This window comes from Megascapheus bottae, chromosome 21 (assembly GCF_031878675.1).
Source record: "Megascapheus bottae isolate mThoBot1 chromosome 21, mThoBot2.hap1, whole genome shotgun sequence".
NCBI classification, from domain to species: Eukaryota; Metazoa; Chordata; class Mammalia; order Rodentia; family Geomyidae; genus Megascapheus; species Megascapheus bottae.
In genome coordinates, this window is record NC_143529.1 from 2,713,942 (window position 1) to 2,858,120 (window position 144,179).

A 144,179-nucleotide genomic window follows, 5' to 3' on the forward strand; every position below is an offset into this window, starting at 1 on the left:
TTCCAAAAAATAAAAAGGAACCAAAGAGAATGAACTTACTCCCTTACTCCATGTAGAGTAGTTTCCGATCCCTTGGCCTGACATATGACACTATATTGGGCAGGGAAGTTCTTGGTGTGTATACAGTGGAAAACTGAATCTCATGCTCTCCTGCCTTCATTCTTATTAGAAGTTAATGTTCTAGTTTAGGCAAGTAATTGGAATTCTTTCCATTTGTTTTCAAAAATAAGGCAAACTTTCAAGGAAAGCTGTCTAGAGTCTCTTTCCACCGTGGCTCAGAGACAGCCTGGTGACAAATGTAGTCAAAACAATGGTGTATGACTTCTCTGACTAGGTCATAAATGGCATTGCAGTGTCTGCCTTGCTCTTGTGTTGGTCTGTGTCAGGAATGGCAGCTGCCATGCCTACAGCAGCCATGGTGGAAACTAAAGCTTCTTGCCAGAAGGCAGCACCCACTGCATGTTAGAGCACTGCCTGGGGAGCAGATTCTTCCCAAGTGAGTAATATGCCCAGTCCCCCGACCCCGATCTCAGTCTTTTTTTCCTGCTTTTCTAAAGACCACATTCTCCTAACTATAGTTAACTGCCATAGCTCACTGGTTAAGTTTCTCTGGATTCTGGCCTGGGTCAAGGTGTACCCCTTGTCCATCATCGGAAGCTGGGGCTGGAGTACATCGAACAGACATGGCTGTGATTTGGAGGTGGAAAGGAATTCCCAGATACCCAAGTGTGTGGAATGCAAACATCCTACAGATGGATTCTGTCCACAAGCCACCTTTTCTTCCTGCCATTGGAATCTATCCTTAACATTCTGTCATGTTATTAGCTGCTTATTTGTTTACTACCCACTGTATTCTACAGAGTCCTGAAGGGAAGAACTCTGGATTATTACACACATGTCCCTAGTATATAGCATGATGTGTGATCCACAGCAAGAAGTGTGATACGGGAATAATCGTGTCTTGAAAAAAATCTGTACCAACAATAGGTTTAATGAAAGAATCACCTACTCAATGTAAGGACTGAATTCCACTATGTATCCATCAATGTTAGGTGTAAGAATTCAAGTTCAGGAAATGTCTATGAACTCTGAACAAAATACTGACATGAAAAAGTCCTTTGCAGCCATGTACATCAGCCAACTTGACTTGTGATACACCTCATCCTTCAAGAATAGACCCAGAAACTCATTTTATATTTTTTATTTCTCAAATTCATTCAATCTGTTCTTAAATAGCTAAGCATAGCTTAATTTATTGTACTTGTGATCTCAGCTACTAAGTAGGTAAGATCCAGGCTGAAAAAAAGTTAGCAAGACCCTACCTCAAATAACAACAAGCCAGGCAACTGTGGTTCTTGTCTGAAATTTCAACTACTTGGGAAGAATAAGTAAAAGGAATGTGACTCTAAAATATAACTAAAATCAAAGCATATTGGAGCTATGGGTCAAGTTGTAGAGTGAGCCCTGAGTTCAAAACCCGATTATTACAACACACACACACACACACACACACACACACACACACACACACACACGAGAATGACAGTTCAAATGCAGCCGAGACAGGAAAGTCTATGAGACTCTTATATCCAATTAACCACCCCAAAACTAAAGTGGAGCTGTGGCTCAAGTGGCAGAAGGCCAGCATTGAGAAAAAAAAATTTGAGATAACACCCAGGCCCTGAGTTCAAGCTCCAGTAATGGTACCAAAAACCATACACACACACAGACACACACACAGACACACACACACACACACACACACACACACACACAGGCACACACACACACACACCCCACTGGTTTAGAAGTCTTAACAGAAATGTTTTAAATGCCCATTTCCCCCCCAAATCCTGTCAGTTCAGAGCAAAAGCCTGCTTGAGCTGCTGTGCTAGCAGAAGTCGTTGTTCTGTGAAAAATAGCTTCTTGTTGCAGCCATAGATTTATAGCTGAATAAGGAAAATGACTATTAAATAGAATTCTACTCATGTCAAACCTATAACTAGGAGCAGAGGAAAAAGGAAAGCAGTGCTCTATTGTTCCATTTTAAAAGATGTAATAATACTGTCTCTCTTTATGAAAGTATCGCTCTCCTGGACTCTGTGTGCCATAGACAGAAAGCACAGAGTCCAGATATGATGATGAAAGTTCACAATAAAAAGTCAATAAATAAACAGGCTCATACCTGTAATTCTTGCTACTCGGGAGGCGAAAATCTGAGGATGGTGGTTCAAAGCCAACCTGGGCATGAAAGTTCATGAGATTTATCTTCACTAAATTAATCAGAAAAGGCCAGAAGTGATGCTGTTGCTTAAGTGGTAGAGCACTAGCCCTGAGCACAAAGAAGCTCAGAGACAGTGCCGAGGCCCAGAGGTCTAGCCTTACAATAGGCCAAAAAAAATTAAATCATAAACTAAAATAGTTACACATGTAACAGAAGATCCATATTGCTGCATGCTTTTATGTAGTTTTTTTGTTAATCATGGGGCTTGAACTCTGGGTCTGGGCACTGTCCCTGAGCTCTTCAGCTCAAGGCTACTGCCCCACCCTCTGAGCCATAGCCACACTTCATTGCATGCCTTTTAGCAGAAGGTTATTGATGAAATATTTATATCCTGATAAAGCTTAAACCATTGTTTTACTTTCGGGTCGCCCCTTCTTCATCTTTTAATATTCTTCATCGTTAGATCATTTTTATGTGATCTCTTCCTCCCCAATTCAGTCTTTTGAGAATGTGTCCTGTCAAAGTCAAATTGGTCCTGTGTTGAACTGTTCAAATGTTTGTGAACAGATTCCAAACACAGCTGTGATTGTATTTCTGTCTGGGAATCCCTGGGCTTGGCAGCTTGCTTGTGGGAACCTACAGACCAGGTGAAAAACCGGTTAGTGGCAGTCACAGAGGAAAGCAATCTCCCCACCCACTCACTTCCCACTTGTCTTGTGACAAGTTCTTGGTGGAGCGCCTACAGCAGCAGCTTTCTGACTGAGGTCCAGGCCTTGCGGTTTTCTCAAAGGTCCTCATGTTCATGCCAAAACTTTCTCCCTTTGCTCTTTAATGAACTGGGTGAGCTTGGACATTGCTACCGTTTGACCTCAGACTGTAGTAGAAAGGTTAGTGGTCTTGCATGTAGACCTGCAATACGCTTACCAAGGGACATTTTAGGATTACACAATATTTTAAAAGGTCTTAATGAAGGATCTGATCATTTCCCTAGTACTTTTTGTCTTCCAGAAGTTTTACATTATTATTCAGCAATATCTTTTCAGCACTCTTGTTTGGCTGGTATTCTCGGTGCAATTTTGTGAAAAATGAGCGCACAGTCATATGGCTATGCAGGCAGCAGAACCAAACCCAGCTTAGTTGGCTATCAAATCCTTCACCCCACCCAGCTTAAGTTTGTTTAAAAGGGTCAGGGAGACTGGAATTCTCAGATTACAAGTCTTTGGTCTTCTAATTCTATCTGGTCTCTGGTCTCTTTTTGTTGTTGTTTTTTTTATTGGGAACCATGGTTTTCAGCAATCAAAGGATTTATTTATTACAGGATGGGAACCTGCCAGCAAAGACTATTGAGCTGAATGGCAAACACTACCATCGCCTTCTGTCACTATTCATCATTAATTCATGGGTCACTGGTTTCTTATTAACATTCCATCTGAGTTCTGGATCCTTTTCCAGGCTTTGAGCAGGATGCTAAGAAGGAGATGAGAAAAGGCATTTTATAGATCATTTGAAGTAGAAAGCAAATGATTATCTGGATATGAATGGTACCAATTTTGTGGGCTCAAGAAAAATGGCATTCAATTTTAAAAAGTTGGGACTGGGAATGTGATTTAGTGGTACAGTGCTTGCCTAGTGTGTATAGAGCCCTGGTGCCTAAGCCCTGAGTTCAAGCCCCAGGACTGGCAAAAAATAAAGGTATAATTTGAAAGAGTAAATGACCAGGATAACAATCCATTAAGAAGAGTCATTAACTCTAATTACTATAAGTCCTTGAAATTGAAAATAATGGTTGATAATATCAGTGAAGTAGATGAATGTTTACATCTCCTCAACATTTAATTGTTGAAATCCTAATCTCCAATGGAATGATATTTGGAGATGGGACCTTTATGGGATGATTATGCCATAAGGATAACCTCACAAATGCAATTAGTGCCCTTATAAAAGAGACCCCAGGCTGGGAATTCAGCCTAGCGGTAGAGTGCTTGCCTGGCATGTAACGAAGACCTGGATTTGATTCCTCTGTACCATATACATAGGAAAAAAAAAACCTGGAAGTGGTTCTGTGCCTCAAGTGGTAGAACTCTAGCCTTGGTGAAAGCCCCAAGAACAATGCTCAGGCCCTGAGCTCAAGCCCTGGAACTGGCCAAGAAAGAAAGGAAGGAAAAATGGAAGGAAGAAAGAAAGACTCCCATGCCCCCTACTAGTGGTTCATTCCTGTAAAGCTAGCTCCTTAATTGGCTGAGATCTGAGGATCACGATTTGAACCATCCTAGGCAAAAAAGTCCTTGAGACTCTTATCTCCAGTTAACTCTGAGAAAGCTAGAGTTGGGGCATGGTTCAAATGGTAGAAGACTAGCCTTGAGCAAAAAAGGCAAGTGAGAGCATGAGGGCCTGAATTCAAGCCCAGCTACAGTGCCAGCAAGAAAACAATGAATTTGAAATATGAAAAAAAAAAAACTTCAGAGCCCAGCGAGCATCCTTGTCTCTTTCTGCTACATGAGAACACAATGAAATCTCCATCCCAGAAGAAGATCCCTGCCAGGACCCACCCATGAGATCTTGAAGTTTGGAGTCGATAGATAGGAAGTTTGTGAAAGGGGAATGCAATAACACTGGAATTCACAGCATGAAATGGAAGTCATAGGACAGACTCAAACCTGCTGGTATGGGTTATCTACAGAAATCAAGACTTCTTCCTGGAACTGTAACCACTAAACAGAAATGTGGAGAAAAAGGAAACCCAAGGCATTAAGCAAGGTTAGTCAGGTTGGCACACTACAAAATTACCACACCAAATAAAAAGGTGAGATAGCATTCGCATATGAAAGGTGAAAGACAGTTGGTCAAAATAAAAAGAACTCAGGATAAAGGTGACTCAGGTATTTTCCGACTCACGGCACACCCAGCGTGCTTGGCCATCTTGCGGTCACTGTGCGATTCCAGACAGGAAGCATGGAGAGAAAGGCCTTAGCCTGCTGGTGGCCTTCAGAGAAAGATGCTAAGCTTCTCTCTGCTGTTAACCCCTAAGTTACACCGCTATTGCTCTGGTATTGTTTGTTCTTTCCTCCTTCCAGTAATTTCTGCCATAGTCCATGTGTACTGCTATGACAAAATACTACAGTTCAAGAAATTGATCTAAACAGTAGAAGCATATTTGCTCATAGTTTCTGAGGCTGGGAAGCTCATGATCAAAGTTTAGCAGATTCTATTTCTGGAGAGAACCTGTCTCCCTCCAAGAGCATTCTCATAGTACAGTTTTTATCCAGTTCTCAAAATGTTTCTTTTATTTTGCTTTGGTTTTCTTTGATTTTTTAATATCAGTTTTCTAGTGCTTGCACAGTCCCTCAAATGTATCTTACAGTTGGAGAGTTCAGATTCTGGAAAGAGTTTGCTGAGCTAAAATTGAGATGTTGGTACAGCTGTGTTTCCTCTGGCAGCTCTAGAAAAGGATATTTTTCTTTACTTCTGCCAGCTTCTAAAGGTTACCCAAATTTCTTGACTAGTGGACCTGTTTCCATCTTCAGTAGATATTCCCAAGGCTCCCTTTTCTTAAGGATGGAAGCCAGCCTTAATGGAAACTTCCCTTCAGCAGTTGCTACATGGCTATTTTTCTTGGCTCCTCTTTGCCAACCATTAAAGAATAAAATTTCCTAGAATGAGGCACAAGTGCTTCTCTCTACACTCTGATTTCACTCTAAAGGAAATCACATTACTTTTAAAAATTCAGTTTTCTTTTAGGTTCCCACATAGAGCTCATTGCTTTTTTTAATATTTCCATTTGGATGTATCACTGATACCTTAAATGCAACGAGGCCCACACTGAACGTGAGATTGTCTTGTCATACTAATTCCTTCTTGTTCCTTCTCTCTATTTTCTGTTGTTGTTGGTCTTAACTACTCAGATATTCCAACCAAATACCTGAGAGTGAATTCTGTCCCAACCCCTCAATTCAATCCATAAGCAAGTTCTATTAACTACCCAGGTCTCTTTCAAGTAATGTCCATTGGCATTACTTTAGTTCCAGTCACCAGCATCAACTACTGAACTAATGTGGACTTACCCTGGATCTGCCTTGTTTTGGATCCAATGTAGTGTCCATTATACATTAAAAATGAAAATGATATTAAACATTTTTTTGCCAGTCCTGGGCCTTGAACTCAGGGTATGAGCATGTCCTTGGGCTTTCTCAAAGCTCAGAGTTCTACCACTGGAGCCACAGTGCCACTTCTGGCTTCATCCATGTATGTGGTACTGAGGAATCGAACTTGGGTTTTGTGCAAGCTAGGCAAGCACTCTACCGCTAGGCCATACTCCCAGCACAAGCTATTAAACATTTTTATTAGCTGCTCATTTGCTACAGGGAAAAAATAGATTAGGAGGGAAGCAATACTGGGGGGTTTGAACTCAAGGTCTCACACTTGGTAGGCAGGTATTTTTACCTGTGAGCCTCACTGTGAGCTCCCACAAATCTAGATTCTTAATATTACTTACACAACTCGGTCTTATTCTCTATTTTGACCATTCCCCAGTCCTGTAAATGCTAGACATTATAGGTATCCTGTGAGTATATTATGTGATTATTGTTCTTAATGTACCATGTTATTTCTCTTCTCTTTTGTTGCCCTTTGGTTAACCTCATATTGTTACAATATCTGACATTGTTACCTGGTATATTATATATATATATATGTTCATTTGTTTATTTGAAATAGGAAAGGGAAGGGGGGAAAACAAGATGAATTTGGGTTTTAAGGAATTTTTCAAATCTACTACAACATCAGGTATCAGAATTAAAGAATGACTCCAAAGTCAGAGCATAAGACAGAATCTTAGGCCCAAACAGATTCTTAGAATTTTTACAACAACATTTGAGGTCTTAAAACTTCAAATAGAGTTGCTCATGAGTCTGAGAAATTCAAATCCAGCCTGGGCAAGAAGTCCATGAGACTCATCTCCAGTTAGAAAACAAATCTAGAACTGGAGATATGGCTCAAAGTAGCAGAGTGCTAGCTAGCCTTGGGCAAAAAAGCTCAAGGACAGCACCCAGGCCCCAAGTCCAAGGCACAGGAACAGAACAGCCAAAAAACACCTCAAGTGGATTCTAATAACCTCCCTCAAAGCAGAATCCAGGGTTCAGGTGCTGGGAAGAAAGCTTCAGCTTGTGTGATAAAGGTTGATTCTGACTTTGAAATTGTACTGGAAATTCTACTCATCATCTCAAGCAAACAATGAGGTTATTCATATTCCAGATTATGAATGTGACAATATCACCTGCTGGAAACCAAAACCCTGGGTCTTGGGCTATTGGTAGCTTGGTTTGTCTGAAATCATGTGAACTGTCTAGAGAGAGGTGAACTTGAGAAATCACCCTCAAAAGAGATCTGATTCTCTTACTCTGGAAAGTATCCTGTAGACAATTTCCCCATACAGAATTCCCTTCTAATGAGTAGATTACAATCAACACTGAAAATTATACCACAAAACAACTGTGTGTGGCAGTAAGCATGTGAAAGAAGTAGGACCTGAGACTTGTAAGTGTGAAATCAATCTCATGATAAAACATGTCCAAAATCTTCAAAGGGATAAAGAAGAAAGTATACCCAACTGGGAAAGAAAAGAATAATATGAAGGGGATAGCAGTAGTAGTAAGAAATATTTGAGGAAAAAAATTCTATTTGAAAATTAGAAGCTAGGGGCTGGGAGCATGGCCTAGTGATTAGAGTGCTTTCCTAGCATGTATGAAGCTCTGGGTTCAATTCCTCGGTACCATCTACATAGAAAAAGCTCGAAGTGGTGATGTGGCTCAAGTGGTAGAGTGCTAGACTTGCAAAAGCCCAAAGACAGTGCCCAGGCCCTGAGTTCAAGCCCCAGGGCTGGCAAAAAAAAAGAAAAGACAAGTAGAAGCCAATGTTCTATCCCATCCCCAAACTCTAGTAAATGCTCCCCTCTGCCTTAGAGTCTCACACCTTGCTTCTTCTCCTTGAAACTCCTTGCTAGCCTTGATAGTCTCAGCTTGAAGGTCATTTCTTAGGAAATGCTTTTCAGACCTTTGAGAAGATGCTGTTGTAATTTCCCATCACTCCTTCCCCTCTCTTTTTATCATCACTCAGCCTAGCTGTGGCTTCTTGCTCCATGTATCCTGGCTGTACATGGCTGCAATAGCAGCTGCATTTCTCTCAACCTGTTTCACAGTGCTCAGCACATGGACAGCTATACCTACAAGCATAATTCCAGCTCCTCCCTGCTGCCTCAAGTACATATAAGTAATCTGTTTCGGTCTTCTGCACCTAGTGATTCTATTTAGCTTTATCTCAAGCTTTTTTTTTAAACCACAATCGTGTTATTGAGACCCAAGGATATTTGAAATGTTTATCATTGGATGTTTCCAGTTTATCAGTTTATATTCCATATGGACTCGGCCTTATAAAACTATTTTAATGAGATGTTGTAGTTTCTAGCTTAGAAAAATCTTCTCCTAGGAAATTCTTGTTAAGTTTTCTGTGGAGGTACCCACACTAACTATTCTTCTGTGTCCACTCTCTATTTGTCCTCTCTTGTCTTGCTGACTCCCTCTTCTTAGCTTGTCTAGTTCGTGGCCATGATAGCTTCAAAACTTTCTTGCTTCTGTCCTTTTCACCTATTACCTAGATTCATAGAATTTGGCAAGCTTGGTGCCTGTTCTTTGATCCAGATCAATGCTTCTCTCTGTCATTTCTCACAGTTGGACAGATTTATCTTACAGCAATCTAAATATCCTATCCCAAAATTCAATAAATTCAATGACAGGTTGTGTCTAAAAGAATCTTTTGAAAAAATCACTAAAGTTCATTGAGATGTGTTTACAATAAAGCCTAAAGAGGAAAACATATCTAGTTACTCAAGAAGTATGGCTTGTTGTTGTTGTTGTTGTTGTGATAATATTCAGTGGTTGTTGTGATAATATTCAGTGGTGCCTATCTCTGAAGAACAGCTTAAATTCACCCAACTGAGGAGATTCTATTCCTAGATCCTACTATTCTGCCAGCAAGAAACATAAGCTGGAGAGAGAAGAGATGAAATTAGAGACTGCCAAGTAATCTTTGGCAACTGTGTGAGCTACATCTAGGTGTTCTGAAGAGAAGGGTCATCTCTGTTTGAAATGATGTTCTGCTTCTGGGTTCTGGTAAAGAATGTGTACTGCTCCACATGGCAAATGCAAGTGGAAGGAGCATTCAGACTAACTGAAGGATTTACCAATGATGATATTTACCACCTGTGTGACCTTTGGCCAATTACCACATTGATCTGAGACTTATTCTTTCCATTTTAGAGACAGTGGACTAACATATATGCCACTGATTCGTTATGGTAATGAATCTTAAAAAAAAAATAATGAATGCACCTGATGAGACATCTGACACAAAATAGGCAATTACTGAATCCCAGTTTCAATGCAGGTGTTATTCTATGTTTTGTTTGTTTTTTGCTTTCATCTTTTTTGTCATCCTTGAAGTTGGAAAAAGAAAGTGAAATTAGTTTTTCTTTTGGGTTATAAACTATGTGCAGAGGCTGGTTTGCCAGGCACAGTAGGCTATTTAGGTGAGTCTTTTGGATCTAGGGTGGTGTCCAGCCTCGTCCTTCAGCAGCAGTCTGAGTACTGCTTGTCCCAGAGACACACTGCTGAAAGAGTGGCGTCGGACGAAGTCAGGTGTGTGGGTTTCACAGAATCAATGCCAGGGCATAATTTTGGAAACATGGTCATCTGGTAACATGTATGGCAACCCTGCGTGAAGAAACTCGACTAGACAATGGAAGATGATGCAAAAGGACAGATCAAGTAATAAAAAGCATGGGATGGTATCAGAAATATTTATGGCTGCACTATCAAGATTTTACAATTGTATTTCAGACAAGGCTTCAGTGCCTTTATTTTGTGTTAAAAAAAAATTATGGCCCTGGTTCACAACATTACCTGTCTTTACTGAAATCAAGTGCACTTGCCGCAGAACATTTCTGGTGACATAATGTCTGTTTCCTGGTGACATGATTTAGTTGTTCAAGATATTAATTCAAAAAAGACATTTTAAAAATGTAATCATTTCCAGTGTCATGAATGTTTGATTGCTATGAAAATATTTTTCTTATGCAAATAGGAAGACCACAAGTTATTGCCTATGATTTGGCTGAAAATACTACAGTGATAACAATATTATAAGTTATATCAAAGTGATATAAAAGAAAAGTCAAAGAGGCTTAGTATGTTGACTGAAACTCAATAAAATTTACCTCCCCTTCTCAAATTCTTCCTGGAAAAGGGGAAAACTTACTATCATCCTCTAAATTCTTTCTTCTTTTTTTTTGTTTTTCAGCCCTCATAAGTTATTAGGTAACAAGAAATTAAAATCCAATCATGAAAATTAGATGTATATTTACTACTGGCCATTAGTGATGCTAATAGGATTCATTAGAAATGCTTATTATAAATCGCAAAGCCTTAATTATAGAACAATTCTTAGAAATTTTATATAAGCTATATAAGCTCTATGTTATTCTTATTTTGTATTGTATTGTATTGTTGGGGTAATGTATATGGGGCCTCAAAATTCTTATGTTTCTACTTTATTTTCTTTTTACTTATTTGCTATTTTGTATTTTTGTGGAAAAAAATTGAGGGGAGCATCTGTGTTAACAAGTGTATTTTTCTAATCTCCTTTATTTGACAAAAAAATTATATTTCCTACCTTTGCAATCTTACTGATTTTCCTACCTTTGCAATCTTACTGATTTTGTGCATCTCATTCCAGTCCCAGGGGAAAGGTAAGTGTATTGTGAGCCATGGAAAAATCAGGTAACCAAGAATTAAAATTATGTCGTCAAACTAGAGTGCCTGTAACAGGTAAATATTACCTATCTACATTTTGTCATGCTGTGGCTACAACATGTACTTACTGTGCCAACATTACAATTGCCTCAACCCATTTTTAATCTATAAACTATTTTTAAGGTTTTTCTAAAAGGACAAAAAGAGTTGCAAGAGCTGTCACATAGACTCCGGACTCCTCAGATTTCCATACTACTATGTCTGCAACACGGGCTTCAGAAAATCACTCCATAAAGAATCACACTTTCCTTTTCCAGAACTCCATGTCTCTGCAGACCTTTCTCTGGTGTTATTACTCCACTATGTACCATTCTCTATGGAGGGCATTTCACTTGGCCAACTTGTCCTAAGCTCAGACAGACTTTTCCTCTAAATAATCTGCAATCCCTGAAAAAAGAAAAGTGCTTTCCACTCATCTGCAAGCTAAGATGTCTTCTTGTTCCTGTTGTGTGTCCCAGGATCTGCCTCTTGTTAGAGTTCTTGTAGTGGGATGGACTATGTTCTTCTGAAGAGCTCTATAATTTAATAGTGTGGCCTTGCTGTACAAACCCTAGGGGAATATGACACCTATAACAAGATGAAACAGTTCCACACCAGTTTCACTTAGACATCTATGGTGCTACACTAAATGGCACGTATTGAGGGCATTATTGATATGTCACAGTTGCTTTCAAACTTTAGCTTGTGTTTCAGTTGCACAGAGTGTTTATTAAAAGAGATTGCTAGAACCCAACTGAGAGCTTCTGATATAGTACGCATCTGCAATGCTGCTGAGCTGAGATTGTAAAGTAAAATGAAACACTGGCCAGAGTATAGGTGATGCCTAGGGACAATGACAACAAAATGGAGGAGTCCAACATCAGAATGTCTCCACTACTTAGTGCGTGTTGTTCCCATACAAGTCACGTAGTGAATATTTGATCAAGGAATAGGAACCAGTATTACTTTCTTCTTAGAAATCGACAGTGTTTCACATAGAACAGATAGTGGGAAGATGACAAATCATCTAAAAATTCCTGTAGGTAGCTCAGCCTCTGATGAGTGAATTGAAATGAGTTCTGATAAAGAGGACAGATAATAACGATACAAAGCAAGCTGAATAAACTGGAAGCAGAGAATACACTAGAATAGTAATAGTAATTAGCAATGCACTTCCTTCTCTGGTACAGAGTGATTTTGGCAGTTCTCACTAGAGACTTGCTTGATCTCAGAAATCACCTGGAAGTTGTAATACTTGATTACAAATATGAAATTTGGAAACTAAACCATTTTTGTCCATTTTGCTATATCCTATGCCTGATAATGGATGCTAGAGCACTTCTCACCATTTTATTTACTATCTCTGTCCATAGCCTCTGTACCTAAATCTAAATTTACCAAAGAGGCAGAATTCATGTGAATTGAGGCAAAGCAGTCAGTTAATGTCAAATAAGCAGTTCAGAGACAGAGTGCAAGCTCACAACAGCTCAGAGACAGAGTGCAAGCTCACAACAGCTCAGAGACAGAGTGCAAGCTCACAACAGCTCAGAGACAGAGTGCAAGCTCACAACAGCTCAGAGACAAGAGTGCAAGCTCACAACAATTTCTTCACGACTCCTACATCTTCCTAAAGGGTATTGGCATGAAATTGGAAAACAGTGTTTCTGATTTTATGCTAAAGGCATTGAGTGACTTAGATTGCTAGGAGAGCAGACCCCTATCACAGTCCATGGAAAGTTCTGATCTGTGTGTGGACACAGCAAGGAAATAGGTGACAGTCAAGGAGGCAATAAATTAAGAGATGAATGGAAGCTACTAGATGACCCTGATATCTCACTGAAATGCCTGCATGGAAAACAAACACAAACAAAACTTAAGAGTTTACTCGTGGCTTTGTTTCTTTCCACCCCAGAAATGAAATCAGATTCCTTTTCATGGCAAAGTCCCAATACTGGTAATCAAATTACTGGGTAATACATCATCTTCCATAGAAGATGGAGCCTCGAGTGCCCAGTGTCCATTAGCCATCAGGTGACATTGCATTAATAACTCAAGAAGCTGGATGATGTTACACTGTAAATGCACTTGGAGGGTTTTTATTATCATTCTAAGCTAGTGAATGTGCCAGCATCATCTCTTTCAACCCTAGATAAACTAAGCTTGGTATTTAGAGAGATTAAGTCTTTCAGAACCAGTCTTGGCTACCAATTAAGGAACTTGTGCAGTTAGTAATAAGCCTGCCTCTCTGGGTCTTTAGTGTTTGCCAGAAAGTGGAATAGATAGGTCATAGATAAGCAAAATGTATATATGTACACATAAGTGTACATATATATGTTTGTATATATGTATATATACATGTGTACTAATTTAGTATTGTTTTTGTGTTAGTATATGCAGTTTACATGCAATATAAGAATTAGTCTCTATTTTTTTCATTCAAACATTAATGTTTCAAAAATTCTTCACATATTCAGGCACCAGTGACTCACATCTATAAGCCTACTTATTTGGGAGGTTGAAATCAAAAGGGTTACAATTCTAGACCAGTGTGCACAGAAAGGTTTATGAAAGTCCATCTGAACAAAAGGAGTCGGATGTGATGGTGTGGACCCATCATCACACTACAGCAGGAAGCCTGAATTGATCACTATCAGGTGCACAGCCCTGTCTGAAAAATAACCAGTGCAAAAAAAGGCTAGAAGTATGGTCTAGTGGTTGAGTGCCTGCTTACTAATTACAAAACCCTGGACAGGCAGGTCACATCAGTAACTAGGACTGTTTGCAAGTACTCTCACCCCTGCCCTACTTCCCTGTCTACTCAAGCCACATAGTTCATGTTTGTACTGGAGTGCAATGTTCCTAAGGCTGTCATGTAATAAGCACGTGTCTTTTCTTTGCCCTTCGTCATTTTTCTTTGTCATATAGAGGCAAACGGTCCTGAGATCTAAACACTGGTTTCACATTGACAGGTTAAAATACTGAATATTAAAGCCAGGTACTGGTGGCTCACACCTGTAATCCTAGCTATTTGGGAGGCTGATAACTAAAGACGGTTGATGGAAGACAACCTAGGCAGAAAAGCTTTAGAGACTCAAGACATGTGTATCTTCAAATAACTACCAAAAAAAAAAAAGCTGGAAAAATATAGCTGTGGCTCAAATGGTAGCAAAAAAAAAAAACTCAGGACAGCTCCCAAGCACTAAATTCAAGCCCAAGGACTGGTATGCGTGCGCGCACACACACACACACACACACGGGCACGAATTACATACAGCTCATGAGAATCAATAAATTTCCTACAAAATTAAGAAGCGTAAAGGAAGGGGTAGGAAGGAAGGAAAGGTAATCATGTTTGAAGGAGTACATTGATCGATACATATTCATAAGCTGCTTTGTTGAATGACAACTCTTTTGTATATCTACTTACAGATAATTTTTTAAATGCCTTTAAGAAGCTCCCTTGGGGAACTAGTAGTTCAAATGCCTACTGAAAATCAGGAGAGGTGGGTTTTTGCCAACACAGCAAGGTAATTTACATGGGGGGGGACAGAGGAAGGGTGTCTGAGGACTGATAAAATAATGGAAACAGAGCAATAATTGTGAACTTATTCTTGTGTACTTATTATTGTGTACTCTTGGTTCTATATTGAAACCAGAGGCTTGAAATACTCATGGAATGACTCTTTTTAGTGCACAATCATTTCTTCTAATGGGGCATCTTGGGAATGAGAGCTCCGTGAGGGTAGCATGGGAATGTTGGTGTGCTTAGAAAGCAGTGTGCATGGGCCACGGTCTAGGCAGACTCCTGCACTCACAGATACATGAAATGTCATTGTGTCAATGTTTATCTTAAGAGAGAAGTTTTGTTTAAGCATCAAAATTGCAAACTGTTTGTGAACAGAGCTTCTAAAAGAAGCACTTGAGCTAAGACTGCGACCTAGTGGTGAATTTGTAATTGAAGAAAGAAGCAATAGCTTTCATGCTAGGATAGGGGTAAAAGGAGACAATTTGCATTCAATTTGAGCAGAGGAAGAAAACATGAAAAGAATTCTGTTCCTTTTCTTGTGAAAATTTGTCTTCAAATCATGCTGGAAGTGGATCACAGGGGGAACGGATGTCTATAACCCAGGCCCCAAAGCTGTTAAAGTCAGGTCATTTTTCTGAAGCTTCTCATTAAAGATGAAGACCTTCTGGCCTGTCTTCTCACGTTCCTTGCACTAACTTGCTTTTGTAATCCAGTCCCGCATTATGACAGATGCTTAGAGGCTTTCATTTTATTTTCGAAGTAATTCAAGTCTTAATCCAAGTAACTTTTGCTTATTACATGATTCTACAGGTCCTTTTCATTATTCTTTGTATCAATAATAATGTTCAGCTTTTGAAAATTTGATTGTCTTCCAAATGCTAATTATTAATTACATGGATTCCTATTTGACACTGCATTGTTTTGTTATTATTGTTGTTTGTGGGTTGAGGGGCTTGAGCTCAGGGGCTGTCTCAGCATTTTGGAACAAGGCTACCATTCTACCACTTTGAGCACAGCTACACTTCTTGCTTGTGAGACTTATCTCCAGTTAATCATTCAAAACTTGTCTACATAGGTTGGCTTTGAACTACCTTTCTCACATTTCAGCCTCTTGAGTACCTAGGATTATAGGTGTGAGCCACCAGCACCCTGCTGACATTGCATTGTATTAATTTAGAACAATTTATTCACATGGTAACACTCAGTCTCTATTCTATTTAAGATGATCACTCTTCTTACTCTAAAAATTTGAATATTCAAAAAATATTTCACTAGAATTTCAATCTTAATTATTGCATATCTTAATCCAATTTTTAAAATCTTTTTTTCTTAACTTTTCTTGTTCTGCATTAATCCTTTGTAAGCGTATACTTAAAAATTAGGTCAAGAAGATTTTTTTTTTTTTTTTTTTTGCCAGTCCTGGGCTTGAGCTCAGGGCCTGAGCACTGTCCTTGGACTTTCTCAAGGCTAGAGCTCTACCACTTGAGCCTCAGCACCACTTCTGGCTTTTTTTTCTATGTATGTGGTACCGAGGAATCGAACCCGGGTCTTCATGCATGCTAGGCAAACACTTTAACCACTAGGCCAAACTCCCGGCCCCAAGAAGAGTTTCTTGATTTGGGTGTGAAAGTTTAGCACTCTAATTCTTAGGTTATAATAACTTCCCTATTAGGTACTTTTTCCTATTTTTATTTTTTCTATCTCAGTTTGATCCTCCTAAACATTTTTTACTGTGGCACAGCCTGATATTAAGGTGTAAATTTTGGTTCATTTGGTTATTCTGAATGTAGTAAAAATTTATCCCATGCTTTTATAAGGACAATTGTTATAAAGATACAATAGCATGAATTTTAAATATCCTTCTCCACCACAAGTCTTTTACACTTAATTCAAGTGCATTTTCAGGAAATATCTCAATTCCCCTTAATAGTGTGCATGATAGCAAGGCCCACTACAGTGCATTGGTGACCGCGAGCCTGTCCCTGTTCGAGAACTGAGGCCCTCTACATAGCCAAGCGATTGTGTCTGTTATTGCCCTCATGAAATTTCTGGATTATCTTCTGCTTCAAAAACAAACAAAAACCAGTTCTCTAGAAACGCTTGTACTTCATCTATGTGAGGTCGACAAAAAAATCAGCCACTCTGTAATCAATGCAGAAATCACTGTTGGAATAGTGAATTATCTCAGGCTGTGTGCCACATGTGTGCATGTGCTTTGTTTCCTGGGAAATCTGTCACACAAAGATGAGAATGTATGAGATAGCATTTGAAAGTATCTACAAAGCGGCAGCAAATATCTCTCTATAAGTCCATGAGGACATTACAGTGGGAAACAAACTTAATGACTCCTCCCCCCGCCCACACACACTTGGTTTGGGGAAGAGACAAATCAATGAAACTCACACAGCAAGTCTCAAAGCCATTGATTTTCAACAGATTAGATATAACTATGAGAAATATGACACTAGATAGTTTTAATAACTCAAACTCTTAATAACAGTTATGTCCTTAGTAATCAGATTTACTAATTACTCTAGAAGTGATTTTTTGACAATAAGCATACACTAGAAATTATATAATTAGTTTTATTAATAGACAATTGTGTTGCACAGTATGTACAAGATGCTGCAGCAATATGAAACCATCTTTTACACAGTTCTTTAAGAAAAAACATCCTTCAATAACACCTTGTTACCAATTCTCAAAGAGTTATTTTACCAGGCATGCTAACAACATATTAAAGAAATATAAGGATAATATTCCATGTACTTTAATAATTATAGCAGTATTTTGTTGGCTGAAGATGAATTAATCAGAAACCTATTCGGAAATCGTGAATTAAGTAAGGCAGGCACACAGAGTTGGGTTGGCTTATCTGCTTTCTTTACCCAGTTCCAGTAGTGAGGTAATGGAGGAGGCTGGAATGGAAGACACTGGAATCTCAGTGTTGACCCTGCTGAGAAGTAGCCATGTGACCTAGCCACCCCTGTGAGTTAGGGTATTTTAAATACATAAATAATACATGCTTATGCTTTATGGAACATCTTCAATGAATATTTTATAAAGGTACGATTTTTCCTCCCACAGACTTGTCATTTCTGGTTTTCTTGCATGTGTACATATACATAAAGTTTATTTAATGTATACTCTAAAACAGAGCTAACCAAACAACAAAAACCCTCGGTGAAAAGATGTATAATGATGAAAAAGGATAGGTTGTGAATAATTATATCCACATCTCACCTGTGGATGTTTGGCTTTCTCATTAATGAGTACATCAACTTCCCTCATTCTTTAAGAGCCATAGAACACTCAATTGTATGATACTTCATTTAACATTCATTTATGGAATTCTAGTTTATATCTAAATTTTTGCTCTAGTAATTGAGACAGTGAAAATCTGGGTGTTGTGTGTATGCAGTCAAAATGCAGGTGATTTTTCTCAATATCTTTGTGAAACATTTAACAGTCAGAATCAAACCCCAACTCTTTACCATATATGCTTTTCTTAATTTTTATTTTATTGTCAGGGTGAAGTATAGAGGAGTTATAGTTAGTCAGGTAGTGGGTATATTATTTCTTTAACATTCTTCCCATAATTTTCTCCCACTTTCCCTCTTCCCTTCCTCTCCCAATCATCTTGTTCGTTCATGATTTTAAAGACAAGTAAATATTTGTTAGAGACTATAATTGTTGGGCTTTTTGTTTTGTTTTTCAGAATACTGCAGCTCACTTCAATTTGTTTACTCAAAATAACCATTTTAAGCTCAGTAAAAAAAATAAACTCCATTTCCAGTGAAAACTGAAAGGTTTTCTAAGGTGATAAGGGAAAGAGTGATTTATGTGTGCTTGGTATAATCTAATTTTAGTTCTGCTCGGTAGGGTGCAGCATCTGTTAGAGAAGCAGACACAGACAATAATGTCAAACAAGTAAGTCATCATATTCAAAATTGCCTACAGCCAGCATTACTATCAGAGAACCTATGTAAATTCGGCTCCTGAAGATGGAGAGCTGGCTGAGCAATTCTGGAGCTGGTGAAACAGGCCTTTGCCAGATACCATCCTTGGGGGTAGTATCACTTCCATCCAGTTCAGAATGCCCTTTCTCTGGCTGCTACTTGCCTTCCTCTGTCCTTATTCTAGTTTTCCATAATTCTTTTTTTTTTTCCAGTTTTGAGCGTAAGCTCAGGGCCTGAGCACTGTCCTTGGACTTTCTCAAGGCCAGAGCTCTACCACTTGAGCCTCAGCACCACTTCCGGCTTTTTTCTATGTATGTGGTACCGAGGAGTCGAACCCGGGTCTTCATGCATGCTAGGCAAGCACTTTAACCACTAGGCTAAACTTCCAGCCTAGTTTTCCATAATTCTTTTACAAAAGACTGAGTTGGAGCCTCAAGATATAACTAGTTTAACTAGTTGAAACAAAAATTGACTTCTAGGCCAATTTTTGATCTCAACCAATAAATAAACCACAATAATTGCTTTTTTTCTCATCAGGACTATCATAATTACCCACATTTTGATTGGATCCAAGCTTTAAATTTGTTTCTAAAATTTTATTATATGGTTATAGCAATCAAGTTGATAGAGAAACAGGAGGAAGAGAGGGAAGGAGAGATCTTGGGGTGATCATTGTTTCTGTCTTGGTTTGAATACGATGAAACCCTACTTACCTGGGGGCTGGGACACAGGGCTTTCCTGTCCTCTAACAAGCTGACATACTTGGGTCTATAGCTAGGATCAGAATGTAATGAATGTGAGATCATTTGCATCTATTTTCTAGTTGACTTGATTCAGCCTATTTCAAGACTATCTGGACTGCCCTAATGTGGACGACAGCCTGGGAAGATTGACTTAAAATATGAACCCTCAACCCCACCTTTAGGAGATCAGACCCAATATAGACAGGGGTTAGTATGCAAATTTGATTCTCCCACATCATTTTTTCCTGATGCCTGTCAAATTAATACTACTCATGCTTTGCCTCCAAAAGTATTCATCACAAACAAGGAGTCTTGCATTCAATACTATTCTCTTTTAAATTCTGTTTTCTTTCTACTGCTTTGATATTGTTTACTTGTATCCTTACAAATGGGTTAAATGCTTGGTCCAAGGGCAATACTCCTGTGAGGGAGTGGGGCCTTTAAAAGATGGAGCCTAGTGGCTGTTCATTCCCTTGGTCCACTACTGGAGGCAGGCCTTCAATGAGGCCACAGCCTGCTTTTCTGTTCTGTGGCTCCTTGTGCTCTCACCATCGCCACCCACCATTCACCCTGAGGTCCTTGTTATTACTGAGCCATTTAGGCTGCATATCCTTTAACTCTTTGAATGGGGAGTTTGACCTCACAGCTTCATAATTGTTAGGCAGGTACTCTATCACATAAGCCATTTCCCTATCGGTTTGTTTTATTTTTTCAGATAGTATCTCATTTTGTGCCTAGGTCCAGTGTCCTCCCCAACTCTGCCTCCTGAGCAGGTAGGGTTATAATCATGAGCTTCCACACTATAACCATCACAAAAATACTGAGGACCATAAGAGACAACTCTCACAGTTATACACCAACCACATGGATCAGCTAGAATAAATGGAGAAAGATACATACAATCTACTAAGACTAACCCAGGGGTACTTAGGAAATCGGACAAGAAAAAGTAAAGAGATTGAATCAGCAATAAAGTATTTCCTATAATGGAATCAGCAATAAAATATTTCCTATAATGGAAGAGCCTAGACCTGATGGTTACCCAGATAAATTTTTCCCATCACTTAAAGAACCAATGGTCAATACTTCTTAACCTTTTCCAAAAAAGAGGAAGGGATACTTCCAAACTCATTTCATGAGGCTAGCATTATTTTGATATTAAATCCAGATAAGAACATTACAAAAAAAGAGAAAAAATTATAGGGCCAAATTTCTGATGAAGATAGATGCAAAAATATTTTTAAAATGCTAGTGTACCAGATTCAATAGTACAGGATAAGGATCATTTGTTATAATTAAGTAGCATCCATGTCTAGGATACATAGAGGTCTCAACATCTATGAATGAATGTGATATACATAGGCAGCCTTTAAAAAACAAAAGCAACTCTAGGACTGCTTTAAACAACTTACAGTTAAATCAAATGAACACCAGGAAACTGGAACTTGTGCTGTCAATGTTATTCAAGTCAAGGGGGAAGGGTGTAGATGAATGGAGAAGGGGATGGGTGAATGCAGTCATAATATTTAGTGCACATATATAAAAACGGAGCTAGGAAAACTGAGGGGAGGAAGGGAGTTGAGCAAGGGGAGAATTATAAAAGGTTAGACATTAATGAAGAGTCATTGTACTCACAAATTCACATGTTGAATAGAAACTTTTAAATTATAGTTAAATAGTTTTACATTTTTTTAATAAAAATGAAATCTATTGGAAAAAATGGATAACCACATGAAGGAAGTGAAATTATACCTTTCTCTCAAAACACATAAAATTCAGCTAAACTGGATTAAATTCTTAACCTAAAAACATACAACCAGCAAGGCATGGTGGCTCAAGTCTGTAATCCTAGCTACTCAGGAGGCTGAGATCTGAGGATTAAGGTTCCAAGCCAGCCCAGGCACAAAAGGACCTGAGACTCTTATCTCCAATTAATCTCTAGAAAATGGGAAGTGGGGCTTAGTTCAAGGGTAGGGCAGTAGCCTTGAGCTGAAGAGCTCAGGGACAGTGCTCAGGCCGAGTTCAAGCCCCATGACCTTCCCCCTCCCCAAGGAACAACAACAACAAAAAAAACAACGTGATACTGATCTGGACAGTAGCTTTTTTGGATTTGATCCCGATTCTGGGAAGTAACAAAAGCTATAGACAAATGTGTTTATGTCAAAGTGAATTTCAAACTAATAAACCTCTATCTCTTGAAGGGACAGCATGCAAAAAGGGAAGCAATATTTCCAAGTCATATATGTGATAAGGGATTCGTATCCAAACTACATAAAGAGCCCGAACATCTGAATAGTGAGAAAACAACCCAATTTTTAAAAAATGGTCAAAGAGGGACTGGGAGCTTGGCCTAGTGGTAAGAGTGCTTGCCTAGCATGCATGAAGACCCAGATTCACATAGAAAAAGCCAGGAGTGGTGCTGTGGCTCAAGTGGTAGAGTGCTAGCCTGGAGAAGGCCCAAAGACAGTGCTCAGGCGCTGAGCTCAAGCCACAGGACTGGCAAAAAAAAAAAAAGAAATGGGCAAAGAATGTAAATATAGCATGCATGCTGGAATAAATGTATTGGAGTTTCAGTCCAGCTCTGCCACTTACTGTTATTGTGTGACCGTTAACAGATTATCTAGTACCCCCTGTACCTATTTCATTTGAAATTAGAAACTACCCATAGTATCCATTTCATAAAAGTTCTTATGATAGTCAAGATATACATAAATTACATATGCACGTGCTATGTTACTGTCTTGACTGTCTTGCGTGAAATAAGCAGTATACAAGAATCAGCTGATGTTGTGACTCAGTGTGACTCAGTATGCTTTCTTGGCTGGCATTCTAGAATGCTTGGAAATGCTAAGTGACTTGACCAAGAGACAGTAGAGTGTTCTATTAATTAGTGTCAGCTTAGAATTTTGAGGACAGTTTTGAGGAGGAAATGAGAATTTGGAAACATCTCAAAGGAAACATATTTGGGCTTGATTAATACTAAGGGTATTTTAGGTAAACAGACTCAGGGGCAGAAGTAAATGTGTGTACAGCACATGTTAGGAATTTTGAGGAAGCTGTAGTATCAGTAGAGCCAGAAGGCTTTGGTGGGCTTCTGAGTAGCTAAGGTTAGATCCTCCTAATTCCAGACCCTCCCCGCCCCCCAAAAAAAGCCTTAATGATGAGAAATGGTCATTTTTACTTGGTTTTGTTTTTGAAGCTTTCATGGCATAGTATAAGTGTTACGTGATGGCTGAGTGGGAGAGAGCAAGAGAAAAGCAATAGCATTTGAGTATTAGATCTTGGACAACATTTGTAGAGGATGGAGCCTTGGCTCCAGGTAGTGAAGGCTGAACTGGTGCTTAGGGCACAAGTAGGAATATAGCAGCCCCTCTGCTTCAGGAGGCACTGATGGCCTGCTGAGCACTCCAAACAAAATATAATGTGGTTTAGCTGATGCTGCAACAAGCAAGCAGTGGTCAGAGCAGGGCCAATTAGTCCTTACCTTTTATTTTCTGTGTTACCGAGCAGGCAGTAACCTGCATCAAACTTTTTAAATCATCACAAAGTGTCATATTACCAATAGACTAGTCAAGCCTGTTCTTTTTTTATCCTAATAATGTCAGGTTAGTACGGGAAATGGCAAAAAGTAAAAATTTCAGCTTCAAATTTATGATGAACAGTAAGAACACACAAAAATATCTAAAACCTCTGGAATGGTACTTTATTTCCTTTATATGTTCTCAATACTCAAACTCTGCCTACTAAATATATCTTAACACGAATTTACACTATTGATTTTTCTGTGAATCAACAGAAGAATCTGAAAGACAGTGAGTCTCAGTTCCTTTATTCCATTATTTTGGTCCCTGGACAGCATTCACATTCAGCCGGAAAGAACAAAATGGAAGATGCTGCTTTCAGGCTTTGAAATGTATTCCTAGACTTTGATGGCAGAGATCATCTATTTTTTTTTTTTTTGGTCTAGGAAATAAGCTAGCAATAATGCCCTATCCATGACACCATTGTGATTAAAAACAAAAAGAAAGACAATCACTTTACCCATGCCTCTTGCCTTCAAATGAAGCAAGGGCAGAAAAGAATGGCTGGGAGGTGTCCTGTGTGTTATCATAATACTGATCATTGGGTGAAAAGTGCGTTTGTGAGCAAGTCTGGCACTGCCTAGCAACCATCAAGACTGTAGGCGCTGGGAACCAGCTGCTGCTGGATGTCAAGAGCCATCAGCCTATTTCTAAACACTGAGAGGATATCTATTTGGATTATTTGGACTCAAGTTTTAAGGTACAGTCCTTAGCAGCTCTGAAGTCTAAGTATTTTGTTAGTGATTGGCCAATGAACGTATTGCCAGCTTTTTATCCATCTCTAAAGATAGTACATATATATTTATATTATATGTCTGGAGTTGAGTTTTAATACGTTTTTTAAATCATTCTTGACTATTTCCTCTAGAAGTGAGCCATGCCACATTCTGGGAGGGTAAGATGTAAATTCAACATATGCTAGAAACTTTTTTATTCATCCCTGAAAGACCCATTCTTAGCATCCTTCTGTCTCTATGACTGATCTTAAATGTTTGTTTGCTCCCAGCCCTTTCTACAAAACATAGCTGTGTTGAAGTCTTTACAGTGTTGAAGGAAACATGATGCAAAGCAGATAGTCCACTGTAGTGGAGCCTATCTGTCCAGGCAAAGCAGTGCCCAGAAAACTGGAGAAATAGTTACTGCTGTGGCACTATACTGGCCAATCACATCCTTATACTCCTTCCTGAGCAGCTCAGCTCCACTGGTGTTTTCCACGCCTCTGGTTCTCAGAGTACCCATCTATGTTCCCAGGTATTCTCTTGCATTCAGCTATCCATCCATTGATCCTCTCACCCCCTTCTTTCCTGCTCATTTTCTCACCATTTATCCACTTAAATCACTCCACCAGATCCTCTGAAATCACCATTGCTTATCCCATTTCTTCCATACTCTCAACCTGTTAATATTCTATTCTACCTTACACTTACTGTAATTGAGCCCCCTCCCCATTTTTCAGTCTCCTCAAATAGAGGTGCTTTTTATCCATTCCTCACAGTACAGGGTCAGGGTATAGATTGCCACCATCCTCAACTACCTCTGACACTTCCAAGCTATTATTTTCTTTTCATTTGCTCCTTAGAAGCACAGGACTTTGATTGTAGCCATTCTTTTGGATGCTGGAAAGATCCTCATGTATTTCTGAGCTTTACTTTCTACATCTGAAGGGATATGAGTATCATTTTACAAGATTATATGTGTAGTGCCAGGTGGCTGTGGCTGCTCCTCCTCTTCCTTCTCCTTTTTCTCCTCCTCCTCCTCTTCCTTTGCCTCTTCTTTCTTCCTTTGGTGCCACCCTAAGCCTAGAACTCAAGGCCTAGATGCTGTCTTTGAAATATTTTGCTTTACCACATGGGCCACAGTTCCACTTGTTTTAATGGTAGTTTATTGGACATGAGAGTCTCATGGATTTTGCTACCGAGGCTGGTTTTGAACTATGATCCTCAGATCTCAGCTCTTGAGTAGCTAGGTTTACAGGTTTGTGTCACCAACACATGGCTCAGGCATTTTTTTTAATGCTCAAGAAAACCATTCTGGCCCTCTTGAAGTTTTGCAAAGTCTTCTTTAATGAAGCAGGAAGCAAAAAAATGTCTGTTAGGAATGAGGTTTAGTATGATTAGAATGGACCAAACATGAATGAAAGTAAATTATGGGTTGTTTTTCTTTGGTACTAGTAACAGCCTATAAAAGGACAGAAAATGAAAAGATTATCTGAAAAAGGATAATTAAATCTTACATAAGAATACTAAATAAGATGTTTTAGATTAAGACCACAAGTTCTTCCAAAATTAAGTAACTAGAATATAATTTTGAAGAGAGATTGCGAGGAAGTGGATAAAGTTATTTTAAACTTTAGGAGAGAGGGAGAGAGAGAAAAAGGCATATAGAGATAAAAGAACATTATAAATGATTTGTCTCACTACATTGAAGTATAGCGTGACCTCCTTATTGAATCTGGTAGAGATTTAGGGGGGAAAAAGCCAGAATAGTAGAATAGAGAACTCACAAATAGATCCTAGTACATGAAGGTATTTGATATATACTCACAAAATGGTATTTCAGTTGCAAGAAAAAAAGATGGGTTATTTAAAAAATGGTACTGACCTAACCAACTATTGATCTAGGTGGGGGGATGTGTCAAGATAAGTTCCAGATATCTAAAGAAAATAAAACACAAGTTTATTTACATACAAACATCCTTCAATTTGATTAACCATGAAAAAACTTGGAAACTCTAAAGAAAAGCTACAGATAATTTAAAATTCTGTATCATGAAGGATTGAACATAATTTTTTTTGCCAGTCTTTGGCCTTGAACTCAGGGCCTGGGCACTGTCCTTAGGGTTTCTCAAGGTTAGCACTCTCCTACTTGAGCCACAGCACCAGTTTCAGCTTTTTTCTGTGTACATAGTACCTAAAAATGGAACCTGGGTATTTGTGAATGTTAGGCAAACACTCTACCACTAGGCCACGCTCCCAGCCTGGAATATTATATTTTTAAAAAGTGAATATTACACTTCAATGAAAGTTTGCTTTAAAAAAGGAAATAAAGGGCCAGGAGTTTGGCCTAGTGGTAGAGTGCTTGCCTAGCATACACGAAGACCTGGGTTTGATTCCTCAGTACCACAAATATAGAAAAGTTGGAAATGGTGCTGTGGCCCAAGTGGTAGAATATCAACAGCGAGGAAAAGCTCAAGGACAATGCCCAAGCCCTGAGTTCAAGGCACAGGACTGGCTAAATAAATAAATAAATAGATAGATAGATAAATAGATAGGAAATAAATTAAAGGAACTTATTTCTTCAGAGCCTGTGACAGAGAAGATCTGAAATACACAGAGGTGCTTCCAAATGGATGAAACATGAATAACCAAACCAGGCAGGGACAGGTGAGCTTTACAGAAAGCTAATCCAAATAGCCACTGAAGCCTCCCTAGAAGCTGAATGATACAATGTGAGAAATAAAAGAATTTCCTCTCTCTCTCTCTCTCTCTCTCTCTCTCTCTCTCTCTCTCTCTCTCTCTCTCTCTCTCTCTCTCCCTCCCTCCCTCCCTCCCTCCCTCCCTCCCTCCCTCCCTCTCTCTCTCTCTCTCTCTCTCTCTCTCTCTCTCTCTCTCTCTCTCTCTCTCTCTTCTCTCTCTCCCTCTCCTTTCTTTTCTCTTTTCCTTCCTCTTTCTTTCCTTTTTTTTTTCTCTTGCCAGTCCTGGGCTTGAGGTCAGGGTCTGAGCACTGTGCTTGGACTTTCTCAAGGCTAGAGCTCTACCACTTGAGCCTCAGCACCACTCCCAGCTTTTTTCTATGTATGTGGTATCGAGAAATTGAACCTGGGTCTTCGTGCATGCTAGGCAAGCACTCTATCACTAGGCCAAACTCCCAGCCCTTTCCTTTCTATTTTTTTAAAATCCCTTTTTCTGATTAGTGACATCAAGCTAAGCAGGAAAATCAGAACAGGGATAGAGTTTAGGGATTTTAGAGCATGTCCAATAGCAGTCCACAAAATAACCATATTATTATCAATTGACTCTGAGGCTATTTGCAAGGCAGGTTGACCTAAAGACAAAAATATCAAAATAATGCAATTAAAAGTTTGCTCAAAACTAGATTCATGACTAGTTCTTGATTTTAAAATTTAAGTTCCTTTAAATGTTCATAATATTGAAAGAACAAACTGCTAGCATAATGACCTGGATCTGACTTCTAAACTGAAATATTGAAAGAAAATCTTCAGGCTGGTTGCAGTGGTATATACCTGTAACCCCAGCTACTCAGGAGACAGATCAGGAGAATCATGTTTCTTGGCCAGCCCATCAAAACGGTCAGACTCCATTACAGACAAAAGCCTGTCATCCAAGTTATGGATAAATCATATTCAGGCTGGTCCAGATAAAAACAAGAGATTCTATTGAAAAACAAACAAAAAGCAAAAAGAAGCCAGATGTTGGTGGCTCATGCCTGTAACCCTAGCGACTCGGGAGGCTCAGATCTGAAAATTGAGGTTCAAAGCAGATCAGGGACGAAGGTCTGTGAGACCTACCCAAAAAACTAGAACTGGCATTGACGTCAAAGTGACAGAGTACTAGCCTTGAGCACAAAAGCTCAAGGACAGGACTCAAGCCCTGGGTTCAAGCCCCAGCACTGGAATGTGCACACACATGCACACATGTAGATACACAAGCACATACACACCTACATATGCACACAAATCTAAAAGGGCCAGGGCTGGGAGTTTGTGCATGCTAGGCAAGCACTCGACCACTAGGCCGAAGACCCAAGTTCGATTCCTCGACACCAACTACATATAATAAGAAAAAGCTGGAAGTGGTGCTGTGGCTCAAGGGTAGAACTCTAACCTTGAGAAAAGTCCAAGGACAGTGCTCAGACCCTGAGTTCAAGCCCCACAACTAGCAAAAAAAAAATAATAATAATAAGCTAAAAGGGCTGAGTCTATTCTGTACATGGGGTTGAATACCTGTCTAGGAAGTGTGAAGCCTTGAGTTCAAACCCTGGTCCCATGAAAAGTGTGCAGAAATGTTTTATTTGCCATAAGGTTCTAAATTCATTAATTTACTGTACTTTAGCTTTGCCAGATTCTAGTTCATAATAGCTTTATGATTTCAGACACAAAAACAAGTTTCAGAAGTTGAACAGAAATTTAGAAGCGCTAACAATGGCTCTTTAGACTAGAAATTGTCATTTGAACCTTTTCGCATTCTTTCTCACTGGCCTTCTTGATATTTTTCCCTCCACTGTGTGCCAAGAGTTAGGCTTTGAGAGTCACTAAGTCCGGTCTTTATTCTTGAAATAATCTCTTAGGCTGCGACTGTTACTGGCAAGTTCTTTATTTTGCACCAGTGTTGGCTAGAAAATGTGATTATAAAGCCGTCAGCAGCCAAGGACCGTGGGGACAAGAAAACTTGGAACACTGAGTTTCATGAAACAAAGAGAGTGCAAAGAAATGAGTCACATTCACATCCAACACAACACTCCTGCTAATCTGCTTGACAAGTCAAATAGGATATGTTCTGAATTTAGTGAAGAAAAAATTAAGCCTAAGTTGGGTGCTGGTGGCTCATGCGTATAATCCTAGCTACTCAGGAGGCTGAGATCTCAGGATCATGGTTCAAAGCCACTGGGCTAAAAAGTCCATAAAACTCTTATCTCCAATTAAGTACTCCCCACACACACAAAAAAGGAAGTGCAGCTATGGCTCAAGTAGCAGGGATAATCTTGAGTAAAAATGCTCAGGGACAGTGCACCTAGGACCCACAATCAGCTCAATTTTTGAGCACCAGGACCCACACACACAAGAAGGAGAGAAGGAGGGGGCAGAGAGAGAGAGACAGAGACAGAGAGAGAGAGAGAGACTAGAAGGTTAATTCCTATTCAGTATTCAGAGGGGAGATATGTTCTACTCTCAAAAGTGCCAATGTTAATAATGATTCGCAAGGTACTGGGCACAGACCATCCTAAGCCCCTACAAGCTTCTGAGGACTTCTTGTCTTCAGCTTCACTTCCATCCAGCCCTGTGTAACACAAGCCTCAGTAACAGATCAGATTATGTGGGCCTTTCACAGCACCAAAGAATTGGTGGAGGCCCTTGACTACTCACTATCATGGTAATATGGACGTGTGTGTGCTCAGGCTGCTACCGGGACTTGAACTCAGGGCCTGAGTGATTAGGTTTTCCACTCCATCACTTAATCCCCAGCTTCATTTCCCAGCTTTTTGATAGTCAATTGAAGATCAGGGTTGAATAAGAGTTTTAGAGCCCCAGCTGGCTTTGAAACATGACCCACAGCTCTCAGGATCCTGAGTATCTAAAGCCAGTCCTAGTTAATGTTGTTGTATGCAATAAAATGGATACATTTTGAAACAGCTTATGTGTAAGAACCACTATGTAACATGTAAGTCTATGTAGACACTGACTATAAAAGCTTGAAATGACTATAAAAGCTTGAAAGCATTTATGAGTTTGATTGAGATCTTTTGAAACAGAAGAATAATTATAAAATAACAACTGGTTGGTAGATAAATAAGCTATGAAATGTCTCAAAGTCTTAATTAAAATGTGAGGTTAATCAAATATTAACAAAATGAGTGCTTCATAGTTCATCTTGGATGGTTAATGAGAAGATCCTTAGTTGTAGAGGAGCAGTTTGTGAGAGACACATACTTTTAAACTCTCTCAATTAGGAACAAAACAAGTGCTTCAGTTCAGCCTCTATGAACTGATTGTTAAAATTTCTCTTAAAAATATACATGGCACAAAAGTGAAACCTTTGAGTTGGAAACCCTCTTAGTTTTTTAATTAATAGCTTTTTAATTATCTACTGAGCTCTCAAGTTCTGTTCAACATAAGGATAATTTTCTGATGTTGCTTCTTAGAGTTCACAATAATTCTAAAATATGACTTGCCCTATTCACAAATTAGTGCCAGGTTAAAAAAAAACAAAAACAAAAACAAAACAAAAACAAAAAAACCCATGGCTTCGAATCAGTTTTTCCAAAACCAAGACCTTTACTTTTGGTAAGCATCTCGCTTGGTTGTATTAATCATCTTATCGAGTTTTCTTAAACTGATTGCAACCTAGCATGCTACTTTCTCATGAAGATGAAAGATTTAAATGGAGTCAGCACTTATGGATCCAGACCGTGAAGCAATCCTTATTCTCACCTGCTCTGTCCCCTTATTTAACAGAGTGGAAGGTTCAAAAGTAAGGTTAATAAACTAGATTACAGAAAACAGAAGTTATTTCCTTTGCTAATATGCATAGTAGTATGTAATTTTTATTCTTATACAATAACTTTAAAAAATTGTTCATGTAATATTTTTGTTTTATAACTTATATTAGCAGAATATTTTTCTCCTCAACCACTTTAGGTAACAGAAATAGTTGGGGAAAAGTGGAATAAAAAGCTGAAAGAAAATAATTCCTAAACATGGACACATACAAAAGAGAAACTTACAATTGAAACTCTGTGAAAAGACTTTGGAAAAGAAAATAAAATTGCTCATAGAGCCACAAAGGCAATTCTTGAGAAAAAAATAAGCTCTACAATAATCTCTACTAATATATTTATGACTGCTGAGGTAAGGCAATAAGACATGACAGATTTTGTTTTCTCTGCAAATAGCACTGAAATATTTCCATGTCTCCTTAAAATACTAGGAAAGTAAGTTGCTTGATTAAAAGCTATGTTTAAGTAGGGAGTTTGGCCTAGTGGTAAAGTGCTTGCCCAGCATGCCTGAAGACCCAGGTTTGATTCCTCAGTACCATATACATAGAAAAGCTAGAAGTGGTGCTGTGGCTCAAGTGGTAGAGCTCTGTCCTTGAGAAAGCCAAAGTACGGTGCTCAAAAGCCCTAAGTTCAGTTCCCAGGACTCATCCCTTCCCAAATACATTGTTGGGTGTGGTGGCTCATGTCTATAATCCTAGCTACTCAAGAGGCTGAGATCCGAGGATCAAGGTTCAAAGCCAGCCTGGGTACTAAAGAACCTGAGACTCGTATCTCCAATTCATCACTAGAAAACACAAAGTGGTGCTGTGGCTCCAGGAGTAGGGCCGTAGCCTTGAGCTGAAGAGCTCAGGGACAGCGCCCAGGCCCATAGTCCATGCCCCACGACCTACAACAACAAAAAAGCTATGTTTATCATTACTGAATGCTACTCAAACTTAAGTGTCATAGACATACCAGAGGATTCCTTTGGGGTTTTCTTGTTAAAAGTTGGGGCAAATAGGAGCAGTTTTTAAGAGATTATTAATGAAAATATTTCTCACCTGGGGACAAAATGAAGGTAAGCTTATATCTGAGTACTTACATATTTGTTTAGCTATTGGAGAGCAAATTTTTTCATATACTACTTGAAATACAGGAAAAACAATAAGTTCCTATACAAAAAATACAGTTGAAAAATCAAGCATAAAAATTAATAAATATGACAAAAAAATTAATAAATATGAGTAATAACAAATGTAGATAACCAAACAAATGTGCCTCAGCATGGACCTCGCCAGATTATTGGATCATCCAGAGTAAAGCATCATTCAGTGGGTACATTTCTCTGCTGGTGGCTTTCGAAGCTAGTTTTTATGAGGTCATCTATGGCATATCAAGTTCTATACAAAGAAATCTTACCCTCTGCTTTACAAATTCGAAATGGAAACCTGGAATTTACGTTTTTCCCTTAGGTATTGTTACAATGTGGGTGTCAAGTGCATCCCTCAAAAAGGCTCATGTCAGGGCTGGGTCAAGTAGTAAAGCCATGGACCTAGCAAGACAAGACCCGGAATTCAAAAGCCCAGTACCACCAAAACAAAATTCTAATGTTGGAGGGTTGGTCTCCAGCTAGTGGCACTATCTGGGGAGGTCTAGAGACATTAGGAAATGGGCCCACTGGGGGAAGTGGACCACTGTGGGGAGGCAGGCCATGGTCTGTTCCAACCCACCACGGTATGTATCTTCCATCAACCTCCACCATATATCTTCCATCATCCTCCACCATACATATATATGTATGGTGGAGGATGATGGAAGATGTATATGCATATTTGTGTGTATATACATATATATATTCAAATGAGAAAATGAGGGGACTTTCTAGTAATCTACATTAATCCAATATTCTATTATATTCAATGTATGTTTTCATTCCCTCTATAATTTTTTTTTTGTCCAGTCCTGGGCTTGAGCTCACGGCCTGAGCAGTATCCTTGGACTTTTTCAAGGCAAGAGTTCTACCATTTGAGCCTCAGCACCACTTCCGGCTTTTTTGTATGCATGTGGTACTAAGGAATCGAACCCGGGTCTTCATGCATGCTAGGGAAGCACTTTAACCACTAGGCCAAACTCCCAGCCTCTCCCTCTATAAATTTTTAACTAATACTTTTAAATTAAAATTGAATCTAGGTCTGAGAGTTTGGCCTAGTGGTAGAGTGCTTGCATAGCATGCACGAAGACCCGGGTTCAATTGTTGGGTACCACATGCATAGAAAAAAAGCCAGAAGTGGTGCTGTGGCTTAAGTGGTAGAGTTCTAGCATTGAGAAAGTCCAAGGACAGTGCTCAGGCCCTGAGCTCAAGGCCCAGGACTGGCCAAAAAAAAAACTGACTCTAGTATGCCTTTTTGGCTATTACTTTAGGAAGGGAGCATGCAATTCTTAGATACAACAAAAGCTTTATATATAGAAAGCATATTGTTGGCTTCACAAATGCTGATGGTAATATTTTAGTTGTTTTTCCAACTTCTATCTGTAAGACAAAATAGGTTAATACCTAACTTGTACAAAAATAAAATTTTGTCTACCTGCAAGACATCGATGTGTAAAGCTTACTTCTGTGATTCAAAAGGAAGTAGTCTTTATTCAATAAGCTATTCATATTAAAATAAAGTCAAGTCAGTTTAAATATTAATACTTAGAAGCGTTAAGTGATTAAATTTATCACAAATACTTTAAAAATATTTGAAGTAGAAATTAGTTAATCTGGGCATTTGTAGTTTAATTGGATATTTCTAAGAAGATACCATTGGTTTTCAATTGGGCAGATGTTTGAATTCTACAAAAATCTAGAAAGATTTTCATAGTCTAAACAAACAACTTACATTTGTTGAAGGTACAATATTTGCTAGTTGTGTGTTTTTAATACTCAGGTTCACTTCCAGGTTTATAGCTATTATATATTGATGCTTTGAGTATTCTTATTTCCTGGTATGCATGTGCATAATTATTAGAAATAAGGGTTTGAACACTCACAGTCCCCAAATCTGAAATGGCCTCACATCCAAAATGTAGGGCTCAGAAATAGCATTCTGTGTCAAAAACTTCACAATTCTATATTTGACTGTATGGACTAGTGTCAAAACATAGGTTAAGTAAAAATAATAAAATTACTTTCAGGCCTTATAATTAAGATACATATGAAACATGAATGAATGTTCTGTTTAGAAGTAGGTCCCTTTAATTCGGTGTATACAAATACTCTAAAATCCAAAAAGCACCACTCAGAAACACTAGTAGTCCTATGAATTCTGAATGAAGTATACTTAGACTGAACATGTAGGAATTATAATTTCCAACTCATAATAAACACATGAGTTTCCAATGAGAACGCCAACCATCTTCCAAGATGGCCTCCCTACATTTTCCTTGTTTCAGGATATGAGAATGCCTTACTCATTTTGTGATGTCGTAATAGTGTCTTTTTCCTCTTGTACTAAGGATTGGCTCCTATGTTTCACACTAGTTGTAATACCACTTGAGCCACATCCTTACCGTTTTGTTTTCATCTTGTTTTTATGATGGCAGTCTTACTGAGCTAGCTAGCTCAAACTTTTGAATTCCCTTCTTCAGGTTCTGCTTCTGTCGGCCAAGTAGCTGGAATTACAGATTTGTGCTACCATATTTGGCTATATAGTAGTATGCTGTTCTTAATGTGAAGTTCTGATGTGATTAATAAATTTAGGAACTTTTTAATATTGATCATTTAGATGTCCTCTTTTGCACAATGCTTACTAAAATTTTTATTTGCTGATTTAAACTCCTTTGTAGAAGTTCTTTTTAATTAATATGTGAATCCTATGTAAGATACCTTAATGGCAAATAGCTCTTCTTATGACCAGGTTCATATTTTCATTCATAATCTAATGAAAATAAGTTCTTAACTTTAATGCTATATATCAATCTTTTCTTTATGGATATGATTTTGGGGTTCAGTTTAAGAAATATTTGCCTTGCTGAAATCTACTATGATGTCAGGTTTTTGTTGTTTCTTTTTCAGTATTTTGATGTTGTCCTTCCATTATTTTAGCTTGTATTGTTTGGGTTGAAAGGCTGCTGACAAATCTGATAGTTCCTGAGGTTTTTCTGTTGGTATTTGGTTTTCAACAGTTTTACTTTGATGTAGTTAGGTGTGGTTTGACTTTAATTTTACCTGTTTAGATAGTTCTATAATGGCTTTCAATTCTGTGGCTTGATACCTTTTATTAGTTTGTAATCATTCTTGGCTGTAATCTATTGAAATATTTCTTATGTTCTATTTTTTCTCTCTTTCTGGGCCTCTTTTATCATAAGTATTTTTGTCTTGTTCCATATATCTTATATTCCAAAACTATGTCTCATCTTTGGAAACAACTAATATGAAAAATAGTGAAGAGAAATAATAAAAATAAAAATTATCCAGACCAGATCATGAACTTTTCCAATCAGCATTTAAGCTGTTTATGAATCTTGGTTTTGGCATTTTTGCATTTCTCGAAATTCTATTTAGTTTTTTCCACTTGTTTGTTTTTTATTGTCTTTAAGTAGTTCTACAATGGGGTGGAGTATAACCTATTTTTTCATATATTTTTATTGTAATTAATAAAAGGGTTACATTATATTCACCAGATAGAAGGTACATTACTTCACACACGTTGATACCCTTTATACCCATTATATACCCATTATATTAACCTCCTATTTTTGAATCTATTAATCATAGTTATTTTATAGGTTGGTTGGAAACTCTATCTGCACATCCTGCACACCGTATGGACCTGTATGTTCTTCCTGGTGATTCTTTTATTTTTACTTATTCTGATCTTTTGCCCTCAGAGTAAATGTGATAATTTCTAATTGAATGCTAAATAGTTATTTATTGGTTTAAGATTACTGTATCATTCATGTAGTATAAACCAGACTCTAAAGTTAAGCACTGCGGAAGCCTGCTCCATCTTAACTGAAGATTTTGCATGCAAAATCAAAAACCAAGGAAAACAATCAAGTTTTTAGGTTTTCTTCTCAGGATGATACTTAGTTTCACTTTTCTCTCAAAGTTGCAGCATTTCATGGGTACCAATTTCAGACATTCAGCTCTCATTTCCTCCCTTGCATAAGACCGAGATCACCTCACCTCCCACTGCTGTCAATAAATTACAACCCAAGATCCTGGGCTTTATTTCTTTGGCCTTTGGTCTTTGATTTCCACTCCTTTCCCTCACTTTTGGAGTTACTCCTTTATGTACTAGTATGTTTTGGTTTTTTGTTTCTTTAAGAAATATTTTATAATTTTCATTTGAGTCTTATGAACAGACCACATATTTAGTTATTTGAATTTAGGTGTTTAGAAAGTGATGGACTTTGTATTAGTCAATCATTCTGCTAAAACTTGAAGTCTCCAATAAATAAATATCAATTTCCCAGACTACGGACACTGCTGAATTGCATGGAGAGGCAAATCATTTTGGAATTTCCCCTACGCTAGTCCTCCAGAGTCCTGGGGTAGGACTAAGACCACACCAGGATACACTGCAAGGAAAAAGTATAGGAGCCTAATATCAATTTTTCTAATTCTGGGCTTGATTCTGAGTCTAGCTGTGGACCTAACTCTTCAGAGACCTTAAAATAGTTGTTCCTTCCATTCTGTCTAGATTTTATGGCTACATTTCAGTGTCAGAGAGAATGAAGAACACTTACAAGAATCAAAATGCTGATCATATTATGTTAAGTATAAAATGTAAAACCCAAGAGAATTTCCAGAAACAAAAAAAGTAATAAAAATACCCTTAAAGCAAGAGCTAAATCGGTAATTAGACACAGCTGAAGATCAAACCCTACACCACAGAAATTACTGTCTGCGGCAAGAACAGATCAGAAATGGTGAGATGCTGAAGACACAAAGAGACATTCCAACTGATGTCTAAGAGGAATTCCAGAAGGAGATCGCTGGGGGAGGTGATAAAGACACGACAACTGAACATTTTTAAGTACTATGACAGACATTATCTTCAGATTTAAGAAAGTTGAATTCCAAACTGAATAATTGAGTCTATACCTGTCTGCAAAACTTGCAGAGTGCCAAATATGAGGGCGGATATTAAAGCAACTAGAGAAAAGAATCCATGCAGAAAAGTTAAAGGAGGCCGGAGTATGGTCTAGTGGTAGAGTGCTTACCTAGCATGCAGGAATCCGTGGGTTAGATTCCTTGGTACCACATACATAGGAAACAGTAGAAGTGGTGCTGTAACTCTAGTGGCCAAGCACTAGCCTTGAGAAAGCTCAAGGACAGGGCTCAGGTTCCGAGTTCAAACCCCAGATCTGGCAAAAAAAAAAAAAAAGTTAAAGAAGAAATTTCCTCAAAAGGCCAAGGGAAAATATCCACTGGATTAGATGTATAACCCCAAATAACATATTAAAGAAGGCAGATCAAATATTATCATATTTAGCCAGAAACTGAGTAAACTACCTGCATATTGCCAAAAAGATTAACTCAAGGATGTACTCACAGCAGACGGAACTAAATTTATAACAAAGGAATCTAATGTAAATAGCACTGTTGAAAAAAGAATTATTACTAGGAATGGGAAAGAGATACATAGAGCCGTAATTCAAACTATGGCATAAAGAAAACTAATCCTGATAAACTGTAAAACTTCATGGAAATGGAGAACCTTCTAGAAACCTACAAATTTTCATAATTATCTCAAGACTTGTAATATTTAAATATGTGAGGGATTTTTTTTAATTTACCAAACTTATTTTTTCCATTTGGCATGATGTCTACTAAACTGTTGTAAGAGTAGAGCATAGTAGAACATCCCTATCTTGTATTGCCTCTTCCAAAGATTAAAACAAGCCAAAGGGCTTTCAAATGTATTCTATGATACGACAATAGCAGTATCAATACAAGAGAACCATTTTAAAATTATCTAGCTAGTTGTCAGTGGCTCATGCTTACAATCCTAGCTACTCAGGAGGAAGCTCTGAGGACTGCAGTTCAAAAGTCTCTAATTAGCCACCAAGAAGCCAGAAGTGGAGCTATGGCTCAAGTGGTAAAGCCCTAGCCTTAAGAAAAAGAAGTTCAGGAACAGTATCCAGGACATAAATTCAAGCCAAATCTCATAGCAAGCCAATATCTAAATAGCAAAACATAGAAACATCTTCCTTAAAATGAGAAATAAAAAGTATATTTCTGAAACTGGGAGTTTGGCCTAGTGATTGAGTGCTTGCCAAGTATGCACGAAGACACCTGGGTTCAATTTCTTGGTACCACATACACAGAAAAAGCTGGAAGTAGTACTGTGGCTCAAGTGGCAGAGCTCTAGTCTTGAGAAAGCCCAAAGACAGTGCTCAGGCCCTGAGTTCAAGCCCCAGGACTGGCAAAAAAATGTATATTACCAATGCTATTTGTATAAACTAGAAAGGAGACAAAAAGCAAATGATATGAGGATTAGTGAGTGTGTTGGTACTGAGGCCTAAACACAGACCCTTCTACTTACTTGGATGCCTCTCTTGCTCACAACTAGTGCCTTCAGTCCCAGACTTTAAAAAAAAAGCTGTATTCATAGTGGACTTGACTACACTTGGACTTCACATGAACTATCTGAAGCAACTTTACCAACCTGGCACAAAGAAGGTCCTGAATTAAACCCCCAGTGTCATGCCAACTCTCCCCCAAACCAAATCTGATAGCAAGTATTGTACCACACAGCAAAATTTAGAAATATTCTGTTTAAAAATCAAGAACAATAAGAATGTTCCTAGCAAGGAGAAAATAAAACTACCTGAGGGGTTGTATGTGTACGCTGATACTGGAGTTTGAACTCTGAGCCTCTCATGCTCACACAGCTAACATTTCATTGCTGCATGATCTCACTTGTTGGGTTAAGATACAGTGTTAGCTAGATGCCCTCAATGTGAAATAATGAATTTCTACACATGAAGTTCTATTGGAGAAATATTAACACCTTTAAAATAATGCAGAAAAGAACACCAGTAGAAACTATCCAAGGGTATTGGAAAAATCAAAAAATAAAAAGAGGCCAGACTCAATGACATAGTGGCTCTTACAATCTCAGCTTCATGGGGACATATAGGTAGGAAGATCATTGTCTCGGAGGCCAGCCCTGAGGAATGTACCAAAGATTCTTTCTGAAAAAAATAAAGCAAACTGTTTACCATAGGAATGTGTTTCTTACTGTTAGAGGTATGAGAAGTCTCAGGTGAGGTTAGCCACATGGTCGGGTTCTGGCAGGGCCCTCTTTCTGACTTGTGGAATGTATATCAAGAAGACAATAGAGAGAAAAGGACATAAAGACACTTCCTAGAGTCTCCTCTTACAAAAACACTAACGTCATCATGAGAGCATCTGCCTTGTGACCTCATTACCTTCCAAAGACCCCATTTCCAAATGCTATAGCATCACAAACTATAGTTGTTAACACATGTATTTGGGGATAGCAAACATTCGGGCCAGAACAGTCCTACAAAACCGAATCTTCATTGGATTATTAAGACAAAATGTGATGCTTTCTCTCCATCCTTAATATAAAACTATGAGAATGAGAACCACTTGGTAGAGACATACTTAGGTTTTACGCTATTTCTTCACCTATATATTGTTTCATAATTTTTCAATTTAAGTAATGTTAGCTTTCCATTTCTATTTTTCCCTTTCTATTTTTCCCTATCTGTTCCCAAAGAGGGCCCACAAACGGGCTATGGAACATGGATGGGCTTTAATTTTACTCTAATTAACCATAGAACAATTCCTGAGAGACTTTTCTTTAATGAAAGAGCAACATAATTCATAGCTAATCCCAGGTGATGTGGTGCAATTGTGGTAAAGATGTTTACCTTACCCTTCCTTAGAGGGGACGATAAATTCATTAATTGTACTTTGAGTGTAGTCTCAATTCTTTGATCAAGCGGGTGGGTTATTCTGGGATGAACACCCTTTTGGACTGATTAGCCACTCTTTGAAAAGAATTTTGACCTAAACATCAGATAGATTCTTAGTCACTGTCTTTAATTAGAGGTAGTTCTTCCATTAAGATGATCATGTAAGGCAAAACTGGAAAAGGTTAGGTTTTTAGAAGGACCCATCAATGAATGGGAAGCCAGTCAGTGGACTTTCGAAGTATTTCATCACTTCTGGTACCAGACTGTTTAAAACATAAATGAAATAAAAGATGAAAGCACTGAAATATTCATACTGTCCAAAGTATTTGAAGGCCAAGGAAGAATTGGAAATTAAATCAAAACAGGTGGTGAAACTGTGCTGGTAGCTAATTTCTGCTTAAGGACACCAGAAAATGATCATTTCTTGACAACCAAGTTTTGAAAGCATATCTTTATAAAATCTACCACTGGGCCACAGCTTCACTTCTGGCTTTTTGGTGATTAATGGGAGATAACAGACTTTCATAGCTTTGAACCACAATCTTCAGATCTCAGCCTCTTAAGATACTAGGATTACAAGTATGAACTATCAACACTCTGCAAAAACTTGTGTTTCTTGACGTACATAAACTCAAAGGATAGTGGTTCTATTAAATTTAAGTACTTCAGATTTTGGCAGATGGTAGAAAGAGTAATCATAGATAAACCAAGTTTATAGAAAGAAAATAAGTTGTGGGGAACCACAAAGTCTTTTGTGAATTTTTTTTCCCCACACATTGGTGGCAAGCCCGATGATTTAAACTTTTCATTGAGATTTTTGCAGCATGGTTAGTTGAGACCTTTAATTTGTACTCTTACACTCAGTGTTTCCCTGGTAATCATAAAATCTGACTAGGAACAATTCTTTAGCATAGATGATATATGCTTACTCCTTTCTTTAAACAGGTTAAATGCTTTGTCTCGTGACTGGATCAAAACGTGCCTGCTTCTCATGATTTCATATGATTTACATATCATATTCTGCCTTCTCCCACTATTCTACACTTGTTTAGTTTGATTTTGGCTATACTTCAGTCATCTCATTGTGATCTTATCTCTGGGGCTGGCCTTATATCACTATTATCATTGATTTGAAATGGTTCATGGGCTAGATCTTTGCTCAGAGATACAGAAGCAATAGAAAATATTCAAAACACTTTATTCCATTGTACTATTAAAGTCAGGTATTGCTATCTCTATGCTTTGGTAGTTGTACATTTTATTCCAAATCTCAGTACCTTGAAAATGGCTGTCTATAAGAGTTGAGAGATTAGGAACTGGATGGGAGAATATAAATGGAAATATGAACATATCTGAGGCATTGGAAAGCAACACAAACTAATAAAGGGAGCATTGGTTTTGAACTTCAGTCTGAGCTGAAATTCAAGTCCTACCTTATATAAAGAGTTACTTTGTCTTGTCCATTTTCTTAATTTAGAAGAATATACATGACTGTGGGGAATAAGTGGATAGCATGTGAAAGGTTATTATAGATCTAAAACATAGTTTAACTTTCATTATTATGCCTGTTTGAGTAGCTCTGTCCCCCATGAGAGGTAAGTTAGGAGAAATATCATATTCACAGAATTGTACTAGCTGGATAGGCTATTCCTTTTACTGAACTAGACAGAACTTTTCGAGCACTGTTTATTCAATGCTTGACCATTGATTTTCTAAGGAAAAATATCTTCAAATGATTGGCAAAACTCTCCTTAGCCAAAGACCAGAGCAAGACACAGTTCATGCTTGTAAGGGCATATACAGGAGGGCATCAAGACACTCTATAGTGTCAGGAAAGAGTCCATGGCCACGAGCACATGAGTTTTTATGCTGCAAAGCAACTTGTGAGAATATAGATTTTTGGCTCTGTGGAAATTCTTAGAGATATGGAATTTTAATTTGCACTTTTTATTTTTAGTTTTGCCAGTCCTGGGGCTTGAACTCGGAGCCTGAACACTGTCCTTGGGCTTTATCAAGGCTAGGGCTCTACCACTTGAGCCACAGCACCGCTTCTGACTTTCTCTATGTATGTGGTATGGAGGAATTGAACACAGCTCTTCATGCATGCTAGGCAAGCACTGTACCAATAGGCCAAACTCCTGGTCCTTCACTTTAAAAACCGTAAATAATAGGTAGGTCATATCACTCATGGTGCAAGAAAAAGCTACTTCATTCCAGAACACCCTATTTTAAGTTATAACCAACAGACAGTCCTGTCTTAATCAAACTCAACTTCCTTTAAGGATTTCTTTCCATTGGTTCTAGCACTGCCCAACAGAACAGTGTAAGACTACGCTTTGGGTAGCTACCATATTTTCCCTTAACTAGCCTAGAACATACTACTGTCTGATATAGCTGTTTGCTTTTTCAAGGTGTGTTTGTCAAGTAGAACTTTAATGTGAAAAGTCAGAAGTAACCAAAATCCAAAATCCAGAATTCCAAGAAAAAAATAAACTATTTTGATGGAGTCAGGACAGATTGTTTTTTAAAACTTGAGGCAGTGAGATAATGGAAAATGAGTCATCTTGAAAGACACATATGTCCCAAAGCAAAAAGTAATAGAATATTTGAAATGGTACATTATTAGACAGAGCATTACAGTATTTTTTTTCATTTCAACAATGTCTTTTATACTTATTTACAAACAAACTGGTCCCATCTTAATGTCATCTTAATGATTTGCTTTTTCTGGGAGCATGTTAACAAGAAGAGATCTTTTGCAAGTGTGTGATTACAGCAATGATTTGAAGTCTGCTTAAGCACAAGAATAACTAGGAGTAGAATGACAGAAGCAGAAAAAAAATACAGGAATAAAAAGAGTGGGCACCATACACATCCATTGCTAGTTCTTCATCAAGAAACTTTCTTAGATGCCATGGGCTATACACTGCTTCTGAGTTGTTAAAGCTTTGCATCCAAAACCATAGGGTCTGACATGAAGATTTGTCTGTCATCTGAGGCTCTCAGCCAAATCTAAAATCTGAACATATACAAGATACATTTTTAAGAGACCATTTCTGTTCAAGAGACCATTTCAGCCTGTATCCATGAAAAACAGCACATAAAACCTGAATCCATAGAAATATATCTAGGAGTAGCCATGTTTTCCAATGCCCAAAAAAGACTTTTCCCTATTATGTTCTCTTCCTACTAGGTAAGAAAGGAGGAAGCAGAACCTTAAAATTAGTTTTCAGGTATCATAATTTTTTCCTAGCTCTTTATTTTGTTCATATTTACATTTTTTCCTTCTACCTGCCCAGTTAAAATTATCTCCTTTTTCATAACCTGAAATGTTTTCTGGGTGGCTGATGAGACTCTTTCCTGAAATTTCTATGCCTCTCAAGCAAGAGGCTTTAGCCTCATGTGAGTGAACACTCCTTCTCTCTAGCTGTATTACCCACATCACTTCATTGGGTGAAAACAAACTATGATCATTGGCATCTAATAAGCCAGTATGAGCCCACTGCAAAGGGGTTGAGCCCCACAGCAAAGATTTTCCTGTAGGGTCCCCTTGTCTTACTTAGTTTTTTAGAGAGATTTCTTATGCTTGGCAGAAGAACTGTGCAAGTTCTAACTGATCTGCCTGAAGCAGAACAGATAGAAGGCTATATAGAAGTTAAATAGAAGGTTGAAAAGCTCTGTACTTGGGGAAACCAGTGGAGGGAATCATCTGTTGCCTTCACGTCTATGATCTGTCTGTCTGAAATTGGAAGCAAACATCTCATGGGCCTGGGAAAAAGGATGATTTGCCTGGCAGTGCATGATGATGGCAACTGTTTGGCATGCAGTCCTCATTGCAGCTCAGTATTTCTTTGTCAGCAGCATGGTAACTGGGGACTGATAGCTTATATTCAAAGTTCAGTATTTTATCATTTCTGTTGGATCATTTTTTTTCTTTCCATTGACAAGCAGAAGGCCTACTAAAAAGCTCAAGGGTCCTCATGCTAACAGCACTGGTATTCGGTCAACTTTGGGGTGCCTCTTTCCCTTTCTCATTTCATCCTCTTGATTTTCTTTGTGGGGTGTGTGTGTGTGTGTGTGTCCATTCTGAATCTTGAACTCAAGTCTTCAGCAGTATCCCTGAACATTGGGGGGGGGGGTGCTGTGTTCTATCACTTGCACCACAGCTCCATTTTTCACTTTTTGGTGGTTTCTTAGAGAGTCTCACAAACTTCCTGCTTAGGATGGCTTCAAACCATCATCTCTCAGGCTCCTGAGTAGCTAGGATTTCAGATATGAGCCACCTGTTCCTAGCCATTTCCTTGCTTTCAGATTCCTCCAGTTGGTCTCTATTACACCCAGCCTCTCTATCCTTGTCAATACCAGAGTGAAAAGACGAAAGAGGCCAGAAATACTAAATCCTAATTCTAGGCTGGGGTAGTTGGTATGAAAGCCAGCCTTTTTGAACCACAACAGAGGAAACCTTACTTCCCCTTTAAATCTTACCAAGGCACTGTCTTGACCAATGTTATAGCCTGCAATCTGAGAGAAAGGACTAAGGCTGCTGCTCCCACAGAATCAGCTCGGTGTTAGGATTCTGGGCTTGAGAAAGGCCCCGTGGAGAGGCAAGAGGGATGTGTTCAGAAAAGTAATTATGTAGGGTCCCCGTGGGCCTTCATCCTTACTTTATGACAAGTTTTTTGTTTTTTTTCCGGTCTGCACCAATCAGGGCAGACAACCAGTGGTAGAGGTTTTGCCCTACCAGACTCAAAGTGCATCTCTACTGCTCAGCTTGATGAGATGGAGGAGGTGGGAGAAGGGGCTTCATCCTAGTGGAGCAGCTTTTTTTCTCAATCATCTGCTTCAATCGTAGAGCCAAGGCTAATGGAGCTCAAAATTGGTATAAGCATGGTTCAGTGTATTCTTCAACTGAGTAAAATGCAGTAATGTACTGGGAGTTTTGTTTCCTTTTGTTTTTGTAGAGGCTGGAGACTGATTCTGCACTCATATTCCTTCTACCTTGGTAAGTGGAAACTCCAAAGTACCAGTTTCTGTTTCTTCTCTCACCTCCTGCTCATCAAGCGTTCTCACCCATCTCCCAATGTGCAGCCTCTACAGCAGTCACTCAGGATGATGCTAGCATGTCTGACAGTCTTAAAGCAGGAGGAGAAGGCAAACAAATGACCTAAGTGTAGAATTAGGCCTAAAGAAAACCTTGAATTTAGTCATAATTATTTAGCAGAGAGCACCTGAACTATGTACAGCTATCTTTTCTTCATCAAATATGATTTGTAAACACTAAAATGGATGTTTATCAAACCAACTAGTGTATATTCACTCTATGCTTGTCGCGATACTTCTACTCCAATTTTTATTAAGCATCATAAGATGATGAAAATGTGCATTTTTGCACTACTATATCGGAATATAAAGTTCCATTAGTTCATGTAAGCATAGCAAAAAAAGCCAAAAGATTCACAGCTCGATTGTGTATAACTGCTGTTTGTCAGTGTCTCTGCTGTCTGGGTTTTACTGCGTTTTACCCTAAAATAACTAAGTCTCTGAGCTTCAGGATTTTTTAAGGCCGGGCTTTCCTGTTCAGTGTTGAAGCTGACCTTTAGCCACAGCATCCTCAGCTGTAAGGAGAAAGAGCCCAAGGAAGTTATCAGCAAGACCCCTTCAAGCATGAATTTTGCATTGACTCATCCATTGTAGCACACGATGAAAATAATAGTTCTTTTGTGGTTCTCTTGGGGCAGTTCCTACTGCTGGGAATGACTGGGCAGATGCAAGCATCACATGGAATCCGGGGAAGAATGACTGAATCATGGCTATGTTGTGAGAAAATGGCCTTTTCTCAGATGTTCTGAAAACAAGCTGGGAAAACATTAAGTGTTGGCGAAACAGAAAAGTGTAAAACGGACCAGTGCTTAAAGAACGTCTGCTGTGCACACTGGCAGAGCAAAACTAGTTAGCCAGGGCTAGTTAGCGAGGGCTGGATCACCCTCAACAGAGGGGAGCTTGGAGTCCAAGTAAGTATGCTTGCCAACCTTTAATTTGAGCTCCGGAGCGTCTGGCTCCCCTCGGCCAGGCAGGGCCTGGGGGCGCGCGTGGAGCGGGGGCTCGGGAGCAGTGCCACCCCCAGCCTGGATACAGCTCAGGGGGTGTGCAGCCAAGTGGCCCCCAGAGGGATGCAGGGAGAAGGGGACAGGGGCTGGAGGCTGCAGGGACCTGCTCGCTCAGCTCCCCTAACACTTGGGATGCAGACTTGTGCGGGGAGGGGGGCGGCAACCGCAGGAAGAGCGTGCGCGGGTGTGGTGCCCGGGACCCACAGGTGACCCTGACTCCTCCTCCACCCATTTCTTCACCTTGGCCGTCACCGCAGCTGGGATCGCGTATCCGGGAACCTCGCCCCCCTCAGCCGCCCCCCTGCGGGGCCCCTCCCCACCCCACCCCTCCAGCGGGCCAGGTGCGAGCCGCGAACCCGGGAGGAGCGCGCGGCGGGAGCGGCGGGAGTCAGGAGGCGGGGCCGGGAGCGCGGCCGAAGGACGCCCCGTCCTCCCAGCACGGCCACCCGCGCGGGCGCTGCCGCCGCCGCCGCCCTGGCCCGGCCTGACGCCAGCGAGACCCTTCTCGGGGCCGCGCCGGGCGCTGGGGCACCGTTCCCGGGCGCGGAGCCTCGGCGCCCGCGGCGCGCAGGCCGGCGGTGGCTGGCGTGGAGGGTGAGTGGATCGGGGGCCGTCGTCCTGTTCACCAGCGGGGCCCTCTGGATTCTTCCAAGCCCAGGAAGCTCTGAGGTTCCCGGGTATTTCTGGGCCAGCTGTCTGCGCTAGAGCCTCCCAGCCCGGTCCCCGGAGGTGAGGGGAGCGAGTCCTGGAAATGGAGGCTTCTCCGCGGGAGCAGCCGGCTCGCCCCTGCCCACCTGAAGAGTGAGGGAAGACCGGAGGTGAGAGACGCGTCCTCCGAGCTGTCAGGCTCCCTTCCTGGGCGCTGCTCCGAGCTGTGGGCGGCTGCATGTGGGAGGGGGGTGGGTGGTGCCGATGAACCCCGCAGTTAGAGAAGGGGCTGTGGGGAGCCGGCGGCACCACTGGGGTTGCGTCTTGTGTCTCTAGCCTGACCTCGGCCCCCCGCATCCTTGATGGAAGCAGGTTCATTCACATAGTCAACAGTCAGGTCAAACTCCCTCTCAAGAATCTGGTGTCTCCGCTATTCATTACCATCCAGGGATTAAATAAATAGCTATGAAGTCGAGGGGGTGAAGGAAGACTTTTATTAGGACAAAAGTATACTTGAAACCAGGATCAACAAGCGGACATTACTTTCTCCCTTTTCGTGTCCATACCTGAAACAGTTGTCATAGACAGGAAATATCAGTATTTGGATTTATATCGCAGGGTGATCTGGAGAATAGTAATGAGTTTGTAATGTATGGAAGGCAAAGGGAACCGAATGCATTCCGGGCCATCCAGGCAGCCCAGCCACATTTTAGTTGACTGCCAGCGACAGGAAGTTGGCTAGTTGTGAGGCATCTCTCCTGCGTGTTGTTGGCAAGGCCTGGTTTACACTGAGGACAACTGCTTCCTTGAACCTGTTTCTCCTGACTTCTGCTTTTGCCAGTAACTCTCCAACTATCATAATTAGGATTTTTTCTTTTTCTTTTTTTTCTTTTTGCGAGTTCCGGGGCTTGAACTCAGGGCCTGGGCACTGTCCTTGGCTTTCTCAAGGCTAGAGCTCTACCTCTTGAGCCTCAGCACCACTTCTGGCTTTTTTTTTCTAGGTATGTGGTACCAAGGGATTAAACCCGGGTCTTCATGCATGCTAGGCAAGCACTCTACCACTAGGCCAAACTCCCAGCCCTGATAGAAGTTTTAGGTATTAGAAAAATCCTATCAATCTAGAAAAGCCTGGAGATCAAAAAAGTAGTTAAGTGAGATGTCTCTGGTGATACAAAATTAGAATTTTAACCAATTTGATGGTCTATCAGATTCCTTGTGTGTAGTACAGTATCTGCCTAGGGGGTTGTGAAAATGTAATTAATAATCTTCATAAAATACATGTAGGGTCCAGATTTAATATTCATTATTTTTGTTAGCCATTTTATCTCGACATCCTTTAAGACCCTTCTTTGTGCTGCAGAGCTTTAACTCTAAGTTAAAATCAGTAAACCGGGATAATCCCAGAGTATAATAAATAAGAAAATATTCTTGACTGAAAAAAAAAAATCACACCTTCCACCCTCTCACTTTACTATAAAGGTAAACATTTAAGTTGTACAATGGAGCATTTCTTAAACCAAAACATATTTTTCTTTTGTCACATTTAATTTAAAAACCTTCCTGGTTTCTGCTTTTTGGGTTTGGTGGGTTTTATGGTTATTTTTGTAAGAAAAACAAAAATCCCTGGTAGATGGTACCAGGGTTTGAAGTCAGGACCTCAGATTTGCTAGGCACTTGAGCCATGCTTACAATCCTGGTTAGGCATATTTTAATATTAATTCTCACATTTATCATGTTAATCCTGCATATTTAATACATTTAGTCACTGATAATACTTGGGAAAAGTCATTTAGTTATGGATTTTTGGGGGGATAGGGAGTTTTATTGTATTTTATTGTAATTAACATATAGTAATTGTACCTGTTTATGGGGTAGTACGGTGCATATTTTATAATTATTCATATATACATATACATAATATGAGATACATATATATTGTTGTAGTCAGACAAGGGTAATTAGCACCTTGTCTTTGTCAGGAATATTCAAAACCTCTATTTTGAAATATTCAATTATTTTCACCCAGTTGAACATCAGAAGTTCCTTACGGCTTTCTGAAATTTCCATCTAATTCTCCACTTCCACCCCTGCCTCCGGCCTTACCCTGTTCTACTCTTCTGCTATGAAGGATTTCTGAATTTCAGTTTGGAAGTCTGGTCCTACCAGTTCTAGCATCTTGATCTCCAGAAATGTCATATCTACCCTAAATTCAAAGTAGTAATCTAAATTCAAAGTAGTAATTATAGCTGGAAATCTAGTTGGTCCTCAGTAGATATTGCTCAAATTAGGGATTAGGGGAAGTCAGCACTGATTTACTTTGCTTTTCCAGTTCATAGAACAGTTTTCTATGATCATCAGAACAATTTTTTTGTTGGTGGAGGAGGTTGTGGAGCTTGAACTCAGGGCCTGGTTGCTGTCCCTGAGCCCTTTTGCTCAAGGTCTTGTTCTCCATCACTTTGCAGCTCCACTTCCAATTTTTTGATAGTTAATTGGAGATAAGAATCTCACAGGAAGTGGCTCTGTGGTTCAGAGTCAGCCCATAGTTCAAGTCTCACGACCAACCAAAAAAAAAAAAAAAAAAAAGGCAAGAGTCTCACAGACTTTCCTGCCTGGAAAGGATTACAGGCGTGACCCACCAGCACCCAGCAGATGAGTACAATTTTTAAATTTTTTGCCATCCTGGGGCTTGAACTCAGTGCCTGGGCACTGTCCCTGAGCCTCTCTGTGCTCAGTCAATTGAGCTACAGCGTTTTCTGTGTATGTGGTTCCAGGGAATTGAACCGGGGCTTTGTGCATGCTAGGTGAGCACTTTAACACTAGGCGACACTCAGCCCCTGAGTACAATTTTAATCAAAATCAAAAGACCTGAGTGTTACCAACTCTATTACAAAAGTGACTTTAGTTGAAAAATGAATTATTCTTCAAGTGCTAATTCCTAGAAATCTCCAATAATTTGCCCTATATGTGTTGTTTTCAAATCCTAACTTTTGCCATATGGCAAGCCAACAGACCAGTAATACTTAGGAATTCTAATACTTGTCTTCAGTGATCAGGCTTTAGAACACTGAAGGAAAAAGTTGATGTAAGATGCTACTTCTTGGCACCTCCCTCCACCAGGTTCTCAGAAAACTCCTGTACTCACACCTGCAGAGCTTCGGGGACTCTAGAGTGTGGTGTGCTTAGTTTTTTTTTTTCTTTTCCTTAATGATGTTTCTGTCCTTTTCAGCTTGAAGCTCATTTGCTATAAGTCAGCAGAACAGCTGCTGAGCAGTTCTGTTTCCTTTCTCTAATTAGTAAATATAGCATCTGCCTTTGGATCTGGGAATTCTTTAACTGGAGCCTGTTTGCCATAGCCAGTGTTCAATGAACAATACATGCACAAAGTTGGGGAATGAGGAATCAAATCACACAAGACATAGCGACGAGGCATGAGTACATAACTCTAGTCAGTATTTGATATAAATATCATCTGATGTTTTAATTAATATCTTAAGAATAAAGTTGTAGCTGTCATGGGTGGCTAGAGCCTATTAATCCTCAATACTCAGAAGGTTCACATCTGGAGCCTTATAGTTCCAGGTCAGCCTGGGCACACTCCAGCTCCAGAATAACCAGCAAAAACCTGGGCTGGGGGTATGGCTCAAGTGGCAAATTGTCAATCGAGCAAGTAAGTTGAGCTAAGAATGTGATGCCTTGAGTTCAATCCCCAGAACCTTCTATTAATTAAAACTTGTGAAACCTAGAGAGATTTCCTAGGAGCTGAGGGAAACAGATTGGTGACTAGGTGGAAACAGACCTGAGGGCATGATAGAGACCCCGGGAACTAGAGCCTGATGGCCCAGATTAGTGACTGGGTAGAAATTGGCTTGAGGACATGATAGAGACCTAAGAACCAGAGACTGACGATTGGCCTGAGAGCATGCAAGACCCTGGGAACCAGAGATTGTTGATCCACTCAGAGATATACTAATTTACAGCACTGCAACCTCTGTGCTTGCAGCATTTGTGTGAGGAGACAGAACAGGGAAGAACTAGGAAAAAGTTCCCTCTTTCAACTGCAAGTTGGCACATGGGTATGTGGCAAATCACCAAGGTTCATGTAAGTATTGATAAGGCCTTGATGTAGAGAACTGTTGTGTGCAAAAGGGGGAAAATGACTTTTGCCCATGAGGAATGTTTCATCTCATTGGAGAGACATTTCAGTTAGAGGATTCTGAAAAAGGGTGAGAAGAATTCTGGGAAGCCTGCATGGAGATGAGCTTCTTTCTCTTGAAGCTAGTATTTTGGTTTAAGTAGGGATGAGGGGAAAGGTGCTAGAAGGAGATATGGGGGAGGGGCTCAACTAGTAGAGGAACTGGGCTTGCAACGAGATTGGTTTGATGGGAATTGAAGGGAATTGAAATTTCCTTGAACTACTGACTTCCCACCATATAAAGTACTGAACCACCAAACACTAACAGGAAATGCAAAACTTCTTGGGAAAAAGAGTGTAGTATACGTGATTGTAAGTGGCATACTTCCTAAATTTGTTCTTTTATCTACAGCCCAATTGCAGTTGAACATTGTGTTCTCCGATGTCTCCACATTAGAATAGTGCCTCTTTTCAGTGTTTAAATTCCAGGCAGCAGTATACTTAATTTTAATCAGTGCATAGCACTTAATACTCTTTCATGATTTATGCCTCCTACTTGTTCTAAAGTATTTGAATTGGTTTCAATGCATACAGACTAAAACAATTTACAGAGAAGAAAAAAAACTTTCCTTGTATCCTAGATTTGGTGACTAGGGCCCGAGGAATTTGAGGTTTATCATTATGGGCAAGAAGTATACAGAGAATCAACATTTTATTTTCTTTACTTGTTCAGAAGCTACTTTTGATTTCCTGCAGGGGCTTTTTTACAATGCTGGAAAAGCTGATGTAGAGTATTGGTATAAGCAGAAGTGGCCAGGTATAGCCATAGGGGACCCATAGGAAAGCGCAGGACAGAAATGTCTGCTTGTTTTCTGCCCACCATGGCGAGGTCCCAGACCTAGTAAGTGAGGTCATGTATTCCCATCTGACCTTTGATCTTGCAATTCTCACATCGCTGCTGACATTCTAGGTCAGACTTCTTTCCATAATTCTAATGTATAAATCAAGCATTTTAAATAACTGGTTAAAGGAGCAATCTGAAATAAGTAACACCTCTGCATAGGATCACTTAATTTTTATGATTACTTAAGTGGAGCCCAGTTTACAGGTAGATTCATAACCACCAAGTTCTATTCAGGCTGAGCAGAATCCCAAGCATTTCACTTACCAATGTTATTTTCTCAACCCATGTGCTACACAATTGTGGTTCCAGGTGTAAAGAGTTTTCTCTGTACCTATTCTTCTGGCCCATAGCTGCACACAGCATGCATTCTGTGTGCCACAGGATGAGCCAGCTACTTTATTTTCTGAAGTCCTTATTGTGGTGGTCTTGTAACTTTCAGACAGACCAAAATCATAGTTATATATTTCCTAGTTTATACTTTTTAGTGAAAAAAAAAAACCAGTGAGTAGTCTTTCTACTTGCTTGTTTAACTGATCACTTCCACTTATGAATTCAGTCTAATTCAGTGTTTCTAAATATCTCCATTAATGTCCAATTTTCAGGATCCCCATAAGAAAACTTATCCTTTGTACCATCATTAGAGAACTAGTAACAAATATATGGATAGAAACTCAGTTTCACATTTATATGAATTGGTCTTTAATGAATTAGAACTTTTATTGTGTATCTACATAAAATGGATAAGTACATTTAAATATGCATAAGATTTTTGAACAAAAGACCATAATATGGCCCTAGAGAAGTGGCTCAGTGGTATGGGGCTTTCCTGATATGCATAAGGCCCTGGGTTTGATCCATAGCACTGCAAAGAGAAGAAAAACATCAAGTTTATAGAGATTTGCATTAAATAAAGCTTGGTCCGGAAGTGTGGCCTAGTGGTAGAGTGCTTGCCTAGCATGAAGGAAATCTGAAGTTTGATTACTTGGATACCATATACACTGAAAAAGCCAGAAGTAGTGCTGTGGCTCACATACATGGTAGAGCACTAGCCTTGGGAAAGCCCAAGGACAGAGCCCAGGCCCTAAATTCAAGCCCTAGGACTGGCAAAAAAAAAAAGTAAGTAAAGCTCATTTTAAGCTATGATTGATGGTTCCATGGACCTGTATAAAGATATACAATATGATATAAAATAGGTCAGCCATAAACAGTCTGTTCATTTAGAATTCAAGTAGATTTGGAAGGATCTAGCAGGCTTTCGTTTTTTTAATATGGGAGAAGGTCAGCTCTTATCCAAATGGTGGATTTTTCTGTCCTAACCTCCATGGCATAATCTCAGGATCTGAGCCCACTTTATTGCATTATACTGGAGACAGAAGATCGCAGGTCCAGAATGCACTATGCAAAATGGCTAGGGCAAGTCACATCCCCAGAGCAGCCTTTTCCTCCTTATGACGGCATGATGCACATGAATGTGCCCGTGCACTGGAAGTCAGAGGAAAGAGAAAGTGGTTGAAAGAGACCAACTAATTACAGAATTTGTGGACCTGAGTAAGACAATGAGACCTTGAATATCACAATTCAGAAAAGGAATCACAATAACGTAAAACATATGAAATATATTGAAGTGAACAATTGTAAAAAACAAAACAATGGTTGACCTCACTTTTTAGGCCAAAATAAAAAGATCCTTTCCAGTATCTTTCCTAACTATGACATCAATAAATTCTCATCCCATTCCCCAACTTTTGATTTTGTTAAGACTTTTTTTTGTCAGTGGTAAGACAAACTCAAACTCAGCCTGGGCTCTCTTCCTGAGCTCTTTAGCTCAAGGCTACCACCGTACCCAAGTTGCAGTGTCACTTCTGGCTTTTTGGAGATTGGAGATAAGAACCCCATGGACTTTAGTGTCCAGATCTCAGCCTCCTGAGTAGCTAGGATTACAGGCGTGAGCCACGGAATTGCACCACGCAGCTATTGTTAGATATTGAAAGCATGCATGTTCTGCTGACCATTTATTCTGAACACACAGTTCAATCCCTAATTGGTTAAGGGATGTTCTCAATGCAAGCTCTTTTATCCACCCTGGGATTACACACTGAAATGTAAAAGGTGGTGATATAAGCCAGGTGATATCAGCCAGGCAGCGCGGTTGCTCACGCCTGTAATCCTAGCTACTCAGGAGGCTGAGAGAGGATCATGGCTCAAAGCCAGCCTGGGCACAAAAAGTCAATGAGACTCTTATCTCCAGTTAACCACCAGAAAACCAGAACTGGTGCTGTGGTAGAGCTCTAGCCTTGAGCTGAAGAACTTACGCCCAGAGTTAGGTATTGATATATTTTTCAAAAAAAATATTTAAGTATTTTATATTTGTAATGAGCCTGTTAAAAATGACCAAAAATGCCAAACCAATTTTCCTGGATAATATTCAACATTTAATGTTGGATTTAATCCCTTCAACTAATGACCACCGTGACTTTCCAATCTAACATATTAAGAGTCCAAAAATTAACATAGGATAGCCAGTCCTGCTACTTTCCCAGGACTAATCATATAATCTGCTAAAGCACTTTTCATTATGCAAGGCCTAATCACACAAATCTTATTTGTTCTGCAATAGTGTAAAAGTTTAGATTGTAATCACCTTTCATGTCTATCAAGTTATAGACAACAGCAATTAAGAACAGGAGACAAGGCAAGGCGCAAGAGGCAGGGCACAAGACTTAACTACCATTGGTTACAGATGTGTTGTTATTTATCACTCTCTGCTGGGACCTAGAGTGAAGGTATATTAGCTGGAGGGACTTCCGCAGGAGGGGGGGCGGTTTATTGGAGAGAGATTTCCTGCCTTGCTGAAGCTGCATGGCGTCTCTGTTCGTGCTCCGGGGAAGAAAGGCTGAGTGCGAGAGGACAGTGGCCCTCTCCTCTTGCTTGGACTGGTCGGGGTGTGTTTTTCCCATCCCTCCTACAAGTTAAGAGGGACTGGGGACAAAGGACCCCAACATATTGACGCCCAACGTGGGGCACGAAATGGGGCACGACGGCGAGTTGAGCCAAGTGAGAGACACATGGAGGAAAGACTGAAAAACCAGAGAAACCCGAAAGGCACAAAGAAAAGGAAAAAGGAGGGACTGAAAGGCCAGGGAAACCTGAAGGGAAAATGCAGGCTGAAATTGCTTACAGAGAAAAAGGGACCGGGAGAAAGACAAAGAAAACGGTGGTAAACAGGGAAGGGGAAGCAAATGCCTACAAAAGTCAAAAAAATTAGAAAAACTCAAAGACTGAAAAACCAGAGAAACCTGAAAGGCACAAAGAAAAAGAAAAAGGAGGGACTGAAGGGCCAGGGAAACCTGAAGGGAAAATGCTGAAAGGAAGGCTGAAATTGCTCACAGGGGAAAAAAAGACAGGGAGGTAGACAAGGAGAAAGAGAGGGACAAAGAGAAAGAAAAGTGGTAAACAGAAAGGGAAGCAACTACCTGCAAAAGTCAAATAAGAAAAACTCAAAGACTGAAAAACCAGAGAAACCTGAAAGGAAAATACAAAGAAAAACACAAAAACCCATAAAAAAGGCAAAAAGATAGAAAATTGAGGGAAAAAAAACTCCTCCCAAAGCTAAGGAGAAAAAAGGCAAAGAAGCTGCAGCTGTGTCAAAGCAGAGAGGCAAACACAGGAGAAGCAGCTAGGTGTTTTAACAGTAAAAGATTTCAATAATCATTCCCAGATCACCTCCAAAGCACAGGTCACTTCGGCACAGTAGGGAGAAACCTCAAGGGAGTCTCTGGCCAGAGCGGTATAAGGGCGAGGCAATTTTAGAATAGAACCGAATGGGTTCAGACCGGAATGACTGATATTTTGTGCGAGTATGAATGTGTGTGTGAATAGGTGTGAGTAAACATGTTCAAGGTTAAATTGTTTGTATGCTGTGTGGGTAAATCTAAGTCTAACCTATGTGGCAACTTATACGGGAGTAAACAGTTTAAAAACAGGTGAAAAGTGCAGAGACGCTTGGAAAAATACTTGAGAAAGAATTAAGTGGTAGTGACTTAGAAAGCCTGTGCTCGGGTACAGAATAGTTGAAAACAGGCTAAAGCTTTTAGGGTCCCTGACAAAATATAGAGACAACGCCCCTGAGTCAGCTTGAAGTTACAGAAAATGGATCTTCGACCATAACCCCCTTAAAATGAAGGGACCAGAGTCATTTTTGAAAGGTGAGATAGGACAGTAGCTTAAAATAAAAGAAGAGGGGATTGGAAGACTTCTCATTCTTCTATTGCCCTGCTATTCCCTATGGCTTGTGTGATAGTCTTTGTTGTATCTATTGGTTTCAATCTCCTCTGTATGTAGAAGTATATCTGATTTCATCTACTAATTGGAAGGGTAAAAATAAATTTAAACCAATAAGCTAACATGATAAATAAAGGGAGAACATTAATCTTCTATCCTCAATGGAAGTATTATAAACCAGCTAGAGTGACATTATAAATAGTTTATTAGCTAGGTTTCATGAGATATCCTATATATAGATAAGAAAAATGTGCTTAAAGTATTTTGTGATCTTATTAATCTACCTCTCTGGATAAGGTTGCTCTCCCCACCTTAGCTACTACCTTAACACTACTGTTAAAGATAAAGAATACTCTCATCCTAATTCCAAACTCATTTCTGTTTCATTGTCATCATGAAACCAAAGCATTCCCCATATGTTCCCAAAGGAAGTGAGAAATAAAGCCCTTGAGGGAACAACTGGAGGATGGAGCAAACATTTCGCTCTTCAGAAGTTCAAGAAAAGCGCCACTGGATTGGAACTGGGTTTAGACCAGTGCACAAAGGACACTAGATGCCTAGCACTGGAGGCATACAGCCCCATGGGCTGATCTCAAGTTTTTGATGCTACTCAATCACTTTAAGAACCAGTTACTAACATGGATTTTAAACTTGGTGTGACTACATCAAGCGAACACTTGCCTTTAGAAAGTCCTATAGTCAGGTAGTCTCTGGATGTGGCAAAATTTAGAGTAAAAATCCTACAAGCTAGGTGCCTGTGGCTCATTCCTGTCATCCTAGCTACTCAGGATCACAATTCAAAGCCAGTTTTAAATGAACTTTAATCAAATTCACCTCTTACGTCTTCTTATCCCTCTGAATATATGTTCTGATCATATTCACCCTCATTCTCTTCTTTCATCATCCCCATTCTCACTGTTTCACACATCCAGCCATTACCCCTACTTTACATCTGTGTTGTTCATTTAGCTTTTAGGTCTGGGTTCTGAATATATGAGAGAACTTGTGACCTTTGTCTTCTGTCTTGACCTGGCTTATGTCACTTAACATGTTTTCAGTTCCATCCATTTTGCTTCAAGTTAGTTAATTGCATTCTTTTTTATGGTTGAACAATACTGTATATATACCACCTTTTTTTATTCATCTGCTTATTAGCATCTAGGCTGATTCCAAACTTGGCTTTTTGTGTCTAGTGCTGCTGTAAATACAGATGGGTAGCTATCTTCATTGTATATTAACTTACATTTGTTTAGATGGATAGATTCTAAGAAGTACTACAGCAAATTTGTTTGGTAGTTTTGTTGTTTGGGGAAGGGAGTTGCTTTTGTTTTGTTTACTTTCTGAGGAACTTGTGTAGTGGCTGAACCAAGTTATACTTCCATTCACTTTTTAATGTTTATATATTCTAGGTATGTCATTTGTTGGATATCTGATTTGCAAAGTTTTAAAGTATTTGCTGGTATTTTCATTCCCTGTGCTCTTTTTCAGAGAAAACATTAAACAAATTTGGTGTCTACTTTATGGATGTTTTCTTATACAATTTGTTTGTTTGATGTCACTTCTGTTTTTTGAGTGGTTAGAGATGAGAGCCGCATGGGGCCTCTTCTGCCAGGGCTGGCTTCAAACTGCAATCCTCACATCTCAGCCTTCTGAGTAGCTAGGATTACAGACATGAGCCACCAGCACCTGACTTGTAAATCAACTTTATATTTTGAGATCTTGATAAAAATCACTTATTCTAGCAATTTAGGGTTTTAACTTTAGGATTTTTCTATATGTACAATCATGTTATCCACAAATAAAGGCAGTTTTCTTTCTAATCTTTAGAAGTTTATTTATATACACTTCTGTTACTTGTTTTCAGCCTTAAAGATTTGTAAAATTTCCCTTTCTTCCTTCTTGACCACTGGTAAAATATTAGATAGAAATCATGAAAATTAATATTTTTGCCTTACTTAGGGAAAAAATGTTCACCGTTTAGCACTATTTGAAAATCCTTCTAATGTGACTTTGCTGAAGATTTCAATTAATATTTGTCTTAGAAAATGATTTCTCTGCTTCTACTGAGATAATAATCTGATTTTTACATTGATATGGTAAATTACATCTTACTTTTTTCACTTTTTCTTGTCTTTTTTTTTTTTTTTTTTTTTTTTTTGCCAGTCCTGGGCTGGGCTCAGGGCCTGAGCATTGTCCTTGGGCTTTCTCAAGGCTAGCGTTCTACCACTTGAGCCACAGTACCACTTTTTTTTTCCCCCCATGTATGTGGTACTGAGGAATTGAACCCAGGTCTTTGTGTATGCTAGGCAAGCACTCTACCACTAGGCCAAACTACCAGCCCCACTTTTTCTTTTTTTTACATTTACTTTTTTTTAATATGATACAGGCATAAGTACTTTTGAATTCTTGGCATAACTCTAGGACTAAAGTTGTCGTGTTTAAAGTCTATGTTTGTGAGGAATACTGGCCTGTAATGTTTTTTAGTCTTTAGTCTTTGTAACAGAATATTCATAGTCTCATATAGACTGAGTTTGGCTAAGATTGGTATCACTGTGTCCTGAAGTGTTTGCTGTAAATCTAGTCTAGATACCCTTTGGGCCTTGAAGGATTTGTGGGAGTAAGATTTAAATGAAAATTTCAATTTCTTTAATTGATATTAGACTTTGTAATTTTTCTGGTGTTCACGTCATACTTCGGTAATGGTATAAAGTTGTTCATATTCTTTTCATGTATGTAATATCTCTTCTAATACCTTCTTCCCCCTCTTTGTAACTACACAATTTTGGAACCATGTGACTTCTCTTAACCAGTTTAAACAGAGACTTGTCTGTTTTACTAGATTCATTTTTGGAGCCAAGATCTCAATGTGTAGCCCAGGCCAACACTGAACTCTCAATCCTTCAGCCTGTACTTCCGAAATACTAGGATTTTAAGCATATGCCACAATTGCCCAACATACTAGATGTTGATTTTTCTTCTTCTTTTGGTGCGGATACTGTGCTTGGACTCAAGGCCTAGGTACTGTTCCTGGCCTTTTTGCTTAAAGCTAGTGCTCTACCACTTGAGCCACAGTTCCATTTCCAGATCTTTGTAGTTAATTGGAGATAAGAGTCTCTCAGGCTTTTCTTGCCTGAAAAGTGAGTTTCAAACTGTGATCTTTGGATTTCAACCTCCAGAGTTGCTAGGATTACAAGTATGAGCTACAGTACCTGGCTCTTCCTGGATGTTTTTATAAGGAAACTGTTTTGGCTCTGTGGCTTCATTTATTTCTGCTGTTATTTGACTTCTTTCTACCTATTCTGTGCTTTTCTTCTTTAGCTTTAACTGTTTTAAGCCTTTGTTCTTTCTGTTATAAATATTTAAATCTACACTGTTTCTTCCAAGCTTTAAAAATACATTTCAGGCCAGGAGTTTGGCCTGGTGGTAGAGTGCTTGCCTACCATGCACAGAGACCCAGGTTCGATTCCTTGGTACCACATACATAGGAAAAGAAGTGATGCTATGGCTCAAATGGTAGAGCTCTAGCCTTGAGAAAGCCCAAGTACAGTGCTCAGGCCCTGAGTTCAGGCACCAGAACTGGAGGGAGGGACTGAGGGAGGGGGTGGGGGGGGACAGACGGGGGGATTTCAAACCTTTGATGTATTGTGGCTTTCATTCACTCAAAAATATCATTTCCTCTAGGATTTCTTTTTTTGTTTTGCATTGAAAAATAGGTTATTTATGCAAGTGCCTGTGGCTTAGGCTGTGATCCTAGTTACTTAGTTGGGTAAGTTGTGAGGGTCATGGTTCAAAGCCAGCATGAGCAGGACAGTGCATGACCCTTATGTCTGATTAACCAACAAAAAGCTGAAATTGTAGTTCAAGTAGTAGTGTAACAGCCCTGAGCATAACAGCTCAGGGACATAGCGCATAGCCCCAAGTTCAAGTCCCAGAACCAGCACAAAACAATATATTTAATTTCCAACTATTTAGGACTTTGTTGCTATCTCTTATTTCTAATTTAATTCTAGAGTGATCAGAAAATGTATTTTAAGTATTCAAGCCTCTGAAATCTTTTGAGAATGTTCCATAAACCCTTGACCAGGAATATGTATTTGCTTGAGTATAGTGTCCTATGAATGTCAATTAACTCAAATTGGATCACAATGTTATTTAAAAATACCCAGTGGGTATGGTAGCTACCACTCCTTTGTGTAGTCCTAGTTACTCGGGAGGCTGAAACCTAGCTCAATGCAGAGAAAATCATAAAATGCCTTCTCACCCCATAGCTGAATACAGTGGCATATTCCTGTCATCCCAGCTAGCAAGAAACAGACTTTGGGAGCAACACAATTCCAGGCCAGCCCAAGCAGAAATGAATGCAAAAGTCCAATAGCAAGCAAAAAATAAGCAGATCATGCATGATCCAAGCTTACTTCCTGGCAGGGAGCAAGAAACTCAAAAACAATGAGCAATAGGGTATCTGCCTACCAAGGGCAAGGAGCTGAGTTGAAAACAAGCCCCGTGTATTTATTTTGTATTAGATATGCCGTTTGTTACTAAAAGAGCAGTATGTCTACCTCTAGCTGGGCAGGTGGGTTTGTGACTCCTTTGAGCCTGGTAAGCTTTTAGTTTTCATGTTTTGTTATTTACATATTTATTTTAAAATATACCTGTTTCACACTGCATACAGTCTATATTTAAATTAAGTTCTACATTCAGATAAATGGAACAGGAAGTGCAGTCTTCATATATTCCTGACAGTGTGTACCCACTAAGACATTATTCTACACCAGAAGGGTAGATTTGCTCTAAATTGAACCTATATTGGCATATCATGATCACCCGAAGTCCAATTTATATTAGTGTTCATTTTTGGTTTTGGACAGTTCACGTTTATCGTATGGAGCTTTCAATTTGGACCCTGGTGTTCATTGGGCTTGCTGGTTTGAGTTGGCGCTCTACCACTTGAGCTATGGTTCTAGTTCAGCATTTTCTTTTACCTGCTATTTTGTAGATGGAGTCTAATAGATTTTTCTTCCAGGGCTAGGCTTGAAGTTCAGCCCTTTGGATTTTAGTCTCCCAGATGAAGTTATGAATGTTAGCCATCATCTCATGTTTTGTCACACACATAGTGATGCATATCCATCCATGTAGTAGCATACAGAACAGTTTCATTGCTTGTCAATCAACTGTCAAGCATCCATGCTGAACCTGGCCATCCCACCCTCCTCAGTAATTGCTGGCAACCACTTTTGTCTTTTTCCAGAATGTCATGTGGTCAGAATGATACAAATTAGTAATCCTTTTAGACTGATATCTGAGTAATAAAGCATTTAAGATTCCTCCTTTTGTTTTCATGGGTTAGTTTTTAATGCTAACTACTTTTCTAAAACCTACATGTAGAGGCCAGGAGTTTGGCCTAGTGGTTAAAGTGCTTGCCTAGCACGCATGAGGACCCGGGTTCGGTTCCTCGGTACCACATACATAGAAAAAAACAAAAAAGCCAGAAGTGGTGCTGAGGCTCAACTGGTAGAGCTCTAGCATTGAGAAAATCCAAGGACAATGCTCAGGCCCTGAGTTCAAGCCCAGGACTGGCAAAAAAAAAAATGAGTAAAACCTACATGTACCTCGTATTCCGTGTACCTCTGTAGTTTATCCATTCATCAAATGATGGATCTCTTGGTTGCTTGAGCAGTTACCCATACAGACACCTGAGTAGAGGATTTTGTATGCACAAGTGTTGGGCTCATTTGAGCAAATACCAGGCAGTATTTGAATGTATTTAGTTATATGATGGGTATGTTTTGTTACACAGAAAACTGCCAAGCTATCTTAGAAGTCAGTATTCTGCATCTCCCCAGCCATGAATGAACATTCTGTGGTTTTTACATCCTTGCTAGCATTTGGTATTGGGTTTGGGATTTCAGCCATTCTGTTTATGGTGGCATCTTATTTTAATTTTGCAGTTCCCTAATGACATACAATGTTACTTTTTTCATATACTTAATATTCACAAGCACAACTTCCTCAGTGAGGTATCCATTTAGATCTTCTATTCATTTTTAATCAAGTTGTTCATATAATTGTTGAATTTTAAGAGTTCCTCATATCTTTGAATAATGATTATCAACTATGCTTTTAAAATAATTCTCCCAGTCTGGCTTATCATCCGGCTGCCTTGACAGATTATTTTTTTCATGGATTATACCTCTAATATTGTATCTAAATAGGATCGCTAAACTCGATTTTTTTCCCTATGCTATATTTTATAAAGGTGCCGTTTTTGTTTTTTGCATGTAGATGCTAGCATTTATTGCAAAGCCTCTTTCCTCCGTTGTATAGCTGTGGCTGGGGATCAGCTGACAATATTTGTGTGGTCTGGATCTTATTAAGACCTGACCATCTGCTCTTTAACTGGAAATAAGTTTTTATGTGCAAGTTAGTCATCTTGCTGATCTGTTACATTTCCTTTCTTTTTCCTATGTTCTTTCAAGTCTTCTGGATTCAATATATCTGTTTCTTCACTGTTTTTAAGTCACATATTATCACCCTGCCAATGGCTCTATTTAATTTTTGGTAAGCTTCCCTATTTCAGAGTGGGTAGATTTGTTGATATATGTTCAAGTGCACAAATCCCAATTTTTTTTTCAAATTCCGGTCATTCAGATAATAAATCTTTCGGATATTAGGTCTGAGTTTCTACTTTCCTTATACAGTTCCTGTTCTCTAATGATTCACTTTTTTTTTTTTTTTTTTTTTTTTTTTTTTTGCCAGTCCTGGGCTTGAGCTCAGGGCCTGAGCACTGTCCTTGGACTTTCTCAAGGCTAGAGCTCTACCGCTTGAGCCTCAGCACCACTTCTGGCTTTTTTCTATGTATGTGGTACTGAGGAATCGAACCCGGGTCTTCATGCATGCTAGGCAAGCACTTTAACCACTAGGCCAAACTCCCAGCCTAATGATTCACTTTTTGTGACCATGTAACATCTTTTATGTACTTGAATATATTCGCTACTTTACCAATTTTGTAAATTGTTACTAAATTTTAGATCATTGGGAGGGGTTCCATTTATAATCTGCTAATGGTCGTTAAGAAGATTAAAATTTAACATATCCGCTTATATGTCCAGCGCATCTTGATTAGAGCCACCCTTTCCATCATCCTCCATCTCACCAGCTTTTTTCCACTGGAGTCACATTGTTTCAGGGAGCCCATTTATAGCTATTTTTCTTATATGCAGATCCTCTTATTCTCACGTCTCAATTATAGGTGTGAGCCACTGGTGCCCAGCTTTAGTCATTTTGTTATTGGTGGTGTTGGTGGTAGGATCTGAACTCTGGGCCTGGGCACTGTTCCTGAGCTCTTCAGCTCAAGGCTACCATCCTACCCCTGGGCCTGGGCACCATCCCTGAGCTCTTTAGCTCAAGGCCACCAACCCACCCTTTGAGCCACAGCCCTGTTTCTTGTCTAGTTGTTAATTGGATATAAGAGTCTCACAGACTTTGTGCCTGGGCTGGCTTTGAACCGTGATTCTCAGGTCTCAGCCTCCTGATTAGCTAGGATTACAGGCATGAGCCAACCGTGCCCGGCTTAAACTAGTCATTTTTTTTTTTGCTTACTAGATGATGCATATTCTAATACTTTATATGAAAGCTGGACTGTTTGCTTAAACATACTGAGCTTTAAACTATTAGAGAGAGACTGTCTGTTAGCCCACTGTGGGCCATAAGTGACAGTTTATTCTTGTAAATGAAACTTTGAGTAGGAATTATGTCTGCCTACTTGGTTTTACTTTTTGGATTTTTTTTTTTTTGCCAGTTGTGGGTCTTGAACTCAGGGCCTGAGCACTGTCCTTGGACCTTTCTCAAGGTTAGAGCTCTACCCTTGAGCTACAGCACCACTTCCAGCTTTTTTTCTATGTATATGGTACTGAGGAATCAAACCTGGGTCTTTGAGCATGCTAGGTGCTCACCTAACACTAGACCAAACTCCCGGCCCTGGTTTTACCTTTGTAGTTGTTGATCGAGTCCCATAAACTTAGTGACTATAAATACATTAAAAAAAATTTTGCTTTCTCCTTCCACTGCTCAGTAGAATTACCACTCTCTTTGTACTCAACTTCTCTGTGATAATGCTGGAAGATTATCCCAAGCAAACATCCAGGATGTTTATAGCTAATGTCTCCCTTCTCTAAGACATACTGAATATTGTTTGTTTTTCAGTGCCTGGAATACCTGCTGACATATCAGCTGATTTTGGTAAGGGAAAAATCAGGCACTATTTATACTGCTTATATAAAACCAAAAATTCTAGGAAAGAGGATATTCTGATGACTCTACCCACAGCCTTGAGTTTTACATTCACTGAGCTTTCTAATCTTTTTCATGTTATCTACTCCCAGTTCCCTAACTATCCCTCAAAGTAACAGAACAGATTTGGTAGTAAGTCAGAATATGCTGGGCTGCTCAACGAGACAGTTCTCATCTCCAAGTAGTTGAGTCTCATAAACAAGACAGACAGCACACACATTCCTTGTTTCCTCTTGAAATCCCTTTGTGAAATGTGGAGCATGGAGCAGAGTATGCAGAACTAAAGGTAATTAAAAGCAAAAGGACAGAATTTTTTTTTTTTGCCTTATATATCATCCTCATTAGAAAGTGATAGGGAGCAGATATGCTATTGTGAGAAATAAACAAGAGTAGAATTTATAGAAAAAAATATTACAATATACCTGGCAAAAGTTGTCATTCCCAACCTTAATTAAAAACTATTGAAAATGAATGAATGCTTTGAATTTTTAGAGCTCTATTTGAATGTCAAAAACTCACTCAACTGCTCTCAGATGGCTAGTTCTCCTGACAATCAAACTGTTCTGTGGGCTTGAATTACCCTTGAGTCCTAGCTTCAAACAAGTTCATTCAGTGATACCTTGGAAACCTAGAAGTCATGTCCTCTCTGATCATCAAATCAGGGTGAGGATGATACTTAAGAGGGGAAACCTGTAAACCTAAACCATCATTCTCTGCTAAGCAAGAAGTAAACATTCAGCCAGAGGATAAAACTTGATTTTTAATAGGCCATGATATTCTGGTTCATGGGGTTTGTGGCAGGAGCACATTTTGCTCTTCCTGTTTCCTGTGACATGCAAAATCAGTGTCAGGAAACATTTCCAGTAAAGGGCGAGAGGGTAAGTATTTTAAGCTTTGTGGACCACAGCCTATTTAATCCTGCCATTGTCAGCATGTGTATAGACAACACAGAATCAAGTGGGCATGTGGTGTTCTGACAGTTCCACAGGAATCTAGAATTTGATCCAAGAGCACTGTATCTGGTCCTGTGATGCCTGACATAAATAAATGTAGGTAATTCAAAAGCTTAAAAACCTGTTTTCATATTTTGTAAACTCCCAAGTGAAAAGAACTTGTTTCCACACAATGAGTCATATTTTGTTGTTTGCACACATGAATGAATCATATTTTACATTCTATAACTCCAATGAAAACTCCCTTCTCTTGGCAGATAAATACCACACAGAACAGTGAGGGGGGCGCTGATTACAGAAGAGGCCTGGTCAAGATCGAGTGAAGGAACCCTCCTTGTTTTCCAAAGATGCTGCAGAAGTAGTCTCTGCCAGTACCGCTTTCCTTCACACAGCCAAAGCTCTTCACACCATGGGCTGCATGAAATCAAAGCAAACCTTCCCATTTCCTGCCACGTTTGAGAATGAGAAGCGACGTGAGAGTGAAATAACCTTTATGCCAGAAGAGAGACTTCTACCTAAGATACTCTCTACAGGTACCATCCCAAAGGCTGAAAAGGAAATTCCACCACCCAGTACTGCGATCCACCAATATGCAGAGTCGCTGGCTCAGGAGATAGTGGAGGATGCTGTGAACCAATGGGCAAGCAATAACACCAAGTACTGCGATATCCCATACATCGAGAATGATAGCTCTGACATGGCAGGATGATGGAACTTGCCTGAACTTTGCCTATAGCCGGTGCTAGTTTAAATACATGAGGCAAAAGCAAACGCTGGTGTGAATAAGTATAAATAAGTCCATCTGGATGTAAAAACATCTTATAAATGCCACAAATGTAGGAAGACCTCAGAAACAATGCATTTTAAGCAGTTCTCCATTAATGGCAATTTCCATTGCATCTGGGTCACGGGCTGGATGGAGGCCCTGTGCCTTAGTTATCAGCTGTAATGCCATAACACATCTTCCCCAGGCACGAATGTAATCACCAAAGAGAATGCTGGGAAGTAAGTGCCCCAAGTTCCAAATGGCTGTTCCAGAAATGACTATTTCTTTTATACTAAAAATTCTCCCTCCCGTTTTGTTTTGTTGTGTTTTTCCCCAGAACACCTTGGCAAGCAAATGGCTCTCAAGCCGCAGTGATCCCCATGCGTCTTGTTTGTCAAACTATCTGGGTTAAGGATTCCTGCTTCTTTACATCTATGACCTAGGACTAGAAAATGACCAGTGTAAAATCAGGTCCACTTGATCCCTGTTTTTAATATTTTTATGGATGAAAAGCATTAACTGCCATCTTGAACAGTTATTGAAAGATTTAGGTTTGGCCATCTTAAAAAGGTAAAATTGAGAGAAACCATGAAGGTGGTATATTGCATTGAATTAGGCCCATAAGTACCTTTTGAAATACTGACTCAGTAAATCTCAAATAACAGTAGTGTTTGTGTGGGGTGAAGGTTACTGTGTGCGAGGCTTTGCTGGGCATGGCTGACAGAGATGCCACTCCAGGAGGAACTCATTCCCGGTTTTGTTACTGCCTGCTAGGTGGCCGCCAGCTTCCTAACTGAGGGGACATGAGAACACAGATTTGCAGCTTATTACAAAACAAGATAGAGAACTCCTCTAAAGACAGTACTTGCATTTTTTTTAGTGGTAATACTTGCCATAGGATACTTTTAGCCATATGTTATAGTATTTTCACAAGTTAAAACACCTTTTTAAAAATAGTACTATTTAAAAATCAACAGCAACCAAAGATTGGATGAGGTGAAAAACACTGAAGAAATAAAACCTGTAGGGAAGAAGGAACTAAGGAAAAAGGAACTGAGTCTCTAGAATTATCTCTTCATCAAGATTTTTGACAGTTTGTTGGAAAGGCAACTAAGCCCATTTTATGTTTGATTCTTTGATAAAAGTGTCACTGATATCTAAAAGCAGGTAGAAAAAGGCTTGTGATCCTCTAAAAGTGGAGATTAAACATGCTTTTGACTTTGTAAGCAGGTAGAATAAGCTACAGTATTTTGCCTACCACAGTCAAATAGAAATGAGCATCATGCCCATTTCCAGTGATGCTGGACACTTGATCAATTTTCATTTTCCCGTGCCCCAGGATCTGTACCGTTTACTGCACAGAAGAGACCCACTCACTCCTGTCCTTACCAGGACCTGAGTTTTAAGGCTAACTGTAGATAGTTTTCCATAAAAACAAAACAGATCGGTTGCTCATGAACAGAAATTTAAGGTTGTGAATGTTTATTCTAATCACTCAAACTAAAACCTAGGTTGTTGCTTTTCATTCATCTTATTCATCATGCTGCCTGCCAAGTCATTTAAATATATTTAAAATAATACTTCAGGGAGAACACAAAAGCCATATAAAGCTGTATGCTATTCTAAGGTTCTCAGCATACATAGGGACCAATACTAGTGGGTTAGGGTTATATCTAAATATTTAACTTGATTTTCCCTTGTTGCTCTGTGCCTGAGGCAGGCCGTTATCCAGCTAGAGGTCTAAATCTCTGCAGCCACTTCTCCCAGCAACTGTGGTGGAACACTTTTTATCAAAACTCAGCCACCTCTTTCCCTGCACCATATATTACTAGAGTATGAAAAAAATGTTTGTCAGCTCATAAACAAGGCGCTAGTGGATAAACCAGGTAGGGAGAAGATATGAGCTGAATGAAGATTTATAACACATCTGACAGTTATTAGGATAGTTTGGCCTGTCCCTAGTGCGCTTACATATCATTGTATTCAAATATTGGTTTTACTTTCATTCTGAAGATCTCTCATTGTCAAGGAACAGAATAATAGAAAAGTGACAAGAGATGTAAAAAATGAAATACTGGGCCAGGAGTTTGGCCTAGAGGTAAAGTGCTTGCCTAACAAACACGAAGACCAGGGTTCGATTCCTTGGTACCACATACATAGAAAAAGCCAGAATTGGTGCTGTGGCTCCAATGATAGGGTTCTAGCCTTGAGAAAAAAAAAAAAATCCAAGGTAGTGCTCAGGCCTTGAGTTCAAGTTCCAGGACTGGCAAACCAAACCAAAACAAAACGTAGAATAACTGAAAGAATTTCCAGTTAAGTTACTAGAAAAGGAAATATTAGTAGAGGGTGGAGGAAACTACTAGGACAATAAGAACCTCAGATGGAAGCAGGTCAGAAAATACTTGTGCCAATTCCTAATACCAATCCAATACCAAGACGTTCACTGCTGCTCTCCACACTGTCTCTCTTGCACAGTTAGCTGAACTACAGGCCTGTGACCCCAGAAGTCTCCCCTTTCTGTTGCCTTACCAGTTGTTTGCAAGCTGACTAAGGGTATTAGCACTTAAAGCACAATTTAAAAGGGGACGAAATGATTACCGTCTTAGTTCTAAAGGAATAATTTGTGTCAAATTGCCTTAAGAGTATGAAAAATAAACACAGGACTAAAATGGGGTTCACTTCGTACTCAGTATTACTGGCACTTCATGAAATGAGGCAGAAATACATACTTCTATATTACAGGATCTTCAAGACGAAAGTTTAGGGATGTCATCAATGTCAAAAACAAGTAATTTTAAACAAATTTTAACAGGCACAGCTTTTAACGAAAATGCCTTCCATCACTGCCTCCAAAGAACTACCTGCATATTGCTTCACAAAACACGAGTATTAGCAAATTCTTTTTGTACTTTTTTTTGAAACTGTACAATAAATCCAGTTGCAAATTAGCTATGAGTTCCTCATTTAATTAATACAAATTCTTTCAACATTTTATAGACAAACTTTTTTTTTGGCCAGTCCTAGGGCTTGAACTCAGGGCTTGGGCACTATCCCTGAGCTTCTTATGCTCAAGGCTAACATTCTACCACTGGAGCCACAGCAACACCTCTGGCTTTTTCTGCTTATGTGGTACTGAGGAATTGAACCCAGGGCTTCATGCATGCTAGGAAAGCACTCTACCACTAAACCACCTCCCCAGCCCCACAAAGACAAATAATCATGAATAGGCTAATTTATGAGCCTTGAAAATAAATATGTCCAACATTGTTGGAATTTTTTTATTTCAGACATGTTCCTGAATTTTTCGAAAGAAAAATTTTTTAGAAAATTGAAAAGCAATGGGCTGTAATCTCCCTCTATGAGAAGGTGCAGGACATAATCTCTAGGTTCTTTTCAGATGCGTGGCTTTTTGTAAAGTTTATTCTTGCCTAGAACTTCAAGGTCTTTTCCCCAGAACACCATGAAGTTTCTTGCATATCTTAAAAAACACTTTTCTGCCAACTGTACCAACCATTGAAGATACTTACATTTTAAATTGTTTTGGAATTTTCTCAAGCAAAATTTTAATGTAAATTGGGGTTTCAACAGAGGAAGATATTCTTATTATTTTAGGGAAGGCCAAGGCTGAGTTAATATATTGGATAGATTTCCCTTTCTTATAACTCAATTATCTCAAAATGTACATAGAAAGAAGGAAATTCTATGAGACACTTAACAGTCGTCTTCCAAATTGTAGGGTCTTTATTTTTGATCATTTATACCTGGTTTGTATGACCAGCATATAAACCACTACTGAAAGGCAAATATGAAGTTCCCATTTCAGTTAGGCATCTCTGTCTAAAACAGCGTTTGGCAAACTCTGACAATGATGAGAAAGTTTGTATTTCAAGCTTTACAGGCCATACAGCCCATGTTGTAACTACTTTGAGTCAAAGCAGCCTGTAATCAGGTAAGTACAGCTATGTTTCAATAAAACCTTTTGGACATTGATATCAGAAATTACTATGACTTTTTACATGTTATGAAATACCTTTGATTTCTCTTTCCGACCATATAAAAGTGGAGCCACCACTCCTAACTTTCAGATTATATAAAAATAGGCACTAAGCCAGATTTGGCCTATGTGCTATAATTTGCCAACCCCTGCTACCAAATATACCTTAAGACACCAGCCACTTCAGAACTTCAAATCATTATTTCCCAGTGATTTAAAATAATTATTCACATCTTCATCAGTAACTTCTTTTAGATCAGTTGGTTTCCACTTCGGACTCTGGTCTTTATCAATTAAAACTGTTAAAAGAAGAAAAAGATACTAACACATTTACTTCTGGTATAATCTCATTTTAAATACTGAGTTGACAAAACTGTCTTGAACTAGGTATACTTTTTCTATAGCACACATTTTTTTTTTGAAAAGTTAGTTTTCTACATGAGCTGTTTTTCTTTCAATTAAACTCTCAAAGAATTTGTTCAGCCCACTATATTCTTTGATGAACAGTATGGGTATTTCTTTCCTTGTGAGCTTCACATCTCTAGCTTTAATAGAAACTAGATTAATACAGTTCTTTGGACATTCCTTTTGCGCCTTCAAACAAAATCACTAATGAAATTTCCATATGACAGACAGCTAAAAATCAATGCTGGTATAGTTGAAATGGAAATCAAGGGAGGGGGTCCAGTTCTGCTTTGGGAAGAAAATCACTGAAGGTAGAAAGGAACTTTATGCTTTATTAAATATGAATACTGCTGTTCTGCTGAATCCTCTAGTTCAGAGAGCTCTAAATTTTTTTTTAAAAAAATCAGAGCTCTGTCAGGTTATCATGCAACCTTTTACTTCTCCTGTTACTCATCACTGAGTGCAGCCATCTAATATTCCCAGAGGATGGTAAGTATGAGGCAATCTGGAACCTCCTCTTAAAAAATAGAGTCTCATACCCATTTCCTGGCTGTAATACTATAGTTCTGGTACACAGTGTAGTTATGTAAGTGTTACTTACAGAAGTAGATAGAGGACATAGAGGATTTTATTATTTTTACAAGTGCATATGAATCCACAGTTAAACAGTTTTCAAACCATGGTTCTCAACATGTTTACAATATGCATAATTTTAATGAAAAAAAATAAGTAAACTCTATGGATATCTAAACCCAAATTAAGTATTAAAAGGCTAACTAGCTGTCTGGAAAACAAGAAGACTACCTTGTTAGAAGAAAGAAAGGAACCTTTATGTAAATGTGGAAATTAAAGACGTGTTTTGTTTTGGGTGGTTTTTGTTTTTCCTTTTTGAGATGTGTGTTACTTTTCCCAAACTGGTCTCAAACTTGGCAACTCAAACAGCTCTTCTGCTTTTGTGTTTCTCAAGTAAGATGGGCTACAGACATGCATACTGGATGGTTTTAAGGTTTAGTTGTCTACTATAGGACTTCGGAATTGGATTGGTGGTATCTTAAGCACCAGTGTTCTGATCCACAACCATTTTCGAAGTTTATATTCCCTAGATACTGTAAATGGAGATAAATAATGGTGCATTCTTCCATGTCAATCTCTTTCCTTTTAAGTCTTCTGGCCAATATTATCTACCTCCTTGAGATACCACTGAAGGAAAACAGCAAAGATGATTACTGAAATCTGTGCCAGTTCCTTTTAAGCTAGCAAAAGTTTTTGCTTAGAAGAGATAGAACAAATTCTTGCTATATAGGCACCTCAGGTTTTTCAGAAGGTTTCCTGAGATGTCCATTCAGACTTCATCTGTTAGCTATCAAAGTCTACTTAGGATCATCTATTTATATTTTCTTAACTAGAAAGAGGTTTATTATAGATGGTACGTCTAAGTTATTTAAAAACCATTTCCCTAATCTACTAACTTACTTTATCTAATTAAATATTTTTATGGAACGCAAACTACAGAAAAAACACTATACATTTGTGCCAGAGCAGATGTTGCTTTCTGAGTAAGAGGCTTTGTTAAAAGTAGAGGCTTCATATTTTCTCTCATTAAAAATGTACCCTGGTGTGGTAGTTTACACTTGTAATCCCAGTACTTATGAGACTAAGGCAGGAAGATCAGTTCCAGGCCAGCTGGGCTACATAAATGATACACTGATTCAATAATTTGTTGTTTTGAGACTTCTTTTCAACTTGAGTTAAAAAATAGCTTGCTTTAGGCCAGGAGTTTGGCTTAGTGGTAGAGTGCTTGCCTAGCATGCACGAAGACCCAGGTTCGATTCCTTGGTACCACATACATAGAAAAAAAGCCAGAAGTGGTGCTGAGGCTCACGTGGTAGAGCTCTAGCCTTGAGAGAAAGTCCAAGGACAGTGCTCAGGCTCTGAGCTGAAGCCCAGGACTGGGGGTAAAAAAGAATAGTTTGATTTAGTTTATGATCCAGAACTCAAATGCTACTTGAATTAAACTTTTTTCCTTAAAAATGCTTTTCTTGGGGCTGGGAGTTTGGCCTAGTGGTAGAGTGCTTGCCTAGCATGCATGAAAACCCGGGCTGGATTCCTCAGCACCCCACATACATAGAAAAAGCCAGAAGTGGTGCTGTGGCTGAAGTGGTAGAGTCCTAGCCTTGAGAAAGCCCAAGGACAGTGCTCAGGCCCTGAGCTCAAGCCACAGGACTGGCAAAAAAAAAAAAAAAATGCTTTTCTTTTTGAAGGCACACTATCATAATCATTGACTATGATAATTTGTACAAATATCCTAAAAATCAGAGGTATAGATTCTAATCTATATACAGCAGGAATCTGCAGGGAGCTGGTGAGAAAAACACATTTTACCATGTTTCTAAAACAAATACAATCTGTTCTGACTCAATCACATGTGTTTTATAAAAGAATTTGACCTCATTTCTTATTTGTGATATATCATGCCAGAAATTAGGGCAATAGTGACTGTTTATTAAAGCTTAGAGTTCAGGGCACCTAGCCTCTTATAAAACATACTTGTAGAAACCTAGCCTCAGATAAAAACATATTTCTAGCTGGGTGCTGGTGGCTCATACCTATAATCCTAACTACTTAGGAAGCTAAGATCTGATGATTGTGGTTTAGTGTTAGCCCAGGCAGGAAAGTCCATGGGACTCATCTCTAATTCACCTCCAGAAAAGCAGAAATGGCACTGTGGCACCCTAAGTGCTAGAGTGCTAGCTTTGAATAAAAGAGCTCAGGGACAGAGTCTAGGACCTGAGTTTAAGCACCACAGTCAACAACAATGTCTTTCTATGGTAGGGATATAGGACACTGGTAGAGCATTTATTTGCTTAACAAGTTTGAAACCATGACACCACACAAAGAAATATAAAAGTATGTCTAGAAGTTCACGCCTGTAATCCTAGCTACTCAGGAGTCTGAGGATTGTGGTTCAATGCCAGCCTGGGCAAGAAAGTCTATGAAACATTTATTTCTAACCATGAAAAGCAGGAAATGGATCCATGGCTCAAGTGGTAGAGTGCTAGCCTGGGGCAAAAGCTCAAGACAACACTCAGACCCTGAGTTCAAGCTCCAGGATTGTCACTAAAAAAAAATGTTCTTTAACTAGCAGTATATATTCATAAATCCCCAATAGCCAAGAAGAAATTCCAGTTATTTGTCACTCACCAGCTCTAACACCTTCATGAAAGTCATGATTTACCTGGGGAAAAAAAAATTAAATGGTTCAGTTTCTAGGCATCCTCATTCTTGGTGCTCTCCCCTTCTCCACCCCCCTCACCCCCAGGCCCCATGGTGGCTTCTCACTTCTATGGCCCAATCCCAACTGAGAAATCCAGAGCCTGGACTACCTGCCTTCAGAGACATTTTCCCTTCAGATATCTGAAAGCATATTCTGGGTTCTCCTGAAGTTGCAGATTCTATGGCTCCCACCTGTGCAGGCTTCACTTCCAGTCCAGCCTCTCAGTCTATTAGAGTCACTTCCCCTAGAATGTCACTTATGCATACCTTTCTCTTTTATACTCTTCTGACAAAATCCTTGGCCCAGTTGAGTACTGGGGGTTTCATTTTCAACAAGGCACAGTCCTCGAAGCAACCATCTACAATTATTTTCTACTTTCTCAGCTTTTGCCCAGGTGCACATTGTTACTATATTATCATGCAATGACTCACCATCCATTAACAAAAATGTCCTCTGGTGTGAAACTCCTACACACTCACCACTAAAAGACCTGCCACCAACCATGGCCATTTATAACTGCCGCCTTTCATGACTTCCTCTGCCTTTCATGACTTCCTTGCTCTCAAAGGCCAACCTCCGCTTTCATGACTTCCTCGCTCTCAAAGGCCAACCTCCGCTATATTCCAATCCACAGCCCCCTGTGACCTCTTGGGAACTCTTGTGATAAGGATCCACTTCTCAGCTCTCCAGACATCAATGGAGTCTGCATAACTGAACGGCTGAGTATATAGAATTCAAATGTCTGGGTTCCCATCCCAATTGTATTGCAAGTCATTGTGTTACCTTGGTTGGTAATGTCTCTAATCCTGTTTCCTCACATGAGCAGCAATAGCAATACGCCCAGCATAGGATTATTTTAATCCATGAGGCAGCACAGACTAATGATGTGCTAATGTGAACTATTATCAGTATCATTATCAGTATCAATACAATCCTTTTCTCTATTGGATTATTTCCAGACATTTATAAACATGTTCTAGTATCTTTGATCTCACTCTACCTATTCCTCTTTCAAAAAGAAAAAGCTGTATACATACTCTCTGCCCTCCTTCACCTCCCACCTACTTACATCTACACCCTCTGCAACCCACTGAAGTCTAATCTGGGCCTAGGGCTTCAGTGTCACTAAACATAAAAGTTACTTTCTCTCCCCCCCTCCCTCCTTTCTTCCCTTCCTCCTTCTCTCTCCTTCCCCTCTCTGCCAGTCCTGGGGCTTGAACTCAGAGCCTGGGCATTGTCTTTGGACTTTCTCAAGGCTAGTGCTCTACCACTTGAGCCAAAGCATCACTTCTGGCTTTTTCTGTGTATGTGATACCAAAGAATCAAACCTAGGGCTTCGTGCATGCTAGGCAAGTATGCTAACTCTTGGCTATACTCCTGTCCTAAAGAATACTTCTTAACCTTACTTGCCTGTCACTTTGCAATGTTTGACACTATTTATTCACCCCTCTCTCTTCTTTTACTGTTGTTTTTCATAAGCTCAGAGCTTCTCTAGGCAAAAGCTTTACACCCCAGCCACACTCCTCTCTCACTTGTGTGACTGCACGTTCTCTTGGTTCTCCTACCTGTCCTTTTGTTTTCTCTTCCCATTCATCTTTTCTTCCTTGAACATGATGGACTTGGATTTCTTCCATGCCCTGATCTGAGATCTTTCATTTGCCTTCTCTATGATTGATCATACAGTATTAACACAACTCATTGTCTGATGGAGTCTGTTCCAGTGTAAGATCAAACACTCCTGCTCAGAACCATGTCATGTCTTCTCCTTTTACACAGAACAAAACTTTGTCTTACACATATCTCCAAGACCCTATATACCCCACAGGGACTGTGCCTATAATGTTTCCTTGGATTCTATCTCTCACTACCTTATCCCCTCCTTCCTTCTAACATGACCACAGGCAAGCTCTCCTGCCTCAAAGCTTTGTCCCACAGTGTGCTCCACCCCCAAATCAGGGGTGCAATTCCTCTGAGACTTGCCATTTGACTTTCTCATTTCTTTTAAGTCTTCAAAGAATACTTTAGTGATGTTCTTGGTGAACAACAAAATCTTAGTAATGATAGTCATATGTCTATTTTCCTTTCAAGCTATGGTTACTAACTCCTTGCAAGAATTTATTGAGTTAATAAATACTTCCCAAGAGCTTTTTTTTTTTTTTTTTTTTAAGGGTGAGGGTTATCATTCACACTTAGTCTGATTGACATCTCCTAGTTCCAGCTCCTAAATGCATCATTTTCCTCTGGTGGTCCCCCTATCATATCAACACTAACTCTGATGTTCACCTCATATCTACTGGCTCATGTCCTTTGGCACCATGATATTCTACACCACTCCCAGCTCACACTTGGGTTACTGAAGCACATTCCTTACCAGTCTCTGCATCCACTTTAACCCCTCCTGCCCCATCTCTACTGAGCAGCAACAATTGCCTACTTGGAAAATTGCATTCAAGTCAGGCTACTCCGTAGACACACTTCCCATCTGTCAGGTCACAGGTGAGGTAGCCTCCAAAGCTATCTTCCTTTATCTGCTAATTTATACCAGGTTTCCCTCTGCCTCCCCAGCTCCCTGCTGACTCTGAAGCCTGTATGCTTCTTTTAGCAAAATGTACAGTTATTTTGTGTAGTTATTTACAGTCTCAGTAAATGGAACTCCATGAAAACAAAGGATTATGTCTCTTTCTACCAACAACGTAAGCCTAATAAGAAGGTGCCTGCCACACAGTGGCATGTATGAAAGTGAAGGGAATTTGGTCTATCTCAGCAGTGCACTAAAAGCACAATCAAAAACATCTGAGGACAATGTGAGCCTCACAGGCTACTACTGGCTAAAGACTATCAAGTTTACATGTCTTGTTTCTTCCTCGCAGTAGCTGCATAACCTCTGTTTCCTCATTTGTGAAATGGAGATCACAGTACCCATTTTCACAGACTGTCAGACTTAACAGAGTGCGTAGCAGAGCAAAGGCTCACAGTAAACACTTACTAGAGCTTCATCTTCATGGACCTCTTCCAAGGAATGGCTTTCAGACATGGTTCATGAAAGCTTTACTTCTAACCAGGTGTATTTTCCATATCTTAATAAGTATTCTGAAGACATTAAATCCATTAAAGTGTCTTATTTCTGGTTATTAAATCAAATATTCCTTTCTGGCCTTAGGTGGATTAATATAAATAATATGCTGCTTCTTACAGGTTTCTCCACCCTACAGGATGATCTGTCTTTGGAAAGTTTTAATTTGTAGAAAATGTTTCATGAAACCAAACTTGCTGTCATTTACTGTCTACTTATATTTACAATGGAACGTTCAATGCTAATCAATTTAAAAATGTAGCAGACTAATAGTTCCCATCTGTGCATTTATTGAATGCATATGTATAAAATGCTTATAAGTATTATTCCTCTTTTTAACCAATGAAGGAATTCAGATTTGGAGCATTTATGCTTCTTGGCTTAGATCTGAAAAAAATGATTTTCTATTCTGAAATCCACATAAAAGTAGAGATCTTCATATACTTATGCACAAATGTAATTGATATTTCATAAAGGCTTAAAAATAATCCAGAAGGCAATATTTTCACACACCTAAAGCTACCTAGTCTATTTTCTTTACACTAAAGAGTTTTAGGTAATTCATTTTCATGGTTATACTTTTCTCTACAGGTCCTAGAACAAATATATATTACGGTCGTAACTAGGAAGCCATAATTAACAAATGAAAAAAACTTACCATGCATGCTTGACTGAGCCGGTATTCCATTGTTAGTACTTCCTGCAAGGTCTTTGAAGAACCCTCTATGAGTTGCCTTAGTGTAATCTTTAAGGACATTGGCGACATCTTACTAAGGGTCTTTTTGGGAAAAAAATAAATAGTTGAAGACAAACAGTTCCTTTATTGACCATAATAAATTAGTTGACTTTCTACGTTATGGTAAAATATGCCCTTTGGTATTTTTTATGCTAGGTCTCATAAAAATCATATCTGAACATAATCCTGCCAAAGCACCAAACACATATTCTAAACTGATGTCGAAGTAAGAAAATGGATCATTCCACAAGTGAAATGAATTCTTTACCTGTTTATTTTTTAAAAATCTGTATTAACCTGACATAAATTATCTCAAGTAGATAAGCAAATAATTATTCTTAAATGAAATTAACAGTTTACCAATCACTATTATTCACAGAGGACATTCTGCTTTATATAGAAGCTAAGTAAAGGATGGGGTTGGGAGAGATGGGGAGAATGATGGTAGGGATGACATTAAGATATGTGTGCTCAATAACTGACTTATAGAACTGAAATCCCTTTTACAACTACTAAAAAAATAATAAAACAGAGGAAGGAAAGGGGAGAGGAGGGGAGGGGAGGGGAAAAGGTAGGGAGGGGAGGAAGGAAAGGAACACTATTCCCCTCTCACAATGTGGCTGTGGAAAAGTCTCTAAACTCAACTGAGCTCTTCAGCTAGAATTAAGTCTACTTACCTTGGAAATATAAAAACATTCATGTTACTCCAATGCTATGCCACCTGTTTTCAGCTTAAAGATTCTACTACCTGAGTTGCAAAACATGTATATGATTGTGACTACCTTGTTGGCATTAGACAGGTATATATCAACGCTTATACTTTTCTTTATCAACAGATAGTCTTTTAGGCCTTTTGTTGAGTCAGTGTCTCAGATCTAAATTGTATTTTATGAGTTCAAAGAATTGAGAAAACTAGGCTACTAGTTTTCTAGTAATGATAGATTCGCCTTTAAATAGAAAATAAAGTAGAATTGAGAAAGGGTCTTATTTTTGCCCAAACCAGCCACTGTCCTCCTACTCGCTAGACCACAATTCTATTTACACTTCTGCCATAGCTGAATTACAGCATATCAAGCTGACCTACTTCTCACAATCAATCTCAGCTTCCTTTTGTTTTGTTTTTGTTTGGCTGTGGGGCTTGGACCCAGAGCCTAGGTGCCATCCTTGAGCTCTCCACCACTTTGAGCCTTTTCTGGTGGTTAATTGGAGATAAATCTCACAGACTTTCCTGTGTGGGCTGCCTTTGAACCATGATCTTCAGATCTCAGTTTCCTGAGAAGGTAGGATTACTGGTGTGAGCCACAGCCGGCACCTGGCAGTGTCAACTTCCTGAGTAGCTAGGCTATGGGCGTGAGAATTACCATGCCCGACTGATTTTTACTTTTTTTAATAAATAAAAAGATAGCACTGATACTGACTTCTAAATAGAGATGATGAACAGAAAATGAGAGGTTAAGAAACTCATTAAAGGAAACAAATTCACTTGTTCCCTACATAAAACAAAGGAACACATGAAGGTGTAGGATAATTATAATTTACATGCACATAGTATTCTTCTCTGAAGAAAGTTATGACATCTTTCAAATCTACTAACCTTCTATGAAAATATAACTTTCTAATCCCTCCAGTAAGAAAGAAAATTCATGATTTCTAAAAATTTACTTTGTACCACTAAAAATACTGTCAAGGGAAGAGTATAAGCCACAGACAGTAACAATCTATACCTCACATTATAGAGTTCAGAAAGGGAAGATTCCCTTCTCCATTTTCTGGTCTCTGTCTTCTAGTGGTCTTGGGGAGTTTTGCCTGAGACATGTACTTATCAGTTATCTGGAAATTCATCCAGGAGGACAGCTGACACAATCACTGCTGCCCTTCTCTAGGAGAAACAGGCAATTACTTCATCTCCTCTACTTTTCCAGTTCTTTACACAGCAAGAGAAGAATCCCTAGTGTGGTTAATTCTTCATAGACAATGGCAGATTTATTTTGAAACAGCACATTATGTGAAGAGTTATCAAAGCTTACAGAAGAATTGGTAATCTTTTCAGGTTTATTTTCTCTATTTAGTATTTTGCTATTTCTCAAAAAAAAAAAATCTATGACCTAGCTATTGTTCTTAGAATCTTTATTTTCCCTGTATTTCAAATAGGGTTTCTGTCATGTTTTTATATGTTAACATCTTCAAGTATCTTCAATTTCACTGACTTTTCACAAATTGAGTACTTTAGAATCAAACAATTCTCAAAGTTGTAATTAGAAAGGAGACAAAAAACTGAGTTTTCTGGTACTGAAAAAGGAACTTACATGGCCTCTTTTGAAGCCCTTAATCCATAATGCAACAAGGGACACGCCTGCAAGACTGTAGACAACCCTGGCTTCCCTGGCCCATGCATCCCATCTGGCCAAGGCATGTAATCCAAGCTACTTGGAAGGCTGAGATTGGGAGGATCATGGTGTAAGATTAGCAGGAACAAGGAAGGTTCACAAGACTCCTTCCTGATCAGTAGTTTGATCAGGTCACATCCCTGCTATCACAGTGTGGTAGAAGGCATAAATAGGGAATCATAGTCTAAGCATGTGCTCAGGCAGAGAGACTCTTATCTCAAAAATAATCAATCCGGGGCTGCGAGTTTGGCCTAGTGGTAGAGTGCTTGCCTAGCATGCATGAAGACCCAGGTTCGATTCCTCGGCACCACATACATGGGATAAAGCCAGAAATAGTGCTGTGGCTCAAGTGGCAGAGTGCTAGCCTTGAGAAAAAAGCCCAAGGACAGTTCTCAGGCCCTAAATTCAAGCCCCAGGACTGGCACCAAAAAAATAAAAATAAAAATAATCCAAAAAAATTTTTAAATATCTGTAGGCATGGCACAGCTTTAGAGTGCCTTAGCAAGCATGTAAGATTTCATTAAATTTTTGTCAGTAAGTTTCCTGAGAACTGGAATGCTGTGACTGTATCTATAAGTAGAAGAATGTTTCCTTCAAGGAACTATACTTTCCCTTCTTTTCTCTCTAGATTCAATAATACCTCAACTTTCATAATCTTAATGAAGGTTATTAGTGTGTACACATTTGTATTATAACAGCTTTTCCCTTGTTCTTAACAGCAGAGTTACGTTACCTTTTTTTTTTTTTTCTTTTTGCCAGTGCTGGGGCTTGAATTCAGAGCCTGGGCACTGACCTTGAGCTTTCTCAAGGCTAGTGCTCTACCATGTGAGATTTTTCTGAGTATGTGTTCCTGATGAATCAAACCCAGCACTTTGTATATGCTAGGTAAGCACTCTACCACTAGGCCATATTCCCAGCCCTACATAACATTTTTGAAGTCCCTAACTCTGAGAAAGACTACTTAAGACTACTTTGGCTATAGGTGAGTTTCTTTGTAGTTTAAATAGGAACACTTTTTTCATGAAACCTCTTGCTTAAAAATACAATATTCCGGGGCCGGGAGTTTGGCCTAGTGGTAGAGTGCTTGCCTAGCATGCATGAAGACCCGGGTTCAATTCCTTGGTACCACATACATAGGGAAAAAAAAAAAAAAAAAAAGCCAGAAGTGGTGCTGAGGCTCAAGTGGTAGAGCTCTACCCTTGAGAAAGTCCAAGGATAGTGCTCAGGCCCTGAGCTCAAGCCCAGGACTGGCAAAAAAACAAAAAACAAAAAACAAAAAACAAAAAACAATATTCCATATTAAACACAATTTATGAATTAATATAATTATAACATGTGGCTATCATTCAATCTTGCAACTTTTCTAATAAACATGGAACTAAAAGCAACCTCCAGAGAATAAGAACTATGCAGAAATGAAATACAGTTATTAAAATCCTTCTCTGTTACATTCAGAGGCTATAAAATCAGCTCCCCTTTGTCTTCCATAGTGGGTTGGTAGCCATGGCACGTGGGTTGAGCCCATGGTTTGATGGTACTGTTGTCAGAGACTTCCTGTGTCATTTCACAGCAATGACACTCAAGAAAATTCTGTCTGGAGAACTCACCATATTTGGGGATGCAAGGGTCAGCTTATTACCTTCAATTGTTCTAGAGCAAAAGGTGAACCATCTTGCCGTAAATTTTCAATAATCTGCTCCATAGTACTGGCTGAAAAACATCTATTAAGGAAAAAAAGTGTGAATTAACCAAAGTGTGAATTAACCTAAGATAACAATAAGCTCTGATTGAATGCTTTCCCTAACCCAGTACCAATAATGAAGAATTCTTTAGTCTGTTTTATTGAATACTGAAATAGAATGCTATTTCCTGGGCCAGGAGTTTGGCCTAGTGGTAGAATGCTCGCCTAGCATGCATGAAGCCCTGGGTTCGATTCCTGGTACCACATACGTAGAAAAAGCCGGAAGTGGCGGTGTGGCTCAAGTGGCAGAGCACTCGCCATGAGCAAAATAAAATCCAAGGACAGTGCCCAGGCCCTGAGTTCAGGCCCTAGGAATGGCAAGAAAAAAAAAAAAAGAATGTTAATTCCTTGTGAAGGGTGTTTACAGCTTACCATTATTAGTTCAAAACAAAACTTACATCTCTTATGTTTTATTACATTGATGGGACTATGTGTAAATAAACAACTCAACTGTGAAAAACTGATGTTTTTAAAATGAAGAGATGGAAGAATTATCTTCTAACAGGTGTATTTTTTTCTTTCCTTAGACAAAATGCAATTTCTTACATCACTGCACACTTTTTCCTGGCTGACTTAATAAGATTTTCAGAGAAAATTACAAAGATAAAAACTGATTCAATTACTATTTTGTAGCCTCTTTCCCCATTTCTTTTTTTTTTTTTTTTTTTTGCCAGTCCTGGGCTTGAGCTCAGGGCCTAAGCACTGTCCTTGGACTTTCTCAAAGCTAGAGCTCTACCACTTGAGCCTCAGCACCACTTCCAGCTTTTTTCTATGTATGTGGTACTGAGGAATCGAACCCAGGTCTTCATGCATGCTAGGCAAGCACTTTAACCACTAGGCCAAACTCCCGGCCCCCTCTTTCCCCATTTCTTAAAAAGACGTTTTGTGCTAGACACTGGTCGCTCATGCCTGTTAATCTGAGCTACTGAGGAGGCTGGGATCTGAGGAATGCAGTTCAAAGCCATCCTGAGCAGGAAACTTCATGAAACGCTTTTCTCCAAGTAGCCACCAAAAGCTAAAAATGGGATTATGGCTCAAGGGGTTGAGCATTCATCTTCATCAACAAAAGCTCAGAGACAGTACTTAGGTCCTGAGGTCAAGCCCCAGGACTGGCACATATAGAAAAAAAATTGTTTTTCATTAAAATGGATTAGTATAGAAGAATATTTAACTAGATAGTGATTATTTACTGCCCTTTTAAAGAGTTACTTAGCAAGAAGTTTCTTCCAAGCTTACTTAAAAATAAAAGCAGTACATTTTCTGATCTCAGAATTTGCAGAATTATAAAACACAGTATAATGAAAATGTTATCAAATTCAATTGAATAAACTCTTTCCAAAGGAATTTAGTAGATATAACCGAGATCGTTTTGTAGGTACCTGTTTATTCTGTCCATGTATTCCTCAAGTATAAAAGACTTGTCTTGATCAATCTTGCACTGTTTAAAAATAATTTGAAGAAATTAAAACTGCTTTAAATGCTCCAGAATTTCCTCTTTAATTATACACTTCGTAACAGATTATCACTTTCAGTAAAATTACATCTAACACTCTCATAAATAACTATCACCATATGCTCAAAATTCAGACAGTGTGTAATATTCTAGTCTGGTTCTTGTATCTTTATTTAAATGTCATTAAAATTGATAAACTATCATCTAAATTCATTTGTGAATCCAAGAACTTAAGGGATCTTCCACATTTCTATATGATCTACCCTCCATGGGGTCCCTGCAGCTCTGACCTATAGGGACTGAAAACCTGGGGAGGTGATCCCAAGAGCTTGGCAATACAGTAACTAGGTTTCTGTTGTGTACATCCTGGAACAAAAGTCTGTCCTCTGGACTGTGACTTCATCTCTTGAATACCAAAATCATTTCCTGTATTACACAGTTGTATGTCTCTTCATAGTCCAAGTCTTCTTCATGAACAAGTCTCAGTTTACTAAGGTCTTAACTGCAGGTGATTCAGGATCATAACACAGAACAAGACTGGACAAAAGACTTTCACTAAGACTACTAGGCTCTGGGGTTTGGAGAAGGCCTATTATTTATACTTACTCCAATTAATTAAGACTATTTAGAAAGAAAAAAAAAATCCGTGTTTGGTATAGTTCACTCATCCTATACTTATGAGTTTAGTACTTTGGATGTGTCTCTCTTATCCTGAAATTTTATATGCAGGGCCAACTACACTTACCAGTTGTATGATATTATACAACCTAATAAGTACTTGTATGCCTCATTAAGGGGTCCATGCATATCAGTGATCTACAGAGATGCTTTTCCTCCCAGTGCATTACTTGGGAGTAGGATGGTACACATTTGATTCCTCAAGCCAGGTGGTGGAGGGGGCTACAGATCTTCTTGTCATATAAGCTCCAACTCTTCTCAGTAGAGCACCACACCTACTCCTGTTCTTGGCTAGATCTGCTGGAGTTTTGGAGGCCTAACTGCTGATTTAAAAAACAAACAAACAAACAAACCTTAAATACAATCTTCTTGCCATGCCCCCTGTTTCCTTTTCCTTTTAGAAGAGCTGAGGACACTGGACCGGGCACAGGCTAGGTAAACTTTGCAACTGAGTTTTATCCCAACAACTGCATCCATCTTAGGAGATTCCTGGCCCTTTAGAAGGTTACTTCCTCCTGACTTAAGCACTTAAAGTTGATTACAGCATTTACAGGGCTAAGTTAACTGCCCTAGTCTTTGTCCTTTCAAGCTTTCATTATGGACATCTCGTTTCTGTCATTAACTCATCCCCTCCTCCCTTTATTGCTCTATTATAATTTTAGTTCACTTTCAGGAGAAAAAGGAAAGCATGTACTTATAAACTACAAGGTTTTTTTTTTGTTTTGTTTTTAAGATACTTGGCTTTTATATAGGGAATTAAATCCTGCAATGCCTTTTATCATTAAAGATATATACAAGAGTTTTGTTTTAGTAGATGCACAAATGACACGAACACTGGGTCTCTATTACAGAAATGCAGTGTCATAAAAATCCCTTCCAAGGCTAATCACAAAGACTGAGGTTCACAAGGCAAGTTTACAGCTCCACAGTAAGACATCATCTTTCATCAGCAAACCGAAGAACTGTCCATGCTTTAAACAATCCCCAGTGCATGTATAGCGTTTCTCGACTAAAAATTTGTGTATCACTTTTCTTTCCCCATAAATTAAAACCTTAAGGTTAGAACTCTGACAAGTTTACCTCTGCATGGTAGGTTGCTAAGACATTTGCAACATTTTTTGCTGAAGGAGATTTCAAAGCTACCAAATCTTGTTCTAACATAGACATCTAAAAGGGAGAAAAGGAAAACAGATTTTGAAACACCATGAAAACATAAAAAGCTCTTCTTATTATATTATTATTATTATTATTATTGTTTGGTGATACTGGGGTTTGAACTCAAGGATTCCTTACTGGTAGGCTGAGAGATATCTAAGCCATGGCAGCAATCCTGTCTTTCAGACAGGGTCTTACCTTCTTGAATTTTTTTTTTCACCATGGAGATCATTTTATTTGACCTCTTTTAAAAAAAAAAATTGTATTTTATTGTTGGGGTAACATATAGAGGGGTTACAGTTGAATTTTTTTTTTTTCACCATGGAGATCATTTTATTTGACCTCTTTTTAAAAAAAAATTGTATTTTATTGTTGGGGTAACATATAGAGGGGTTACAGTTACATTTGTTGGGTAGTGCGTACATTATTTCTTGAACATCGATAGCCCTTCCCTTGTTTTTGTCCCCCACCCCCTCCCAACTTCTTGCATTTCTACTCAGCCAGCCTTGGTCGATGACACCCGACCTGCACATCCTGAGTAGCTGAGACATCAAGTATGAACCACCACCATATCTAGCTTGTTTGGCTTGGGTGTTGCTAACTTTCTGCCTACGGTGGCCGGCCATACACCTGGATCCTCTAGATCTCTGTCCCCTGGGTAGCTGCATTACAGGTATAAGCCACCACACTGGCTGAAAGCTTTTTTTTTTTTTTAATATAATCCTTTTCTAAAATTATGACACTCTCTTCAGCTGGGTCACTGAAAGAAACTGGACTGAAGGCAGCAAATGCTGCTTGGAAGGAATGAACCAAGATGGCATCTGAAATATAATATCTCTAGTCTGATATCCAAAACACTTCTGGTCCCAAGCATTTCGGAAAAAAAGATACTCAAACTCTGTTGCAAGCAAAGGTCTCATTTATAAAATTCACCACATGGCTAGAAGGCCACCTTACTACCCTAGCACCATATGCAACCCACATATCTATTTTCTTACATACCTAACAACTAAATGGGGACCTCTCTCTGTGCTCAAAACACAGCTGAGGTTTTCCTGTCCTTGTTTATTCTATGTTGAATGCCTTTTCCTGACAAAACTCAGCTTAAGATCAATAAACTACAACCTGTATGAACAAATTCTGGTCTTTTTTTACAGGTAAGTTCTTTCTTTTTTTTTTTTATTGTAATGTATAGAGGGGTTAAAGTTATATTCGCCAGATAGAAGGTGCATTACTTCTCACAAACATCCTCACATCCTCAAACTTCTCACATCCTTAATGTGTAGCCTTTTCTTTTTTATCTTCTATAGGCCCTGAGATGGGCCATTTACCTGTTATGAATATGATCATCAGACAAGCTAAAGGAAAGGAAGAACGCTCTCTTCCATGCTTCACTAAATCTACCATACTAAAGGTGTCCCCAGAGCAGTCAGGGGAGGGTCCACCTTTGTGTCCTATAATAGCTCAGAGTAAGGATCAGACATAGACAGCTGCTTACTCAGTGTAACTAAGGATAGGCAAAGCATGGAGAGCAATTTGAAACTTCAGCTCAATGAAACAGAGGGGCCTTGTAACAATTGTACACTTCACACATTTTACAGGATCTGTAATAATGTGAGAAAAAAGACTAAGGCTTAGAATGATAAAAAAAAAAAGTTCACTTCCAATTTACAAAATTCATTAAGAGAATTCCATTAGCATCCAAAATGCATTTTATACTATCCAAATGTTTTAATTTCAATGGCAGCTCAGATACACGAGAGTAAAGAACTTTATAAGTTCTTAGCAGTTTTTAGAGATTCATATAATACTCCAAAAGCTAGAGTAATCTAATAAAAAAAATAGTTAAAATTTGAAATCTCGGGCTGGGGGGTTTGGCCTAGTGGTAGAGTGCTTGCCTAGCATGCATGAAGACCTGGGTTTAATTCCTTGGTACCACATACTTAGAAAAAGCCAGAAGTGGTGCTAAGGCTCAAGTGGTAGAGTTCTAGCCTTGAGAAAAATCCAAGGACAGTGCTCAGGCCCTGAGCTTAAGCCCAAGACTGGAAAAAAACAAAATTGAATTCTTTTTGGTTGTTAGTGGTGGTCTTGGGGCTTGAATTCAGAGCCTAGGTACTGTTCCTGAGCTCAAGGCTAGCACTCTACCACTTTGAGCTACAGCACCACTTCCAGTTTTCTGGTGTTTAATTGGAGATAAGAGTCTCAAGAAATTTCCTATTTGGACTTGGTTTTGAACCTCGATCTTCAGATCTCAGCCTCCTTAGTAGCTAGGATTATAGGAGTGAACCACCAGTACCCTGTTGAATTCTTAATATATGTCCATTTCTAGGCTAATCATGTAACATTATTTTTCTTATTTAGTTTTTGCAATATTTCTTCCTCTATTCTAAAATGCCCTGTCCTCAGGATCAGATCTTCATGGGAAGGCTATGTACTTCCTGGGGAGCAGACTTCCTCCCAAAGCTTCACAGATAGAGACATTACACAGGCCAGGCCAGCCAGCGGGGGCATTTCACCTACTTTTGTGGTTCTGATGGGTGATAAGCTAGTTCAACAATAAAACTAAGTCAGCTGAAGTCAAATAAGTCACAGATCTCTGTCTGAGAATCTGTAATAAAATCACTTCAAATTATTTAGTTCTTCTTGATATTACATATAATACAAGAAGCTTCAACTGTGATGATAACACTAACATCTCATTTTGGAAGCCAAGAGTGTTAAAGTCAAGCAAGAACTAAAATTCAGGCCTATCTATCTGCATACGCTCCACCACTACACTATCCCATGCTAAGAAATTTGACCATCTAGTTAGAAAAAAGGAAAAGATGGAACAAAACAAGCAAAGATAAATAATATGCATTCTTCCCTTTGAAGCAAATGTATTTTTTAAATGTCACAAAAGGATGTGGTATTGTAGCTAGCCTTGAGCTCAGGGACAGACCCAGGCACTGACTTAAGCCCCAAGACCAACAACTCAAAAGAATTCAAATTTTAACAATTTTTTTTATTAGAGATTATTCTAGCTTTTGGAGTCTTATATGAATCTCTAAAAACTGCTAAGAACTTTACTCTTGTGTATCTGAGCTGCCACTGAAATTAAAACATTTGGATAGTATAAAATGCATTTTGGATGCTAATGGAATTCTCTTCATGAATTTTGTAAACTGGCAGTGAACATTTTTTTTTTTGGCCAGTCCTGGGCTTGAGCTCAGGGCCTGAGCACTGTCCTTGGACTTTCTCAAGGCTAGAGCTCTACCACTTGAGCCTCAGCACCACTTCTGGCTTTTTTCTATGTATGTGGTACTGAGGAATCGAACCCTGGTCTTCATGCATGCTAGGCAAGCACTTTAACCACTAGGCCAAACTCCCGGCCCGCATTTTTTTTTTTTTTAAATCATTCTAAGCCTTAGTCTTTTTTCTCACAGTATTACAAAGTGGTAGAACATTAGCCTTGAGCTGAAGAGCTCTCAGGGACAGTGCCAGGCCCAGAGTTCAAGCCCCATGACCAACTCCCCCCACCCCAAACATTCTCTCAGAAGGTCCAGGATTCACACACATGTACCTTGGGGTTTCAATCACTCATAGTATTTTCCTCATACAAAACAAACACCCAGTTACCTTTCCAGAATCTACAAAGTGTGTGGCGATTCCTGCTTTGTACACATCTTTTCCTTTCAGTCTGAATCCTGTTAATGCAAGAAAGTAGCCCAGTTTTCCAGGAAGTCTTGGCAAAAAATAACCTCCACCCACATCAGGGAATAGTCCTGTAATTAAATGTAACAAAAAGTGATGGACAATGACTCAGATAAAGATGAAAACAAACTTTTCAGTTTACATATTCATTTCTCACTGGAGTTCTTATGTATATGACAAAGATTATTAAACGAGGTACTATACAGTACAATCATAGTATCACACAAAACTTGCTATAAATTGTACTAAATTAGCATGAATATTTTTCAAAATCTCCTTATCTCATGTAATAAACTGTCAGGTGGTACAATATTTTGTGTAAAAGTAGAAATAATTAGTAATAATTAGAAGTAATTAATTGTGTAGAAGTAATTAACAATGCTACCTAAATTTTTCTTATTACTATGCAATCCAAGGACCATTATAGGAAAAATTACCATTTAAATCACTATTAAGTTCATGATTAAGTTCTCTAAACTTAATTATGTATTATTGCAGATAAAGCCTGATACAATAACCATTATTTCTGTCGAATGAACATGTCCCTAAATAACAAAAATCTTTTGCCTATGTTCCTAACTGGCAGCATCAATTTGAGCATCAATACTCAAATACCTTTTGGGTTCTACATGCCAAGAAATTCCTAGAATTAAAAGAGCAAACATTATGCTACTGAAACTGGGGATCTTGGTACATCAAACCAGGAAGGTGTAGAGTTGAATCAACCTCTCCCTAACTTCTCCCCTTACCACCTCCACATAAGGATGAGCCATCCACCCAATGCCTTCTCTCAACTCCCACTGTCCCCACCAGTACCTCTATCCTACTAAGTCTTCCTCCACAGGGTTCTTTATCAAACACAAATCCTGCATTCCTGCATTCAACTACTTAAAACCCTTCCATGGATTAAAACAATCTTGCTTTGCTAATTCAGAATCTTCCAGGCCCTGTGACACATCTTACTACTCAAGATACTCCAGTCATTGAGATTTGTTTTTAATTTGTCCAGCATTCTATTCTTCCTATCCAGAGGTTCAGCTTGGCTATGCACTGCCCAAGTGAAAAACACCCTCTCATCCTGAACATGCTTTCTTCTATGTCAATGACCCCTGACTCCACTACTGATGGCTGCTTTTTCCAGTGTCCCTGGCTGGCTCTACTTCTTTTGATTGACTGTCAAATGTTGCTGAGCCCCAGCTTGATATTAGATTACTTCCTCTTTCTTTATTTACATCTTCCCTAGGCCTTCTGGCTTCAAGTAACATCTATATGCAGAATAGTCTTGTTATGGACTGAACTGTATCTTTCCAAAATTCATAGGTCCTTCCAATATTAAATATGGCAACCTAACAAACTATTCACTGCCAAATCCAGTTACACTGTTTTCCTTGACTATCACACTCTTACATATCTGCCTTGTGGCTATACCTATAGCTAATAAGAATCTCCCAAACCACACCTTGGTTTATATCCTTCAACCTTACCCACTGAGAACAAATATACAGGAACCATCCAGGACTCCATGTACGAGTGAGCTAGTTAACTCCATAATGGCTTCCAGGTTTATTCCTCCTACTCACTGTTTTTCTTCCACACTATTCCAAGCTGGAATAGCCTTTCTCTAGATAGGTCTGGGCTATCCAGTACAATACATTGTGCTGATGAGAATGTCTGTCACTTGTGCTGTCCAGTGAGTTAGCCACCAGTCATATGTGGCTATGAAGTAGCTGAAATATAGGTGCTGCAACTGAGGAAGATTTTACTTAAATGTTTAAATTTAAATTGCAATGTGTAGCTAGTGGCTTCTGTACCAGACACAGTAGCTCTAGCTTGGTATAAGGACCTCCTAAGCAATCTCATTGTTAATATTAGGGCACTGTTACAAAATGTTATCTTCAAAGCACTGAATGATGGTCTAGAAATACAATCCATACTGTGTCACTCCCTACTGAAAAAAATCTCCTACCAAACTCTCTGTTGGAAGTAGCTGCGTGACTCTCCAAGAGTACATTCCATCACTCTTGCCCTAGATTCAGACACACTTGCATGCATTTGATTTGTTGAAAAAAGTTCATTCACACCTTTACATTTTTGAACCAGCTTTTCTCAATGCCACACATTCTAATTCTTAGGTCTTAATTAATTTAGCCCCTTCCCATTATGCAAAGCCCAGCTCAAAGGACATTTCCTTAGCTGTCTCCTTAACCATTCAATCTGGCATGACCATCTAGAAAAATTACACCTTGGGCAAGATAGTCGGTCTACCAAGGACCACATATACTTTCCTACCTGAAATACCTACACATACAGTCACATGCCAAGCATGGCAGCCCACAACTCTAATCTCAGCACTTGAGAGGCAGAAGGATCACAAATTCAAGGAGAGTCTAACTGCATATCAAAAACCCAAGGGTTAGGAAGATAGCTAAGGAGTAGAGTGCTTGCCTAGCACATGAAAGACCCTTGGTCTGATCTCTAGAGCACTCCAAATAATTAAAGCAGTGTGTATAGTGCATATCAGACAACAAAGGAAAATAACCTCTGATTATCAGAAGACAAGCAAGGTATAATAGCTTCAGCATAATGTCTTTTGAGTATCCAGGCCTGGCGTAGTCCTTCATTTGAGAAATGAAGCTAAGAATCTAGATAGACCAGGACATCTAGAATTCCCAGAAAAGTGCACTAAAGAAGTAGCCAGAGATAGTGCTGCAAAGAGAGGAGAGAGAAAATGAAGGAGTGGTGGGGAGAGAGGGAGGGAGGAAGGGAAGGAGAAAGGGAGAGAGGGAGAGAGGGAGAGGAAGAGAAGAAGAGAGGGAGAGAGGGAGAGAGGGAGAGAGGGAGGGGAAGAGAGAGAGAGAGGGAGAGAAAGAAAGAGGGAGAGAGAGAGGGGGGGAGAGAGGGGGAAGGGGAGGGAGGGAGAGAGAGAGAAAGAGAGAGAGAGAATGTGAACTCTGTGTATCTGAGAAATGGCAATACAAGTGTGTGAGATAACCTTCTGAGACTAGGAAATACAGGGAACGATTAGATGAAACAGAACTGGGAACCTACACAGGCTAGACAATGTGTGTTTCCACTAGCCAGACTAGCAAGAGTCATGATTCACAGGCACTGGATAAACAATGCTTAATGGAAAGGGAATTGAGGGGAATACGTAATTAGCACTCACATGAAGCACTGCTCCAATTATTCAAACAATAACAACAATAAACAAAATCCAAAGTAGATAAAAGGAGCAAACTGCTTCTAAGTAATGATGAAAATTTTCTGATATTTTACCTAGTCCTGTTTCTGGCATTGCAAAAACAGACCGTTCAGTAGCCACTCTGAATTGTCCATGAACTGAGACACCAACTCCCTACAGAAGGAAGAAAAAAGATTTTGGTTTAACAGTATTTTAGAAATTAAAAGCATAAACCCACAAATATCACACAGAAAATAAAATATATTTATATCCCCAAGAATATGTTTCAAAGAACAAACTGGAGGGAAGCCCTGAGCCATGCAATTCAAAATGAACTTCCTGAATAAAAAAGGAATACTTGATAATTGAAGTTGATTTGCTATAGCCATCTACTCCTTGTCTCCTCTCCAACTCTAATACTTCAAAACATATGCAGCCCAAGACACAGTGACAGGGCAGGGTGAATGTGGTCAAAATAAGATATGGATGTAATATGCCATGATGAAGCTCAACTCTCACCTGGATTCCTGTAATAACTTCCTAAATAAAACCTTTATAGTCAATCTTACCCCCCTGCAGTACACTCTCCCCCAAAAGGCAACCACCTATCTAAAATGCAAATACAGTCCAATCAAGCCTTGCTAATAGCCCTTACTGACATGGTCCTCCAGAATGAAATCATAATAGACTTACTACATTTTCCACAGGAGGACAAGAAAATATCCTAGCTTCTTGCTTATGTCAGACCTCATTTTTACATTCCTCCATATTGCATCAAACCTTACATACCTGTACTGATCATGTGTCCTTCTAGATTCATTGTGTTCCCCGGCCAGTTCCTCCTCGTATAAGTCTCTCATGTCAATGCAACTTCCTCCACCCTGTCCCCACAACCACTATCCTACCCACATATGCACATATGTTTAAGGCTGCTGTATTCACGAATTACCAGACAACCTTACATTTGCCTAGAGACAGAAAGCTCAATGAGGAAAAATAACTTGTCTGCCTTGGTCACTACTTTATTCCCAGTATCTCGCATATAAATGTTTCGTAAGAAACAGAACTGTCTGCACCACAAGCCATCAACCCAACATGGAGGAGTAAAAGCAAATTAAGAATGACAGATGGGGAGAGATGCTTACCACTTCACCTAGAACTCACACTTTTTCATAGTTCAAAGCAAAATGAGCAAAAAAAGGTGACCAATACAACGACAAATAATGGCTGAGGAAAAAGGAAAAGAATTCCTTACAGATCTAGGAACTCACAACTCTGAAGGCTTCCAAGCATATTCACTGCCAAGAGAATTAAAATTCAATTTCCTAGAAATCAATATTTTAAAGTGAGAGGATGGGACAGTGAAGCCAAATTCTCAGTAAGGAAACAGAAAGTCTCCTCAATTTTGTACTTAGATATTCTGGTGTAGGGGTTGTGTGTGTGTGTGTGTGTGTGTGTGTGTGTGTGTGGTGTATGGTATATCGGGAGTGCAGAAAGGTGGAGAGTGCAGGAGTCTAGTGAAGATGGACAAATGATGAGCTAGAGTTGGTGGACTGCCTGCCAGGCAGCATATTTGTTAGAGAATAATCCATTACATTTTGAAAATTTAATATAACTCAAAGGATTACCTATTATGAAACTTAATGAGAGCTGAAGATGTAGAACATTCGTTTAGCACTTATGAGGCCCTAGATCTGATCTCCACAAAAGGAAGGGAGAAGGAGGAAATAAATTAACTCTCAATATTTTCTAGGAGAAATTCTGCAACTAAACACAACCTTAACTTTCCCTGATGAGATGGAAGGAACTCACTGGAGACTATCAAGAAAAACAAGATATCCATCAATACTTGGAGAAAGTACAGCAGTGATGCTGTATAAAAAAACAAATAAAAAAGAAGTAGGAGGTCTACATGCTTAGAAATTCCTTCTATATTTCCTCTCACATTTCCTGTTAGGTTACCGATAACTCAAAGGATATATTTTTTCCATTTCCTAAAAGAATTTCAGGATTTTTTTTTAAAGAGACTTAAAAGATGTGGGATTGAGCCCGGAGTTTGGCCCAGTGGTAGAGTGCTTGCCCAGCATGCATGAAGACCCAGGTTCAATTCCTCACTACCACATACATAGAAAAAAAGCTGGAAGTAGTGCTGAGGCTCAAGTGGTAGAGCTCTAGCCTTGAGAAAGTCCAAGGACAGTGCTCAGGCCCTGAGCTCAAGCCCAGGACTGGCAAAAAAAAAAAAAAAAAAGATGTAGGATTGGACTGGGAAAACATTTACAAAGAAGTTTAGAATTCTGAAGTTCCCCTAAAAATCTTAACTGAATCCAAAATTATGTTACCCCTTCTTTTGAGTCTCATTAAGTTCCTAGGTTTCATTAAAAGCTTTTAAGAAAAATCTAACACTTCACTACACTATAAAGAAAGCTTCTTATTTTGTTATCATTAGCTATAGCAAAGTCACTTCAAAACAAAGAGTACCAATTCTAACAAACCTTTGTACTATTTTAGCGTATTTTATCTTTTCATACAAAAGGACATGTCCCGGTCACACTCATCGGGAGCTAAATGTGATCTGATTGAGAAAGGCCCATTTAGCTGCTGGTCAACATCCACGTTATCACAGTCCAGGTGGTTGCCCTGTGTCCTGTCAAGTCATCTGGTATCATACACGCTCATTGTTTCTATTGTCACTACCACTTCCCAATCCATTTCTACATACAGAAACAAAGTGTTTAGTCTATCTAAATGCATTTTGTCCCTGCCTGGCTCCATTTGGCCTTTTAAACTTTTTGCCTCCTGAGTCTTCTGAGTTACCAAACCAACAGGACCAATGGGTAAACATTTTTATGACAAGGGGTTGAATCCATCTCCAAAGTATGGTGACCCTTGTAGAATATATCTTCCCACAGTGAGGTCACCTATACATGGAAGCAAATGGGAACAGAGGCTATACCCAGAAGCAGGAGCAATCACCTCATGGGAACCAGACTGCTCCTTTTGCAGAACGATAGAGATAACTTCTCCAGACAACTTCCTAGAACCAGAACTAAGACAGTAACCCTGCAGACCACTGCTTTGACCAAGACCTGTGCTGTCAGTTATGCAAACTTCCAACCCCTAACCTCTCTTTATTATACAATCTCAAAATTCCTGTCAGCTCCTTGAAAACAGACCTGGGGTCACGGAACCCTCTCTGTTCTTCTCAAGGTAATCACAGATAAAGCTTCTTTCTTGTTCTTGAGCACTGCTCATATCTGTAGTACAGGGCAGGGAGGGGGGTGGGGGGAAGGCTGGCCTTGCCTGTTGACAGTCTCAGAGCCGATCTTTATCCCCGTTAACAATCCCCTTCCTAGAACACTTCCCAATGGTTTTCATTAGTGATCATGGAAAAAGGGAAAAAGCTATTTTCTTTCACCCTTCTGCGGTTTTTAGCTGGAATCTCTATAACAAAAGACAGGTCAATTAGAGAAAAAGTAAAAATATGTACATGTGAGGTATCCACAGGGAAGATGGATATCTCCAAGAGGCAGCCTGGAAGTCTAATTTATACAGTCTCTTCAACCAAAACCACAGGGAGGCAAGCTACAGGAAGGTGTCCCAGAAAAGCATGGCAGACAAGAGTCATGTTTGTCTTACAGGATAAACATTTGTGCCTTCTCCACAGGTAGGTATTTCAGGAGATATAGGGTATCCCTTTCTCTTCTCCGTACAGAGATAGAGTGTGGGGGGAGATTCTCTTACAAAGACAGATATTTCTTATGGTGTAACTTTCATTACAAAAGGATAACTTGTATAGTTTTCAGAGCTATTCCTATTCCTTTTTTTCAAAGTAGTCCTGGGGGAGGTGATCTGCTTGGTGTGGCTTATCTTGGGCATCTGCAATCACAAATCCTTCTGCAAATAGCAACTTAAAAGCACTTTGAGAAACAAGTCCACATTACACCCCTAATCTGAATTGGCCTGGAGGAGCCAAAACTGTTAAGGAGTGGGGAGGGGAGTAGGGAAAAGGAGGAGGGAAACAAGTTAACTTTTCATTAAATCCAATTCAGTAGAATGAGTACAATGAAATAGGAATGGTACTATAGGTATGAAATCAACATTTAAGATAAAGAGGGACTTCTGTTTAACTATTCAAGACCATGCCCAAATAATGCAAACTTTACTTTGCCTTTTTAGCTCAGCCTATACAAATTTTACCTGCTTTTGCTGTACTACTGATCTTGCAACTGAGTGCTGTCTGTTCAAATCTGCTCAAGGCACTGTAACTTAATTAGTAGAATTCTGACTAGAAAAGCTGATATAAAGTATAATTTACTGACAAAGTTATTCATGTACTTTACAGTAACTACAGAAAACACACGTATTTAGTTCTACTCAAGACATCTGAGCTTCCTATGTTCTTGCTGGGTTTCTTTCATGTTTAATTGGAGCCAAATTTTCTTACATACTATGTTATGTTCATTGTTTTTGTTTTCATCTTTTCCTCATTTCTTTTACATTCACAAGATAGTTCTACATCAATACATCCAGTTATTTCCTTTCCCTTGATTCTGCAGAACATTTTTTTCCACATAGGATTTTATTCTTATCTCTTTTCTTTTCAGAGGGCCTCATTATGTAACCTAAGCCTCCACTTCCCAAGTCCTGGAATTACAGTCATGAACCACCATTACTGGTATTCCAGAGCTTTTAATTTCCCTAAGGTAGCACTTCCTTGAGAATAGAAGAACAACAAAATCATGGACAGTATCTACCCACTGGAAGACAGGACTAGACTGCTCTTGATGATGATGCTTTCTCACTACACAGCTGCTAGTAAATGATGTGCAAGATCGAAGCCCATTGTGGGTACCCAAGAGGCTTCACTAAAGTGGTTTTGTAAGAATAAGTGGAGAGACCTCTTTTCCAAATAAGTGAATTTCTGAAATATTGAATCAGTAGAATTTTAAATATTTCATCCTCTTGCCTCTTACTACCTGCACACCTAGGTCCTATCTCTTGTTGGGGTACATGGAGGTCATTATCTGAATTTCTACCACCCTATAAAGTAGGGCTGATTACTGAAGGAATTCTCAGATCTATCTCTACTAAAAGTACTTTGTAACACCCCTATATGAAAGTCCTGCTTTATGCCCAGAGAAAACAGAAAGGAATGTTACAGAGTGGCTACAAAGAAGAATCTTTACAAGCAGGCCTTCTTCAATTACCTCTAATTTATTACTATCCAATCCTACCACTTTTGTTGAGTCATTCTTTTACACTGCCCCCTGTTCTGCACTGGATGTAAATATTAAAGCAGTTTCAGTTCAGAAAGTTCCTGTGACATTGTACAACTCTCATGAATTTATGTATCTTTATTTTAGCAGCATCAGCCAGATTGTTGGGATGGGTCAGAACGATGTTACTTGTTCTCCCCAACACCATCTTTCCAGGATGAGCCCAATCACCACTTTCTCCATGCACCCCTTTTCTGACCATTCGCTCTTTGAAGGTCATTGGTAGAGTCAGGTCACCCAATTTACTACTTGTTCTATAATTATTTCACTTTTTTTCCCCAGTTTCATGTTAAGTTATTCGAAGCCAACTACATTTTAGATTTCTGTATAATAACACAGAGGCAAAGCAAATATGATTTGTCAACTGATAGAAATACCATTTTAAAGAATTTCATATAAATTGTAAGCACTAACCAAGGCATGGTGGTAAATGTCTGCTATAATCCCAGAAGCCAAAAGGCTTACATAGGATGAGTTCAAGGCCAGCCTAGCTTCATAATAAGTTCAAATCAACTTGGGCTACCTAATGAATTCCTGTCCCTCAAACTTTAAACACTTCTACTCAACCATTAAAAGCCTAAAAATACTTAACATGCCTATGGACCTAGCAACTCAGGAGATGAATACGAGAAGGTTTGTGGTTCAAGGCCAGTCAGACAAAAAGTTAGTGTGACTCACATCTCAATAAATAAGCCAGATGTGGCTTATTGTAATCCTAGCTACATAGGAACTGTAGGTAGAAGGATCTTGGTTCAAGGCTCACCCCGGAAAAATAACTTGAGATCTTATCTGGAGAGGGGCGGGGAAATAGCAAAAGAGGGCTAGGAGGTATGGTTCAACTGATAGACTACTTGCCTAGCAAGCACAGGTCCTGAGTTCAAACTCTAATATCACCTAAAAAAGTAAAAGAAAAACACAGCTGAGAATATAGCCCAGTGGTGGTGCGCTGATTCTTAGCACATGCAAGGCCGTGAGTTTGATTCCCAACACAAGAAAAAGATTCTATAAGAAAACTACACACACCCTTTGTGGCTTAAGAAATCTAGTTCAGGGCTGGGAGTTTGGCCTAGTGGTAGAGTGCTTGCCTAGCATGCACGAAGACCCGGGTTCGATTCCTTGGTACCACATACATAGATAAAAGCCAGAAGTGGTGCTGAGGCTCAAGTGGTAGAGCTCTAGCCTTGAGAAAGTCCAAGGACAGTGCTCAAGCCCTGAGCCCAAGTCCAGGACTGGCAAAAACAAAACAAAAAAAACAAAACAAAAAAGAAATCTAGTTCATTCGAAAAGCTAAATAGTGTACAGTTAAGAACTTAAATATTCTTTTGGGTTTGAGATAGTGTGAAACTGCTATAATCCATATCTACAAGGAATGTGAACTGGATCAAAATCTCAACTGTTTCTGTTGTATTGCTTTTTCTGTTTAATAATTTTTAGCTTATTTTGAAGAAAACTCATATCAACAAACAGGGTGGCATCTACTTACCCCACCCATTGTGATTCCATCAATAAGTGCAACATATGGTTTCTGACAGGAGCCTAAAAGAAACAGAACTGTAATGTTAGTTGTAATATTTAAAATATATTCACTTATTTCTTTAAAAATTATATAGATCTATTTTACCCAGGAAACTTTTATAAGACTTTAATATTCATAAATGAAATATGTAATTTTGGGTATTAAGTTAAGCATGTTACTGATTATTAATTTATTAACATTTAACAATTCAGCTTTCAACGTGCAATAAGTGAATGTCTTGTTTTAGCTATTGGGAAGTAATATCTGCCTTATTAAAGTACCAATGCTTATGTACATAATTGCTCTTTTCCTTTCTTTTTCTCCCCCCTCTCCTCCCACCAGTTCTGGGGTATAAACTGAGTCTTATGATCTCATTGGGCTTTTTGCTCATGGCTGGCTTTCTACCACTGGAGCCAACACTTTTAGGCCAACATTTTACTTATTAATTAATGAAGATCTGCTTAATATTTGGATTTAAAAAACTGACAGAGTAGAGGGAGGAAGATGGCCCGAGACAATAGGGACGCTGCCTAGCTCTCTCCCACAAAAAGAGAGAACCAGGGAGTCCCACAAGCCAACTACCTTAAGAAATTCACAACAACAAACTCAAGAAGTGACGGAGAAGGACTCAAACCGGAAAAGAAATCCAGATAAAGCTCACATCCAACTTTCTCAAAGAATTCAAAATGCGAGGACCCCTTCCCCACCCCTCACCTCAGGCTCCGAGCCAGGAAAAGCGGCGGTGCAGGGTTCCGGGCCGGGCAGCCCAACCGCCGCAGAAACCAGCATAGGACCGGGCCAGAGAGCGGCAGAAGCCAGAAGCAGGAACCAGCGCAGACCACAACAGTAAGCAGCGGAACCCAGACGCAGAGCACAGGCGGCGGCGGAGATCCGAGGAGCAGCTCACAGCCAAACCCAGAGGAGTAGGTAGCCCAGCGGGTCCCCAAACCCATCGAAAAGCAGAGCTGGTGGCCAAGCTATAGAACTTAACTCAGACCCCTCCACCCCGCCGAGAAAGACTGGGGGCAAGGAATTTAGAATCCTGTCCCTTCCCTCAACAGCCCGCTCCCCCAGGCCATTGACTGGAGACTGACAGGCGGGCGGGCGCTAAAACGCAGCACCCCACCAAAGGGGGTGGAGGTGTCCCTGCTACCACCCACCCAATAGCTTCCTCTCCCAGGCCAATGGATCTGAAGAGTGGGGGGCGCTGAGACCCTGCCTTCCAAAACCGGGTGGGGTGTGCGGGAGTCTAGGAGTCAGCATCTGTCCCACTCAAATCTTGAGCCAGGCACCCTCCAGCTATGAATCCCCACCAAGACAGCACCGAGGGACCCCCCACAGTCACAGACTCTCTGACAAAGCAGAGGAAACACAGCAGGGATCTGAAGGACAGAGCAGTAGCCAAGCTCACCTTCTGAGAACCAGAAAGGTGAGGCTCCGCCCTTGGAGCCCACGTCCTCGGCTGGGCCCCGCCCCTGGGAATAGAGTGGACACCAGCTGGTCCAGCTGAGAGCTCCTGGAAACTCCCGAACTCCAGACCCTTGGCCGGAGGCCCGCCCGTGGAAACAGCATAGAAAAACCAACCATCCACCCAGTGCGCTGAGACTGAAGCGCACAGATCCATCCCACGGCCCACTGTGAGGCCACTGGTTGGGCTGAGAGCTAGTCATGCAGCACCACACAGCCTCTGGGAACAGGCCAAACACCTGCAAAAACTGAAAACTCTGACCCAGTCAGCAGAGGAATCAATTTAGCCAAGAACCACAGGTTTACACAGATTCCCAGAACCACCGGTCCCAATCCAAGTAAAGACCACCACCTACAGACCACAGAGCGAAATTCAACAACAGTTCTCGATGCCTAGAAGAGCACAAAGACGAATTACGACATACATAAATAATCAAAGTCCCAAGCAAAGCCCAAAAGGAAACAAGAGCGAAGGAAGGAGAGAGATGTCACCATCCCAAGAAATGACACCTGAAGAGACAAGAAATATGACTCAAATCAAGGAGATGATTTTGGAAATGACCAACGAAATGAAGGCTGAATTCCAAAAACAAAAGCAAGAAATTGCCAAGGAACTCTTTGACTTCAAAAGAGAAGTGGAAGAAAAGTTCAATACCCTCTCAGCAGACATGATCAGCTCAGTTTCCACACTTCAAGCAAAAAAGGAGGTATTAAGCAGCAACTGACTGAGATGGAGAATAGAACATCAGGAACGGAAGATAAATCACAAGAACTGGAATCACCATCTTGGAAAGATTAGCAGAATCCACCAGAGAGAACTCCAGGACCTGGCAGTTGCAGCAAAGAAGTCTAATCTTCGTATAATAGGGATTGATAAGGGCACAGAATTTCAGGACAAAGGAATGCAACCCTTATTCACGAAAATCATAGCAGAGAACTTCCTCAACCTCAAAAGGGAAAATACTCACATTTTTGAAGGTTTCAGGACTCCAAATAGGCAAGATACTAGAAGGAACTCATCTAGACATATCATAGTAAAGACACTAGACCCGAATACCAAGGAATTCATCTTAAATGCTGGAAAAACAAAGAAAGACTATACTACAATGGGGAAAAAAATTTGAATTACAGCAGATCTCTCCACGCAAACCCTAAATGCAAGAAAAGCTTGGAAAAACATCATTGATGTCCTGAAGACCAACAACTGCCAACCCAGACTGATATATCCAGCAAAACTAGCATTTACATTTGAGGGAGAAACAAGAATATCTCACTCCAAAGAGAAGCTTTATGAATATGTGCACACTAAACCAGCGTTACAAAAATATTAATTAATCGAGAACAAATTATAGAACGTCAAGAACCCCCATCAAGAAGCAAATATCTATAATTCACTGAACACAAAAGGGGGGAAAAAGAGAAAGAAAGAAACTTAGAAGTAAAAATAAATAATGACAATGGACACTGACCATTTCTCCATAATTTTCCTAAATGTAAATGGGCTGAACAATCCAATCAAAACACACAGAGCAGTAGACTGAATTAAGAAACACCACCCATCCATATGTTGCCTCCAAGAGACCCACCTCACTGCAAAAGACAGAAACAAATTCCAAGTGAAAGGATGGAAATGAATTTTTCACTCCAATGTACCATGCAAAAAAGCAGGAGTAGCAATCTTAATCTCCAACAAAATTAACTTCTCAGTAAAATCAGTACATTAAGATAGAGACGACCATTACATATTAGTAAAGGGTATAATCCATGCCCATAATATTACAGTTATGAACATTTACTCCCCCAACACGGGAACATCCAAATTAGTCAAACTCTCTTAGAATTACAGAACAAGATAGACTCAAACACAATCATAGCGGGAGACCTCAATACACCATTCTCAACAAACGACAGGTCAACTCAACAAAAGTTAAGCAAAGACATCATCCACTTAAAAGACACCATAAGGCCGGGAGTTTGGCCTAGTGGTTAAAGTGCTTGCCTAGCATGCCTGAAGACCCGGTTCTATTCCTTGGTACCACATACAGAAAAAAGCTGGAAGTGGTGTTGAGGCTCAAGTGGTAGAGCTCTAGCCTTGAGAAAGTCCAAGGATAGTGCCCAGGCCCTGAGCTCAAGCCCAGGACTGACAAAAAAAAAAAAAAAAGCAAAACAATAAAAGACACCATAACCCAGCTGGGCTTAACAGATATACACAGAGTCTTTTACCCAACTGTGAAACTTTTTACATTTTTCTCAGCAGCCTATAGAACATATTCCAAAATAGATCATATAACAGTTCATACAGAAAACTTAAGCAGATACAAGAGGACTGATATAATCCCATGCATTCTATCCCACCACAGTGGAGTTAGACTAATTCTGAACAATGCAGTCAAAGTCAAAAAACATTCAATCACTTGGAAGCTGAACAACTCAATTCTGAATAACTCCTGGGTAACAGATCAGATCAGAAAAGAAATTAAAAACTTCCTTGAATGTAATGACAATCAAGAAACATCACAAAGGAACTTATGGGACACAGCAAAGGCAGTTCTAAAAGGCAAATTTATTGCACTAGAAGCGCTTATTAAAAAGACAGAAGAAGAACACGTAAATAACCTAAAAAAAAAAAACCTGAAACACCTAGAGGAGCAAGAAAAAGTTAATTCTAAAACAACTAGAAGGACAGAAATAACAAAAATAAAATTAGAAATATCAGAGATTGAAATAAGATCTACTATACACAAAATTGATAAATCAAAAAGTTGGTTCTTTGAAAGAGTCAACAAAATAGACCCCTGGCAAGATTAATCAAAAAAAGAAAGAAGAGACTCAAATAAACAAGATTAGAGACCCCACGGGAACAATCACAACTGATTTCCAAGAAATTCAGTCCATAATGAATAAGTACTACCAGGGCCTATATTCAAAGAAACAAGAAAATCTAGTAGAAATGGAGCTTTCTCTTAAACAAATATAGGCTACCCACACTGAACAATGATGAGGTAAACAAATTGAACAAACCAATCTCTTACAATGAAATTGTGGAAGCAATCAGGGAGATGCCAACCAAAGAGAGCCCAGGCCCAGATGGTTTCACTGCGGAATTCTATAAGACGTTTAAAGATGAAATAACACCTATACTCTTGAAACTCTTCCGAGAAATAGAAACAGACGGAGCAATATCAAACTCATTTTACAAAGCTAATATTTCTCTCATCTCCAAACCAGGGAAAGAACCAACAAAAAAAAGATAACTACAGACCTATCTCTCTAATGAACACAGACGCAAAACTCCTCAATAAAATATTAGCCAACAGAATCCATAAACAAATTTACAAAATCATACACTATGATCAAGTAGGCTTCATCCCACAGATGCAAGACTGGTTTAACATTTGCAAATCAATCAATGTAATACATCACATCAATAAAGCTAAGGATAAGAATCATATGATAATTTCTCTGGACACGGAGAAGGCATTTGACAAAATACAACATCCATTCATGTTGAAAGCAATAGAAAAAATAGGAATAAGAGGTACATTCCTCAAAATAGTGAAAGCCCTATATGAAAAACCTACAGCCAGTATTATACCAAACAGTGAAAGACTGGAACCATTCACCTTAAAATCAGGAAGTAGACAGGGATGCCCACTCTCTCCACTCCTCTTCAATATAGTGCTGGAACCCTTAGCCAGAACAATAAGACAAGAAAAGGACATCAAAGGGATCCACATAGGGAAAGAAGAAATTAAACTATCCCTATTGCCAGACGACATGATCCTCTACTTGAGTGACCCAACAAACTCCACTCCCAAACTTCTAGAATTAATAAACTACATTAGCAAAGTGGCAGGATACAAAATTAACCTTCAGAAGTCAGTAGCCTTCTTGTATACCAGCAATACACAAACAGAAGGCCAAATCAAGAAAATGATCCCATTCACAATAGCCCCCAAAAGAATAAAATACTTAGGAATATACTTAACCAAAGATGTAAAGGAACTATTCAATGAAAACTATAAAAGCCTAATGAAAGAAATTAAAGAGGACACTAGGAAATGGAAAGACATCCCATGCTCCTGGCTAGGGAGAACCAACATAGTGAAAATGGCTATACTGCCAAAATTGATATACAAATTCAATGCAATCCCCATCAAAATCCCAAAGACATTCTTTACTGAAATAGAAGATACAATCCAAAGATTCATATGGAACAAGAAAAGACCTAGAATAGCCAAAACAATTCTAGGCAAAAAGAGCAATGCTGGTAGTATTACAATACAAGACTTCAAACTCTACTATAGAGCCATAATAACAAAAACCGCTTGGTATTGGCACAAAAACAGACCAGAAGATCAGTGGAACAGAATAGAAGACCCAGAAATAGAACCACATACCTATAGGCAACTTGTATTTGACTAAGGAGCCAAAGATATACAATGGACAAACACAGTCTATTCAATTATTGGTGCTGGCAAAACTGGGCAGCCACATGCAGAAAACTAAAAATTGACCCTAGCCTTTCCCATGCACAAGCATTAACTCAAAGTGGATCAAAGACCTCAACGTCAGACCGGAAACCGTGAAACTGATACATGATAAAGTAGGAGAGACACTGGAACTCATAGGCACAGGCAACAGATTCCTGAACAGAACCCCAGGGTCACAACAGATTGGAGAGAGACTCGATAAATGGGACTACCTAAAAATAAAACGTTTCTGTACAGATAAAAGCATAGTCGCAAAAGTAGAGAGACAGCTAACCAACTGGAAAAAGATATTCACCAATAATACATCTGACAAATGCTTAATATCCAGTATCGACAGGGAACTCAAGAAACTAATCCCCTCCAAACCCAATAAACCATTCACTAGATGGGCAAGGGAACTAAACAGAGACTTATCAGACAAAGAGATTAAAATGGCAGAAAAGCATTTGAGAAAATGTTCATCATATATGGTCATAAAGGAAATGCAAATAAAAACAACCCTAAGATACCACCTTACCCCAACAAGAATGGCTAAGATTTTGAACTCAGACAATGACAGTTGCTGGTGGGGTTGTGGAGAAAAAGGAACCCTACTGGACTGCTGGTGGGAATGTAAACTAGTTCAGCCACTCTGGAAAGCAGTGTGGAGGTTTCTTAAAGAACTGAAAATAGACCTTCCCTACGATCCCGCCATACCACTTCTCGGCATCTATCCTGAACATCATGACCCAAGATATGATAAGGACACCTGCTCAGCTATGTTCATCTCTGCACTATTCACAAAAGCCAGGCGATGGAAACAATCCAGATGCCCTACTGCAGATGAATGGATACAGAAAATGTGGTATATATACACAATGGAATTCTACATAGCCAACAGACAAGATAAAATAATGGCATTCGTAGGGAAGTGGATGAATCTAGAGCGAATCATGTTGAGTGAGGCAAGTCAAGACCTAAGGAACAAAAGGCACATGGTATCCTTAATATGTGGCTATTAAATCCAAACAGTACAAGAGCGAGGACTCAATATCTGCATACCCAATGTTATGGAAATATAAACATAACTATATAGACATAAAAACCTATGACTCTATAGACATAATGTTTTATTTCACAAATTAATGTTTCTATGACATACAAACCCTTAGCCTAATTTTGATTAAGTTCTAAATACTAAGTCCCAGTGATTGTAAATAGAGATTCCCTTCTTGAACACTTGTTTGTTAAACTTGTCATTTAAAATGTTATGAAAATCAACGTTAATAAATTCTTTACTAAAAAAAAAAAAAACTGACAGATGTCCATTCAGTTTGGTTCATTGAGCTCAAGTGCGAAACTATCCCTGTTCCCTAGTCCTGCTTGTAAGCCATAGAAATTACAGAAAAAGCAAAAGTCTAAATTTACATCCAATTTCATGCCAATGAACGAAAATCCCCGGGTGTCAGGAACACAAAAGCAATTTGAAGCCAATAATTCAGTGGAAACCATAGTTAAAGATTATGAACTATGTAATGGTTTCCCTCATTTGTAATAATTAGTACACACCTAGGACTCTTGTAGCTGAACCTAGGAGAGAGGATGAGACTAAATGAAAGGATCTCCAGGATATGGAAACAAGAGCTTTATCGTGTATGATTGTTGTTCTTAATGTACTATGTTATTTCTCATTTCTCTTCTCTCTGGTTGCCCTTTGGTTAATCTCATACTATTACTGTATCTGACTTTGTTACCTGGCATATTGTGTGTGTGTGTGTGTGTGTGTGTGTGTGTGTGTGTGTGTGTGTGTGTGCGCGCACACGTATTTGTTTATTTGAAATAGGAAAAGGAAGGGGGGAAAACAAGATGATTGGGAGGGGATCGGGGGAAAGAAATGGGAACAAAAACATGAGAAGGTATCAATGTGTAAGAAGTAATGCATCTACTCTTTGGTGAATATAACTGTAACCCCTCTATACATTACAATAAAAAAAGATTATGAGCTACGCAATCAGATAACTAAAATTTCAGTTAAGAGGAGTGCTTCTCTTTATAGTTCTTCTAGTTAAGACTTCATTGGTTGATTCTAGAACTCCTAAGAATACTAGCTCTCTGCCTAAGAGAAAAAAATATCCAAGAAAGTAGATGTTCCAATCACTTGATAAACAACTAAACAAACTAAATTAACTAGACAAGCAAAACACTCTTAATAGGGAACAAAGTAATACTTTAACTTGCTATAAGAAGATTTTTATCGAATTATACAGAGAGACATAAAGCCCTCAAGAATTACCATTATACCTACCTATTTAAAAGCTTTTGCAATGATACCAGTGCAAAATATCAACACAACCATTCAACATTATAAAAAGAGGTCATAGATAAAACTACAAATGTAACTAGAAAACTCATACATAAGAATAAGAACATGAAAAAAAATGTGGAGATAATGGAATAGCTCATGTAGAAAGGTAAAGAAAATCTACAGTTATCATTAGAATAAATAAATTTCGGCAGTTTTTCATTATAAAGGTAGTAAAATCAAAGGCATGTGTGTATGCCAAGAGTAGTTTACTCAAAAATAAAACAGGGAAATCACCATTAAATATAGCAATAAAAGCTATATTAACAATAAATCTTCATGAAATAAGAAAAATCTAAAAAAAGCAATAACTTTCAGAGAAAAATTAAAGTTACTATAGAAGCATATGAAAATGAGCCAGAAGAAAAGTATTCTGAAACTTACTTGTAAGGAAAGAGAAACAACAAAATGGTGAGAAAAAGGACAAATGATGAGTCAATGGAACAAGATATTCATAAGATACTATGTTGGAAATGAAGTTAACAACTTGTGGGGGAAGATGGGAGAGGGAGAAAAATGTGAGAGAGGGTAACAATGTTCAACAAGAAATATATTCACTATCTTAAACATGCAACAGTAATTCCTCCGTACATTGCCCTGAGAGTAAAATTAATTTTTCTTTTTTTGATTGACCGTGGGGCTTGAACTCTGAGCTTGGATGATATTCCTGAGCTCTTCAATTCAAGGCTACTGCCCTACCCCTTGTACCACAGTGCACTTCCGGTTTTGCAGTGGTTAACTGGAGATAAGAATCTGGTCTTTATTGTCCAGGCTGGCTTTTAACCGTAATCCTCAGATCTCAGTCTCCTGAGTAGCTAGGATTACAGGCGTGAGCCACCATGCCTGCCTAAAATTGATTTTTTTTTAAAGATTAAAAATTAAACTTATCTGTGATTGGCGGCTGAACAATTTGGTAACTTTACTAAAAACTATTGAATTGCATGTGTAAAATGGGTACATTTTCTGTACTTCAAATTATAATCCCACAGTTTTTAAAAATCTGAATAGAGATAACCCATTTCATGAAGGAAAGAGTCATTATAAAAGATGCCAGTTCAATCCAAGTTAATCCATAATTTTCATTCCAATCAAAAATATATATGAGCAGCATTGTGAGCACAGCATCACACTACATTATCACTAGCCCAAGAAAAGACCAAAATGTGAAGTGTAGTTTTATTGAATAACACTGCTTTCATATCAATATAAAGTTGAAAGATTGATAGTTACTTCTGGTAAGAGAAAGAAATGGTACTAAGAAAACTCACAAATTGAGCTGGGAGTTTGACCTAGAGGTAGAGTGCTTGTCTAGCATGAATGAAGACTGGGTTTGATTCCTTGGTACCACATACATAGAAAAAGCCGGAAGTGGTGCTGTGGCTCAAGTGGTGGAGCGCTTGCCTTGAGAAAAGCCCAAGGAGAGTGCTCAGGCCCTGAGTTCAAGCCCCATGACTAGCAAAAAAAAAAAAAAAAAAAAAAAAGGAAAAAAAGAAAACCCACAAATGGGCCAAACTATAATTTTTCACTCTATACCACTGTATTCCTTTTAAGTAAATGTTATAATATCAAGCAGAAGCAGTATATTGGTTACCTGAACTATTGGTAGACAAATACTATGCTATTCTCTGTACCTTAATTTTTGAAAAATGTTTGGCAAATGCACTGCTTTGCTTTCCTTGAAACAAAGATCCTCCATCATAAAAAACTTTAATTCCACAGTTCTTTAAGAATTAAGAAATGATATTTCATTTCATATAGAAATCTGATCTCAAGTTTTCATTTCCTACAAAGCTAGCTGTATGATCAGAAATCCCTATTTTATTTAATTTTCATTTTTTATTGTTATTATAAAGTTGATTATAGAGGTGTTACAAGTTACATAAGAACATATCTTTTTGAACAATGTTACACCTTTCCTCAGTCTCTCCAAGCTTTTTCTTCCCATCCTCATCCACAAATGAATCCCGATTTTAATATTAACTTTATAACAAATAGAAGTAGAGTTTACCAGTATTAAAGTGTAATTCTTGGGCTGGGAATTTGGCCTAGTGGTAAAAGTGCTTGCCTAGCATGCAGGAAGACCCAGGTCCAATTCCTCAGTACCACATACATAAAAAAAAGGTAGACGTGGTGCTGTTGCTCAAGTGGTAGAGTTCTAGCCTTGAGGAAAGCCCAAGGACAGTGCTCAGGCACTGAGTTCAGTCTCCATGACTGGCAAAAAATAAATAAATAAATAAATAAATAAATAAATAAATAAAGTGTAATTCTTCTGGAAGAAGTAGTCAAAATAGTTCAACCAAGTTTTCTTATGCCCAATACATTTTACGTAAACATTTCAATAAGAGTGCCTATTTTAAATCATCCTATCTACTCCATTTCTCCATTTCATTTTTAACTCAGCAGAGTACACTTACTAATGGCACTGTTTAGTCTATACTCTTCTCTGAAGAAATCTTGAGTCATCTTCTGATTTGTCTTTTTAGCTTCTGAGAGTGCTATGGAAAGAAAGAAGAGAAACAATTACAAATCAAAAAAGTGTTTTCTAATCAGTATCATCAAATAGATTAAAAATACTGTAATAATTAAGCACTGGAGTAAGGACTCTAAAAGGGCTTAATATACTTAAACTGCTCACCTTACACACATATTTACACTTAGACCCAGACCAATTGTCATCCTCAACAGACTTGCTTATTTAGTATGTGATGAATAATACCTCACATAGGTTTAAAACTCCCTCATTTTTTAAAACTAACCACAAAAGGTTTGGTCTCTATTTTTCTAATTTCTTAATAATTAGTAACTTTAAAAGTTCTAGAAAGTATGATGTCCTCAAATATTTACCATTACCTTGTCAGTTCTAATCAGAAAACATCATTTACGTAGGAGAAGGAAATTTACCTCTTACATCACCACCGGCACAGAAAGCCTTTTCTCCAGCCCCCTTTATAATGATCAGAAATGTTTCAGGATCTTGTTCCCATTTCTATTCAAACAGAAAAGAAGAAGGTATGAGTATACTGTAACATAAACTCACTAAAGATCCATTCATACTTATACACATACATTCAGATACATATATGTATGCACATACGTTGACGGTTCTATAAAACACATATAGAAGAGTGGATCCCATTCATTTCATTCAGCATGGAACAAACTCCATGTTCTCTTCTGAGATAAAGTAAGAATCTGTTCTAACAACACTGCTGTTTGAGTACAATTTATGATCAGATTTCATCATGGGCATCTCAAAATTAGTAAGCCAATTAATGTTTTTAGTTCAATATTGATAATATGGTCACAGTATATGGTTCCAACTGAGCCAAAGATGAATAAATAAGGGCTTAAAGATTATTTACAAAAAAATTTTAAGTCTGGTGAATAGCATGAGGATTGCTGTAGACGAATTATCATGGGGTTGCATGAAAAATGTGCACAGAACAGAATAAACAAATTATGATATTGATGAAATACAGAATTGACTTGCAGTTGGTAAAGATGATGAAAAAACAACCCAGATGGAACACTAGGGTACAGCTGAACAAATGCTTAACATTTGTGAATCCCTTGGTTTGATCTCCAGCACCATCAAATACAACATGAAAAAAGAAAAATAGAATAGAAGAATTATGAGGCAAGCAGCTTAAAAACAAGTGTCTTGAAACTAAAAAGGCTGTCATATGGAAGAAATTAAAACCCATTAATTTACACTCTCCGCAAGAGAGCCAGGTTTATTGTTTGAAAAGTCAGAGGAGCAAACTGTGGCAAAGAGCTACCTAAAAGCTTCTAAAAGGGGCTGTCTAATAAGGAATGAGCTTCCTATCGTTAATACATAATTATTACATCGGAAGGAACTGAACTCTCAAGAATCAATGGGGTCTGGGTACAGATACAAGAAAGTTCTGTGATTATGTCTGATAAAATTCTAGAAATGTTACAAAGAATTGAAATAAGTGCTTTCAGAAAATGACAGACCTTCAGCTGTGAGTAAATCTGGCCAACCATATTCTGGGTCAATGTGTTGAGTTGCTTCGGTCTGTTGAGTGTTATCACTCCTGCACAACCTTTTCTTTCCAAGAGCACGTCTCCCAAGCCTCCTGAGTGTGTAGACATTCTCTGTACAAATTTTTTTTAAAAAAATGAAAAAATTCATTACTTTTCATCACAAACTCATAGCAAATCCTTTGTATTAATTACTGAAGGAATGGATAGTTGAGCATGCCTCAAAGGTTTTGTAGACTTAACAAATTCCAAAGTAAATTACACATACCACCTGAATTGATTTTTTTAAAAAATTTCTGAGTAAATTAAGTGACTTAGAATCCCCTCAGCTCCTAGTCCTAGAATTCTCTGGATTATAACATAGTCCTAAAATTTTTACTTTTATTATTGCATTTTGAGTTCTATTATGTATTTAGAATGCAAAGAAAAGATAGCCGCATGAACACATTTTTAAAAAGTGACATCTGGTCTGGGCTTTGAGGTATGTAAAGGAGGGAGGCAGAACTATTAGGTAGAAGAAATGCTAGGCAAAAAGCAACTGATATTTGATGACACTAGTGTGTTAAATATGAATGGAACAAGGGCTGCTTGGGGAAAGGAATGGTGATAGGATATGCGGAAAAATTAGGTTGTGGCTAGATGACAAGATTTGCATGTGACAGAGTTGGGAAGAGAAGCTGACTTAGAAGCTTACACTACATACTTAACATAACTTACTATAGTAATATAACAGCTATAGAAACAGGAATTAACTAATTTTCTAAGACTGTCACAACTGCCACAGAAGCACACAGTACCACTGATCTTAAACCTTTCTTTAGACAAAAACACTATTATAATCTCTCAAAGGAACAGCATGGACTGCAAAATCGGAAGTCAGTTTAAACTGGAAAACTGGAGGTACCTACTGGGAGAATGCTTGTCCAGCATGGACCTGGGTTCAAGCCCCCATATTGAAAAAAGAAACGGAAAATTGTAACTGGCCTATGACAATTACTAGACAACACACATATAGTATGATCTAATAACATGCAACAATCCATCCTTCATAAAATCATGTTTCCCATTTAATGTAGAAATTAATTTTTATTAAAATTCATTCTCAAGCAAGAATGTTTATAATTTACCTAGAACAGTTTCAAAAGAGGCTATTAAAAAGAAAAGATTAGCCAGGCACTGTGGCTCATGATTATAATCCTAAGTATCAAATGGGAGACTGCAAGACTAAATTTCCATATTGCAAACTCATTATTTAAGTCCAAGCAGCTGAACTTACCCATGCTCAATATTATAACTAAAACTATATTTTAGCTATATAATACTGATACACAAATATCATAGGAGATAGTAGAACACTGTGAAACCAAGAATATTGGTGTTGTAAGAGTAAGGAAACCCTGTTTTGGTTTTTCTGACTTCCCTAATAATGACATATTAAGTTAAACATCATATGTACTAAAACCAGTAAAACAAAAATCCAAACTTACCAAATGCTGCAGAATGATACTGGTTCTTTTAAGTGAACCAAACCTGAAACACATGTAGGATACAATAAGTAAACCATCCAGGGACAATCACGTCTTCACTTTCAAATTCTATAACACCTTTTTAATTAATCCCTTCTAAAAGTTATTACAGCACTGGCGAGGGCATGATGTAAGTGAGAGAGAGCACAACTGCCTAGCAAACACTAAGCCCCCAAGTTCAAAACCCAGTGCTACCCAAATAATAAGGCATCAAAACAAAAATCTTTAAAGTGTGTATGTCAGTAACTAAGATATCAAAACAGAAATGATCTATCTTCACACACACACACACACACACACACAGAGGAGGAAATGTGCAGTAAATTGAAGTCAATCTGAAGAGACTACCAAAAACATGATTTACAATGTCCAATATACTGAAGAAGCCAAAATTATAGTCAAGAAATAAAATCACTAGTTGGCAGTAGTATGGAAGAACAGGAATGGATAGGTAGAGACAGACTATATTTAGGACAGGGAGACAAATTTGTATGCCATTGAGCAAATGAGACTGAGCACTATACATTGTTCAATTTTTCTGTAAACCTTAAAAATGCTCTAATAAATAAAGTCTATTGATGTTTAAGGGTATGGTAAGGATTCAATATCACGGGCATTTTCAGACACTGCTAAGAGATGATTAAACTGGTACTGCTTTTCTAGTAAGCAGTATGAAGTGGATTCACAACCTTTGAAACCACTGGCTCTGTGTGATATGTACATGTCTGCAGTCCCAGATAAAGAAGGAGGCTGAAGCAGGTGGATCACTTTAAGCCCAGAAATTCAACTGCAACTTAGACAACATAGCAAGAGATTCTATCACACAAAAACGTATTTTTAATTAAATATCTTCCATTTACATCTAGTAATTCCACAAGCATTTGAACAGTTGGATTTATATAAATGTTCACAGCAATTATTTAAATGAAGAAAAAACTAGAAACAAAATACTTAATACATTTTTAAACCATGTCATTTATATACACCCCCATTAAACAGCCACTAAAACAATGAAATACTTAGAGCATGGAAAAATGGTCATGACACAAATTGTGCCAACAAAAATAGAAATATGTATAATAGAAATATGTTACAAAGCAACTGTTTCTAATTTTGTTTAAAACTCTTACACTAGGAATACAAAACTTTAAGTGAAACAAGCCATACTCAGAGTTTTCTCAAGAATCTAAATTAAGCAAATTTTTTTAAAAAAAAAGCAAAAACATGAACTTAGATGAAAGACTAATTAGGGGAGAAAAATGGAGTGGGGAGTATTTTCCCTCTCCCTTACCCCCTTCCTTCCTTCATTGGGCTTGAACTCAGCACCTGAACACTGTTCCTGAGTTCAAGTTCTGTTCAAGGTTAGTGCTCTACCACTTTGAGCCACAGCACACTTCTGATTTCCTGGTAGTTAACTGGAGATAAGAGTCTCACCGACTTTCCTGCTCCAGCTGGCTTTGAACCTCAATCCTCAGATCTCAGCCTTCTGAATAATTAGGACTACAAGCACGAGCCCCTCTAGTGCCCATCTATTAGGGAGTATTTTAAAATCAACTTTCCACATATATATATATATATATGAAATCTGAATACACTTAACCCACTACACTCTTCCTAAAATGATTGCCATCCTGATTCTACTTGTATACATAGTAAAAAACACTATATAACATATGAAGAAAAGAGGCTGGTGCCTGAAAGAAAAGTTAAAGACCACTGACAAGCAGGAAGTCACATGCATGGACAATTACACATAGAGAAAAACCTCTGCATTCTCTGCAAAAAAAAAAAAAAGTAAGAATCTGCCCTTGTAAAAGTAATGGTAATGAGACCCTGCCTGGGCCTACAAATGTGGTTTTATTGTAGTTATGAGGATGTGGTTCCAGAGCCACAAGCATTTGTGTAGCTAATGACACTAAATGTTACTTGCCCTCTAAATGTTGGGTTGTATCTCCTGGCATAGAAAAACATAACAACATCAAAGACTGAGCCTTTAATCAACTAAGAAACAACGAAGTAGAAATAAAGGAGAACAGTCAAAAGAGCAGGAACAAAAACAAAGTAGTTAAAGGTGTAGAAAGTCAATGAGGGGGGAAAAGAAAGAAAATAGTATTACCAACAACTTAAAGATCAATTCTTTTAAAGAGAATGACCTCCATACTTTTCCATGAAGGCCCTTACAAGAGTTAGTAACCAAATTCACTTTTGTGTAATTCATTTATTTAGTATCAGCTCTTTCAGATGTCAAGGGCATCTGGAAATCTTCTGTAAAGAACAGAAGAAATATCTCCCAGTAGCTAGAATAGACTAAGTACTGTTGTAGTCATGAAGTAAACTGAAACCAAAAGCCTTGAACCCAAGCCTTTAAATTTTTATTTAGCTCAACAAGCAGGAGAGTACTCCTGCAGGCATAAAACTTATGGTTAAGGTTAATCTAGCACTATTATACAGAACTTACTAAATCTGTCAGCCAAGTTTCTGCAAAATGAACAAGTGATTAATTTAAGAATGTGTATAAGTTTGAGTCTGAGAGTGAGAGAACTTAAATAACATTAGGAACCTAGAAGAATGCTTGTTGCTAGATCTAAGGAGTAACAAAGTTGCACTTACTCTTCAATGGAGACACTCAGATGGTTTTCACTAGCACTAGAACTCAGAATAAACAAGGCTGGACACATAATTTGTCCATTACCTTCAGAAAAGTGGATCTGGGAACAAAAAATATCCAAAGGCTAACCTGGCACTGGAACAGATTAGTAATAATAACAACAGAAACATCAGACAGAACTAGAGAAACCAAAGGAGATCAGAGTTCAGGCGGAATTACCCAACAATGCCAGCCCTTTCCCTCTCTCTGCCATGGTAGTTCCTCTTTGTGGATTACGCTATTACAGAGGCCAGGGCCTTGGCCTCAGCTGTTTCACTAGGGTAAACCCCACTCCAGGGCCAGCCCGGGGGGGAAAAAGCCACCTCTACTCAATGCCCCCAAGATAGTCCTGATCTGACATAGTCAACCTGCATCCTGAAAGACAGGCTGGATGGAATAACAAGGAGAACCTTTGGAAACGTTCGTCTTTTCTAATTAAGCTAACTGTTAACAATTTGTTTCTCAAATAATTTGGTATTGCTGACAATGTCAAAACAACAAAAAAAGTGTATGCACTTTCTCCAAGAGCTGGCTAGAAGTAAAGTACCGGGGCTCATTGTAAAGTACTAAGAAAACAAGATGTGTAACTCTCCAAGGGGGGAGCAAGCCTTTGAGAATCTGGCCAGTGGATACAATGTTAAGACTCTCTTTGCAAACTATTAATCTTCCCGCAAACTTTTGTAGCGTGGTGGGAAAACTAAAAGCCAACGGTGGAGGCTGCGGGCGCAGCGCAGCACTGCCGTCCGGGTTGGATCCGGGCCAGCAGCAGCGGCTCCAGGACCAACGCACCCTCACTTTCCGGTGGCCAGGTTTCCTCGCGGTTAACATCTGTGCACGGCTCCCTCACCCCCCAAGCCGCGTCCGGGGGTCTGTGAACTGCAGCCGGGGTGAAGGCCTGAAGACGCCCCTCCCCAGCCCCGGACACACATCGAGTCACAGCACCCGGGCAACAGCCGGCCACGCACCAGCGCGTTCCTGCACAAAAGCAGCCCGCAAAACAAAGAGGTCTAAGCCGAACCACCCCGGACCCCTGCCCCGCCAACACACTGTATCCCACCTTTTAAAGGGGGGGGGGGGGGTAAGAGGTCAAAAGGAAGGAAAACCCTGCGGGGTCCAGGCGAGCACCAGCCAGGGCACAGACAAGGAAGGTGTGGCTTCCCAGGTGCCGGGAGAACGCGGGGACCCGAAGGGGGCTATGGGGACCTGGGGGGAGGGGGTTGGCCGGACGGGAGAGCAGACACCCCGGCCCTTTCCCCACCTGGGCGAGGGTAGCCAACGATCCCCGCCCCGCCGCTCTGCTGGCTCCTGGGCCCACCCACCTTGACAGCAGCCTCCACATGTCCTGTTGCCCCATGCCCACGTTTATCCGAGTGGAAGCCGCCGGGAGAGACGCGGGGAGTTCGTTTCCAAGGGTCAGCCCCGCCCACTTCCGTGCGACACCGAGAAGTCCTCCGGGCCGCTAGAGCGGCTCCGAATCGCGCCGCGTCCCTACGCGACGCCGAGGGGCGGGGCCAAAAGCTGCAGTTAGGGGGCGTGGTCAGAGCCGGGGGCGGGGCCAAAGCCGAGAGGAAGCAGAAGCCGGAGGAAAGAAAATAAAGGATAAAACTAAAAAGAGAGATTGCCCTCTAGAGGCTGTCTTGGGTAAAGACTAAAGCAGGTTTGGCCTGCTGCTGATTAGACCAAAGGAGTTTATGTAAAAGACTTTCCTAATGGGGTTGAGGTGGAATCTCAGTGTTGTTTTGATTGATACTGATTTTATGGTCAGAGATGTTGAACATTTCTTCCTGTATCTATTGGCCATTCTTACTTCTGAGAAGTCTTAAGTTTTTACCCCATTTATTATCTGGGTCATTCTTTGAGGATTTCTTTGGGGGGGTGGGGGGTAGCAGGTTTTTTTAGCCCTTGCCGGATGCATAGCTAGTAAAGATCTCCCATTCTGTGGGCTTTTAAATTTATTTTGCTAACTGTGTCTTAACAACCCTTGTTAGAATGGTCATTATCAAGAAAACTAACAATAACAGATGCTGGTGCAAATGGGAACACTGCTTCACTATTGATAGAAATGTAAACTTTCTCAACAGTATGGAAGCTTCTCAAAAGACTGAACATACAGCTTCCCTACGACCCAGCAAGCTCATTCCTGAGCATTTGTCCAATCGACCACAAATCAGGTCACACTAAAGTTATTTGTACAACCATGTTCATTGCAGCATCGTTTACTACAGCCAAATAGAGATTAATCCTTGGTAGATGAATGGATCAAGAAAATGTGACATATATATATATATATATATATATATACAATGGAATTCTGTTCCTCAATCAGAAAGCATGATGTTGCTCTTGATAAGGAAATGGAAAGACCTGGGGAAATTATATTAAGCAAAGTAAGCCAGACCCAAAGAAGCAGGTTGTATGGTCCATCTCATTCATGATAATTAGAATGTGCCTATATATCTACGAGTAAACACAATGGAATGTAAAAGACAAAAAAAATTACACTTGGACATGATAAACATTCACACAGTGAGATCAAAAGAGGATATTCTTAAAATCATAAAGGCTTAATAGCTATATGCATATGATCATATAAATGATCATATGAAATGAACTCTAAGAAATGGAAACAAGTTTTTATTTTCCTTTTTGTTCCTTTTTTTTCCTGTTTTCATCCCTTTTCCTGTTTTCATCCCTTTTGTAGTTGTTTGATTTCTGTACTTTTTGTTTTGCATCTAAGTTTACCTGATTTGGGATAGGGAAGGAAAAACACAAATGGTGGGGAAAGAGTGAACAAATGCCGCAGTAATACAAGATACTAAGTTGAAAGTGAGCTGTACAACTTGGTGGGAGGAAGGGAAAACTGGAAGAAAATGAGGCAAGAAGTGACACTGTTCAATATGCTCATTGCCTGACTTATGTAACTGTAACCCCTCTGTATATCACCCATACAATAAAAATAAATTTTCTAGAATTTTAATAACTTTTAAATAAAAGTGAAAGCCAGGCACCGGTGGTTCCTAGCTATGCAAGAGGCTGATTCAGTAGTTCAATGATAGCCAAGGAGGAAATGTCTGCACGACTCCATCTCAAATATATGGGCCAAAAATGACTGGAGGAGTGGTGCAAGCAAGCCCAGGAAATTACTATAAAAAAGAAAAAAAAATTAATGTTCTTTGAAACTCAAGAAGGTGGAATACAGTTGATAAAAAGAATTATCAATAGAGCTGCTTTCTAATCTAACATTGCTGCAATCTTTTTACGTTGATATTGGGACATTACCAGTTTACTTGGGAAGTTACAGATCATTCTTCCCAGTGACAAGAAGAATAAAAGACCAATATGGCCTCATCAGCTAAAGTAACATACTAACTAAATGTTACTGTTAGCAACAAGAGCATAGTTACATTGAGAAAGCAGCTTATTAACATGTAACTAAGCAGTTAGGATCCATTGTGGAGTTGCTTCCAGATCTACCCAAAGGTGGATAGAGCAGTAAACATCATCACTGAGGAAGTATTGACTTAGTATCAGAAATGAGGCAATACTTGAAGAATTTCAGCAAGTTTTTCAGGATCAGGGTTAGAACTCAAGGCCTCCTACAGGCTAAATAAGCACTACCAGTGAGCCACACTTTCCACCCTAAAAACAAACCCAGAATTCAGCAGCTCAAAATAACAAACATTTCTTATCTCATTCAGATTCTGAGGTTCAGGAATGAAGGAGAGGCTTAGCCTGGTGGCTGTGGGTCTCAGTTTCTCATGTCAGCTGATATTATAGATATTAGAATGCTCACCGATGAAGAAGGACCCTTTCCCAAACTTGTGATTGTTGGTAAATTTCTAAATATTTAGGCCTTTTCATATGGCTTCTCACAAGTAGAAGCTGCCTTCTTCTCATGTAAGAGATCCTACAGAGAGAGCCACCACAATAAAGCCATAGTATATTTTATAATTGAACTTTCAGAGTGACATGCCACAACTACTGCTCATCCTAACTATCATACAAACCACCCCCACAATGGAATAAAGAAGGCAAAGATCCTTAAGGGTTCTTTGGTAGCTGGCTTCCCTTATGTCTTGGATAGATCTCTCAGATTTGTCTTGTTTTTTTAATGTTTCTCTGCCTACCCACAAGATATACAGTTCATTTTCCACATAGAATCTGGTGAGTGCCACTGTTGTGTTTGTTCACCCTTGTTCCACCTTTTGTGTGCTCTCCCTTCCCCTTCAAAACACAAGCAAGACAAAAAGAAAACAAAAGCAACAGCAGTGGCAACTAAAAACAACATCTCATTTCCTTTCGTTGGAGTTCATTTCATAGAAGATTCTTTTATGTGATCATCTGTACATTGAGCCTTCATCAACCTCTCCTCTACTTATCCTCCTTAGGCCTCAGTGTGTAAATGTCTAGAGTCCTATGTGATTTATCATGTCTATATGTGCATGTATATGTATTAATCATTCCGTGTGTTTGCTTAAAGATTTATAGACTCATCCCTTTTACCACAAATGAGGAAAACCATGCAGCCTTGGATGTGATCAAAAGGGAACTCTATTATACTGCTGGTGGGAATGAAAACTTGTTCAACCGCTCTGGAAAGCAGTATGAAGATTCCTTATCAGACTAAACATACAGCTTCCTATGACCCAGAAATCCCTTTCCTGGGCAGTTATCCAATAGGCCACAAACCAGGTCACACTAAAATCATTAGCACAACCGTGTTCATTGCAGGGTTTTACCATAGTTAAGATATAGAACCAACCCAGATGCCCATCAGTAGATGAATGGATCAAGAAAAGGTGGTATATATACACAATGGAATTCTATGCTTCCATCAGAAGGAATGTCATTGACCCATTCATCAGGAAATGAAAGACTCAGAAAATATATACTAATTGAAGTAAGTCTGGCCCACTGTGTTTATTACTCTAACTGTACTAAATTCTGCTTTCCTGCATTTGAATTAAATTCTAATGAATATCATTGCTCATCACTTCTTGCCTAATTGTGGGAGCTAATTTTCTCACAGAAGCAAACTGTATATTCTTTGAGGGAAGGACCTTTATCTGACTTTTAACTTTGATATACTAAATAACTGATCACAATGAGATTTTTCTTTTGCAATACTCAAGGCATGCTAGGCATGCCTTTTTAACCTGTGAGTTTAATATCAACCATAAAGAACATTTTATACACAAACAATGCTGAAATTTTAATCAGGGAATTGATGGGGAACAATTAGACTGAAACTTTTTATTGTCAAAATGCAGCTGCTCCTTGAATGAAGTACTTACAATCTGTAAAAGGTTATCCAGAAACCAACACCTGGGGCTGAATGAAAAGAGATGAAAACCTCAGTGGAAATCAATGATTCATAATCAATGGAAGGTTCTGGAGAGCCTATGAAATAGTTCCCATGGTTAAATTGAAGCCCAATGCTGATTTCCATGGATCTGTCTTCCTGGCCAGCTGTACCTTGCTTCTTTGGCTCATGGGTTGAGGAAGAAATCACAAGACTCCATTTGCTGCCCCTTTCTTTCAAAAATCTCAAAAGGCATAGGAATCTTTGTCTTTCCATTTCATTTCACATTCAGTTTCTCAAAAATTTTGCCAGGTGGGAAGAGTGGTGTCAATACCCTCAATTTAGCCACAGGAAAAGGTCGTGCCTGACCTACACTGATGTCATTAGTCCCTACCCCAAGGCAGTAACTGTGGTGACCTTTGTGTTACCCTGCTCCAAACACACAACACAGGCCACTTAACATGACATCTTCAGAAAAGAAGTGGGCTGCATATTTGGAGGCCAAGTAGGAGAGCATTCTTCAACTACTACAGACAAGAAGTGTGGAAAAAAGATCTGATTCAGTGATTCTAGGTGATGTTATTTATCTTATGGAGTCCCAAAAGCACAGGCACCCTCTTCTTTATAGCAGGATGGAGAGTATGGGACACTGAGATGCCTGTAATCTAACAACACTTCTCCTTAAGGATCTTCCCTTTTCTCTTTTATATTCCACTAATGAAATGAGCAGAACTCTGGATGCCAAGGTTTTGGAAAGTACCTGATGCTAAGAAAAATGATCCCTTGAATCCTTTTATTTTTGTTTGTCTTTCTCAGACCCAAAAGAACTTAAATATGTCTTTCTAAAAGACAAGTTCAGGATGTAAGCATGGGATGGACATGCGATTGTTCACACATCTGAACTTGTATGGAGTCACTGACATAGCTATATACAACAATGGCCCATCCTCTTGCATTGACAGGGGTTGAGAGGTTTTTTTTTTGGAGGGGTGCCATTCCATGATGGTAATGCTTGCACATAGGTAGACGTGTGCCTAGAACCTTCGTTAGGACAGCCTGAAGGCTGCTATACACCAGAGTTGACCTCAAAGAATTCAGGATATATAGTTCCCAAATATTTCTAAGATAAATTCTTCTTGTCTTTTATATGTTTATCCTAATCATTTTGGGAAGGCCATATAAAAGGGCTGTACCATATATGCTATAATGGAGTGTCGGGAGCAAGAGTGGAATCAAACTGTACTTTGATTTGCATCAGATAATTGCTTGATTGTCTTATTGTTTTTTGGCCTTCTCTTGTTCTATTGATCTGAGATTTACCATATGAATGTAACCCCCAACAGTTCCCTGATTAACCATCTGGATGTAACACCTGGGAGTGCCCTGGTCTGGGGAGGGGATATAAGCTTTGAGTTGAGAATAAACAAGGAGCTGCAGTTTTTGCCTGGGCTGCAGACCTCCCGGACCCGATGTGTTTGTCTCTCTTCTAATTTTTCCAGTCCCTGCCCCCTATTTCAGGAACCCCAATTTGCTGCCGGTAGGCCCCGGCATCTGGCGCCCGAACAGGGACCCTGAAAATCTGGGACGACGGTGGAGGACCCCGCTGTGGTGAGTAACACATCGTAGGACTATTAAGAGAGGATCTTAAGAGAGTGTATAGTCAGGAGTAAAAATTATGGGTCAAGTTAATAGCCATAGGTCATTTGTACCGATTTTAACAGACCTACTTGAAGCCCACGGAACGTGGGTGGAAAAAGGGGTGCTTCAGAGCTTCCTACAGTTTGTCGAGGAGGCATGCCCGAGGTCTATAGAGGAGGAATTCCAAAAAGCCTGGCAGCGGATAGGAAAAAGAATTCAAGATTATTATAATGTATATGGCCCCGAAAAGACCCCAGTAGAGGCTATTGATGTATGGAATCTAGTAAATGAATGCATAGATCCTCAACATGAGAATGCTGAACTTAATCTTGAATTAAGGGAAATTTATGAGTTAAAGGACCCTTCTGAAAAACCTGAGGCTGAGCCATATGCCGCAGCCCAAGAGAGTCTGAGTGAGATCTTGAAAAGGGAACAACAACCAGTAGATATTGAGTATCAGAATTCAGGTTTGAATATCAAGGAGAAAAGTTATGATGAGTCAATGGAGGGCCGGATGGCTACGGTGGAGAGGAAGTTAGAAGAAATGCTACATGTTCTATCGAAAATGGTGATGGAGCAGAGAGCCCCCCCAGAAGTAGGAAAGAAAGATGACCCTCAGGCCACTATGATGTCTGATTCTAAACCTTACCCCTCACACCCACCGCCTCCGGCTGCAGCCTTACGGCCTCAATCCCTTTTTCAACCTTTAGGCAAGCCTAAAAGCCCTAGCAACAAGTCCCTTTTAACAGGCACCACAACCAGGCACAGTGCATCGCAATTAAACCTGACTCAGGCTGCTAGAGAGAGGGAAGATATTTCAGGGCCTCGATGCTTCCCTAGTTTAGTTGATCATGATGAACAAGTATACCATCAACCTGTTCCTGTTAACTATTACAGGATTTAAAAAGTGCCTGCTCCCAATATGGGCCAACTGCCCCTTTTACTCAAGTAATATTGGAGGCCGCGTGTGCTGGTATTGCATGCCCAAATGACTGGAAGCGGCTTGCCAGAGCATGCCTTAGTGCAGGAGAGTACTTATTATGGGAGACAGAGTTCACTGCACAGTGTCGGGCTAAAATTGAAACAAATGGGTCTAAGAACCTGCCTTACACTGTTGATCAGTTGTTAGGAGAGGGAACCTATAAAAACACCGAAGATCAATTGGGTTATGCAAAGGAGGCCTATTTACAAATAAATGCTGCGGCGAGAGAGGCTTGGAAAAGGTTACGCAATTCCAATCATACAAAAAATCTAGTAGAAGTTAAACAGGGACCGAATGAACCTTATCTACAATTTTTGTCTCGATTAATGGAGACTGCAGACCGCCTAGTACAAGATGAGAATGCAAGGAAGATTATAGTTAGACACATAGCCTATGAAAATGCCAACGCCGCCTGTCAGGCTGCTATCAGACCCCATAGGAACAAGGGAGGAATCACGGATTTTATTTCACTGTGTGCTGATATTGGACCCTCCCATGTGCAAGGCCTTACTTTAGCCGCCGCTCCTCAAGGAAAGACTGTTACTGAATTTCTAAAATATAGAGGTCAGCGGCATTCTCGGGATGCTAGACCCCCAGGGCGTTGCTTTTCTTGTGGACAAATAGGACATTGGATGACGCAATGCCCACGCCAGGCCAGGTTAAAGAGAGAAAAATCACCTGGCACATGTCCACGCTGTGGTAAAGGGAAGCACTGGGCTAAAGATTGCAAGTCAGCAACAGATCGCAATGGCCGCCCGTTTTCGGGAAACTGGAGAAGGGGCCAGCCCCTGGCCCCGCAAAACCATGGGGCAGTCCCTCCCTCTTCTCGGCCACAAGTGCATCTTCTAACAACCCCCCAAGATCAGTCTCCAGCCTCCTCCGTGCCACCCCAGGCAGTGCAGGATTGGACCTCTGTTCCTCCACCTGCTCAGTATTGACCCCAGAGATGGGGACACAAGCTCTCCCCACGGGGGTCTTCGGCCCCCTTCCCCCGGGAGTGGCTGGATTGCTGTTAGGGCGAAGTAGCTCAGGCCTTAAAGGGATACAGATTACACCTGGCAAAATTGACCAGGATTTTACTGGAGAAATCAAAGTATGGCCTCTGCCCCGAAACACGTGGTATCGATCCCAGCCAGTCAAAAATTAGCACAACTAATACTTGTGCCTTTACCTCCCGGGGAGACTGCTAATTCCCCATGTGGACAGAGAGGATTTAGATCTTCTGATATCTATTGGGTACAAAGCATAAAACAAGAGAGGCCTGAGATGACTATATTTATACAAGAAAAGCCCTTTAAAGGAATATTAGACACTGGAGCAGATGTGTCTGTGATATCTAAAAAACATTGGCCAGCCCAATGGCCCCTGACAACCTCTATGACTTCCCTACAGGGGGTTGGGCAAGCAACTGACCCACAGCAGAGCAGTGCGATCCTTGTTTGGAGAGATGAGGAAGGGCACTCTGGTCATTTTCAGCCATTTGTCCTGGATCATCTGCCAATTAATTTATGGGGTCGTGATATCATGGAAAAAATGGGAGTGTATATGTTCAGTCCTAGTGCTGCGGTCACTAAGCAGTTACTTGATCAAGGCCTCCTCCCCTTTAGGGGACTAGGCCGAGCAGTACAGGGGGAGCTAGAGCCACTCCAATCCCAGTCTCACCCTACGAGACAAGGATTAGGGTATCCCTTAATGGGAGCTGTCGTTTGCCCTCCCCCTCATGCTGATCCCATAAATTGGCTCTCTGAAGAACCGGTATGGGTCGAACAGTGGCCTCTTTCACTAGAAAAGATCATTGCAGTACAGCAGCTGGTACAGAAACAGCTGGACTTGGGACATGTGGCCCCTTCTAACTCTCCATGGAATTCTCCAATTTTTGTTATAAAGAAAAAGTCAGGTAAATGGAGGCTGTTGCAGGATTTGAGACAAGTGAACGCGTCAATGGAACTGATTGGGGCCCTACAGCCTGGCTTGCCTTCACCCATGGCAATCCCAAAGGATACTTATAAGATTATTATAGATTTGAAGGATTGTTTCTATACTATACCCCTGGCGCCTCAAGACTGTAAGCGCTTTGCCTTCAGCGTCCCCTCTGTTAATTTTAAAGAACCCATGAAGCGATATCACTGGCTTGTGCTTCCACAGGGCATGGCAAATAGCCCAACTTTATGTCAAAGTTTTGTAGCTAGAGCCATTTCTTCCACTCGTGAAAAATTTTCTTCTGTTTATATTGTTCATTATATGGATGACATCTTGTTGGCTTGTTCTGACCCTATCGTCGTACGACAAGCCTTTGGACAACTAAAGCAAGATCTGAGCCTCTTTGGCCTTGTAATAGCAGCTGAAAAGGTTCAGGAACACCCCCCTTTTACATATCTAGGCCATATATTGGGCCCACACTATTTTAAAAGCCAAAAAATACAATTAAAAACTTCACACTTAAGAACTCTTCATGATTTTCAGCAATTCTTAGGAGATATAAATTGGCTTCGGCCTTATCTAAAGCTCTCCACAGGAGAGTTAAAACCCCTCTTTGATCTCTTAAAAGGAGATACCAACCCTACATCCTTGCGCGAATTAAATCCTGACGCCAGGAGGGCCATCCAAATTGTAGAAAAGGCAATTTCCCAGCAACAAGTGACCTATTGTGACTATTCTAAACCATGGGGAGTTTACATTTTAGCTACTTCTCACTCCCCAACTGCTGTATTGTGGCAGGATGGCCCACTTTTATGGCTTTATCTACCATCAACACCCGGCAAAGTGCTGACCCCCTACTACGAATTGGTAGCTAATCTGATACATATGTGCCGAGTGGATTCCCGTAAATATTTAGGTCAGGAACCTCATTTTATCTGTGTCCCATATAATTTACAACAACAAGACTGGCTATTCGCCCATTGCGATCCTTGGGCCATTGCTTGGGCCAATTATACGGGAAAAATTTTGCATCACTACCCGTCTAACAAACTTCTCCAATTTGCTGCGTGTCATACGTTTCTATTTCCTTCCATAGTACAGGCCTCGCCTTTATCTTCTGTCGCTTTGGTATTTACAGATGGATCCTCAAATGGAACGGCTGCTTTGACCATTAATGGGAAAACTCAATCTTGGGTTACAGGTTTTTCCTCTGCCCAAGAGGTGGAATTGGAGGCTGTTTTACAAGCACTCGTCCTGTTACAAGACGAGCCCTTTAACTTATACTCAGACAGTCAATATGTAATTCGTGCTCTTCAAGTCATAGAAACTGTTCCCTTTATTGGAACTACTAACTCCAATATCCAGACCCAATTTCGCCAAGTACAAACTTTGCTTTGTTCTCGCAACCACCCCTGTTTTTTTGGCTTCATTCGAGCTCACACTAATCTTCCTGGCCCTTTAAGTGAGGGCAATGCGGTTACTGACTCTGCCACCAGAGTTTACTTAACTCAGGTTGAACTTGCTAAGCAGTCACATGCCATCCATCATCAAAACAGTCGAGCCTTGCTCCGACAGTTTAAATTATCTAGAGAAGCAGCACGACAAATAGTTAAGACTTGCTCCAACTGTGTCCCTTTTTCACCAGCCCCCCATTTAGGCATAAATCCACGAGGACTGCTTTCTAATCACATTTGGCAGATGGATGTCACGCATGTTCCATCATTTGGCCGATTAAAATATGTTCATGTTACTGTAGATACTTATTCTAATTTTATCTTAGCGACCCCCCTTGCTGGGGAAGCCACTAAACATTGTATTTCTCACTGCATTCGATGCTTTGCTGTGATGGGGATTCCCTCGCAAATAAAAACAGATAATGGCCCTGGCTATGCAGGCCGAGCATTTCAATCCTTCTGCCATTCCTATAATATCACTCATATTACAGGCATTCCTTACAATCCTCAAGGTCAAGGCATCGTGGAGAGAGCTAATGGATTATTAAAACATCAAATTGCTAAAATACAGAAAGGAGAGTCGTATCCCGCTACCCCTGTGAATATACTTAATCATGCTTTATTTGTTTTAAATTTTTTGAATTTGGATTCAAATAATTTATCTGCTGCTCAGCGATTCTGGGAAAAAAGAGAGCAGCATGCTTTTGCCTTAGTAAAGTGGAAGGATCCCCTAACTGGTGCTTGGCATGGACCCGATCCTGTTCTAACCTGGGGTCGAGGGCATGTATGTGTTTTTTCACAAGGAGAAAATGACGCCCGCTGGCTGCCTGAACGCTGCGTTCGGATAGTGGAGAGTGACAGTGGCCATCCAAGCAGCGACTCACTGGGCCTACACCCCCAACCCTCCAGTGATGCATCCTGCGACCTGGGAAGGACCTGAGTTATTTGTGCATGTCAATTGGGACTGCTACTGATCCACTTGTTCCACACATTCATATGAGCTGTGTTTCTCCTCCTTTTACTATTATGTAGGGACCTTTTAACATATTCATTGACTCTACACAATTTAATATGTGACATTATTTTGTCTTTACCATCCCTATTCTTAATAACCTTTTTTGTAAAAGATGCCCAGGTGAAAAGCAAAGGCCTCCAGAGGTAAGTAGAAGTCGGCCGACCCCCTGTATGTCTGTGTTTTATTTTATTTTATTTTATTTTTGTTTGTTTGTTTGAAAAGGTGCACTGTGGGCCTAAAACAGAGGCCTGGGTGGTCAAGGGACGCCTTGACCCCCCCTCCCCTTCTGAGTTTCTTGTCAATAACAAGGCATACCTGAGAGTCCCACCAGCAAGACATGTCTAAATCTAAAAATAACTATTTGGTGAAAACATTCATTTGAGCTCATGTTTTTTATGTTAAGTGTATCTGATTGAGTCCAAATTTCTTGTTATATGTCAATGTCTGATTCTGTTTAAAAGTCTCTGCTTCTCTGTCTTGTTCGTGTTACATAGTTTTCCTTGGGTATTTTGTTTTGTTTTGTTTTGTCCAGTTTTGTCTTTAAAACTGGTACCAGTTCTAAATATGGATCCTTATGGTTTTTCTGCGTGTACACAAGCACATCCTTGGTATCTTTTTGAATATTTCTGGGAAGTAAAAAGTTTTTCGCTCCACTCGGGCCTGGTATGGCCCCTCCCAATTGGCTGCAGCTGAGGTGAGCAGAGGCCAGACAAAGCAGCTGCAGTCTTCGTCTAGTTTCCTTTTTCCTACAACCTGCTGAAGTGACAGTCTAGAGACAGTTGGTGGCAGGACACAAACTTCAGTCTTTAATTTTAGCTAGTCGCTTTGTTAAAAAGCTTTGTTTTAAAACTTGGTTGTCACCCACAAGAATAAGATTAGCAAAAAACCTTCATGATACTAAAATTTTCCGGAAAATGAACGGCCGATATTAATTTTGCGTGCTTTAAGATCTTTGAGTATGAATGTGTGTGCGAATGGGTGTGAGTGAACATGTTCAAGGTTAAATTGTCAGCATGCTGTATAAAACAATGGTTGAGCTCATTTGAAACACAAAGGGAATTGGGTAAATCTAAGTCTGAACTTCAAAAAAAAAATTAGTAGGTTTGAATGTTTCCTATATCTCAAAGGTTTATTGCATTGTCTTAAGAAAAGCTAATTAGTAGGTTTGAATGTTTCCTATATCTCAAAGGTTTATTGCATTGTCTTAAGAAAAGCTGGTAAATATTTTTCTAGATCCTGAAATCTGCATTTTATTGCAAGGCATACAGCTGTTTACATTGTAAACATTGTATCCTGTTTAGCACAGAGGTGTTAGGGAATTTGGGATTTATTACTTTAAGTTAAAGTTTGGAAACATGTATTAGAGATTTCAATGTAAAATTGTTCATTAACGTCAGAAACTTTGCCTGTCTGTCTTTTCTTGCAAACTGACACTAGAAATCTGATGGTAAAGTGTGGATAATGTGATTAGTATTTTAAAGGAATGTTTAAAGGTTTATCTCCATGCAATTGGGTGTATTTTAAAAAAGGGAAGGAAACTAAGTCCAGACTTAGGCTTTTGGTGCACTGATGTCTATAGTTCTTGCATTAGGGAAAAACTGTTATTTGAGTTTAAACTGTTGTTGGAGTTTTAGACAGCAATCTAAACTGCAAAAGAGCCCCTTTTTTCTAAAAGGCAAGAGGAGTGCCTTGGGCCCTAGGGGGCCTGAGGACAGAAGGAGTTCTTTGTGCCCTTAAAGGTTTTTCAATTGCAAATAAAGGCTAAGGTGTGAATTGTTTAAGCCAGTATCAGTAAAAGTTATTAAGAACATTGGAAATGGGTCTCTAAACAATATTTGAAAGTGAAGTTGTCTTAAATGTTTAAAGAAAGAGAAAAAAGGAAAATTAGGACTACCAAAATGATTGCTTAATTGCTATTTAGCCTGCTCTTATAAAGTCTCCTTATAGCAATTTCCAGCTGGCCCATGGAGAAGGACAGCAATCCTTATTCAGATGTAACTTTGGCTCTTACCAAGTTCCAGGTAAGATCATGCTTAGAGACTATTTCTGAGTTGACCACCTTGTTGCTTCTAACTGGAGTAACTTGGCCTTTTGTAGGACTCATTGATCTGAAAGCTGCAGTTTCCAGCCAGCCCGGGCAAAGCAAGGTCCCTGGTCAAGCACAGAGACAACGCCCTTGAGTCAGCTTGAAGAAGTCACAGAAGCTGAATCTCCGCCCATCAATCCCCTTTAGATGAACGGACCAGTCATTTTTGGAAAGTGAGACAGGATAATTAGAGATATTAGAGATAGTGGAAAGAATAGAAATTGCACTTGTGTTTCTTTTAAAATAAAAATGGGGGATATGTCGGGAGCAAGAGTGGAATCAAACTGTACTTTGATTTGCATCAGATAATTGCTTGATTGTCTTATTGTTTTTTGGCCTTCTCTTGTTCTATTGATCTGAGATTTACCATATGAATGTAACCCCCAACAGTTCCCTGATTAACCATCTGGATGTAACACCTGGGAATGCCCTGGTCTGGGGAGGGGATATAAGCTTTGAGTTGAGAATAAACAAGGAGCTGCAGTTTTTGCCTGGGCTGCAGACCTCCCGGACCCGATGTGTTTGTCTCTCTTCTAATTTTTCCAGTCCCTGCCCCCTATTTCAGGAACCCCAATTTGCTGCCAGTAGGCCCCGGCAATGGAGTTACTGAAATGATCAGTGAGAACAAACTTGGAGGGCTCTTCTCTATCTTCCTGTCTCCTGGACTGAAAGGATTCTCATGCAAACTTGTGGGCTGTTTGCTTCCAAGTATAATTATGGACAAACTGATGGGATCTAAGTGGTATGCTATATGTTTGACCATGTAGGTCACATGGAACTATGGAAACACATTATAAATCTACCTGTCAAATAGTCTACAGTTTTTACACACTATGCTTCCCCTCCCAGCAAGTTATGAAATAAGCACTCAGCTTGGCACTTGTTCATATTTTAAAGTGTTTCAAGAAATAAAAGAAATGTAAGTCACATACATTGGAGATGAACTTTTCACCAGAGCCAGGTTACGAAATTAATAGATGAATGGATAAAGAAAAATATAGCATATATACAGAGTGCAGTATTATTTAATCGAAAACAAAAAAGAATGAAAGTATGTTATTTGTAGGGGAAAATGCAACTAAAAACCATAATGTTGCCAGGTGTGGTGGCCCACGCCTGTAATCTTAGCTACTCAGGAGGGTGAGCTCTGAGGATCAAGGTTCAAAGCCAGCCCAGGCACACAAAAGAACCTGAGATTCTTATTGCCAATTAATCCCTAGAAAATGGGAAGTGGGGCTTGACTCAAGGGAAGGACAGTAGCCTTGAGCTCATAAATATCACTTTTTCTGTCATATGAGAAATCTAGACCTAGAAAAAAGGAACATGAATATTAAAAGGAGAATTGTTTAATTATTTGGTGGTAGGGAACCCTGAGGCAAGTAGTACATAGGATCAAAGTACACTGCATGCCCACATGAAAAGATGAAAAGGTCACAATGAAACCCATCTTAAAAATTGTGTTGGTGATTGTGGTTTTGTGTTTTTTGCTTATTTTTTATTGTTGCTGTTGTTGTTGTTTTTTGTTTTTGTTTTTGTTTTGACAGAGCAGAGGGGCCAGGAGAATAGATTAGTGATAGAGTGCTCACGTCACATGCACAAAGCCCTGGGTTCAATTCCTCAGTAGCACATATTCAGAAAAGGCTGGAAGTGGTGCTGTGGCTCAAGAGGCAGGGCACTAGCTTTGTGCAGTGCTCAGGCCCTGAGTTCAAGCCCCAAGACTGAAAAAAAAAAAAAAGACAGAGCAAAATGCCAGTGGCTCAGCTCTGGAGACTGATACCTGAGAATCACAGTTCAAAGCCAGCCAGGGCAGGAACATTCATGAGACATTTATCTTCAATAAATTATAAAATAAATAAATAAAAGAAAGAAAGGCAGAAGCGGAGCTGTGGCTCAAGTGTTAGAGCACTAACCTTGAGCAAAACAGCTCAGTTATAGCAGAGAGTTTAAGATAGTTCAAGCAGCTAGCTTAAACTCACAAAGTTTAAGCTCCAGTACTGGCAACAACAATAAAAAGCAATGGAGAGGTTAAAAATGGTCAAATGTTGTATGTTGAATGTAACAATGAAACTTCTTTAACAATTACTATATGTCGAGCAACATACACATAATAAAAAAAAACTATGCCCACACTCAAAACAATATAAAACAAAATAAATAGCAGCTAACAAAGGTAAGGATTTTTTTTCAAAAGATAGTTTAAGAGAAAGGAAATGTGTGTATGGGGCTGGAGCTAACTCTGTGGTGGAACTTTGACCAGCATGCACAGAATTCAATCCCAAGCATCACACATACAAAAAAAGACAATAATGAAATGTTTGTGCATCTGATGCAGAAATATTCTAGAAGAATGAACAACCAAAATGAGCAATGGGTTTCTTTGGGCAGTGTCAGAAATATGAATGACTCCTTGTCTGTAATTATTTACATTTTTATTATACATATGAATGACTCTTTGTCTAATTATTTACATTTTTATTGTTCTTTTGAAAATGGATAACTTTTGAGCATGGAGATTTTTTGCAAGAAAAATGAATGTGATTTTTAAGGAAATAAGGGAGATTACATGCATTCTGACATATTTTTCTTTATTAGGAATTCCCAAAATAACTTGGACAAGTGTGAATCTATTGCACTAAAGGATATGGAACAGTTTGTGTTCTAGTCCCTCCATAACAGATCTATTAGATAAAACCTTAATGCATGGTTTGATTTTTAGTAGATAGCATCCAAATTATCCAATAATTAAATTACATGTACAACACATCCACAGCATAAGCTATGGCACAATATTTTAAAATTTTTTATGATATTTTCAAAGACTATGCTCATACCTTACTGCATAGTAGTTGTACAAGGTTTATGTTTTAATAACTTGCCCTTAATGCAATGCCAGTTTGCTTACATTATGAAGTGTTTGTATGATGCAAACATAATTTGAAGAACTTTAGTTTTAAAACTGTTTGTTTTAAATTACCAGTAAGTCATCTGCAAATAAATAAAGGAATAAAAACAAATAGATAAATAAATAAATAAGGAATTTCTTCACAAATTTTGAAAATTTGGCAAGTCTTACAATGAACTCAGTAAAAAAAAAGTCCTCTGTGATAATTATTGCATTAAAATCTGCTGGATTTCCCTAAACTTATGTCTACATAAATATGCATAACAATGATAATATGGAAACATGAAACACATAAAATATGTTTAGATTATGTGTTTCCCTCTAATGAACATTAGATTCCTGAATACTTGATGGTTTGTTTTCTTTTTTTATTTTGGTGGTACCAGTAGGACTTTTCTTGCTTGTCTGTCATGTTATTACTTGAGCCACTCATCCATCTTTCTTTTTGCAATGCTTATTGTTGAGATAGGATTCTCACTTTGGAGGCTGGGCAGGCATAGACCACAATCTTTCTATTTATGCTTTCTGCTCTAGCTGGGATAGCACATATTTGCCACTACATTAGCATATCCTGTCAGAATGGAGTCTCATGGACTTTTGTGATCAGGGTGGCCTAGAAATTTGACCCTCTCAATCTGTCTCCTGAGTACTAACATGACAGATGACTTGTATCACTCAACTCTTGGTTACAGTGGAGTCTCAAGAGCTTTTTGCTCAAGCTAGCCTCAAGCAGCACTGCTCTTGATCTCCATCTAGTATAACAAATGTGAACCACTAATGTCCAGACCAGAGTCTTTTCTTTTTCTACTATTTGGTACTTGGGAGTTCTCTGCTAGTCACAGCGGTATCATTTCTTGCCATATGGAAAATAAAGAGGCAAAAGAGAAAACAGTAAATATTGATATGTATTCTGATATTCAACTACTCTGCTCAAACAATCCTCCATTGAAATTCCAGCCTCTCAAATCCTAAATCAATAAAAATTGAAAATGGCTTTGCACAATATGAGTGGTAAAATTGTTTGAAATATACATATTTTCTGCCTACATTTAGTAGCAAGAAGAGTGGCTTTGGGAAAAAGAGAGAGTGAATGGAGAGACAGCAAGATTTGGCATGTGTTTTTCAGCTTCAAAGAAGATTAGATAAGAAATTATCTGAAGCTGATATAAAATTTCAGCTTGGCAATCACATGAAAGTGGACATTTTTCAAGTTTAACTTTTGATATCAACAGTGATGACAAATCAGAGGCAGCTGTCCATGCAAGGGTCTCCTTCTGGACTCAGTGACATATTGAGGTAAAAAACGACTATGTTCATTCACAAGATGAGATTATCTAAATAAATAGAATGTAGGAAACAGAGTGGGAGAGAAGTAGGGACTGAGAATTAGCTCTCTCTTTTCATTTTGGGGGTCAAGCAATGGTGTGCAACTTTCACTTTTCTCATGGGTCTTCACAGAAATAGCTAGTGATTGCATCTGTTGCTGTTTCTAAGACAGAATTTAACTATGTATAACAAGTGACATCTTTAACTTTCTTCACAATCTTGTGGAAAGTGAAAGGAAAAGAGAAAATATGCAAAGAAAAGGAAATATTTATGAATAAAGGAAGTTAAATTCAAATATAACTGCAGTCAAATGTATGTTCTTTCTGGTTTTTCAATGTTTTCTTTTCAAGTATAGAAGTTCTTTTATGGAAACTCTAGATTAATACTCTAAGCAGACATTCCAGTACACTTGTAGAAAAAATTAGGATCAAATACTCAAAATATATGAAGGCCTTTTAAATTTTTTAAATTATTTTTAAATAATGGGTTAGTAGAACTAATGATATAATCTCCAAATATAATTACTTCATCTCCAACCATTATCTAAATAATGAAGCACAAGGGAATTAGCTGACAAAATTTAAAAATCAATATAATAATCAGCATGTTAATGATCTACTTTTTCTGTTTGTCTGGCTAGTCTCTTATTGACTTACCAGAGAGATCTTTGTGGTAAATTTCTTTTTTCTTTTTATCAAAAAGATTTTCTAACATGAGGCATGGAAGAAATATGAGGCATAAAATTTAAGAAAAAATAATTCTTTATATTAGGTTTTTTAAAAAAATCTCATAATGTTCTGTTTTAGTGCCAGAAATGAAGCGATTTTAGTGAATTATTCATAGGAAATTAATCTTCCGTGGATACTTTCCACAAACCATAAAAGATCACCAAATTGCACACAGTTTTAAAAATGAAGCTAGGCAAGCTTAACTCCAAGGCAAAAATACACAGAGGAATTCTCAATTAGGATGTAAACATTCAAGATGACAAAATGTGTAATAAATGACTTCATAAACTATAGTGGATCCAACAATAAGTTGACTTTTCGATTCATCTGTAGAAATAAACAAGAAAAATGTTCAGGAAAGCTTAAGAATTGAAGGAAGGAGCTATTAATAACAGTCTGTTCAGAGAATAACCTTCGTCCTGGACAGCAGTTAATGCTACACTTACTAGGCAGATTTGAGTGAGGTGCTGTGCTAAGGCAGGTCAGACGAAAGTGCCAGGGAAGGCAAACCAATACCGCTTTCCCTGACATTTTCCCCTCAGGTTCCAGGCATGAATTTCCTGGAAATGGGGAGAAACTCAAATCCTAATTGCTCGTATACTTCAAAGCTTTGGTTTTTACTTCTGGAACTTCAGAAGCAGTGCGTTTGTGGAAAGGTGAATTTCTTAAAAGTAACATTTTATAATATTTAGCATACAAACATGCTGTGGATGTGGGTGTGAGCATGTGAAATGACAGTAAGATATAACCATAAGCGTGCATAGGAAATAACCATAAGACATCTGTTATGAGTTGTTTTTACAAGTTTCTCACTTGCTTTCACTATTTCATGCTTTTAGCTGTGGTATCTCAGCTAAACATGCCACAAATCATTTCCATTTCCTCTAGTTTAGATACTTTAGTACACTCAAAGATTTTTTTTTAAAAAAAATCACAAATGTTAAGACTCCTTCTCTGAAATCTTTTTAAATAAGTCCTAGTTATGGTTTGAATTCATGTGATTCAATCGTTTCTGTTGACTAGCTAACATCAATTTATATTAGTCAGGGATTTAATAGGAACACAAGAATAAGATTGGGCAATATGAGTACAAGAATTTCTTACAACTAAATCATACCTGGTCACTGATGTAACTCACATTTTATTAACTATGTACAACCCTATGAGTTATTTTTATGTATGCCTGACCTGAGAGATAGAGGTGGCAATTCTGAAAAAGCTCATTATAATCCAGTAAACAATAGCCATAACCAGTATCACATTTCAATTTCAGGTGAGGCACAGTGGTGGCAAACACTCTGTGTTGATTTGTGTGCGAGTAATTGTGATGCCACTGCCAATTAATTGGTCTGACTGATATAACTGTGTACATAAAGGGTTACCCCTGCCACTGCAGCTATTGACAAAAAATTAAGTGCCATGATGAAATGTGTCTACAGGATTATTAAGTGTATAAAACAATGTTAAGCAATATTTTAACATGCATATGCATCCAGAAAGAAGATTGAAAGTGTTTATGTCAATTGTCAATAGTTACACATTATAAGGTAGGTGATGTTTGGTTCTCAGACCTAGCCTCCCATAAATAGGAAGGATTACAGGATGCACCACTGGCACCTGGCACAATACAATAATTTTCAAACAACAAAATAAATGTTAAGATCACAGTAGGAGAGCTGAAAGCATCAGGACATTATTTACTATTTGTTTCTACTAGGATAATGCCCTGACAGAATGCAAGGACTTGATACATATTGAACAGAGATATGACCCAATATGAAAAAAAAAAACTAAACAAAGAGGAGAAGGTTAGATGTCTAACAGACAAAAATTCTCCACAATACCAGAAGGGATTGCTACTACACTGTTTGTGGGAGTGTAAACTTGTTCAACCACTCTGGAAAGCAGTATGGCGGTTCCTCAAAAGACTAAACATAGAGCTCCCCTATGACCCAGCAATCCCACTCCTTGGCATTTACCCAAATGTCCAGAAACAAGGGCATACTAAAGCCACTAGCACAATGATGTTCATTGCAGCACTATTTACCATAGTTGATGAGTGGATCAACAAGATGTGGTACTTATACATAATGGAATTCCATGCTGTCATCAGAAAGAATGACATCACCCCATTCATTAGGAAATGGGAAGACTCAGAAAAAAAAATCAAGTGAAGTAAGCCAGTCCCAAAGGAGCATAGGCTCCATGGTTTCCCTCGTTTGTTTGTTTGTTTATTTTGCCAGTACCAGGCTTGAGCTTAGGGCCTGAGTACTGTCCTTGGACTTTCTCAAGGCTAGAGCTCTATCACTTGAGCCTCAGCACCACTTCCGGCTTTTTTCTATGTATGTGGTACAGAAGAATTGAACCTGGGTCTTCATGCATGCTAGGTAAACATTCTACCACTAGGCCAAACTCCTGGCGGTTTCCTTCATTTGTAATAATTAATATACATTTAGAATGCTCCTAACAGAGGATCACAATAGCTCAAAAGCTGTGTACATAAGGTTGTACAGGGTGAGTCTAAACAAAATGAACCCTAGATTAATGAAACAAGAGGTTTATCTTTATGATTGCTATTCTTAATGTACTATGTGAAATTATTTCTTTTCTCTTTTTTTCTTTTTTACACTTATGGTTAATATCATGAAGTTATTGTATCTGAATTTGTATAATGGTATATTATATAAACACTTGTTTATTTGAAATAGGGAAGCAAAGGGGGAAAACAAGATGACTGGGAGGGGTAAGGGGAGGGAAAGGGGACAAAAACATGAGAAGGGCTATCAATGTTCAAGAAGTAATGTACCCGCTACCTGAGGAATGTAACTGTAACCCCTCTATACATTATCCCAACAATAAAATACAATAAAAATTCTCCACAATAAGACTTTGTGAACATTAAGATGAGAAATTAGGCACAATTATTTTTTGTTTATTATCTATGCATTGACAGAAGCAGTAATGAGAAAGGCAGCATTATTCAGAGTGATGAGTGTATTGAAAGGCAATTGATAAAATTATATTGTTGACCATATAATTCTAGGCCTTTAACCTGAAGAAATGTAGCAATCAATAGTTTATGTATCTTAGACTCTGAGACTCAAAATTTATATGTCAAAGTCTGCTTCAAAGATGGAGAGAAGGCTCCCCCGTCCTATCTCGCCACAGCAATGCAAGCTTGATCTAGTTTATCTAAGAATTGTGGTTCAAAGCCAAACCTGGGCAGGAAAGTCCATGATATTCATATCTCTAATTAATCACCCCCAAAAAAGTGAAACTGTGGCTCAAAATGACAAAGCACTAGCTTTGAGCAAGAGCTAAAGGACAGTGTCCAAGCCCTGAGTTCAAGCCCCACAACTGACAAAAACAAAAATGAAGAATATTAAAATTTGAGTACCACAAGGCTATACTATATAATTTATTTAATTAAATGCAAGAGTGTTAGTTTTCAGGAACTACCGGCTGCATTAAGAATGAGTTATGAATTTGTGATTCTCAATAGTGTCCTCAGAGCAGAAGCACCAATTCCTGCTCAGGAAACACGTAAATAAATCATTCTGTAATTACCTCACAAATTATCAAAAGTTTGGCTGTAAAATCTGACAATTTCCAGAGCCTTCTTCAAGAAGGAATAAAAGATTTGTGTTCTGTGACGATCAAGAATGTTCCTTAATCAATATCAATCTGTCATAACAGGAACCAACCTCTACTCAGATGTTTCAGCTGAAGAGAAAGAGATTTTATTGAAGACATTCCTTATAGACATTTGAACTTGGTTTAGGACTTGTGTTGAAAGAAAAAGAAAAAAAGAAAAAAGAAAGAAAGAACACGGATGAACTCAGGCTTGCAGCCCTAAAGCGACAGACTTGAATAAACAAGGATAGGAAATCACGTTGGCAGTGCCTCGTGGAATCTGGACCAATGGAGACAGGGCTGCCTCTAGGTACCTCAGGAGTTCAATGCTACTGTCAGAAATCCACCAGGAACAAGGAAAAAATGCTTGCCTCACTCCTTTCCATTCTTTAGTCTCGTATTGTCACTTAGGGGGTATCACACACTGGTTGAAGCCAGCTAACAAGAGAGTTAAGGAAAAAAGGCACAGTCCAGCAGAGAAAGAAAATTAATCTGGCAGAGAATGACTGGAGTTTAACCAGCGTGTGTGTGTGTGTGTGTGTGTGTGTGTGTGCGCGCGCGCGCTAGATAGGTGTTATTTTATCACTTTAATCATACCTTCAATTTTTTTTTAATCAAGAAACAAGTATTCACTATTTTGTAGTGTATAAATACACACTACAAAAAAAGGCACGTGTAACCCCCCCCCCATACGTTTTCCCGACAATAAAAAAGATGTCTTGGGGCAGGAGTTTGGCCTAGTGGTAGAGTACTTGCCTAGCATGCACGGAGACCTGGGTTTGATTCCTTTGTACCACATACAAAGAAAAAGAAAGCCAGAATTGGTACTGAGGCTCAAGTAGTAGAGCTCTGGCCTTGAGAGAGTTCAAGGACAGTGCTTCATGCCCTGAGCTCAAGCCCAGGACTGGCAAAAGAAAAAAAGAAAAGAAAAGAAAATATGTCCATTTAAAGCTGGCCAAAGATTTGTCAGCACTGTGATTTGGGGTTTTATAAACATGAGAAATAAATTTCTATTGCTTTAAAAAAAAAAAAAAAAAAGAGCATGTAAGCCGGGCATGGTGGCTCAAGCCAGTAATCCTAACTACCCAGGAGACTGAGATCTGAAGATCAAGGTTCAAAGCCAGCCCAAACACAAAAGAACTTGAGACTCTTATCTCTAATTAACCTCTAGAAAACCGAAGTGGAGCTTGGCTCAAGGGTAGGGTGATAGGCTTCAGCTGAAGGGCTCAGGGACAGCACCCAAGCTCAGTCCAAGCCCCATGACCTCTCCCTCTCCCAAAAAAGGCAATGTATACAATGTCATCCGCCCTACCATCCCAGATTATATTTTAATTTTACATCACATTCTTGCAAAACATACTTTCTAGATAATAAATTATAAACATTATTTCATGTAATAGATATCATTTGGCAACATTAAAAAAATTGAAACCTTGAGAACATTTTTGCCTCTTTGTATCAGTTGTACTACCTAATCTCTAGCTGCAGACTTATTTTGGCTCCACTTTGAGCCATTACCAAAGTGATACACTTTCTTGTCATTTATTCTACATATACTACTGCCTGCTGCTAGTTTCAGCTCCAGCTCACTGTTTTTCTATATCTCACCCCCAAACAAGTTATAATTGGGTGTTATTTTTTAAAAGCCTATGTGTGAAAGAAAAGCAATAGAGACAAATATGGCCTTCAAAGCCTAAACTATTTAATACCTGGCCTTTTGTAGAAAATGTTTTTCTTTTTTTAAATTTTTGATTGTTAGGGTAATTTCACCAGGTAGTAGGTGCATTACTTCTTAGAAAATGTTGTTCCACTCATATTTATTATAATTTCTTTTTCCTCGAGTTACGTCTATGTAATTCAACCTCAAGCCAATGCTGGCCTTCTCCCTGCTCCGCCTTCTCAGGGAATTACTGGTATATACCACCATGTCTGGCTTGTTATAGAATGTTTCTATTAAATTCCCAGAGATGCATCTCCTTTGCTGTCCCTTGGTTATCTCATATTGTTATAGTATCTCACTTTGTTATCTGATATATTGAATTTATTTGTATTCGGTTATTTGAAATTGGATAGGGAAGGGGGGAAAACCAAGACGGGTGGGGGTGTGGGGGGGAGGGTAATGGGTACGAAGACATGTGAAAGGGTATCAATGTATGTGAATTAATGCACCTTCTATCTGGCAAATATCATGTAACCCTTTTACTAATTACAATAAAAAATGTGAAAAAAAATAAATAAATTCCCAGAGATGTCTTTTTTTGATCAAAGGACAATTACATTGTTGAAGCTTTTGCTGCCTCTTGCCAAATAACCTCCAGAATCTTTGGTTGATGTATGTCTGTCCTCGTAAGGTATACACTTGGCTAGTTGCCACATACTGTCCCAAACGTTGTTAGCCCATGCCTAGCTCTTAGAATTACTTCACTCCCAGCCAATATGATAGAAATTTTTAAATTTTCATTTCTCTTAGAAATGTTTGGTCATTCGTGCTTTCCTTTCAATACTTAATGATTTTTGCCCATTAGAGTGAAAAAGATTTTATTTTGCTTATAAGACCTCTTTTTAAAAGAAGAATCATACTCTTATCTTCAAAGTATTTTGTGTAAGGCGTTGAAAATGTAATTCTCAGGTCTGTTGCTTTATTACCTTGTAATTTTTTGGCCTTTGTCCCATGTTTACTTCGAAATTAAAGTGATTCACTGGTATCTTTTCATTGTCCTCTTATATTTTGACTTTTTTTTTATCTTTCAATCCTACTCAGAGTCTGAGAAAAATTTTAAAAGGATAAAAGATGTTAGGTGTATGCAGTCAAATTGTTCTATTCAAATTTATTCTCTGCACGCAATACACATTTGTGAAAATTGACCGTATAAAGTTTGTTTTCTTGTTTCTAAAATGGAGATAACAGTACTGCCTACTATAGGATTTGTGTAAGATTCAACAGCTATCAAACACAATAAAACCCTTAGCCCTGTCCATTGGCAAAAATTAGAGTAGTAAGGGACTGCCTCCTTCCCAAACCAATAACTACTGGGTGTGACCATGTAAACTTGTGAAAGCAGTGTGCGCCTTCCAGAAACAAGATGAAGTATAGTGACAAGGAATAACAAGTGTGGACGTAGCTGAACTATAGCACATGTGAGGGCAAGGCTGACGGATGGGAGAGGACAATGGGCCTTGAATGCCATCCTCATCTTACCAGAGACCAAAAACCAACGCACGCTTTTAAGCAAGCACAAAACCCACCGAGATATGCCCTGTAGGGTGGTCTCCAAGGGAGACTCTTCCCTCCCCAAATTTCTGCTCCCTAGAATTTCTGACCCCTGCTTCTTCGGCTATTTAGCTCTTTATTTGCAAGCATCATGCTTTAATTATTTCTTGATTTGGCCATCATAGATTTGAGGGCGGAGCTAATAAAAAGGAGCAACAGAGATGGGTGGAAGGAGCTCTGATAGAATGGGCATAGGAAGTGGGACTGGAGCGACGGCAGGTCAACTAGTCTGCCAGTGAGTGGAAGCAGGAAGGGCGTGGGGGTCCCCAGCGGTTGTTTCAAGCTCGAAGCCACGAAGCAGGAGGAGGGTCATAAAAATGGGTTCATGGAGATGTCATTTCTCAAGCCCTGTTTTCTGCAGTGCGTCTCCACTGCCTTGTCCTCCTGCCTCTGCTCTGCTCTGAGGGCTAAGTGTTGACCACACAATGTGGTGATGTGTGCAAACACGGTCAGACCATCTGCTAGCTGGAACTTCGTTTAAACAGAGAGACCCAGCTCAAAGCACCGTTCTGCTCTGGCTAGCCTCCACCAGGCTCCTTGGATTCCTGTGTCCCTTAGAAGCATACAATCTACCAGGACACCACCCCCAGAGCCACCTAGACCTGTCCCACCTGCCACCCAAGCCACCAGGGAGCTAGACCAGCTCCCCAGGGGAGGCGGCTAGGGTCTGGGGAAGGTTCAGCATCCTTCACCTTTCCATGGAGACACTGGGAGCGGAGTGCCACTGGCCAGGAAGTCTGTCTTCACAGCTGCCAACCCATCCGTCACATCCATTCCCCCCTCCCACCCGCCCCAGGACTGATGAAGGAAGGAGCAAGGGTTTGAGAAAGTGAATCTTGTGGGCCGCTAAGCAGGAGGGAAATGGTGAGAAGTCCTCTGCTTCCTGGCCCTCCCATCTGACTCATCACGCTCCGCTTGTGACGTGGTGGACGCAGGGCTGTGGCGGGCGTGGGGTGCCCTCGCCTGCCCCAGAAGCCTGGAGGCGTCACCCCGCCTTTCCACGCCACAACCGCCGTCCTAGGGGAAACCAGGGGGCGGGGACCTGGCAGATGCTGCGCTCCGGGACTCCAGGCCAGGCGGTCGCCCAGGCTTCGCCTTCCTCTCCGGTGACCTCCGCCGTCCTCCCGGCCCAGCGTGGTTCAGGCGCCGCGCCTGCGGCCGGGCGCCCGGCACCCCGGTTCTAGACCGCGGCGCCCCCTCGGCGCCTCCCCCACCCTGCGGCGCGCCCCTCCTCTCCCTCCGTTCCCCCCTCCTCTCCTCCCCTCCTCCCCCGCCTCTTCCGTTTCTCCAGGGAAAGCCTGTGAGCCTCCTTCCCCGCTCGGCATCCCGGGCTTAGGTGATACGTGTCCTGCTGACGCCGCCGACACCCTCGGGGCCCGGCGGCTCCGGGTTCCCGGTCCTCCGCCTCTGATCCGGGACCCCGCGCGGGCCGGGCGGCGCGAGCGCTCCGCCGCGTCTCTGCAGGGCAGGTGAGTCCAGCGGGCCTGGCAGGCTCCCGTGGCCTGGTGCGCCCACCCCACCCGGGCATCGCCGGGCCGCGACCCTCCGGGCTGGAGGAGCTCGTGGGTCCCCCGCGGTCCCCTCGGCTCCGCAGAAGCCGTCGGAGAGAAATCCACGCGGGAAGAAAGGAGTGGCGAGCGAAGTTGGCCTGGGTGTGTGGGGGGGAAGTCCTCCTCCCTGGCGCGGGTCCGGGCAGGAGGCACGGAGGAGGAGGTGACAGTTGTCAGGGCCGTGGCCCCGCAGGTAGAGGGCGCCGCTGACTGGCCAGGGCTCCGGGGCCAGCTCGGGCTCTTCGGAGACGCCCGCGGGACTGCGGTGCCCATGACTGATGCCCATAACCGAGACGCGCCAGCCCTGCGCCCGGGGGTCGCCTTGCCTCCTGGCTGCCCATTCGCTCTGCCTTTTGAGGTGGGGCTCTTCAGGGGTGGACATGGGCGCACGCTCTGTCCCCGTGGTTTGGTGGCATCACCTAGGGAGTTAGACACACATCGTAAAAGGGAACGCCTGTGCGCGCACACACAACACACACACACACACACACCACATTGTGGTGGAGGCTTCCACTTTTAAAACTAGTCTGCAGCGAGCAGCAGCTGGCCCACGGTGGGGATGGGGTCACCGGAACCGTGGGTGATGGCCACGTCGACCAGACTGCTTGAGCCCATCCCTTGTGCGTGAACCGTTCCCCAACCTGAGAGAGCTCAGCCAAGTGAAACTCCAGCGGTGACATTAATCCACCCAACCTACCATCGCCTGGTGAAGAAGCTAGGTGATCCCTTCCCGACCCTTTCAATCAGGGAATAGAAGGAGAAGAATCAAAGACGACGGGAATAGATCGTTTTTCCAATGCCCGTGTTTGCCATCTTCCTTGGAATCTTCTCCGTTTTTCATTTTGAGTTTTCCGTTATTTTAGAGTTAACTCTTACTCCTCAAGAGAATATTTGCCTAGATAAACTACTTCTCCTTTTCCAGTTTTGGAACTAGAACATCCCTTGCTTGGAAATTGCAGCTTAAATACCTGCCCTTTAGTGTGACATACCTAATTATAGATTTAAATTATAGTCGTACTTGTGACAGTACTAAAAATAAAGGTAATTTTGCATTTGCTGTAAAAGGCCTGCAGAATACCAGTTTTAAAACTATGTGTATAGACATTTCTTCTTTCATTTCTATTTCTAATAATAATATGAAAATGTCTTTATTTTCTGGCACATGGAAATTGCTTTAAAGATAGTCACATAAAACAATCAACTATAGACAAATATAATTTTAAAGGTGAGAATGGTGTGTATAAGAACATTAACCAGATATCTGTCCTTGTGAAAATGCTAGGAGGCCAGGTAGGATATCTCAAGTCTGTTATCTCAACTGCTTGAAAGAGGTAGGTGAGAGGATCATGGTGGCAGGCCAATCAAGCGGGCAGGGAAACCGTCCATGAAACTATGGGTGGAAAAAAACAAGGCGAAAAGGCTGGAAGCATGACTCAAGTGGTGGAATGCTTGCCACATGAAAGCCTGGAGGGTTTTTTGGTTTGTTTTTTAAGTGAATAACCTAAAGAAATTCAGGCAACTCTCTGTTGAAGTTTTTGGTTGGACTCAAGTTTGGAAATACAGGTTATTTTATTCATCACCCATAATTTATGTGGACCAGTACTTCTCAAATCTCTCGGTGTTTTTTTTTTTAATTACCTGGAATGGTAGGCAAGTGAGAGATGGAGATAATAATGGTTTTGAAAGAATCCTAAGCTGCAATTTGGTACTTCCTGAGTCAGAATTTCTAAGGAAAAAGAGATTAAAGTGAGCCAAAATGATACTAATCTCAGAAGGGTGAACCAAAAAGACTGGCTAATATAACCTACTAGGATTAGATCATAAAATGTTCTTAAATGGAAGGTACTGTTTTATTAATATAATGATGTTACTCACTTAAGAAACTGAAATGTTTATATCCCTTTGAGGTTGTTTCTTATCTTTTGTAAACATATATTTGCAATTTAGTTTCTTTTGTGTGGTTTACAATGTTAATTAAAATGCTTTCATGATATAAAACTATTTTTAATGAATCTTTAATGGGCTTTTTTGTGACCAGTAATCCACAGGAAAATAAAACACTGTACATCTTATTTTCTTTTGTTATCAGGTTACAGATGTGTTACCTCTTCTGTGTTCTGATTAAATTATAGGCAATCATGTCAATTTGAGTCAATTATTAGTAGCTTTTACTGAAATGATTCATCAATCATCCAAAAATGAAAAACAGAAACTTTACTTGCCTATTAA

At 39.4% G+C, this 144,179-nt stretch overlaps 3 protein-coding genes across 11 annotated transcripts; 1 reads left to right on the forward strand and 2 right to left on the reverse strand.

Annotated features, from left to right (window-relative positions):
• The first annotated feature begins 376 nt into the window (after window positions 1–376).
• On the forward strand, window positions 377–65,107 carry Akap19 (A-kinase anchoring protein 19). Of its 8 annotated transcripts, none has more exons than XM_090354482.1 (3): window positions 377–496; window positions 30,249–30,458; window positions 64,594–65,107. In XM_090354482.1, the coding sequence occupies exon 3, from the start codon at window positions 64,746–64,748 to the stop codon at window positions 65,043–65,045; it is 300 nt and encodes a 99-aa protein (XP_090210608.1). In that variant the 5' UTR covers window positions 377–496; window positions 30,249–30,458; window positions 64,594–64,745; the 3' UTR covers window positions 65,046–65,107. The 8 variants fall into 8 exon arrangements, with proteins under 8 accessions (XP_090210608.1, XP_090210606.1, XP_090210602.1 ...); XM_090354480.1 differs by lacking the exon at window positions 30,249–30,458 and adding an exon at window positions 43,984–44,024; XM_090354479.1 differs by lacking the exon at window positions 377–496 and adding an exon at window positions 23,451–23,573.
• Hibch (3-hydroxyisobutyryl-CoA hydrolase) lies at window positions 51,497–115,579 on the reverse strand. Of its 2 annotated transcripts, XM_090354475.1 has the most exons (15): window positions 115,463–115,579; window positions 111,458–111,500; window positions 109,944–110,084; window positions 108,867–108,951; window positions 108,380–108,460; window positions 97,632–97,684; window positions 90,968–91,046; window positions 87,617–87,762; window positions 83,924–84,010; window positions 82,092–82,150; window positions 80,611–80,692; window positions 76,507–76,626; window positions 72,703–72,736; window positions 69,262–69,395; window positions 51,497–51,675 (listed from the first exon to the last, which is right to left on the reverse strand). In XM_090354475.1, the coding sequence occupies exons 1-14, from the start codon at window positions 115,495–115,497 to the stop codon at window positions 69,280–69,282; spliced, it is 1,161 nt and encodes a 386-aa protein (XP_090210601.1). In that variant the 5' UTR covers window positions 115,498–115,579; the 3' UTR covers window positions 51,497–51,675; window positions 69,262–69,279. The 2 variants fall into 2 exon arrangements, with proteins under 2 accessions (XP_090210601.1, XP_090210600.1); XM_090354474.1 differs by lacking the exon at window positions 51,497–51,675 and having other exon boundaries at window positions 69,118–69,395; window positions 115,463–115,578.
• A 26,099-nt stretch (window positions 115,580–141,678) lies between these two features.
• LOC150048549 (uncharacterized) lies at window positions 141,679–142,868 on the reverse strand. Its single transcript, XM_090354352.1, has 2 exons — window positions 142,648–142,868; window positions 141,679–142,369 (listed from the first exon to the last, which is right to left on the reverse strand). The coding sequence occupies exon 2, from the start codon at window positions 142,330–142,332 to the stop codon at window positions 141,733–141,735; it is 600 nt and encodes a 199-aa protein (XP_090210478.1). The 5' UTR covers window positions 142,333–142,369; window positions 142,648–142,868; the 3' UTR covers window positions 141,679–141,732.
• Window positions 142,869–144,179: the final 1,311 nt, after the last annotated feature.

Excerpts from the sequence above, each read along its gene's own strand:
- Akap19 (XM_090354482.1), top strand. The coding sequence starts at position 64,746 with ATGGGCTGCATGAAATCAAAGCAAACCTTCCCATTTCCTGCCACGTTT.
- Hibch (XM_090354475.1), bottom strand. The coding sequence starts at position 115,497 with ATGGGGCAACAGGACATGTGGAGGCTGCTGTCAAG. Across the intron at positions 108,952-109,943 it reads AGATTTACTCACAGCTGAAG|AAATGGGAACAAGATCCTGA; the intron begins GTCTGTCATTTT and ends CTGTTTGAATAG. Across the intron at positions 72,737-76,506 it reads GGCTCAGTCAAGCATGCATG|GTAAATCATGACTTTCATGA; the intron begins GTAAGTTTTTTT and ends TTTTTTCCCCAG.
- LOC150048549 (XM_090354352.1), bottom strand. The coding sequence starts at position 142,332 with ATGTCCACCCCTGAAGAGCCCCACCTCAAAAGGCAGAGCGAATGGGCA.